Source organism: Schistocerca nitens, chromosome 8, assembly GCF_023898315.1.
Source record: "Schistocerca nitens isolate TAMUIC-IGC-003100 chromosome 8, iqSchNite1.1, whole genome shotgun sequence".
NCBI lineage: Eukaryota > Metazoa > Arthropoda > Insecta > Orthoptera > Acrididae > Schistocerca > Schistocerca nitens.
The window spans coordinates 363,103,295-363,247,473 of NC_064621.1; the positions used below are offsets into that span (position 1 = coordinate 363,103,295).

The window sequence follows — 144,179 nt, forward strand, 5'->3', positions numbered from 1 at the left end:
GTGAACAACGCTTAATCCCAAGGACTCAATATAGAGTCACACTCCGATTTGCTCTCGACAGAGGTGCTCTCCCAGTGAAGTACTGAGGAGAGACTTGTCCCTCGCTCTTTGAGTACACGTACGAGCGCGCACGCTCTCGTTACATGTTCTCGCTGCAAGAGCGACAACGGAATGGCGCCTCTCCACACCAGACGTAAAGGAGTATATCTTTCGGTCTCTTCCATTACTCCTTCAGCTCAAGGCGTCAGGAATATCGTCTGCCATTCAGCATTGCTCTTCTAAAACGGGAGAATGACGTTTCGTTTAAGGTGACCAATCCAGAAATCTGTAGCATCAGTGTTTGGCGTTTACTGTCTCCCTGTGAAAATCTCTGAAACTGCGTGCTCTGTTTGTAAAGAATGCGTAGGTGGGGTACTCCCACACAGTGTAGCGGAATTTACTTTTAAGCCGAACACGGGGTCGTTCTTCCTTTCACTCGGGCAAATGCTGTCTGCTCTATGGGCAGTCACCAGCCAACATGGATAGGCTGAGTCGTCCTCTGAAGGGACCGGACCCCCGGCATGTGGTTTGCATCTCCCGAACTAAAAGCCCCTGTGACAGTCGTGTCTTGAATGTGTGTGTATACGCCAGCCTCGAGTATTTCAATCTCGGTGCGCATTTGCGATTTATTAGTTATTTGCATATCGTTTACATGAATTCATACAACATTGACTTTATCTTATCGAGTTTGGGTCCGAATGAAGCATCTTGATGTGCAGAATATGATTGTGAGGGCGGAATATGTAAGCAATGAAGGTCAGGAGACCACGACGTCTTACAAGGCCTCCTGTAACATTGTATAGGCCTCAGCTGAAGATTTGTTGAGGCGAAAGCAGAATTTCAAAGCCACATATTATTCCTCGCGTATTACCTCAATTGCATCATGGGCGATACTGATCATGTCTGACCTTGCCTGCCCCTCACAGGCGGGAACCAAGAGTCCCAACAGTGAAACTGCTAGGGCATGTTTGTCGCGCATTAAGGTAACAGAATACCATAAGATTAAATTTTAGTGCAAGAAATTATGACCATAAAAAATTATGACCATTCTTTATTGAACACCTGTCGTACTAGCGTCCTATATGCGATCTCCTTTACAAATGAACCAGACTTCACAAATGTTTTGCCACTAAGCCGAAGTCAACCATTTGCCTTCTCTATCTCACTCCTTCCAAGCTCCTATTTCACATCGCTTTGCAACGTTACGCCCATATACGAGGTGCGGCTAGAAAAAAACCGGACTGATGCTGGAAAAAACATTTATTTACAATTATTTACAATTTCATGTTATCTCCTTCAATGTACTCTCCTCCTCAGTCTCTACACCGCTCCATACAAATTTTCCACTGTTCATAGCAATGCTGCAGATCATTTTCGGTAAGTCCATACATTACTTCCGTCGCTTTTTCTTTTACTGCTTCAACAGTCTCAAATCTAGTTCCTTTCAAAGCTGACTTGACTTTAGGGAAAAGAAAAAAGTCACAGGGGGCCAAGTCAGGTGAGTAGGGTGGATGATCTAAGATGGGAATGTTGTGTTTTGCCAAAAACGTCTTCACTGACAACGCACTGTGAGCTGGGGCATTGTCTTGGTGAAGGATCCATGACTTTTTTCTCCACAAATCGTTCCGTTTTCTCCGTACTCTCTCACGTAGGGTAGCCAGGACGCTAATGTAGTAATGCTGGTTCACTGTTTGTCCCTCTGGTACCCAATCAATGTGCACAATCCCTTTGATGTCAAAAAAAACAATCATCATTGCCTTGAATTTCGATTTTGACATTCGTGCTTTTTTTTGTCGTGGAGAACCAGGAGTTTTCCAATGCATCGATTGGCGTTTAGTTTCGGGATCGTAAGTAAAAAACCACGATTCATCGCAAGTAATAACATTTTGTAAGAAGGTGGGATCACTTTCAATGTTTTCCAGGATGTCAGAACAAATCATTCTTCGGCGTTCCTTCTGTTCAATTGTGAGACACTTTGGAACCATTTTTGAACACACTTTTTTCATGTTGAAACTTTCATGAAGACTCTGCCTAACACTTTCCTTGTAAACTCCTGTTAACTCAGACACTGCTCTGATTGTTAAACGGCGATCTTGTCGAACAAGTTAACCGATTTTTTCAATGTTTGCATCAGTTTTTGCTGACAATGGTCTGCCAGTGCGAGTGTTATCACTGGTGTCTTCGCGGCCATCTTTAAATCGTTTAAATCACTCAAACACTTGTGTTCGCGATAAACAATCATCGCCGTACACTTGTTGTAACATTACAAACGTTTAACTTGCAGATTTTCCTAGTTTGAAACAAAATTTGATGTTAACACGCTGTTCTTTCTGTACACTCAACATTTTCCGACGCACAGACAAAACGTCAACTACTTAAAACAGACGCCACGGGCAGACTGAGTGCAGGAGGCAGATGAAACTCGAGCAGTAGGCGGAGCGAGAGTCACGTGACAGGCCACGCGACTTTCAGCCTTATTGCATTCGTTTTATTGTTTCACCAGTACTAGTCCGGTTTTTTTCTAGCCACACCTCGTACTTAAATGACGTGAGTGTGTCAAGCAGGACACTAGTAATGCTGTATCTTAACATTATAGGTTGTTTTCCCCATTCATCCGTACTGATTTACATTTTTCTACATTTCGAGCTAGCTGCCATTCATCAGCCGAACTACGAAATTTGTTTAAGTCAGTTTGTATCCTCCTGGAGTCACTCAGATTCGGCATCTTCCTGAACACCACAGCAGCATCAGCATACAACAGCAGAACTCTGTCCAAGCTAACCGCCAGGTCACTTACGTATAAAGAAAATAATAGCTGTACTATCACACTTTCCTGGGGCATGCCTGAATACACACCTGTCTCTGATGAACAAGGACATCATACTGGTTTCTATTGCTTAAGAAATCTTCGATCCATTCACGTATATGAGAAACTATTCTGTATGCTCGTATCTTCGTTAACAGTTTGTCAAATGGTTTTCGGGAATCATGGAATATGGAATCTGCCTGTTGCCTTTCATTCATAGTTCGCTGCATACGTGCGAGAAAAGGGAAAGCTGAATTTCTCACGAGCGATACTTTCTAAAACCGTGCTGATTCGTGGACGTAACCTTTTCAGTCTCTAGGAAATCTATTATATTCGAGCTCAGAATATGTTCAAGAATTAAACGGCAAATCGGTTCTAAGTAAATTGGTCTGTAATTTTGCGGGTCCGTTCCGGGTCCGTTCTTTTATCTTTCTTATACGTAGAAGTCACCTGCGCTTCCTTCCAGTCGCTTGGGACTTTGTGCTGGGCGAGAGATTAGTGATAAATACAAGCAAAGTAAAAGGCCACTGCCCTTTATAGAAACCAAACTATAATTCCATCTGGACCTGGCGATTTGTTTTCAACTCTTTCAGTTGTTTCTCTAACCCACGGATGCTTATTACTAGGTCGTCCATACAAGACTGTGTGTGATGGCCAAACGAAGGTATGTTTGTACGATTCTCCAGCGTGAATGATTTCTTAAACGCAAAATTTGAAACTTTGTCTTTCGTTTTGCTATGTTCTACTCCCACACTGCTCTGGTCAACGAGTGACAGGATGGAAGCCCTAGACCCGTTTAGCGATTTTACATAGAACCAGAATTTTCTCGGGTTCTCGGCCAGTTATTCTGCTAAGGTATGACGTTGGTAGTTGTATGCACGCTCTTTTCACAGAATCTCTGCTAATCTTAGGCTGTCACCATTTCCGCGTTCTCTTTTGAACCGAGAGTGCAATAGCCTTCGTCAGTATTTCCTTATTTCGTTGTTACGCCACCGTGGGTATTTTCCGTCCTTAATCCACTAACTAGGCACATAGTCCAGAGTGCCAGTTACAGTCCGTTTAAACTATGTCCATTGTTCTGGGGCTTTAAATGTCAGGTCATTGTCTAAGTGGCATGCTAAGAACTTCTGATAAGCTCTTTCAAGCAAAAACACTCACCTAGCCTCCTCGATTGAATTATTAACTTTGGTAACCGTAGTCGCTATGACTACTACATGATCACTAATAAAAAAAAACTAACTAAACTCCTCCTGAACAGGCCATGAAGGCCCAAAGGTACCGACCGGACGCCGTGTCATCCTCAGCCCATAGGCGTCGCTGGATGCGGAAATGGAGGATGATCACTAATATATGTCTCTAACCTGATGCCACTGATAAGGTCTGGCCTGTTTGTAGCTACGAGGTCAAAGATATCTCGCGGTTCTAGGCACTTCAGTCTGGAACTGTGCAACTACTACAGTCGCAGGTTCTAATCCTGCCTCGGGCATGGATGTGTGTGATGTCCTTAGGTTAGTTAGGTTTAAGTAGTTCTAGGGGACTGATGACCTCCGATGTTAAGTCCCATAGTGCTCAGAGTCATTGGACCAATTTTTCAAAGATATCTCCATTGCGTGTGGGCTGTCGAACCATCTGTTCAAGACAGTTTTGGGAAAAGTGTTCAGAATCACTTCGCAAGAATGTCTGTCTGTACCCCTGCAACGAATCCATGGAGGTGGCAATCTATATTAGATTTAAGTCGCTTCGACCTAGTATTGTATGATCAGGCTACTTACGAGGTGCATTCAAGTTCTAAGGCCTCCGATTTTTTTTCTAATTAACTACTCACCCGAAATCGATGAAACTGGCGTTACTTCTCGACGTAATCACCCTGCAGACGTACACATTTTTCACAACGCTGACGCCATGATTCCATGACAGCGGCGAAGGCTTCTTTAGGAGTCTGTTTTGACCACTGGAAAATCGCTGAGGCAACAGCATCACGGCTGGTAAAAGTGCGGGCACGGAGAGTGTCTTTCATTGTTGGAAAAAGCCAAAAGTCACTAGGAGCCAGGTCAGGTAAGTAGGGAGCATGAGGAATCACTTCAAAGTTGTTATCACGAAGAAACTGTTGCGTAACATTAGCTCGATGTGCGGGTGCGTTGTCTTGGTGAAACAGCACACGCGCAACCCTTCCTGGACGTTTTTGTTGCAGTGCAGGAAGGAATTTGCTCTTCAAAACATTTTCGTAGGATGCAGCTGCTACCGTAGTGCCCTTTGGAACGCAATGGGTAAGGATTACGCCCTAGCTGTCCCAGAACATGGACACCATAATTTTTTCAGCATTGGCGGTTCCCCGAAATTTTTTTGGTGGCGGTGAATCTGTGTGCTTCCATTGAGCTGGCTGGCGCTTTGTTTCTGGATTGGAAAATGGCATCCACGTCTCATCCATTGTCACAACCGACGAAAAGAAAGTCCCATTCATGCTGTCGTTGCGTGTCAACATTGCTTGGCAACATGCCACACGGGCAGCCATGTGGTCGTCCGTCAGCATTTGTGGCACCCACCTGGATGACACTTTTCGCATTTTTAGGTCGTCATGCAGGATTGTGTGCACAGAACCCACAAAAATACCAACTCTGGAGGCGATCTGTTCAACAGTCATTCGGTGATCCTCCAAAACAATTCTCTCCACTTTCTCGATCATGTCGTCAGACCGGCTTGTGCGAGCCCGAGGTTGTTTCGGTTTGCTGTCACACGATGTTCTGCCTTCATTAAACTGTCGCACCCACGAACGCACTTTCAACACATCCATAACTACATCACCATATGTCTCCTTCAACTGTAGATGAATTTCAATTGGTTTCACATAAAGCAAATTCAGAAAACGAATGATTGCACGCTGTTCAAGTAAGGAAAACGTCGCAATTTTAAGTATTTAAAACAGTTCTCATTCTCGCCGCTGGCGGTAAAATTCCATCTGCCGTACGGTGCTGCCATCTCTGGGACGTATTGACAATGAACGCGGCCTCATTTTAAAACAATGCGCATGTTTCTATCTCTTTCCAGTCCGGAGAAAAATCGGAGGCCTTAGGACTTGAATGCACCTCGTACGTGCTACTGATCGTATACTTTCTTGGAATGATGAAGAAATGTCACGGGGGAATCTGGTGACCAGTTAAAACCTCAAACAATTAACTTGGTTTCACCTAGGATTGTTATACCTTTCCGGATAACTTCAGAGACACACTCAGCTTCGACCTCAATAGAAATAATATTTTCATTTCCATGCTGCGCTGTGTAAAAGTATATCTTAAGAGAATTCCGTCTTTTCCGCTCCTTAGTTTCGAGTCCAGACCTCACAGCTATGCCGTGTCACACTCAGAATATATGCTTTCAAAAATCTAGTCCCAGTTTTTAGAGTGGAACTTTTTGAGGTCAGTGTCCTTTTACTTTTTCTGAAGTACAGTTTTGCTTGCAAATCGTTCTTCCTACTTGTTCATTGTTTCTTTTATTTCTTGTGATCTTCCTTTCTAAATAATACAATGAATCAACTTGTTGCAGAAACTTGTCACATACACTAGGGGTGTCGCTTTCCCTCCTCTGTCTCAAATATCATTTTTGATTTATAATCGTTTATTTTCATGTTATATTTCTTTTTCAGTGACCTCACCCACCCTGTCTAACGTAGTTTCAGTTAAAACATCTATACCATCATTATGTGTCAGAATATCTGTATCTTAGCGTACCTGTTCTTTTGCCATGTATTATTACTTCAAGTATTTCTCTAGCTTCTTAAAATGCTTCCTCTATGTGTGGAATCTTGGCCGTATAAGAATACAACATAGTGCCTCACCATTACGAATTAATTAACTCTGTAATTTTCATGTTACGCCACGTATGTGCTTTATTACTATTGTTAATGTATGTAACTTACAAAACGGTAATGTTTTTATGAAGTACCACTGGATAATGATATAGTAAAACTTTGTGATAGGAGGAGGAGGAGGAAGAGGAGGAGGAGGAGGAAGAGAGAGAGAGAGAGAGAGAGAGACAGGGGGGTTGTGAAGTATGGACGCAGTGTGGCGTCGCTCAAGCACGTTATGGAGGTTGTATTGTCGAAACGGTGTGCACATGGATGAGTTAGTACATATCTGTAGCAGTATAAAGCATGCGAGACAATTATTGGTAATTATAGAACTCGAAGAAGAGTACTGTGTGGTCAATGTTATTAAAAGTTGCTTGTTATTGAAGAAGAGCCTGCTGCCATTAATTACTGCCGCATAATGTATTACGTCGCACTACAGTAAGACAAAGGCATGTAGTTTATCGGTTACGGTTACGGCTTGCAGCGTCATTTTTTGAAGTTATTGCGTTTTGTTGAACTGTCATTGATCGTTATCCTACTCCAATAACCATCAGTTGGTTCCTATCCTTTCACCATTATTGTCGAGTGAATCAAAACTGTAGGAGATAATGCCATTTCAACTGAGAGAAATATTATTGCTTTTGTCAGTTAATTTGAAATAAGTCAGTTCATAAAACTAGCTGCAGTAATAATTAACTAAAACACATTGTGGATTGTAATACTCATACTGTAATCTATTACTAAGTAAAAAAACCGTGCAAAATAAAAATAACTTCAATTTACCGGTAAATTAAAGTCAATATTCAATTTTGACAAAAGTGATTATTATAATTTTGTTGTTTGTTTGACTTTCATAAACTGACTTTGCAGATGTGTTAGCTGTTAAATAATGAAGTCATTAAGCACTTTCTTGACGAAACAAACAGAGATTGGTCGTGGGTATTTGCTTCACAAAACCTGACGATAGATAGCATTACAGCGAGTGACGTTGCTCAATACACGTCATGTCATGCGTTGCTAATAGATAATCATTAAGTCTGATTAATTACTAAGACTTCCAATGCAATATTAATTAACTTAAAATCATTTTATCATTCGTGGCTGTTCAGTTAAAGTTAGAGCGTGTGCAATTTTGATACACACTTGCTATTATGTGCATAATTTCAGATTCACTTCACTAACTAACAATTATTGATTTTAGACCATTTTTAAGCTACGATTATAATTTATTATTCCACAAAGAAATCTCGTATAATGTCAGTTACATATTGAAAAGTGTATAGCTATGTAAAGTGTAGTATTTAATTGCTTAGGAAATTTCTTCCCGACTGTTGTCATGTATGACAAGAGTCAGTGTGACAGCGACCAAGTTTTAATCTTCTTGCACTCTTTCGGTTAGCATTATTCTTCGGAATCGATGTTTTTTCTGTAAAATACTAGGTAACACAGGTGTTTAAATTATTAATATTCCGAAGAGTGCGGGTAGCTTATAACCATATTCCTTTCAGAATCTGTTCTTCTCGTGCTCAACGCCCACTAGTATTAACCGCCTCGTTTTGTAAAGATTCCAAGCCCGTTGTCGGTCTCAGCGGTCTGTTCCTACTTTATTCAGTGTCGCGAAACTTTTTCCCACTTCCCGTTATCAAATATGAGTAATGACAAGTGAAAGGAAGTGCGGCCTTAGAGTTCTCGTGTGTGTATGTGTGTGTATGTGTGTGTGTGTGTGTGTGTGTGTGTGAGAGAGAGAGAGAGAGAGAGAGAGAGAGAGAGAGAGAGAGAGAGATAGATAGAGATCGACTATGACTGTTTTCTTATGCTGTCACAGAATCATCCATTATGTCAGTGACTGTAAATTTCAAAACAGTGAACTTATATTTCAACTGAATTCACAGTGAAATTGAAGAATATATGGCTGAGAAACATGCTAAGGATTCGTATGTGTAAAGTTTTATATTTATTATGTCATTATTATTCAGTTGTACTATGCAAATGACGCCATTAAAGTTTCCATATTTATTACATTATCATAACCACCCTTGCAGAGCACCATGTGTTGGGATTTTCTGCAGTTTCCTCCTTTGTGCCACTGCAGCATTCATGAAATGAGATGTAGATTACTTGGTTTTGCATGTGCATAATGCATTGGTGCACTGAATTATAGAACTATGGAAAAACCTAGTATTAATGCAAAACGAACATGGAAAGAACTGCGGCAATTATGAACTGTCCAACAGCGTGCGGCCATCCGTGTACGTCATTCGGCCACACGCGCTTTCAGAGAGTCGTGTCGTCAAATATTGTAGGTATAGTTGATAAAAGACTATCAAGCCTAAATCGGGACGGGGTTATCATTAAATGTAAGATTTTTATGTGTAGTACGGCAGAATGATACTATCCAGAAGCCATTTAATTATTTGTTGTAGTGGACGCATAAGGTAAACGAAACAATTTACGAGGTGAGCGCTGTGTGTTTTGTACTTCTGTGGTTCATTGCTTCCACTTCGTATCCCGGCTTTTCGTATCTTGGTGGTAGTGTACCTCATTTGGTTAAAGATAACTGAGTTTCACATAGTCAATAAAACCGTCCGTCTAAAAAGTTCCGAGAGTGATTTTTTTCCTGGAGCGTAACTACTGTGGAAGCTTGAATAACAGTTGTAAACAACAGAAGTGTATTCGATTAGTCAGTTGTATGCAGGCAGTTTTAAGTAGTGTACGTGCGACTGTAGTGCGTCAACGCTGTTAGGATACAAATCACATTGGAGCAAAGTTTTTTTTTATTTTTTTATTTAACCTGACCTGATTATGCTCAGCCGGCCGCGGTGGCCGTGTGGTTCTAGGCGCTTCAGTCCGGAACCTCAGGACTGCTACGGTCGCAGGTTCGAATCCGGCCTCGGGCATGGATGTGTGTGATGTCCTAAGGTTAGTTATGTTTAAGTAGTTCTAAAGTTCTAGGGGACTGATGACCTAAGATGTTAAGTCCCATAGTGCTCATAGCCATTTGAACCATTTGATGATGCTCATCGGACCCTCACTTACATCGGACGAGGGTTTCTCGAACACAGTAACTTTTTTACATCATAATTTATTTACGTAAGAAATAACAATTTTAATATCACAAATAGTATTAAAATAGTTTGAATGTCTGAAATTTCAGTGTGAGAAAATAATACTAACCGTGAGCTATCAAAGTTAATACTGACAGCTGCTGCGCCAACCGTGATAATAACAATAATAATATTGGTAGTGCCAGATATAAAAAGAATTATAGGTGTACAAAATAAAAGTTTTCAGATATAGCGAGTTCTGGCGAAAAGAAATTTGAGGAGAGTACATCAGCTAAGAATACTTGAAAATGAGGACAGTCTAGTTGTAAAGAAGGATGTGCAAAGGTAACTAGTGAGAACAGCGTTATTAGATAGTCATTAACTATCTTCTGAAGCTGGAGAATTATTCAGTTCTGTAATACAATGCGGAAGGTTATCCCAGGCTCGGGTTCCTGCTACTGAGGGGTCTATACAGCGAGTGAATAGGAGAAAGGATTTTGCTCTGATGGGAACGGGTGTTTCTGTCACGTTGTTCAGACATGGGCGTTAAGGTATAGGAGAGAAGTGAGGGGCAGTGTTTATTGATAAGACGGTAGACGGCATGGATAGTAAAGAATACGGAAATCTCTGTACTTGTCTGCATGCAACCAGGATAGCTGTGCATATGACGGTGAAATATGACCAAGAAGTTTAACGTCACAGATATAACGAACCCAGGCATTCATAACCAATTCGAGGCGCTGTGAGCTTCCCTGAGAAAGGCCTTGCAGGATAAAGTTGCTGTAATCGATGACTGTAAGTATAAATGTTTGTGCAAGTTTCTTTTTCAGTTCAAGAGGGAAGAGCTTTTCATATTTTTGTAGGGCGTGTAGAGATGCTGCTGCAGTCTTGCATGTTGCTGTTACTTGCTCAGTCATACTTAGATTTTAATCTGTTATTACTCCTAGACTTTTGCTGAAGGAGAGAAGTTGAGATTTTTCCTATTTCGGGCTAATGAGCTTAGAATGGCCAACCAGTGCCGCCTAGGTTTTGGGTGGGTTGAGATGTAACACTGATATTGCACACTTGTGAATACTGAGATTATCGATAGCTGTCTTTAAGTTTATGGGATTCGCACTTACTGGAGGTCATCAGCATAAGTGCGGTATCTGAAGTAGGACGAAACTAATGACACATCATTTACACACAGTGAAAAGAGTACGTAGGATCTAATACTGAAACGTAGGGTTGCAGTTCATGTGAAGTACCGATTCAGTTCTTCGGCTGGGAAAATGGGGTCACATGCAGCTTTTACTTTGTCTATACCAAGACCACGCAGGCTCTTCCATAGGACAACTAGTCTATGTCTGTTGTCGGTTAATGTATGGGCACGCCTGAGTTTTGAATTTCTCACAGCTTCACTGACTCCTTTGCGCTTTTGCTTGAAAGCAATATGATTTTCAGATGTGGGGCGTAGTTTGAATGCCCAATGTGCAGCATCTCTGAGATTCATGAGCTGTTTTACGAGGGCTATTCAGAAAGTAGGGAACGTTTTGGCATTAAAAGAACTAAGTACAAGAAATACATTTTATTTTATACATCTGAAAGAGCGACTGATATACTACTTTTCCACATAGTCACCAAACACATTGAGGCACTTATCATAGCGGTGGACAAGCTTTGAAAGACGTTGTAAAGTTCTGCCGCCTGAGACTTCAGCCAGTGAGTCATGCCTGCCTGGAGTTCCGCGTCGTCATCAAAGCTTTTGAGTAACAATTTCAAACAACAAAGTCCGTGAAACTTCTGGAAAAGAAAGCGAAAGCTCTGTTATTGTGAAGCGACGGTTTCCACGAATCGTTTCATCACCTTTAGCGACAAGATCGTCAGTTGAACGTTGGTTCGGCCATTTTTAAACCGAATGCACCATTTCCGGGCGGAACATTCACTCATTACGTTATTTGCGTACACTTCGCACAGTTCACGATAAGTTTCTATAGGTTTTAGGATTTTTGTCAACAAAAACCGTATCACTGACCGCACCTTACAACTGGCGGGATTTTCGATTGCAGCGCACATTTCAAACTCTAATATGAAAAACACCAGACACGCAGAGACGTTCCGGCTGTCACGGATGGATACCGACTGAGCTGCCGAGCACGCACATACCAAAATATATGCGATCGGCGGGCGCCTAGCGGCGTCAGACGGAAACGTTCCCTACTTACTGAATAGCCCTCGTAGTTCTTCAGTTAGCCAAGGTGCAGGTTTTATTCTTACTTTTCCGGTCTTTAGGGAAGCATATTTTTCATATACTCGATTAAATTTGTTGGTGAATCCATGAAGTTTTTCGTTTAGATCCGAGAACCGAATAGCAGACGTCCCTCAGAATATTTCTTGCCTCTCTGTTGCTAGTTCGGATAAATTAATGCGTTTGAAGTCTCGATGTGTGGTCAGTTACGGTTTCTTTCTGGGATAATCTAGTGATTAGAACCTGAAGTTTGTTATGGGCGGACATACTAGCTGCAAATATTTGAGAGATACGAATCAAGTGTTCAAGAAATTCTCCAAAATGTTATCAGGGAGATAAAAATGTGTACAACGCTTGCCCGCGCATCTTAACTCCCGAAAACAAAGAGCGAAACGTAACGACTGCCGCGAATTCAGTGAAATGATGCAAAGCTCTGAGAGTTCTTTCTAGAAAAAAATCATCATGGGTGACGAAACTTGGGTTACCAGTACGAATCTGCCACAAAACGACGAAGAGTCGATATGCGCGTGAAGAGCTAACATTTTGACGACATAACCGATATTCAAACCAATGCTACTCGTGTGTTGAAAAAGTCCCGAAGAAAGAGTTTTCTGACAGTTTGACGTAGTTTCATGGGCATTCAGTTAGTCTTCCTCAAGGGAGGGGGGACTGTGAAGAGCGTCCGAAGTATTAGAACCACCATCTTATCTTTTCTACGTTTTTTATTTATCCAGTCTTGAAACTTTTTGGACTGACGGGATAATATATTACTTTTTAATGACGACAAAAACAAAGATTCAAGAGTGGGACTAAAATTCAGAGTGAGAGGATATTAGTGGTATTCTCTGGCGACATAGCTTCCTCCCTGAAAGTGAAAATGAATTACAGGATATACTGAATGGAACGAACAATCTAGTGTGAACAGGATATAGACTGAGATTAAACCTGAGAAAGACAGAAGTAATGAGAAGTAGCACAAATGATAATAACGAGGAACTTACATAAAAATTCGTGAACACGAAGTAGAAGTAGTTAAGGACTTCTTACAGTTTGTAAACAAAATTACCCATGTCGGACGAAGCAAGGTAGACATAAAAGGGAAAATATCTCAGGCAAAATGGGCATTCCTGGCCAACAGAAGTCTATTAGTATCAAACATACACCTTGAAATCAGCAAGAAATTTCTGAGAATGAACTTTCTGCGCACAGGATTGGATGGTAGTGAATCATGGACTGTGGGAAAAGTGGAATAGAATAGAATCGAGGTATCTGAAATGTGGTGCTACAGAAGAACGTTGGGAATTAGCTGGACTGGTAAGATATGGAATGAGGTGGTTCTCCACAGAATTATCGAAGAAAGGAACGTATGGAAAATACTGATAAGAAGGAGGGACAGGATGATGGGACATGTGCTAATGCATCAGGGAATAACCTTCATAGTACTAGAGGGAACAGTAGAGGGTGAAACCTGTAGGGGAAGGCAGAGACTGGAATACATCCAGCAAACAATTAAGAACGACAGTTTCATCTACTACTCTGAGATGATGGATCCGTGACAAGGCAATTTATAAGATTGATGGAATAGACACTGCACTAAGTACAACAATTAAACAATAGAATGCACAGAGAAAGTAAATTGCTAGTTAATGATGTAATCAAATAACAGTAACGATAATGGTGACAAATAAAAGAATATTCAGAATGTACCAGTCTATTTTGAAGTTTGTGCGTAATCTACTGGCTCACTCAGTTTTTTGGAATACCGTGGAGTATCTCATTAGCCAGACGAAACTTAGTGATATTTTTGTCGTTAACAGAACCTGCGCCCCACTGGTCTAACTTATATTCTATTAATTTCTTAATGTTTATATAATTTATGTACAGGGTGATTCAAAAGTAGCCTTGTACAATTCGTGGATGTAATGAATGCACCAAAATAAGAATCAAATGTTAAATAGGGTTTTGTCTGGAACTGTTTTCCTTCCGAATAATGATGCACAATGTCATTTGTGGTAGGCATTACATCATGGGTCAGTGCAGGCGTTTGGCTTGTCGTATTCACCTGCACATCGACTGATGTTGCTTTGTACAACCCTCTACACTGCTTCGTTGATTCTGGCGCGAAATGCTTTTGTGTACTTGCCTTCGGTGTGACCCGTTTTACTCTTTGCCTTTACTGTAGTGTAGCACCACCAGGCGTACTATGTAAATTCATTCCGTGGCACTTCACAGACTGCAGTCACTGTCTACAGTATGGAGTACTCAGGCGGTGAACACGCGGATATGCGTCTCCTTTAGGGCACAGCAGAAGACAGCGCGCGAGCAGTAAGACGATGGTATATGAAAATGTTTGCAAACAGAGGAGTACTAAACTATCAGATTTTCACAGCTGGGAACAAGCGTTTAACGGAATATGGAATTCATGGTGCGTCACGGTCAGGTGAGTTGGGTGTTGAGGACGTTCTGGAAATGATAGATGAAAATCCGACCATAGGACCTTTTTTTGACTCATCAGTCTTCTGACTGGTTAGATGCCGCTTGCCACGAAATCCTCTCCTACGCCAACCTCTTTATCTCAGAGCAGCACTTGCGTCCTACGTACTCAAACATTTGCTGGATGTATTCCAATCTCTGTCTTCCTCTACGGATTTTGTCCTCTACAGCTCCCTCTAGTACCATGGAAGTCTTCCATCATGTCTTAACAGATGTCCTATCATCCTGTCCCTTCTCCTTATCAGTGTTTTCCACATATTCCTATCCTCTCCGATTCTGTGCAGAACCTCCTCATTCCTTACCTTATGAGCCACCTAATTTTCAACATTCGTCTGTAGCAACACACTTCCAATGCTTCGATTCTCTTCTGATACGGTTTTCCCACAGTCTATGTATCACTACCATACATTGTTATGCTTCAAACGTACATTCTCAGAAATCTGTTCCTCAAATTAAGGTCTATGTTTGATACTAGCAGATTTCTCTTGGCAAGGAATGCCCTTTTAGCTAGTGCAGATCCTTGCTCCGTCCGTCATTGGTTATTTTGCTGCGTAGAGTGCAGAATTCCCTAACTTCATCTTCTTTATGAGCGTCAATCCTGATGTTAAGTTCCTCGCAGTTCTCATTTCTGCCACTTCTCATTACTTTCGGCGTTCTTTGACTTACTCTCAATCCATAATCTGCACTCATTAGACTAATCATTCCAGAATCACGTAATTCTTCTTCACTTTCACTTTGGATAGCAATGTCATCAGCGAATGGTATCATTAATATCATTTCATTTTGAATTTTAATTCACTCCTGAACTTTTCTATTATTTCCATCATTGCTTCTTAGATGTAAATCTTCCATATTACGCGGTCTTTCCCAGGTATACCTCCTCCTCTTGTCATTCTTGAAGAGAGTATTCGCCATTACTAGCTGAAATTTACTACAGAACTCAATTAGTCTTTCTCCTCTCTCACTTCTGGTACCAAGCCGATTTTATCCTGTAACCATTTCTTTTACTCCTTTCCCTGTACTGCATTCCACTCCCCCATGACCAGTAGATTTTCATCTCCATTTACGTACTGTATTACCCCTTCATTGTCCTCATGTATTTCCTACATCTCTTTATCTTCAGCTTGCGACGTCGGTATATAGACCTGAACTATCTTTGCCAATCTTGGTTTGCTGTTGATTCTGATAAGAACAGCCCTGTCACTGAACTGTTCACAGTAACACACTATCTGCCCTACCACCTTGTTCATAATGAGTCCTACTCCCATTATATCATTTTTTTCCGCTGATGAAAACACTCTGCAGTCATCTGACCAGGAATTCTCGTCTTATTTCCGTTTCATTTCACTGACTCCCACTATATTCAGATTGAGCCACTGCATTTTCATTTTCAGCTTTTCTAGCTTCCCTACAACGTTCAAGCTGCTGACATTCCATGCCCTGACTCGTAGAATGTTATCCTTTCGTTGGTTATTCGATCTTTTTCTCATGGTCAGCTCCCCCTTCGCAGTCCCCTCCTGGAGATACGAATGCGTGACTATTCCGGCATCTTTTGGCAAAGGAGAGATCATCATGACAATTTCTCAATTACAGACCACATGTCCTTTGGACACACTTAATGTGTCTTTAATGCAATGGTTTTCAATGCCTTCTGGATCCTCATGCTGCTGATCATTGCTGATTCTTCCACCTTTAGGGCAGTTTCCTACCCCAAGGACAAAAGGGTACCCTGCAGCTCTGTCCACTGCTCTGCCCTGTTTGACAAGGCCGTTGGCAGAATGAGGGTGATTTGTTATGCCGGAAGCCTTCGGCCGCCAATGCTTATTATTAATGAAAATTTATGCAGTGGTGTGATATGAACCCGGGGCTGAGGGCGTTTTGATTACTAATCAAAAACGCTACCCCTATACCACGAGTGAAACAGTAGCCGACAATACGTATTCGTTGTATAAGCGCCACTGTAGGGCTTCCGCAGTAAACTGTATGGCGCCTGTTCTCGAGACAGTAATTGCACTCATTTCACCTGCTGAACATACAGGAGCTGACACCTGTAGACCACCCTAGACGTCAGAATTTCTGTTAGTGGTTACTCCAGTGCCATGCTCCTGATCCACTGTTTGGTCATCGGCTACTATTTATCGATGAGAGCCTCTTCACACGAGCAGGTATAGAACGCTCATAACATGCACGTGTGGGCGTATGAGAATCTACAGTACGAGGATCTCAACATAATTTTGCAGTGAACAGTCGGTGTGGTATTGTGGACAATCAATTACTCCGACCGCATGTTATTCCACAGCTCCTAACTGCAGAATGCATCGAGAGCTTTTGGAGCATGAATTTGGTGGTCTGCTTCATGATGCTCCACTCACTAAGCGAACCAACTTACGGTTTATGCACGACGGTGCACCTGCACATTTCAGAGTATCACATTGTTGCTTACTCTGATAAATCGACAGGTCATGCAAGCCTAGTTGCTTGGCCAGACAGATCTCCAGATCTTAAACTCGTGGAGTTCTACCTTTTGCGGCCGTCGCAAGGAGTTCATGTACAGCGTTTCGATTAAGGATGTAGCTCAACTACATCGGCGAACTGAAAACGGCGCAGAATGAGATTAAAGGAGCCTGCAACATTCCGATAGCAGTAAGATCTCGGGTGCGTCATTGTCTTCGTTTACATGGACATCATTCTGAGCAGGTTTGGGGTAAATCTACAGCACGTAGTTGTATTGAATGTCGGGTCCCTTCACGTTGTTGCTTACTGAGAAGAATTAATTTCGTGTTGCACTTGTGATTCCCACTCTTCTGCATAGTTCTGAAGTAAAGCAATTTCAGACAGAACTTTATTTAACATTTGTGCTAATTTTGGTGGATATATTACACGCACAAACTGTATAGTTACTTTTGAATCACCCTCTACATATTTTCGCAATTAAATTTGTATTTCACAACGCCGTCCGGGGTCCACTAGCATGTGATGACTATTGCAGTGTTGCTAGTCCCCGTGTGTGGTCCTAGAGATGTGTTATTTTGGCCTCCATATTCCAGCTGGCCAATTTACGGCGTTGTTTCGCCCGCATTTATAACAATTCACTTGCACTTCTCACTGTGTGACCAACATGAGTGTATTTACAGTGTGTAGTGTTGCAGACTATAGCTGTGTGTTTAGCATCAGTCTTTTGTTTGTATTATGTGTGGTTTTCATTTGTTGTGTGTGTTTTGTGTGTGTTTTGTTAAGTATTAATGTATGATTCCTTACGAGAGTAACATTGGAAATCGTAAGTAATATCAAAGGATAATTTAACATCAATAAACTTGCGCTACAAATGTTGTTTCTACTCTGAAAAACAAGAGAAAGACATGATAAAACGTAACTTACGAACATATTTATAAATGATACATAATGCATTTACTGTATATATGAAAAACATATATTATTGGCCACTGCAGATGCTTCGTAAATAAAAGATGCGAAACGCGTATGAAACAAAACAAACTGCCTTTTATTTAGTTGCGAAGACGGAACATACCTCCATGAATTTGAAGAAAGCGACTAAGGGGCGGCGGAAAATAGAAAAAAAAACGATAATACAAGTTATATAACAGTTTCTAGAATATCCTACTCAGACTCCACAAGATCATCCAACACATCAGATTATAACTTGCAAAATAAGTAATGTAACTCCACATTATGTTAATGAAAGTCAGAAACAACTCTTTGGTAGTACCAAGAGCAAAATCATTTGCAGAAAAGACTTGGTTAGAAAGCGAAATCAAACCGCTTTATACCGACAAAGTCATGCTTAATAGAAAGTTATGTTACGAACACTGATTAGCCAGAACATTATGACCACCTACCTAGCTGGTATGTCAAACTTTGGCACGAATAACAGCAGTGACGTGTCGTGACATGCAAGCAATAAGGCCTTGGTACGTCGCTGGAGGAAGCTGGCACCATATATGCACATGTAAGTCACGTAACTCCCATAAACTCCCTGCAGAGGTGCAATGAGCCCTAGCGCCACTTTCAATCACATCCCAGATGTCTTCGATCGGGTTCACGACTGGCCAGTTGGGGAGACAGGATATCAATTGGAAGTCGCCACTTTGTTCCTCGAACCACTTCATGACACTCCCGGTCTTTTGATATGGTGCATTGTCTTGTTGGAAAATCCCACTTCTGTCGGGAGACATGATCGTTGTGAAGGGGTGTACGACACTTGTTGGTCGTCATCGCACGAGCTCCATTGGACCCATGGAAGCCCATGCGAATGTTCCCCAGAGCATAATGGAGTCGCCACCATCTTGTCTCCGTCCTGCATTACAGGGGTCAAGTAGCTGCCTCCCATTGGCATGAGGAAGAAGGTATCGGAATTCATCAACCATGCAACGCTGTGCCACTGCATCAACGTCCAGTGCTGATGGTCAGGTGCACTTTCTAGGCATAGTTGCCGATGTCAGCCGGCCGAAGTGGCCGTGCGGTTCTAGGCTCTGCAGTTTGGAACCGCGAGACCGCTACGGTCGCAGGTGCGAATCCTGCCTCGGGCATGGATGTTTGTGATGTCCTTAGGTTAGTTAGGTTTAACTAGTTCTAAGTTCCTGGGGACTAATGACCTCAGAAGTTGAGTCTCATAGTGCTCAGAGCCATTTGAACCATTTTTTTTTTTTTTTGCCGATGTCATGGTGCTAACGTCGGCATATGCATGGGTGTGTTCAGACACATTTTTACTCTGTCCAGCATGAAAGCCCGATGTATGCTCCGCCACAGTTCGCCACCTGTCCTGTTTTACCATTCTGCCCAGCCTACGACGTCCGACAGCTGTATTGAGGGTGACTGCCGAACCTCACGACTTCTGGACGTGGTTTCACCTTGGTTTCACCACGTTTTGAAGATACACCACAGAACGCATCGAACATCCGACAAGTCATGCAGGTTTCGAAACGCTCGTGCCGTGCACCCTGGCTATCACAATCTGCCCTCGATCAAACTCGAACAGATCGCGGGCATTCCTCATTCTACACACGGACAGCACATTCATTGATACTAAATGCACCGTCCGTCATGGTGTGTCCGACTAGCAGTCATGCCTCGCTAGGTGACGCTGCTATGGCCTGGACAGGTTTAGGTTTATATCGATAGTCGGTCGGCGGTCATAATGTTGTGGCTGGTCAGTGTACATCTCGGGTTATCTGCGTTTCTTAACCCAGCGCGACAATAATACAATACAGAAAACTGAACAAATCACAGCAAGAACACTGCGGTGTACACAGAACAAAAGTAAAACGAGCACACCCACTAACAACAACAACTAGAAAGAAAACACAGCAAAGTATTAGAGATTCACCATCACGGATTCCACCCAAAGCTAATAAACATCACAGATACAGAATTAACACAAAAAGAAATACAACTATTAGAAAAAGGCCTTAAACGCAGCAGCAATGCAAAGAAAGACAATCACTACAAAGAAAATCTGATTCTAGGAACTGGAAGCATCCTGACACAGAAAGAGAAACAAGAAAATAACGTTGTAAACATTGGGTTGACACAAGAATTTGTTAAGGAAGAAATAAACAACATTATCACCATGTCAAAGAAAGAGCAAACAGGAAACTTCAACAGAAAACAGAAATTATAAGAAAAGCTACACTTTAATAACATCACAGTCACAATAGCTGACAAGGGGAACAACACAGTACTGGTGAATAAACAACAATGTATAGAAAAAGTAAAGATTTCATCTCCTCTAACCGTATCACAAAACTGAAATGTGATCCAACAGTACGTTTCCAAACGAACCTAAAAAAAATCTCAAAGAAATCAGACACATTCTCAGAGATAAACAAAAACAACAGATCACACAGAAGAAACAAGAAGTACCAACATTCAGAAGCCAGCCCAAGCTCGGCAAAGCCTTTATTCTGGTGGGGCCTGTTATTATCTTCGTGAATACACCATCATACCAAGTTGCAAAACACATGAGCAAAATCGTAATGAAACAATATGGAATGAAGAACTGCAGATGAGTGAAAAACATAAATGAACTCATAAAACAAGTATCACAAAACTGAAATGTGATCCAACAGTACGTTTCCAAACGAACCTAAAAAAAATCTCAAAGAAATCAGACACATTCTCAGAGATAAACAAAAACAACAGATCACACAGAAGAAACAAGAAGTACCAACATTCAGAAGCCAGCCCAAGCTCGGCAAAGCCTTTATTCTGGTGGGGCCTGTTATTATCTTCGTGAATACACCATCATACCAAGTTGCAAAACACATGAGCAAAATCGTAATGAAACAATATGGAATGAAGAACTGCAGATGAGTGAAAAACATAAATGAACTCATAAAACAAGTAAAGGACTAGTACTTTCCGCAAAAAGCATTATTCATTTCTTTCATAGAGAACATGTACATCTCAATGCCCATCATAAACACAGTAAAACTAATTGAAGAAAACTTACTCACATAGAAAACACTATCTGCAGACAATATTAATGAAATAACAAAAATCCTTAAAGCAGACACATCCCAAAATTACTTCCAATTTGAAAATTGCATACAGACATGGCTAGTATACAGAAAAATATCAGTTCATCATGGAAAAAGAAACACATAAGCAAATAAATTTCTTGGATATAACAGTAAATAGAGACAGCAGTAAGCATACATCTGATATCTTCAGAAATTCAATAGCTACAGATAGTTATACATGCTACATCCAACCAACCGCAAAATAAAAAATTTGTGGCTCTAAACACATGTTACACATACTAAATAAAATTTCACTCAGTTAAGAAAACTATAAAGACAATTAAAAAGAGCAGAACTTGTAGCCGCAAACAAAGATTACGACACCCACACAGTACAAAGACTCAACCGCTACGGTCGCAGGTTTGAATCCTGCCTCGGACATGGATGTGTGTGATGTCCTTAGGTTAGTTAGGTTTAAGTAGTTCTAAGTTCTAGGGGACTGATGACCTCAGAAGTTAAGTCCCATAGTGCTCAGAGCCATTTGAACCAAAGACTCAACCAAAATATAGAAACAGAACTAAAGAAAAATGAAAATAAACAGATGACACAAATACCACAACACCCCACAGACATTACAGTACACACAGAGACAGAAAACAGTAACACTTTGGACATGACTAATAGAAATAAATGGTACACTTTAACAAAAACAGATCAGCACACAGAATAGATTACTGAAGACTCAAGGATTACACATTGCTCACAGATCAAGGCACAGCCACGCAGTTAGAGGTGATTCATCGTGGATTGCGCGGCTCCTCCTGCCGTTGGCTCAAGTCCTTCCTCGGGCATGGGTTTGTGTGTTGTTCTTAGCATAAGGTACTGCAAGTAGTAGTTTAAGTAGTGCGGACGTCTAGGGACCGGTGACCTCGGAAGTTTGGTCCCTTAGAAATTCACACGCATTTGAACATTTTGATCAAGAAACACACTCCAGTCACATTTACAAACAAGAATAGCCGAACCAGGTAAATACCGAGGAACATGTATATACCAATTAGAATGCTCAGAATGTGAATCAGTGCATCTGAGGATGACACGCAGGAATTTTGAAACTAGTTATAAGGAATGTACAAGAAGCTGGAAGTATGAACATAGTCACTGGCTGAAAAACTTATAAAACGTGGACATGAAACATCCAACATGGAAAAGACTTGAAAATTATTAGAGTGATCAATTACAACAAAAAAACTGTCGACATTACAGGAAAACTTTCACCTACAAAGAGATCTTACAATGAAAAAGAAAGTAAGTAATGATCAAATCGACATCAGTAATAACTCACTGATCATGCTAGCCATTAAAACAACACCAAACAGAAATGTGAAACACAACAAGAATAAATAATTAATTAATCTCCCGTCCCCCTCCTCCATCCCTACCTAGATACAACACTATCCACCGACAGAAATAATAATACATTTACTCATTTAAAAAAGTAAAAAAGCACTTTCATAAGAAATGAAACACACACACACACACTCACACACACACACACAAAACACACAAACACAAACAAACACACAGACACACAAAAACACACGCAAAACAAATGAATTATCTCAAAACACACACACAACATACACGACCATACACATGAACTAGCAACATCGGAAATCGTAATACCAAACGGTAATATAACATCATGAAAAATTTGCTGCAAAAGTTCTTTCTAATAAGAAAAAGAAGAGACAGATATTTGAAAACGTAAAATGGCAACGTATTTATAAGTACTACATTATGCACTTATTTTATATGTGTATTACAGGCCAGTGAAGATGCTTCATAAATAAAAGAAACGAAACATGGGTGGCAAAAAAAAAAAATTGCATTTCATGTAGCTGAAAAAGCGGAACATATCTCCATGAATTTCGAAGCAACAAAGGGATGACAGAAAACGGAAAAAAATGACAAGAATTCTTTACACTGTTGAAAAATTTTATTATCAAGATGCTGAATCACACTATTATCTCCGGATGCTATCCGAATTATATTCTTTTCGTCGTTCTTCTAAAGACGAGCTGTCGATATGTCTAGGGCAAGAATCCAACAAAAACAATAAAGAATTTTCTGCAAATGGTAAAAAAAAGTTTTGGGCGTGGTGTTGAAAATTATTCTCTCTTTTTTCCATATTTTGCTTCGCCGATTACAAGAATTTTGCAACTAAACAGTCGTTTTTAAAATTTTTGGTCCTAGTTCATCTTGCTAAAGATACATATAAAGCTCACTTGAGCTTCATGTTTGTTCACTCGCAATGACAAAGTGCAATTTGCACACAGTTCTTGCAATAAACCTGACTGATGTTCTGTACACAGCATTTTAGGCTTAACAAGAAGCTTTGTCTTTACATGATCTATAAATTTCTCTACAGTATTATATATATATATATATATATATATATATATATATATATATATATATATATATATATATATATACTCCTGGAAATGGAAAAAAGAACACATTGACACCGGTGTGTCAGACCCACCATACTTGCTCCGGACACTGCGAGAGGGCTGTACAAGCAATGATCACACGCACGGCACAGCGGACACACCAGGAACCGCGGTGTTGGCCGTCGAATGGCGCTAGCTGCGCAGCATTTGTGCACCGCCGCCGTCAGTGTCAGCCAATTTGCCGTGGCATACGGAGCTCCATCGCAGTCTTTAACACTGGTAGCATGCCGCGACAGCGTGGACGTGAACCGTATGTGCAGTTGACGGACTTTGAGCGAGGGCGTATAGTGGGCATGCGGGAGGCCGGGTGGACGTACCGCCGAACTGCTCAACACGTGGGGCGTGAGGTCTCCACAGTACATCGATGTTGTCGCCAGTGGTCGGCGGAAGGTGCATGTGCCCGTCGACCTGGGACCGGACCGCAGCGACGCTCGGATGCACGCCAAGACCGTAGGATCCTACGCAGTGCCGTACGGGACCGCACCGCCACTTCCCAGCAAATTAGGGACACTGTTGCTCCTGGGGTATCGGCGAGGACCATTCGCAACCGTCTCCATGAAGCTGGGCTACGGTCCCGCACACCGTTAGGCCGTCTTCCGCTCACGCCCCAACATCGTGCAGCCCGCCTCCAGTGGTGTCGCGACAGGCGTGAATGGAGGGACGAATGGAGACGTGTCGTCTTCAGCGATGAGAGTCGCTTCTGCCTTGGTGCCAATGATGGTCGTATGCGTGTTTGGCGCCGTGCAGGTGAGCGCCACAATCAGGACTGCATACGACCGAGGCACACAGGGCCAACACCCGGCATCATGGTGTGGGGAGCGATCTCCTACACTGGCCGTACACCACTGGTGATCGTCGAGGGGACACTGAATAGTGCACGGTACATCCAAACCGTCATCGAACCCATCGTTCTACCATTCCTAGACCGGCAAGGGAACTTGCTGTTCCAACAGGACAATGCACGTCCGCATGTATCCCGTGCCACCCAACGTGCTCTAGAAGGTGTAAGTCAACTACCCTGGCCAGCAAGATCTCCGGATCTGTCCCCCATTGAGCATGTTTGGGACTGGATGAAGCGTCGTCTCACGCGGTCTGCACGTCCAGCACGAACGCTGGTCAACTGAGGCGCCAGGTGGAAATGGCATGGCAAGCCGTTCCACAGGACTACATCCAGCATCTCTACGATCGTCTCCATGGGTGAATAGCAGCCTGCATTGCTGCGAAATGTGGATATACACTGTACTAGTGCCGACATTGTGCATGCTCTGTTGCCTGTGTCTATGTGCGTGTGGTTCTGTCAGTGTGATCATGTGATGTATCTGACCCCAGGAATGTGTCAATAAAGTTTCCCCTTCCTGGGACAATGAATTCACGGTGTTCTTATTTCAATTTCCAGGAGTGTATATATGTCTAAATAGGTGATTTCGATTGCATACCACGTTCATCATACTTTGTCTTTGCAAGGTTGAAAACATTAATTGTATTCCACATTACTGTGAAACTCTGGAACCTGCACAAATACAGATGCTGTCAGCAAGCATACACGAGGGAAACACACAAAAAATTACCATCATTAGGTTTTATCACCATTGTTAAGACTTAGCCATACCAAAATGGCAACTGAAAATTATTATTTCTGTGCGTGAGCTGCAAATAGCAACTGTGAACAACGGTGAAAAACTGTGTCAGAGAAACTATCAAAGGAATCTGACATTCCTTTTACAAATTACTGTCGCGTTGTGGCGTGTTAGCTACGATTTTGGCGATATTCAACATAAAAAAATATTTACAATGCTTCTCAGCAGCTAAGATTTTGACATTGTGTTTCTTTCTGTATGACAAATTGAATGGCAGGAGCCGGCCGCGGTGGTCTCGCGGTTCTAGGCGCGCAGTCCGGAACCGTGCGACTGCTACGGTCGCAGGTTCGAATCCTGCCTCGGGCATGGATGTGTGTGATGTCCTTAGGTTAGTTAGGTTTAAGTAGTTCTAAGTTCTAGGGGACTGATAACCACAGCAGTTGAGTCCCATAGTGCTCAGAGCCATTTGAACCATTTTTTTGAATGGCAGGTTTCGACATGTCGGATTGGAGAGTTCTCTTGTGAGACGGTATCGGATGCCAGCTCCGAGCCCACAAACCAATGGTCCATAATTTACTTGAATTGCATGGCTTTGCGTAAGCATTTGGTGGTACACACCACCGGAAACCTATCAAGGAGTTGTCGAATGAATTCCATGCAGAATCCCAGCTGTATTGCGTTCCACGTGGTCAGAGAGTTCTGGCCCATCAGTGTAGTTAGTTTTAACAATAATCGCTGGGCTATAATAACTGTATATAACACACGCAGTTGTATCATTACGCTACACTAAAATATTCCAGGCTGTTATTTTTTCGACGAATGAATTTCTTGAGGAAACTGACGCTGATTTTAAGATCTATTCTTATTAGAGGACATTCTTTCAAATCAGATGGTTCAAATGGCTCTGAGCACTATGGGACTCAGCATCTGAAGTCATCATTCCCATAGAACTTAGAACTATTTAAACCTTTCTCAAGGTTTTTCGTAGCGGACGTATTTCACTGTCATTTTTTTGTGACAAACACTGGATCAAGTACTATTATTTTTATTCAGTTCTGTGGCTTCAGAGTACTGAACAGTCACCTACAGATCGAAAACTGTGGCTGCAAAGCGCAAATGTTGTGGCAAGGATCCAATGGTAGATAGTTGTAATTTAATGTTGCCTAGCCTTGTTCACGAACTATGTTGTGGAGGATTAGTCTCATAACTATCAAGAGGTGCGTCACATTGGATCCAGTCACCCACTAATTCGGAGCTGAACAACAACAACTAGTGAGCAGCATGCTGCGCACAACCGCTTCCTTGTTATAGAGTTTAGAACTCAATGCCATGCACGTGACCTCTATTAACCGCACGCTTCAGTTCATACGCTATCTAATCAAATCTGTTCAGACACTCCTATGTAATACGGATCTGACCACTGGATGGCACGAGAGCCGTACTCGCCAGATATATCTGGCGTTATTCCTGTCACGCAATTGACTACAGCAATGAAAGTCTTTGTTGAGGGAGGGGTGGGGGACGGGGGGGGGGGATGGAGGAGGGCATTCTCCGTACACCACCTCATCAAAAGCATCCAGACACTTCTAGATAATTCGGAATTCACCAGTAGATGTCAGGGAAAGCGACTCGCCAGCATAAAACGAGGGTATTATGCTGTCAGTAGAGAATCAGTACCAATAGCAGAGTCAGACAGTCAGGAGAAGTCAGTCACGGCGAATCTGGACTAGTTTTTCGATTTCACCTCAGCAAAAAAATCCATCAGTGACATAAAACCCTTGTAAAGCTGCGTACGACGACTGTTGATGCCGTGATTGGGGAGAGGAAACGCGAGGGAAAATCCATAGGTAAACCATAACCGGCAGATCTCATGTACTGACGGACAGGGACCATCGCGAGTTGCGGAGGCTGGTTGTAAAAAATCCCATGAAATCGGAGGAAGGAATCACTCGCGTGGTGCAAAGTGCTACCGGCAGTCTGCCTAACTCCGTGACTGTGAGCGAGCTGAAGAGAACTACGTGCAGTGGTCGACGAGCACCTCGTGAGCCACGCACTACTGTAGTCAGCGCCAAACGACAGTGTTAAAAGAGACCTCACTGGACGGTCGTTGACTGGAGACTATAGTGATTTCGAGTTATGAATCGCATTATACAGGGTGACACAGGGAGACGGACGTTCTTGAACTTCGTAGTACTGAGGGCGAGGTGGTGGGAGGTGGTCGTGGTGGGGATAGTTCTGATCCACGCAAGACGCCATTTCATTTACTCAGTCACTATGGAGCAGTGGGACTTGCAACGTCGAGTGTTTGTCTATGACAGTTTCGTGAAAAATGGTGAATCTATTATTGCTATGCAGCGATTGTTTCGTGCGCGGTTTAATGTCGGTCGACATTGAGCTGTTCCGAGCCGTAACACAATACTCAGATGGGTGGAAAACTTCAGATCAACTGGAAACATACTGGATAAGAAGCATCCTGGCCCAAGACGCAGAGTAACGACACCATAAAATGTTTAATGGGTGAGGCAAGCGGCAGTCAGAAGCCCAGGATGGTCAGCTAGACGTCATTCTAGTGAGTTACGAACCAATCGTGAATCGGTTAGACGAATTTTGCATAAAGAATTAAAAATCCATCCCTACAAAATGCTCATTTTCCAACAACTTAAGGAAACTGATTTTGTTGTACGAGAAGACTTCGCTTGCAGAATGCAAGTGATTTTGGGATCGAATGAAAATGAAATTTTATTGATGAGCGATGAAGCTCATTTTCATTTAAACGGGACCGTGAAGAAGCAAAACCTACGTTACTGGGCTCCAGAGCCTCCACACCTTATCCACCAGCGTCCTCTATACTCAGGAAAAGTAACAGTCTGGTGTGCTCTTGGCTCTGTTGGCATTATTGGACCTTATTTTTATGAAGAGAATGGGACCACAGTTACTGTTAATTCGGTTCGTTACATTCGTATGCTTGAAACATTCTTGAAATCAGACTAAGAAGACGACGAATCCCTTTAAAACGCGTTTGGTTCCATCAGTATGGGGCAACATTGCACACTGCAAACACTTCAATGACAGTTCTTAGACGCATGTTTCCTGGCCGAATTATCTCACGTTTTGGCAATGTTCCTTGGCCTCCAATGTCTCCTGACTTGTCAGTATGTGACTTTTTTCTGTGGGGGTACCTTACGAACTGTGTCTATAACCACAAACCACGAAATTTGGACGAGTTGAAGAATGCAATCATTCAAGAAATTGCTGCCATTCCTGCAGAGATTTTAGTCCGTGTGATGAAGGATTTTGAGAAGAGACTTCAGTCCTGCATTCGAAATGATGGACATCACCTTGATGACATTATTTTTCACAAATAACTTTGTTAACTAAAATGGCAAATAATGAGCTTTGATTTTGTGTAAATAAATATGCATTAATTTTAAAGATGGCTGAGTATTGTTTCATTAAAAACCGTCCGTCTCCCATGTGTCACCCTGTACTTTTTGAGAATTTGATGGAACGGTTTGGATTTGGGGAAAACCTGAAGAACGTAGCCTTCCATTATGTATAGTGCAAACAGTAAAGTACGGTGGAGTTGTTACGGTACGAGGGTTTTTTCATAGTTAGACTTGTTCGCTTACTAGACTTCTGAAAACACAAAACGCGGAAGGATATGAACACATTTTACAGCCTAGTGTACTGTGTAAAGTTGAGAAACAGTCCGGAGACGCTGACTGTATCAGCAAGACAATGCAATCTCTCATACAGGAGCATCCCGTGACGCAGTGGGTTGTAGACAATAACATTCCTGAAATTGGCTGGTTTGCCCAGAGTCCAGACCTGAACCAGATGGAGTATCTTTGAGATGAATTACAACGTCGTCTTCGGTCTAGATCCCAGCGTCGAACATTACTGTCTTCTCTGGTTTCGGTTCACGAGGAAAAATAGGCTTTCATTCATCCACAAACCTTCAGACACCGCATTAAAAGTGTTCCCAGCAGAGTTGGAGCCATCGTAGAGGCGAAGGATGGACACTCACCTCATTACGGTCCATTAATGTGTGTCCAGAGGCATCTAATCTGGTAGTGTATACTAGTCTTAGTACCGCTTCAGAAACACTCTCGAAAACACTGAAATGTTTACCATCAGCGAATGATATGGAAATCTAATCTTGGATAATTTGAAGATAAACACCTCTGCCAGTTTCTGGAGCTTGACAAACACTTAAAGGAAATTGGCATTCTTGTGAATGCTACACTGCTGTCAAATCTATTTCTTTCCTGCCATCCCACAAGTAACGTAACCTCAGTCCTGTCGAGCACATTGGGGACGTTATCCAGTGATAAATAAGTGGCTGAGGACCAGCTACAGCAGCGCAATATCCATGGCACGTGGGGGAGAGCTGGTGGGGAGTGAGTGAAGTTGGCATACCAATACTATCGATATCCTGGAGAATGCATTCCACAACGCATCAACGACATCACCACGTCGAAACTTGGAACTACACGCTACTAGAAAAGTGCTGTAATTCTGTTAATTGCGATGTTGTTCCTTAAAAACAGCGAAAATGTATTAAATCATACAGAGGAAGACTAGAGGGATCAAGATTCACTACGGACGTTCCACAGTTGTTAATACGGTACTTCGTCTCTAGGCAACGGCCTTGCAGCAGTGGATACACCGGTTCGCGTCAGATCACCGAAGTTAAGCGCTGTTGGGCGTGGCCGGCACTTGCATGGGTGACCGTCCGGGCGGCCATGCGCTGTTGCCATTTTTTGGGGTGCACTCAGCCTCAAGCTTCCAATTGAGGAGCTACTCGACCGGAGAGTAGCGGCTCCGGTCACAGAAAACCGTCATAACGACCGGGAGAACGGTGTGCTGACCACATGCCCCTCCTGTCCACATCCTCATCTGAGGATGACACGGCGGTCGGATGGTCCCGATAGGCCACTTGTGGCCTGAAGACGGAGTGCTACTTCGTCTTTAACCATGCATTGGGTTGATGTTGACAAGGTTGCTTAAGTAAGTTCTGGGGCCATTTCTGAACAAAAAGCTAGTGGCGCTTTTACTCGAATAAATGTGGAAATCGTCGACTAAGTGATCGTGTACTAAAATTATTGTTTTTGCTTTATTATAATTCCACGCTTGAATCACAACTTTTATTAGTCATCAGGTTACTAATTTCTGTCCGTAATGACCGTCTTCAGACCTGCGTAGAAATTTACAAATATCAAGCCATTACATGAAAACTTTTTCGCGATTATGTAACAACCTATAGTATTCTTGTTAGTGGATGACAGAAATCTGTTTGGAGCATACTAGATCTGCCGCTTTGCATCTTTAATCGTTGTCATTGTTTTAGGGGTCCCAGTAGTGTTACTGTGCGCGTTCTTGACCAAAAGAAGTTGTAATAAGACACTTTAAAACGATGGTTCATATACCAGCGTGCAAATCACAGCAGTTCTATGCACTACGTATCACAATTTGTATATATATGTTCGACGTAAGTCCTAAGAACGAAAGTAAGCGATAAGACACTTTGTTGCATCAAATGCGCTGGAATGTCGGAGGTAGTTGTCCAACGATGCATAGTTATGCCAACCTTTTAATGTGCCATACTTACAACTTAAAGTAACATCTAAGTAACAAAATAGAACATCAGTCTTTTACTTAATTGCATAAAATGGTGGAATCCATGTAAATTCCAACTGTTTCACCAGCGCTATGATTCCAGCAACTTCTGCACATTGTATAAAATAGAAAGAGCCTGCAAGTACTCACCACCTTAGGGTACGTCAGTGTTGGTTGGAAAACTAGCTAATGCAAGAATAAAATTGTTTTTAGAAAAGTATCATAATATTATCGGTAGCAAACACCCGATGTTTTCTCCACACTTGCAAGTTCTACATCTACAAAGATATGGTAAATAATATTATTTAGTCATTTTCTATTTAACTTCGAGGTAACCACGTTGTGTAAAAGCTCAAATTCCCTGAAAAATTTTAGCATTATCTCAAGAATAAATTCTCTCTCTCCTTTGGAGTGTTGGCTGTTTTGAAACTTTCTGGCAGATTAAAACTGCGCGCAGGACCAGGACTCGTTCTAGGAACGGCGTTCGAGTTCCGGTGCAGCACACAGATTTAATCTGCCACGAAGTTTTAGTTTATATTTTACTTTGAGGTGCAGTGAAACTTTGTTTATCCCGACTACGTCGGACGGTCTGTCATCCCTATTATCGAAAATCCTGATAATCCGGGAATTCAGACAAAATTTGAATCGCATGGGTTAAAAAACGAATATTTGCATTGGTATGTAGAGTGTATGGGACTGGTGATATATCATCACACGTTCGGAAAAACATCATCCACAGTATTCCGAAAGCAGCAAGAGCCGACAAGTGCGATAATTATCGCACAATCAGTTTAACAGCTCATGCATCGAATTTGCTGACAAGGATAATATACATAAAAATGGAAAAGAAAATTGAGGATCTGTTAGATGACGATCAATCTGGCTTTAGGAAAGGTATTTTTGACGTTGCGGTTGCTAACGGAAGCAAGGCTAAAGGAAAATTAAGTCACCTTCATATGATCCACCGACCTCGACAAAGCGTTCGACAATGTAAAATGGTGCAAGATGTTCCAAATTTTGAGAAAAATAGGGGTAAGCTGCAGGGAAAGACGGATAATATACGGTATGTGCAAGAGCCAAGAGTGAAGAATTAGATTGATGACCGAGAACGAAGTACTCTGATTGAAAAGGGTGTAAGAGCTGGGTGTAGTCTTACGCCCCGCCGGCCGCGGTGGTCTAGCGGTTCTAGGCGCTCAGTCAGGAACCGCGCGACTGCTACGGTCGCAGGTTGGAAACCTGCCTCGGGCATGGATGTGTGTGATGTCCTTAGGTTAGTTAGGTTTAAGTAGTTCTAAGTTCTAGGGGACTTATGACCACAGATGTTGAGTCTAATAGTGCTCAGTGCCATTTGAACCTTACGCCCCCACTCTTCAATCTGCATATCGAAGAAACAGTGAAGGAAGTAAAAGAAAAGTTCAAGAGTGGCATTAATATTCAAGATGAAAGGATGTCAATGACAAGATTCGTTGATGACATTACTATCCTCTATGAAAGTAAAAAATTATTAAAGTATTTTTTTGAATTGAATGAACAGTCTAATGAGTACAGAATAGGGATTAAGTGTAAATCGAAGAAAGATGAAAATAATGAGAAGTAAGACAAATGAGTATGATGAGAAACTTAATATCAGAATTGGGGATCACGAAGTAGACGAAGTTAATAATTAAGTTTGCTGCCTAGGCAGCAAAATAACCCATATTGGATGGAGCAGGGCGGCCTCTCCTGGCGGAGAGAAGTCTACTAATTTGAAACATAGGCCTCAAAGAAGAAATTTCTCAGAATCTACGTTTGGAGCACAGCATTGAATGACAGTGAAACGTGAACTGTGTGGAAACTGGAACAGAAGAACATAGAAGCATTTGAGATGTGGTGCTGCAAACGAATGTTGTTAATTAGGGGACTGATGAGGTAAGGGATGACGAGGTTATCTGCCGAACTAAGGATATAGGTTGCAACTGCTGCTCTGAAAAGAAAAGGTAAGCACGTAGGCACAGGAGATGAAATCGTGGTGGGGTGCATGAAGCTAACCTGAAAACTGATGACTAAAAAATTTTTTTCGCGTGCACAGTCATATTATTTTCACCAAATATTGAAAACCTACCGTGAGTTTTATATCCAAGAATAATCAGTTAAGCTTTTTTAGAGGCATGTTCGCATTGTGTAGCAGGATCACGGAGGCGTTTCACCAGTGATTGTTTGGTAGAAGTTGTTTCCGCCTGGCGTTCAAAATAAATGGTTCAAATGGTTCTGAGCACTATGGGACTTAACTTCTGAAGTCATCAGTCCCCTAGAAATTAGAACTACTTAAACCTATCTAACCTAAGGACATCACACACATCCATGCCCGAGGCAGGATTCGAACCTGCGACCGTAGCGGTCGCTCGGTTGCAGACTGTAGCGCCTAGAACCGCTCGGCCACCCGGCCGGCTCGGCGTTCAAAATAAACCGTTGTTTTGTTCACATGTGTTTTGGCCTCTATATGTGTCGCAATGTCTTCAGAATGAGCGCCAACTTCATCACGTAATCCACTATCATCACCTTGTTCGCGAACGGCGGTAATAGCCAGACTTCTTGTCTTTTCGCAGCCAGTAGTTTACGTCATTAAGCCCTTCGTCTGAGCATCGTGGAATGTTTGCAAATCTTTCGGTGAAATTTCTGCAACAGTTCTCCTTTTTCTGTGGCGTTACTTTACACTCAAATCGAAAAAGAGACAATACAGCAGTGTACAGCTCAATCTTAACTTGTTGACTAGTACCACACCAGAATTTGTGAATGGTGGTTGAGTGAAATAATTATCGTCAACGCTTTTTACAATCATTACGTCTGGAGTATCGAATACTGTACAGTTGCTTCTTTGAAAAAAAAGAAAAAAAAACATACGCGAGCTGTGTTGTGAACCAGATATCCAGATTATTGGAACCTACAGAACATACAAAGGCCACTCCAGAAGAAACGCACAATTATTTTTGATAAACATCCAGTTTATTTACCGTATCTATCAATTTTTTGCAGTATATTGATACATTATTGAGAGGCAAAATGTAATTTTTTCACATAATTTTCGTCCCTTTCAGGTGCCTTATGCCACTATGGAACTAACAAGGGTATGGTTCAATTCGACGTGTCGAAACCTACCATGAAATTTCACAGTTACCATTTACTCGAATTGGCAACTCATTTAATATCCACAATAGTTAGCAATTGGTCTGCGATGGAGATAAAACTGAATCACTTTTCAGGACAGGTTTCGACAGAAGTCAGGATCAGCACATTTGAGTCGCTGTTTAGTAGCCTTTACAAAGCAGTCATCGTCTTCAAATCTCATTCTGCCAATGGATTCCTTCACTTTAACGACCAGGTGGTAATCACAAGGTGCCAAATCAGGGCTGTAGGGTAAGTGTTACAAAGTTGTATATCCCATCTTTGTCATCTGTTAACATTCTCGGATTCCTCGTGGCGCACATCTTTCTCTCAGCTACTTCAACATCCTCCAATCACTCTCTTTTCCTACTCCTACACTGTTTGACAGTTCGTTCGCTGTTACGCGCTTGTCAGCAAAAGTACTGGTGTGATTACTTTCATCAGATAATCTGCTTGCCAAACGACTAACTGCACTGTGATCAATAGCGTCATCCCTACATACCTTTTTCAATCTCTTTTAAATGTTGGTAACTGTCTCGTTCTAACAACTCAGGAAGTTTATTATAGCACGTTCCTTCGGCGAACTTTAAGTGCAGCAGCCAACTTCACTGAGTGCTACGACAGGGCGACTTCCGGAAAACGTTAAACTGAATTTGAATGCAAGAGGGGTAAATGTTTCTATGACTGTGAATAGCTAACAAAGAAATCACACGGCTATCGAGTTTTTGTATATTTGTATATTTATGTTACTTAAAGTTCAGAACTCAAACATCAATCCTCAAAAGCATTTCGACGCTACACTCAAGAATTCTCGAGAAGTTTTCCGATCATCCTTAATACGCTAGAGGAAGGTCGTTGTTCCGACTCTGTGTAGAGGGCACACGCGGAGGTCCTCAGTTCCATACCAGCAACATTACAATTTTCAAACGAAGGTCCATGTTCAACAAGAATTTCCCTGAATTGTAAAATATACAAAGACGCAAAACACTTGATTTTTAATTTTTTTGAAATCATACAATCTTGATTAACAGCCTCTTATAAAAGTTCGGTAGTTAAGAATTTATATTTGCAAAGGAAACTGGATTTTTGTGTACAATACGTAATTAAATATGAATCCGTGCATTTCTTATAAAAATGGCATTTAGATACGTATTAATTTGTATATATTTGACGAATTTTGTATTTACGTGATATAGGTATTCGAACTGAACGGAAGAAAACGAAAAAGTAATGCCCGAAACAAGACTCGCTTCAGCGATTACCAGCCTTGAACGCTACAGAATTTTTACACCTTTACTTATTTTATGCTTCACGGAAATGTTCGTAGAAGTTGCACTTTTTTTTTAACTTTTGCATCCGATGGGAATAAAACTCAGACTCCACATGTGGTAGGCGAGCGCACTACTTCAGCGCAATGCTGCTTGTCGAAAAATGGTCCTCCCTTTAGCTCAGTAGAGGCCAGGCATTCTGCTAATATGCCGCAGCGGACAACCTGGCAAGCACGTTTCCTCCGCCGCCACGTTACGCTGTCTGAGCGCGAGGAGGGGGAAGAGGCAGAAACTGCGAACGCCCCGAATTTGAATGGCAGTGCAGTCGCAATGCACTCGACTTGGTTTTATGTTTCACATTTCTTAACAACATAGATAAAACACAGATTAACTTCTCAGTATTCTTTATTTCCGGTGCTATGAGCACATGATATAACTTTTTCTTATGCAAACAGTCAGCATACAGACAGACGAAAACAATTTCACAGAAAATAGTACAACGGGAGTTGGGTTCTTTATGAATACGAAGGTTGGGCAGAGAGTGATTTACTGTGAGCAGTTGGGTGACAGGGAGCCCGCCCGATCGGCCGTGCGGTCTAACGCACTGCTTTCCGCGCGGGAAGCAGTGCCGGTCCCCGGCACGAATCCGCCCGGCGGGTTAGTGTCGAGGTCCGGTGTGCCGGCCAGCCTGTGGATGGTTTTTAAGGTGGTTTTCCATCTGCATCGGCGAATGCGGACTGGTTCCTCCTATTCCGCCTCAGTTACACTGTGTCGGCGATTACTGCGCAAACACTTTCTCTACATACGCGTACACCATAATTATTCTACCACGTAGGGGTTACACTCGTCTAGTGTGGTCTAGTGTGAGACGTTCCCTGGGGGGGTGGGGGGGGTGGGGAGTGTCCACTGGAGGTCGAACCCCTCAATAACCCTGGGTTCGGTGTGGGGCGGCGGTGGGGTGAGTGGACTTCTGTAGCCTTTTATGGGGTTGTAAACCACTGAGGGCTACGGCTGGGACGAAGCCTCTCCGTCGTTTCTAGGTCCCCAGTTCCATACAATACAATACAATACAATACAATTGGTGACAGGGCTGTGCTGATCAGAATCGACAGGAAACCAACACTGACAACGATAGTTCTGGTATATATGCCGAAGTCGCAAGCTGAAGATGAAAGAATAGAGAAAGTGTGCAAGCATATTGAACGCGTAATTCAGTTCGTAAAGGGAGATGAAAATCTAATAGTCACGAGGGATTGGAATACGGTTGTCAGAGGAAGGAGTAGAAAAAAGGGTTACAGGAAAATATGGGCTTGGTACTAGGGATGAAAGATAAGAAAGACTAATTGACCTCTGCAATAAATTTCAGTTACTAATAACGGATACTCTTTTCAAGAATCACAGGAGGAAGAGGTACACTTGGAAAAGGCAGAGATTTCGAAATCAGATACTGCACTGTAAGGCGTACCAGAAGGAGATATAGACACAGATAACAATTTAGTAGTGATGAACAGTAGGTTGAAGTTTAGGGGATTAGGCAGGAAGAAGCAATGCGCAAGGAAGTGGGATACAGAACTATTAAGGAATGAGGAGATATGGTTGAAGTTCTTTGAAGATAAAGATAATGCATTAAGGAATAGCTCAGTAGGTAGTTCAGCTGAAGACAAATGGACGGTTCTAAAAAGGGCAATCACAGAAATTGGAGAGAAAAACGTAGGTACAAATAAGATAACTGCGAAGAAACCATGGGTAAAATAAGCAATACTACAGATGATCGATTAAAGAAGGAAACACAAAAATGTTCAGGGATAATCATCTTGTGATGTTGCAGTTCATCTTGTTATGTCCGTGCTTGCTACGAAATGGGAAGAGGAATTCCGCCTTATGCAAGACATCTTTTTTCTGTTTTGTTTCAGCATTTTTTGTGCTATCTTCTGTGGGTTATTTTATATTTTATAACTGTAAATTTGTTGTTACATATTAACATGTAGGGAAACTTTTGGTCCTTAATAATTTACAATTGTGAATGAATAATTGTTGTAAATATTATACATCATTTGTTCATAGTTCACAGTTGAGATATGTATTAACGACCTGATGCACTATGTGTTGTTTATAACATTATGTCAATGTTCTATTATAGCTTAATTGGCATAAAGAGTGGATGTATTTAAACAAATGCAATTATTGTTGGAAAGACTGACTCAGCACACTCCTATAGAAAAGTCAAAACAGCCTCAAATTAAGGTAGCATTAAGGATGCAACGGGAATGGAAAGAGTACACTGAAGGCCTCTATGAGGGGAAAGATTTGTCTGATGTGATAGAAGAAGAAACAGGAGTCGATTTGGAAGTATAGAAGTATAGTATTATAGTATTAGAATCAGGGTTTAAGAGAACTTTGGAGGACTTAAGATCAAATAAGGCAGAAGAGATAGATAACATTACATCAGAATTACTAAGATCATTGCGGGAAGTGGCAACGAAATGATTATTCACGTTGGCATGTTGAATGTGTAAGTTTGGCGACAGAAAAACTGACTTTTGGAAAAAATATCATCGACACAGTTCCGGAGACTGCAAGAGCCGACAGCTCACGAATCCAAGCTGCTGACCAGAACAAGACTGGAAAAGAAAATTAAAGGTGTGTTAGATAAAGTTTGGATTTAGGAAAGGTAAAGGCAGCAGAGAGGCAATTCTGACGTTGCAGTTTATAGTGGGAGCGAGACAAAAGAAATATCAAGACACCTTCATAGGATTTGTCGACCTTGAAAATGCGTTTGACAACGTAAAATGGTGCAAGACGATCGAAACTCTCAGAAAATGGGGGTAAGCTGTAGGGGAAGACGGGTAATATACGATATGTACAAGAACCAGGAAGGAATAATAAGAGTGGGATTAAAAACGGTGTAAGACAGGTATGTAGTCTTTCGTCCCTACTGTTCAATCTATGCTTCCAAAAAGCAGTTACGTAAATAAAAGAAAGGTACAAGAGTAGAATTAAAATTCAAGGCGGAATGACAGCAATAACGAGATACGCTGATGACATTGCTCTCCTCAGTGGAAGTGAAGAAGGACAGGATCTGCTGAATGGAATGAACAGTCTAATGAATACAGAATATGGATTGAGAGTAAATCGAAGAAAGACGAAAGTAATGAGAAGTAGCAGAAATGAGATCAGCAAGAAACTTAACATCAGGACCGATTGGTCATGAAGTAAATGAAGTTAAGGAATTCTGCTATGTAGGCAGTAAAATAACCCATGACGGTCGGAGGAAGGAGGAAATCGAAAGCATACTAGCACTGGCAAAAAGGGGATTCTTGTCCAAGAGAGGTCTACTAGTATCAAAAATAGGCCTTATATTGAGGAAGAAATTTCTAAGAATGTACTATTGGAGCACAGCATTGTATGGTAGTGAAACATGGACTGTGGTGCTACCGAAGAATGCTGAAAATTTGGTGGACTGATAGGGTAAGTAATTGGAAGGTTCTCAATGATGAGGTTCTCCGGAAAATCATCGAGAAAAGTAATGTATGTAAGATACTAACAAGAAGAAGGGAAGACATAGTTAAGACATCAGGGAATAACTTCCATGGTACCGAAGTGAGCTGTAGAGGGTAAAAACTGTAGAGGTAAACAGAGATTATAATACATCCAGAAAATAATTGAGGACGTATATTACAAGTGCTACTTTGGGACGAAGAGGTTGGCGTAAGAGAGGAATTCGTGTCGGGCAGCACCAAACCTTTAGAAACTGATGTCCAAAAAAAGAACACACATTTGTTGATCGAAATTTTGTGGCACTTTTGCAACGTTATGGAGACATGGAAACTGTAACTGAGGAAAGCAATGTAGACCTTCTGTACAGTTTGACGTTAAAAGTATTTGCCTTTAAAACAGGAATTACCTCGGATATCAGTTACCTCTGCACATGCACAGGAGCACTTTAAACGGTTCCTAAAAAGGCTTGAAAACGGACGTTAGATTGACAGTGTTCTAAAAATGTTTAGGAAAATGTCTTTATACTTCTTTCAAGGCCGCAATGAATTCTTCAATCGTCTCGTTTTCTTTAACGTTAGTGAGCTTAGGGAACAGGGCTATCATTGTCAGAATGTGTCCCTCTTAAAACGCGACTCTCTTTTTGAACGCATTCCCGTCAAATTAGGGATAAGTTACCTTACTATATCTTACTGTGGGCAGTGTGCAGTCAATCTACTTCAAATACGAAGTGTGCAGTCCGTTCCAAATATCCAAATTTTCGTTCCTGTACTCTTTTTTCCTTCATAGATTCACCAGTAGCAAGTTTAATACCGAAAAATCGTTTCAGGCACACCCCTCGACTTAAACCAACGTACTTTTCAGTAATACGTGAAGTTTCCACACTCCTCGATCAGCTCCATTAAAAACTTTTGCAACTGACAATGGAGTAATGCGTGTGACTTCAGAGATTTTACTATTTGTACCACCAATTTCTTCATGTGCTGCATGCCTGCAAATTTAGCACAAAGTCCTTCTTGATGTACAGAACAATGAAAACCGTTTGTCGATCGCTGTAGTTTTTTTACTCCTTCATTATCAAGTAAACATATAAATTATTTCTGTATAATACTGTAACGTCTGGTCCTTTCAACTCCCCACAAACCAACCGATACTGTAACGTCGTTTCATAGCAGATATGCACTACCAATCACTCCTGCGAACAGAGAATTCTCATCCCTGTCTTCTGTCATTCGCATTCATTTTAAAGGATTGTGACGATAGATCGCTGGCTGCCAGTTTTTGTGCAAACAGTCACTGAGCCTGAGAACGTGTGTCACACCACGAACAAGTAGCAAAGGGTAAACAATGCTGACACCACGATTCTGTCGAACTGAGAAAGTTCGCCGACCAAAAATGCCGCACAGCAATGCTAAACGAAATATCGCGCTGTTCTGGGTTCTTCCGAGATGCTGCACGTGTAAAGTTTGGCACGCCGTCGTCGGCCCTGCTTTAGCCTATTAAAATTTTTGGGAAACATGAAACTTGTTTTTTGTCGACAATTTTTGAGAGTTGTATCGAAGAGCTTTGGAGGGTGATATTTGAGTTCTGAATTTCACGTACCATAAATATAAAAAAATATACACTACAGGCCATTAAAATTGCTACACCAAGAAGAAATGTAGATGATAAATGGGGTTTCATTGGACAAATATATTATACTAGAACTGACATGTGATTACATTTTCAAGCAATTTGACTGCGAAGATCCTCAGATCAGTACCCAGAACAACCACCTCTGGCAGTAATAACGGCCTTGATACGCCTGGGTATTGAGTCAAACAGAGTTTGGATGGCGTGTACAGGTACAGCTGCCCATGCAACTTCAACACGATACCACAGTTCATCAAGAGTAGTGACTGGCGTATTGTGACGAGCCAGTTGCTCGGCCACCATTGACGAGACGGTTTCAATTGTGAGAGATCTAGAGAATGTGCTGGCCAGGCCAGCAGTGGAACATTTTATGTATCCAGAAAGGCCCGTACAGGACCTGCAACATGCGGTCGTGCATTATCCTGCTGAAATGTAGGGTTTCGCAGGGATCGAATGAAGGGTTGAGCCACGGGTCGTAACACATCTGAAATGTAACGTCCACTGGTGAAAGTGCCGTCAATGCGAACAAGAGGTGACCGAGACGTGTAACCAATGGCACCCCATACCGTCACGCAGGGTGATACGCCAGTATGGCGATGACGAATACACGCTTCCAATGTGCGTTCACCGCGATGTCACAAAACACGGATGCGACCATCATGATGCTGTAAACAGAACCTGGATTGATCATAAAAAAATGACGTTTTGCCATTCGTGCACCCAGGTTCGTCGTTGAGTACACCATCGCAGGCGCTCCTGTCTGTGATGTACTTCGAGGGTAACTGTAGCCATGGTCTTCGAGCTGATAGTCCATGCTGCTGCAAATGTCGTCGAACTGTTCGTGCAGATGGTTGTTGCCTTGCAAACGTCCCCATCTGTTGACTCAGGGATCGAGACGTCGCTGCACGACCCGTCACAACAATACGGATAAGATGCCTGTCATCTCGACTGCTAGTGATACGAGGCCGTTGGGATCCAGGAGGGCGTTCCGTATTACCCTCCTGAACCCACCGATTCCATATTCTGCTAACAGTCATTGGATCTCGGCCACGCGATCAACAATGTCGCGATACGATAAACCGCAATCGCGATAGGCTACAATCCGACCTTTATCAAAGTCGGAAACGTGATGATAGGCATTTCTCCTCCTTACACGAGGCATCACAACAACGTTTGACCAGGCACCGCCGGTCAACTGCTGTTTGTGTGTGAGAAATCGCTTGGAAACTTTCCTCATGTCAGCACGTTGTAGGTATCGCCACCGGCGCCAACCTTGTGTGATTGCTCTGGAAAGCTAATCATTTGCATATCACGGCATGTTCTTCCTGTCGGTTAAATTTCGCTTCTGTAGCACGTCATCTTCGTGTTGTAGCAATTTTAATGGCCAGTAGTGTATATAAAAAACCATGTGGCGTGAGATCTTGAAAGACGTAGAACAAATGTTTGGTTTAAGAAAATGTATATATTGTGCGTTTCTTATGGAGTGGCCTCATAATGCGTAGAAAAGCGCAGGTTTTCCAAATAAACGGTAAAGTTGCTGTTCTCTAAGGTCTTCATTCACGTGTTGTAAGGCCCCCTGACGCAAAGTGTTTGCAGAGTTTGTGTAGCCGTGCTGTGGCTTGTAACGGCTGGAGCCGGATGTTGCAGGGGGCGCGGGTCCCGGGTCCTCCAGCAGCCGCTTCGTGACGGACTTCCTGCAGGACGGCACGCAGGTGGCGGCGGACGGCGCCGGCGGTCCCTACTTCGACTCCTCGGTGCCCGACAACCTGACCGGCCTCGTGGGGAGGACGGCCTACCTCAACTGCCGCGTCAAGAACCTCGGCAACCGCACCGTGAGTACCAGTTCCTCCTCACGTGTATCTCGCGCTGGTGTCTCGGGACTGGCGACAGCACAGTGCACTCGACGGCGAGGCTCCTTATCAGTTTGGGCTCGCCAAAAGTAAATAAAACATTCGGAAGCCAAGAACGCATAAATATTTCTTTATTTAAAACAACCGGTTTCTACAGATCTTGCTGATAGTTTTGTAACACACACGGGGGGACAAATGGGTGGGGTACCTAAAACTGGCTTTTTCACTTTTGGACTGTGCGCCATATCCACACCACGTACCTGATAATTCAGCGGCAGTCGTATTGTTCTGCTCCACAATGCTGCTGGCTTGCCTGAAATTATCTATCGAAATATGCAAGCCAGTAAGGGGAGCCACTCAACGTTAAGCACAACTCTGTTCTACGTCTGGTATGAAAAACTATATTCTGAGACGATTAAAGAAAATCGCAGGTGTCGCTGTTTACATTCTAATTCATAAGTTTTTATCCCAATTAATGTATGATTACCAGTCCACAATATCACTCAGACGGGCGTACTCGTAACCGACACGACGCGGGTGATGATGCGGAAGTCGAATGATCGCACGAAAGTTCTTACGCTCGTCACGCACACACAAATATCTGCTACCAGTCCTCCTTGACACTAGTAATAAATTTTAACACTGCCCACAAGTTAAATTTACAGTTCACAGTTCTCAATTGTTCGAGCGTGCGCGTAACCGTCGCGGCGCTGTTGATTGTTGATGATGCGGAACGCGAGGATCGAACGCACGTTCTCACGCTCGCTACAAGACACTGGCACTTGTTTGCACACTCTTGTGGTAACCAATTTTTTGCTGATTCACATCAGTTCATTCTCAGAGACCGAACGCGGCGTGGATGATTGATACTGTACGGTACGACACATAGCGAGAGGATACACAAATACGTTATCGGCGGGACTGCTCATTTTTTAATTACTTCTTGACGCACTTTCCTCTGAATCCTTTCCATATTTCATCATTTTACTGTAGCAGCACTTTGTAGCAACACTTCAACTTCCATACTAACAATGCCGCTCACATGCAGAGCTACACACTACACAACATAACAGTTCCGTGTCCGGTGCTCGACTCGATAGACGCGGCTGCCCGCAAAGATACCCCGCAACCAAGCCAGCGATATGACAGTACGCTACAGTTAGAGGCCTTGAAATATATTTTTGTTATGAAATATGTTCCTTTTAAGTAGGACCTCTCACCAAGATGTTATCTGGATAAGAAAACAGCTCGTTATAATAAGTTTGTCATGGCTAAAATATTTAAAAACATAAAACGTTTTTAAATATTTAAGTTATGACAAACCTTTTATAATGTGCTGTCTTTTATCTGCATGACAACTTGACTTGAGATCTAACTTAAAATGAACAAGTTTCACAACAAAAAGATTTTTTAGGACCTGAAGATGACAGCATAGTTGTCGAAACCGGTTGTTTTTATGGGATCTTAGCTTTTGAATGTCTTAGAGCAAGTAAAACAAATCGCTCCTTCTGTCTTTTCCAAATGATAAAATTCATGAAAATAAAACATCTGAGCAGAAGTATCCGAACATAGATTAGTGGACATTTATATAAGGTATGTCCCCTTCGCATTTGTGACGGCTTCAGATTCCCACGTTGTATGAGGTGTCCGATTGTGTGTATCTCCTCAAAAGCCGAAAGCAGAGAAGGTAGTGATGTTGGACACTGCGGTATGGAGTGAAGTCGACATTCTGACTCGTATCAAAGGACTTTCGTGGTGTTCATGTCGGTACCCTGGCCAGGCCAATCGCTTCCGAGAAAGTTATTGCCCACAAATGCCTTACGGATACTGCTTTGTGACACGGTGCATTGTTATCCTCATAGGATTACCAACTCTGAATTGTTCCTCTGTTTTATGTACTACACAATGCTGCTATGTTGATATACTTTCGCATTTAACTTATTAATCACAATAAAGGGATCACTTCCTAATAATGAAAAACATCTCCCATAGCATAACGCCGCTTCCTGTGTGCTTCACTCTCAGCACTATACATGTTGGCACGTAACGTGCTCCACGCATTCGTCAAACCCAAATCATTCCATAGGATTGTCAGAAGGTACAGCGTGATTCATAACTCCAAATCACTCGTCTCCAGCCATCAATTGTCCAGTGGCTTCACTTTTAACACCGTCTCTAGCGTCGTTTAGCACTGACTGCAGTAACGTATAGCTTATGAGCAACTGCTTGACCATTGCAACTCGTTTCTTTACTCACCACCAACAGTCCTTGTGCCAGCTGGAATGGTGGTAGCACTTTGGAACTCACGACTGAGTCCTTCTGCTGTTTCCATGCGATTTTTTATAATCAGGTCCTGGAACGCTCGAAGCTCGCTGTCCCTCAGTACATGAGGTCTATCGTGGTTTTTATTTAGCTGCGCTTGTACCTTCGGCTTCCGCTTCACAATCACAACATCAACAGTCGACTAGTGTATAGAATGGTTGAAATGTGCCTGATGGATTTGTTATTCAGGTAACATTTAGTGACTAACTAACGTTCGAAGTCACTGAGTTCTCGTGACCGACATATTCTGCTCTCTTGTTTCTCTGCTGACAGCGCTATACATCTTCCTCTCCTTTTATACTGGCGGGTCCGGTTTTACTGACATCTGGTGGTCACTTTTACACTATGCAGGGCGTCGGCCGCACTTTCTCTGACGTTTCAGCAGAAATCTGCAGTTTCGTTTCTGCATCGTGTAGCTGGAATCGTCCCAAGCAAATACTGCTAAGCAGTCTGTAATGCGATGCCCAGTGTCGGCGGAAAGCGTCAGTTTGTTTCGCGTTGAGAGGAGAACGCTTTGTAAAGCGGAATTTTATGTGCCCATTCGAAAGAGTGGTCCCAGATTAGTCTAGATCAATGTCTGTTTTATCGTTATTTCCTCTCCTCCCTCCTTGTATTTCCTCCTACTCCAGGTCCCCCCCCCCCCCCCCCCATCTGCCTTGGATCGGGAGTGCCGCCTTTTTCGTGCAGTGTTTTACAGTGTGTTTTTCCCGTGAGTGCTCCGTGTTGTGTCTTTTGGGAAGTGTTGCGAACAGCCCTCATACTGTCGCTGGGTGTGCATTTTTTTATCTCTTGCGAACAGAAACCAGACTGTCACCATGTTTTTTAATTGTGTGTCTACTATGTTACTTGTCTGATTGCCGGCCGCTGGTGGCCGAGCGGTTCTGGCGCTACAGTCTGGAACCGCGCGACCGCTACGGTCGCAGGTTCGAATCCTGCCTCGGGCATGGATGTGTGTGTTGTCCTTAGGTTAGTTAGGTTTAAGTAGTTCTAAGTTCTAGGGGACTTATGACCTCAGTAGTTGAGTCCCATAGTGCTCAGAGCCATTTGAACCATTTGAACTTGTCTGATTCCTGTGTATTTTATCAACATTGCCAACCCCCTTTTGCTTTCTGTTTTACCTTTCCGCATTTTTACGCCATTTTTCACTTTAAGTCACCATTTTATCGCCTGTTTTTCCTTGTTTCTTTCCCCCCTTCGGGGGGAATTGAAAATCAATAAAGAAAAAAAAATTATCGTTATAACCCCACACCCCCAATCTGCCCTTGGGTGTGGTGTCATCTTCGTGCCGACTTTTTAGTTTAATGTTTCCAGTGATTGTTAAGTGCTGTGCGTCTTTTCCGAAGTGCTGGGTCTGATTTTTTTTATATCTCTTGCGGACGGAAACCAGACTGTCGCGTGTTTTTTAATTGTCTGTCTACTATTTTACCTGTCTGCTTCCTGTGTATTTTATTAGCATTTTATTAGCATGTTTTAACTTTCCGCAATTTTCCGCCGTTTTACAATTTAAGTCATCGTTTTATCGTCTGATTTTATTGTTTTTTTCTCTTATTATGTTTTAAAAATTCTATAGGCTGGAGAGCAGCGTACTAAGCTGATGTCAGCCCGTCCCCTTCGGAGGGAATCGAAATTCAATAAAGAAAAAAAATATCGTTATATATTAACAGGGACAGTAAAACTCGAAAAATAATCAGTACTCCAGCAAAGACACCCACTGCCCTCGGCCACGCTGAGTGCTACTTACCAGCATGCAGCGCTACTTACTAGCTGCTGGAGTAAGTGTTATTCTTCCTGTTTTAATGTTTTACTATCGGACTATCGGACTATCGCAGGAGAGCTTCTGTTAAGTTTGGAATGTAGGAGACGAGGTACTGGCAGAAGTAAAGCTGTGAGTACCGGGCGTGAGTCGTGCTTCGGTAGCTCTGATGGTAGAGTACTTGCCCGCGAAAGGCAAAGGTCCCGAGTTCGAGTCTCGGTCGGGCACACAGTTTTAATCTGCCAGGAAGTTTCATATCAGCGCACACTCCGCTGCAGAGTGAAAATCTCATTCTGGAAATTTCAGATATCTGCAGCAACGCTAGAGGAAATGCGCCTGTCGACTCTTAGGAGAGACATCGGGTCTAGAAGGGTCTGGATACTCTTGATGAGATAGGTATGGTGAAGGTCCCCACAGTACACTTCTCTAATCTTTATTACGTCTCTAATCTAATCTAATACATCAGGCGCGTTTGGTGACCTTTATATGATGCTTTCGTCCCTCTACATCCATGAGGGGTAGTTGTAATGTTTTACTTATCAAAACGAGAAGTCTAACTGTAACCATGAAACTTGATGACGGTTTTAGAATTTCTGTATATATTAACTTGCAATGACGGATGACGTGACAGAAACGTTGGATATATGAGGCTGTCTGGCGGCTGTCCAGCAAACGTTCCACTTCAAAAACCAGCTCATCGTCATTCTGAAAATGCCTGCTACACAATAATTTTTCATGTAGGGGAGGAGGGAGACGTCACTATATTAAGAGAATATGCGTGAAGGTGCCCCGTGCGGAATAAGCAGCCTCCCGTAACCTCGACAGGAAACGTCCGTAGTGCGCTCCTGTGTCGGTTTGTCCGTTACGAGCATAATATGTAAGCACCACGGCATGGCAGTTCCAAAAAATAGTCAGCACCAACTTGCCCGATGACGGTTTGGGTCTTCGTCTCTTGGGCGGTGATGGATCCACTTGCTTCCATTGCTTGTTTTATTCTATACGTTGGTGTCACAGTGATAGCACTCGTACATTATGATTAAACGTCTAAAGAAGTCTGCATGTCCTGACATAGCTGTAACATTCCCGTTCTGCCTCGAGCCGGTAGCCTTTCTTCAGTTGCTGTGAACAGTCGCCGGACCCAGCGGGCAGCGAACTTCGTCGCGTTCAAAATATCGTGCAAGATGTTGGAAACTTACGCGTGACTGTTTATTCACTTTTTAGGGTTCCATACTTCAATCGCCAAAAACGGAAACCTTATAGAATCACTTTGCTGTCCGTCTGTCTATCAGAATGCTAAAAACACTTTTTCTGAGGAACGGGCAGATGCATCAAGTTGAAAAATATGTCACATACTAAAGCCTATGATCCCTTGGCGCTGTAAAATATTGAGGCTTCCATGTTATTGGGGTAAAAAAATAAGGCGATTTACAGAGTGAAAAGATGATAAACGCAAATTAGTTATAAACTGCGGCGTGCACACACTTTATTCAACATCTAAACGTCACTGCAGATATTCGGATTTAGGTTACGACATGTTCGATATGCCTGCCATCATTGGCGATGATGTGGCGCAGACGAATAGCGAAATTCTGCATGACCCGCTGAAGTGCCGGAACATCGATGCCGTCGGTGACCTACTGAATGGCTGTTTTCAGCTCAGCAATAGTTCTGGGATTATTGTTGTACACCTTGTCTTTAATGTAGCCCCACAAAAAGGAGTGCCATGTGTTCAGAACCCGAGAACATGGCGGCCAATCGAGGTCCATGCCAGTGGCCTCTGGGTACACCAGGGCCAGACTGCGGTTCCCACAGTGATCCTCCAGGACATGAAACACTCTCTTGCTTCGATGGGGTCGAGCTCCGTCTCGCATGAACCACATCTTGTCGAAATCAGGGTCACTTTGGATAACGGAAATGAAATCATCTTCCAAAACCTTCACGTAGGCACCGTGCCATCAAGGAATATGGCACCGATTATTCCGCGATTCGACGTTGCACACTACACAGTCACCCGCTGAGCGTGAAGAGACTTGTCGATCGCGAAATGAAGATTCTCAGTCCCCCAAATGCGTCAGTTTTGCTTATTGACGTGACCACCCAAATGAAAGTGAGCTCCGTCGTTAAATCAAAGCATGCATGCGCATGCTAATTCCCACCATGCCCCGAGGCAAACCGCACAGTTCGAACGTCCTAACATAAACAATTCAGAAGTTATGACGTTTTTGTTTCACACAGCTCAATAATTCTCACCCTGTATGTCATATTTTGATACTCGCAGACTCACTCATCACAAGCTGTAGGGTACTTCTTGTTGACTTAGAACCGTGAAATTTGGCAAGAAACTACGTTTCACGGTGAAACTAAAGGAAAAAAAATCCGAAAATTGTTAACTTGTAATTATATCACACGAAAAAATATTTTTTCCCATTTGGTATCCGAGATCAGACTTGACGTGTTCGGCAGGTGATGGTTGAAGTGATCACTGTAGCAAGTAGGTATCTACTAATACAAGTACTCCTGGCCCCTGTGTTTGATCACAGATTCTTCCTACACGTCGGTCAGGGGCCTGAAGATGGCGTAGTAACACGCTGAAACTGGTTGTCAAAATAAGATTGGAAATTTGACATCCCCTATCGAACAGCCAAGTCCCACAACCATCTGTATAAAGATGGACATACAGAGACGTGAAATTAAAATATTCTCGAAAATTGTGGATTCCCTGGGATCGGTATCTTGCCAATATTAATGTCGAGAACAGACAAAAATTGTCGAAATTCTCGATTTCCGGAATGGATGAACTGTCTGTATACGTAATTAAGTGTGAACGGAACCGGTAGTGCGCGACTACTACTCATACCTGTCTAGTTTCTCGACTGACCCCTCGATTACAATGGTATTGATGATCTTGCAGCTCTCGAAGAATGAAATTACAATGAAATCCAGACCATTAGCTGCTTACAGGCGTTGATAAATATCAACGGGGACACTAGAAGATGTGTGCCCGAACCGGTACACGAACCCGGGATCTCTTGCTACATGGCAGACCTCTATCCGACTGAGCCATCAAGGACACAGAGGATAGTGCGACTGCAGGGACGTATCTCTGGCACGCTCCCAGTGAGACCCACATTTCCAGCTTACTGACAACACACTACATTTTTACTGCCCCTGCCCACTATATTCATTACTCGTGGCAGTCAGTCTACCGATTCCCGTAAGAGTTTGAGCCATGTGAGTGCATCTGCACTGAAGAAGATTGTTGGCCGGTAAGCCTTATTATATGAGGATGTTATCTGTTCTTTCCGACATGTTCGAAAAACAGATACCATCTCCGTAAAATAAGGCTTACCGGCCAATGATCTCATGTCCGAAAGAACAGATGCCATCTCCATATAAATAAGGCTTACTGGCCAATGATCGTCTTCAGTGCGGATGCACTCACATTACTCAAACTCTTACGGGAATCGGTAGATTGACTGCCGCGAGTAATGAGTATAGTGGGCAGAGGCACTACAAATGTAGTGTGTGGACAGTAAGCTGGAAATGTGGATCTCACAGGGAGGGTGCCAGAGATAAGTCCCTGGAGTCGCACTATCCTCTGTGTCAACAAACAGGATCTGTTAACGGTATACTACGCCTTCCACATCGCTGGCAACGGGTTCTACACAACGCTGGTGACTACTTTCAAGGACAGTAACTGGTGCAAACAAGTAACTCTTTTGTATCGGTTGTGAATAAATACTCGTAGTTGCCACTACTTAAGTTCCAACCCTCGCATTAGTCCATCTCTACCTCCTTCCTCTCTCTGTCCATCTTTTCCTTTCCCTCACCCTGGTCGCCCCCTCCTCTTTCCTTTGCGCCCATCTTCTTCACCCCTCTCTGTCCATTTCATTCTCCCCTACCTCTCTCCAACTCTTCCTCATATCTCTACCTATCCCCTCCTTCCCTCTCGCCGTCTGTCCCTCTCCTCGTCCTTCCTTCTCTCCTCACGTTGTCACACTCTTCCCAAAAGGAGGCTAGTGGTTCTTACTATTACGGTATTTATTTCCAGGTAGTACTAATACAGTCTGTGTACCACATTTGATTGAAATCGTTCCAGGAGTTTAGGTTAAGCTTTTCACCCGAGCTTGGCGCGCATACCCATGTCTCAAATATATTTCATACGTATTTAATGTATTTCACGCCTATTTGTACACATTTTCACCTGTATGTCTAGCGAATTTCGATCTGCAATTTCATTGTCATGCAGCTTAATGTTTATGTCGTATTTCCTGAATTATATAATATACAATGACTTGATTTTGTCATTGTAAGTCAATGGTATATGTGAATAATGTTGCTATTAGAGAAGTAATAATAAAACGTCATACTTCATGTGGCAGTTTTATTTCATGAACAAAGAAAATGTGTACTGATCGGCACGAAAAACGCAACACTTCAACTTCTTAGAAAAGCAAATATATTTTAAATTTATGACGCTTTTATGACACTAATCCACTATCTCACGATGGAATACTGTGGTAAGGTTGCATATAAGTGTCTAGCAATGAAAAAAGAAAGACGATTATAAACAAATGTAACCAAAATTCAGCCAGAGATGCACACTTGAAGGAAATTTCGAGTAAGCTCATAAAGGTAATGCACGTCTGTTTAGATGCTATACACTTTACACTTTACTTCACAGACCTCGGAGACAATCTCGGAGACCTGTGTTCGTATTTTCAAAAGCGTGTTTTACCACCTCTTGCATCAACGACGGCACTCAACATTTCAGGCATGCTCCTGACTAATACGGTAATGTCCGATTATTCCAGGAGGGCGTTCCGTATGTTCTGTAGGGTCTTCGGATAGTTCTGACGAGCTCTTCTCTCCAGCCTGTCCCAAACGTGCGCAACAGGTTTCATATCAGGGCTTCCAACAGGCCAATCCACACCATGAATCCCTGTTTCATCCAAGAACTGGGGTACAATTCTCGCAGCATGTGGGCGAGCGTTGTCGTGCTGTAGTGTTAAATCATCACCAATAAATGGAGCGAAAGGCACAACATGCTCCAGAAGCATTTCCTCCGTATACCAACGTGCGGTAACCTTCCCATGCTCCACGAAGACCAAATCCGTCCTTGTATCTGTATTGATTCCTGCATACACCATCACAGAACCACCCTTAAAAGGCTTCCTGGAGGAGAACGTGTCTTCTACAGATCCTCTCTCTTCCGTCAGGTGATCAAAGGCCAAGTCGCGACTCATCTATGAACAATGCTTCATCCCACTGTTGTGCTGTCCAGCCAAGGTACTCTCTTGCGAAATGTAGTCGAGCTGTGCAACGCTCTCTGGTGAGTTCCGGACCTGTAACAGTTCTTCTGGACTGGAGATTGGCTTCTTCCAGTCTTCTTCGAACGGTTCTCTCACTAACATTGCCCCCCGATCCTGGTGGAGTCCATTTCGTGTTTCAACAGCGGTGGTGTCACGGTTGCGGAGCGGTCATCTCTCTCCGATGTTGCTCCTCTCGGGCCTCTCCTTGCAAAGCCTCCATTTTCCCTGTATTTTCGTACGGTTCGGAAATAGTGGAAGATGTAGCCCTCAACACTTCTGCAACGTAATGCATGCTGCGACCATCTTCCAGCAAAGCACAGCTTTCGCAGCTTGGTCAGGGCTTAACGACATGGTTACTCCAGAAAGCTTATGACGACAGTCACAGAAAGATCCTACAGAAACGTGTGATTGAAAGAGAAACAATTAAGGGTATAACAATAAGCCCTACGAGAGCGGGGAAACATTATTCACTCAATTAACTTATCGTAACTGGGATTCACAGTCATGTAAAGTTTTTTCAAAGCCATCATGTTTACGCCAGTGACTATTAAGCTTTTTATTTCCACTATTGCAATTTCGGCCTTAGACTATTATCAAGTGCAGATGTTTTGTCTTTAAGCCATGTCAACTTTATACACGATGACACATGTACACTCCTGGAAATTGAAATAAGAACACCGTGAATTCATTGTCCCAGGAAGGGGAAAGTTTATTGACACATTCCTGGGGTCAGATACATCACATGATCACACTGACAGAACCACAGGCACATAGACACAGGCAACAGAGCATGCACAATGTCGGCACTAGTACGGTGTATATCCACCTTTCGCAGCAATGCAGGCTGCTATTCTCCCATGGAGACGATCATAGAGATGCTGGATGTAGTCCTGTGGAACGGCTTGCCATGCCATTTCCACCTGGCGCCTCAGTTGGACCAGCGTTCGTGCTGGACGTGCAGACCGCGTGAGACGACGCTTCATCCAGTCCCAAACATGCTCAATGGGGGACAGATCCGGAGATCTTGCTGGCCAGGGTAGTTGACTTACACCTTCTAGAGCACGTTGGGTGGCACGGGATACATGCGGACGTGCATTGTCCTGTTGGAACAGCAAGTTCCCTTGCCGGTCTAGGAATGGTAGAACGATGGGTTCGATGACGGTTTGGATGTACCGTGCACTATTCAGTGTCCCCTCGACGATCAACAGTGGTGTACGGCCAGTGTAGGAGATCGCTCCCCACACCATGATGCCGGGTGTTGGCCCTGTGTGCCTCGGTCGTATGCAGTCCTGATTGTGGCGCTCACCTGCGCGGCGCCAAACACGCATACGACCATCATTGGCACCAAGGCAGAAGCGACTCTCATCGCTGAAGACGACACGTCTCCATTCGTCCCTCCATTCACGCCTGTCGCGACACCACTGGAGGCGGGCTGCACGATGTTGGGGCGTGAGCGGAAGACGGCCTAACGGTGTGCGGGACCGTAGCCTAGCTTCATGGAGACGGTTGCGAATGGTCCTCGCCGATACCCCAGGAGCAACAGTGTCCCTAATTTGCTGGGAAGTGGCGGTGCGGTCCCCTACGGCACTGCGTAGGATCCTACGGTCTTGGCGTGCATCCGTGCGTCGCTGCGGTCCGGTCCCAGGTCGACGGGCACGTGCACCTTCCGCCGACCACTGGCGACAACATCGATGTACTGTGGAGACCTCACGCCCCACGTGTTGAGCAATTCGGCGGTACGTCCACCCGGCCTCCCGCATGCCCACTATACGCCCTCGCTCAAAGTCCGTCAACTGCACATACGGTTCACGTCCACGCTGTCGCGGCATGCTACCAGTGTTAAAGACTGCGATGGAGCTCCGTATGCCACGGCAAACTGGCTGACACTGACGGCGGCGGTGCACAAATGCTGCGCAGCTAGCGCCATTCGACGGCCAACACCGCGGTTCCTGGTGTGTCCGCTGTGCCGTGCGTGTGATCATTGCTTGTACAGCCCTCTCGCAGTGTCCGGAGCAAGTATGGTGGGTCTGACACACCGGTGTCAATGTGTTCTTTTTTCCATTTCCAGGAGTGTATATGTCGTCATTTGCTGTTATATACATTCGTAACTATAACAGCAAATGACAACGGCAAATAAATGTGTCAGCGTGTATAAAGTTGATGTGGCTTTAAGCCAAAACATCTGCACTTGATAATGGCCTAAGGACAAAATTGCTATAGTGGAAATAAAAAGTTTAACAGTCACCGGCGTAAACATGATGTCTTTCAAAAAATTATTCACTTACATTCAGTGATGTGTTTTCCAGGTTGCGTGGGAAAACAACAATTGAGGCTTGCAAAGCAACGCCAGTAACATATCCCGTCTCAAAAAATTGGTTGAAATGCTTCAATTCGATTAAACAGCTAATTAAACAATTATTACACATCATTTAGTGGCTGTTGCTTTTTCCGTAGTAAGTGACAAACATTTTGTCTTTCGTCATATTATGAGGGTCATCATCAGCGAGAAAAAGTTTCATGAATGCTTGAAATTATGTGCCATGTTTGTTGTAAGTCTCTAAGAGCTCTAATAGGTGGGTGGTTCCTGTCCCCCCCAACCCCCACCCCCTCCAGTGTTTCTTTCCAGACAGTAAGTGATTAAGTGATATGCATGCCAAGTTTGGTTGGAATCGGTACCTTCGCTTAGATGGAGATGTTAAACATACAGTTAGGATACGTACAATATACCTGGTGATCAGAAAGCCAGTATAAATTTGAAAACTGAATAAATCACGGAATAATGTAGATAGAGAGGTACAAATTGACACACATGCTTGGAATGACATGGGGTTTTATTAGAACCAAAAAAGTACAAAACTTCAAAAAATGTCCGACAGATGGCGCTTAATCTGATCAAAATAGCAATAATTAGCATAACAAAGTAAGACAAAGCAAAGATGATGTTCTTTACAGGAAATGCTCAATATGTCCACCATCATTCCTCAACAATAGCTGTAGTCGAGGAATAATGTTGTGAACAGCACTGTAAAGCATGTCCAGAGTTATGGTGAGCCATTGGCGTCGGATGTTGTCTTCAGCATCCCTAGAGATGTCGGTCGATCATGATACACTTGCGACTTCAGGTAACCCCAAAACCAATAATCGCACGGACTGAGGTCTGGGGACCTGGGAGGCCAAGTATGACGAAAGTGGCGGCTGAGCACACGATCATTACCAAACGACGCGCGCAAGAGATCTTTCACGGGTCTAGCAATATGGGGTGGAGTGCCATCCTGCATAAACATCGTACGTTCCAGCAGGTGTTTATCAGCTAGGCTGGGGATGATGCGATTCTGTAACATATCGGCGTACCTCTCACCGGTCGCGGTAGCAGTTACAAAACCAGAATCACACGTTTCCTCGAAGAAAAAAGGCCCGATAACGGTAGATGTGGTAAATCCAACCCATACCGTGACTTTCTCGTCGTGCAATGGAGTTTTCACAACAGTTCTAGGATTTTCGGTAGCCCAAATTCTGCGGTTGTGGGCGTTGACAGACCCTCGGAGCGTGAAATGAGCTTCGTCGGTCCACAACACGTTACTCAACCAATCGTCATCTTCCATCTTTTGAAACGCCCACACCGCAAATGCCCTCCGCCTCACTAAATCGCCAGGTAACAGTTCATGATGCCGATGGATTTTGTACGGATAGCATCGGAGGGTACGCCTAAGTGCCAACCAAACAGTAGTGCATGGAATGCCGGTGCGACGTGCGACTGCACGAGCGCTGACTTCCCCGTGCATAGGCGAACCCGCTACAGTCTCCATTTCTTCCTGAACTGTCTCAGCAGCATTACGCCTTGTGCTAGGTCGGCCACTACGGGGTCTATCGTGTAAAGAACTCGTGGCTTCGAACTTTGAAATCATTCTGCATTTGTCAACGGACCTTTACCAGTTCGAATCCCCTTCATATGGCGATAGGATCGTAACGCTGAACTAGCAAATTCTCCATTCTGATAATACAGCTTCACTAAAAGCGCCTTTCAATTCCCCATCGGGGCGGGCTGGCAGCAGCGATTCTCTCTCTCATTACAGCTCCTTTTATACACGATAGTGATGCGTAGTCACTGACGTTTTGCTGTCCAGCGCCATCTGTCGGACATTTTGTGAACTTTGTTATTTTTTTTTTTTTGGTTCTAATAAAACCCCATGTCATTCCAAGCATGTGTGTCAATTTTTACCTCTCTATCTACATTATTCCGTGGTTTATTAAGTTTTCAAATTTATAATGACTTTTTGATCACCTGGTATGTACATCCATTTTTATAGTTTGTATAGATTACTCGCCATTTTTCTCTACTCATAAAATTCTGTGTTCTTTTGATTAAAGAACGCAGTACAAATGTAACGTAAACACAATAGCAAGTGGCAAAGCGCAATCTTACGAATACTATTTTCACCATGGTATGTCGAACACACGCAGCTTAAGCCCCTCACCGAGGAGAGCAGTGAGTTCTCGACGTTGACGGCTGAGCCGGTGGTGGTCGGCAGGTGTCGTGGGTGCGGCACCGCGACATCCACCTGCTGACGGTGGGCCGGTACACCTACACGAGCGACCAGCGCTTCGAGGCGCTGCACTCGCCGCACACCGAGGACTGGACGCTGCGCATCCGCTACGCGCAGCGCCGCGACTCGGGCGTCTACGAGTGCCAGATCAGCACCACGCCGCCCGTCGGCAGACTCGTCCAGCTGCGCGTCGTCGGTGAGTGCGCCCACACCCTGCCATAAAACCTGGCCGCCGCAGACACTATGTTTCATTAAAATAGACTTCCTGAATAATGCAAGTGTGGCATGTTGTAATCCATTTGTATTAGTACACTGAACACTTCAATAGCTCTTTTCCATTACTTTATTGAACACTACAGTAAGTATAAAAAAGCAAAATAATCATCAACAATATTTCTCTCACATTATTTAAAAGAGTCTGGCTTTTCTCACATATTTAATAGAAGTCCGCTCCACTTGCTGATACACTATGTGATCAAAAGTATCCGGACACCTGGCTGAAAATGACTTACTAGTTCGTGGCACCCTCCATCGGTAGTGCTGGAATTCAATATGGTGTTGGCGCACCCTTAGCAGTGGTGACAGCTTCCACTCTCGCAGGCATATGTTCAATCAGATGCTGGAAGGTTTCTTCGGGAATTGCAGCCCATTCTTCACAGAGTGTTGCACTGAGGAGGAGTATCGATGTCGGTCGGTGAGGCCTGGCACAAAGTTCATGTTCCAAAACGTCCCAAAGGTGTCCTATAGGATTCAGGTCAGGACTCAGCAGGTCAAGGATGTTATTTTCCTGTAAGCACTCCGCCACAGACAGTGCATTATGAACAGGTGCTCTATCGTGTTGAAAGATGCAGTCCTCAACCTCGAATTACTCTTCAACAGTGGGAAGCAAGAAGGTGCTTAAATCATCAATTTAGGCGTGTGCTGTAATAGCGCTACGCATAACAACAATGGGTGCAAATCCCCTCCATGAAAAACACGACCACACCATACCACCACCGCATCCGAATTTTACTGTTGGCACTATACACGCTGGCAGATGACGTTCACTGGACATTCGCCATACCCACTCCCCGCCATCGGATCGCCACATTGTATACCGTGATTCGTCACTCCGCACAACGTTTTTCCACTGTTCAGTCGTCCAATATTTACGCTCTGTTACGATGTCTAATGACTTCTGAGGTCACTGATGCGGAATGCCTGGCAGTAGGTGGCAGCACAATGCACCTAATATGAAAAACGTAAATTTTTGGGGGTATCCGGATACTTCTATCACATAGTGTACATGACCAGTTCTTGCCTTCGCGTAGAGGTTAATTTCAAGCGTATCTGTGGCCAGTCATAATTGAACCTACTGTGGATGAGCAACAGCTTTCTAAAAACGAAGAAATTAATAAAAGCTGAACTAGTTTACCAATTGCACACCCGTAGAAATCTACCAGTTCTAGTTGAAGATGTCACGCTTGATTTGACCTGCATTTTCGTCCAGAAATGTTTTACTGAGAGTTGTTCAATGAAGAGTGTTATGAGGTAAACTTTTGAGAACACGAAAGTAAAGCATTAAGCGTATGAGGGTTGAATTCTCAAAGAAGAATTTTTTTTTTTTTTTGAAACAGCAGAGTGTAAGTGGGCATTACTGTGCAGTAGGAACATGCAGTGCTGACTTACTGGTTATTTTTCCTACAATGTGACCGAAAGGTGTGTCAGTTGTTGGCAACAAACGACAACTTCGATGCACACCTCTGTTCGAAATAGTACACAACAGCCTTTTTGTGACATCAGATGCAAAAGATATCTGTTTGTACTGCCCTCTGCTCGAGGCAATATCCTTCATTAGTGTCGAGGAATTAATTTCTTGCTAAAAGGTTAACAATATCGTTTAGGAATGCTAAATGGAGGAACTGATGACGTTTAAGCAAACATACAACGATAGTCACCCCTTTGGTTTTTTTTTTCTTTTGCATGGAATTTTCTCACACCCGACTTCTGAGCCTTGCTTATTGTATAAAAATGTCAGACGAAGGTTAAATAGTCACAGTTCAACACAGCTATCTGTTATAGAGACTTCCTGGATGTGGATAATCATTCATGCCGGCATGATCTTTGATGAAGAAACAAAATAATTTTCTGACGTGATTTGTACAATAGTACTGGCTCAACACACGATACAAATGTTTCGGACTGCCTGCGCTCTCTTTTATAATAGTTAAACAATGTTAAAAAATACAGGCATGTAGAATCCAATACCTATCTGCAACCGAATACTAGAAGTTCAAATAAGAAAATAACAATTGATAAATACGAGCATAGTAATCTAAGTCCGTTTAATTACTGCACTCTCTCCATACCGTTTGTTAAAGTGACTAGTCTTTCAACCGTGGCTTCTCTTCTAGGTATACTGAACACAGCTTCCACTCACCACTGTCATCGTTCTCATCCTCCTCTCTCTGTCCAGCTCGTGTTCTCCCTCACTCTATCCATTCCCTCCCTCCGCTCTCTCTTTCCATCTCATCCTCTTTCTTCTCTTCCATCTCCTCTGCCCTCTTTCCATCCATTTGCTATTCACCACATTTTCACCCCATTCCTCACCCCAGTGCAGTGTGCTTCTTATCCCCAAAGTACGTCATTACAGACAATAAGCGGTATGTGTAAGTTTGTTTGAACTCGACCCATTGGGCTGGAGGGAGATGTGGAATATGCATGCTCTCTTGATATACATTTACAGACGAAAATGAAACTACAAGAATAGATGATTTCCAGTGTGATAGCAATAACATGCCCAAGGTGCGACTTGCGATTAGTCCCTGCAACAGCCGTCCGGCAGTCAGGTTGTGCGCCAAAGACTACATACTCTTCCACGTCCCATGTGATTACGTCAATATCAATGCTTCAATTATTTTTCAATACATTGTGGGAGTGAACAGTGATCAATGTGTTGCAAATATTTACTATCAAAAACAGTCTTGGTCACAATTTATTTATTACGGTGACCGGTTTCGACCACTACTGTGGTCATCTCCAGACCAATGAGTAAGAACCTACTTCTGCTGGAGAATCACTACTCAGCAGAAGGAGGTTCTTACTCATTGGTCTGGAGATGACCACAGTAGTGGTCGAAACCGGTCACCATAATAAATAAATTGTGATCAAGACTGTTTCTGATAGTAAACATCAATGCTTCACATTATATTGGCGTCTCGATAACATCGGAACAAAACTATCTATTGCGACAATACTGGGTGATTTTGATTGCTTTTTAAAAATCGTTTTAAGCTCTCCTTTAACATAAAAATATGTATAATAAGGGTCGACATCTGAACATTTTGCTATTTTTACATGACTCTTCATTTATATAAAATCAAACAGAAACGTAAAGCAATAAAGGACAAATATTCCATATACACCACCTGAAAAAATTTGTACACGTGGAAAGACGACGTTGATTTTGATCGGATGATGGCAAATGCGACCTGGGGGATAGTATATGCACTGCATCGTCTGCCAATAGCTAGCATAGTAGCATTGCTACCAGAGCGCCATCTTTAATAGGGAATCCACACAGCCCGAAGGCTCAGTGTGGCGCAAACGCGTGAAGCAAGTAGGCAACCTTGCCACGGAGATGCACTCGTGCTTCCTAGAACCAACTGAGCAGGTTTGAAAGAGGTCAGATTGTGGCAGACTGGTCCTTTCACAGAACTGCCACAGAACTGGGACGTGCAGCATCAGTTGTGTAACGATGCTGGTATCGGTGGTCACGCGAACATTCTCACTCGTGTAAATGATGTTCTGGACATCCACACAGTACAGACACCCGCCAGGATCGTCGTATTGTAAGGGCAGCAGTGGCAGACCGTACAGCTGCCACAGCAGAGATAAGAGTGCTTGTGAGCCCGGACATATTGACCTGAGCTGTTGTGAACCAGTTATTAGCAGTGGAACTATCGGTACGCACACTTCTAGCTCTTCTTCCACTCACGCCACAGCCTCGACTGGTGCCGTCAGAGGATCACCTGGAAAGTGGAATGTCGCGCCGTCGGCTTCAGCGATGAAAGCAGATTGTGCCTGCATGTAAGTGATAGTCCTTTGCACTTACGATATAGACCTGGTGGGCGCTGTCTCGCAGAGTGCATCATTCGTGCAAGACACACTGGTCCCGCCCCAGGCATTATCGGCTGAGGTATAATAAGCTACTACTCTCGTCCACTTTTTGGGTTTCTGGAGGGGACGCTAACCAGCGCTCGGTACGTGCAGGACGTTTTTAGACCTGTTCTTTTGCCGTTCTTGCAACAGAAAGGTGAAGTGTTGTTCCAACAGGATAATGCTCGTCCACACTCTGCTCGCGAAACTAAAATACTCTGCAGGACTTACAACTCCCATCGCCAGCGTCATGAGACAACTGATGGGTGTCCGCAAGAGACACTAGTGTTTGCGAAACCAAACCTTAGAAACAAAGACACTACCTATACACCCAGACCCATTTCGATATAGCCAACTTCTGGATAATTATGTACACTACTGACCATTAAAGTTGCTACACCAAGAAGAAATGCATATGATAAACTCGTATTCATTGGACAAATCTGTTACGTTAGAACTCACATGTGATTACATTTTCACGCAATTTGGGTGCATACATCCCGAGAAATCAGTACCCAGAACAACCACCTCTGGCCGCAATAACGGCCTTGATACGCCCGGGCATTGAGTCAAACAGAGCTTAGATAGCGTGAACAGGTACAGCTGCCCATGCAGCTTCAACGCGATACCACAGTTTATCAAGAGTAGTGACTGGCGTATTGTGACGAGCCATCATTGACCTGACGTTTTCAATTGGTGAGAGATCTGGAGAATGTGCTGGCTAGGGTAGCAGTCGAACATTTTCTGTATCCAGAAACATGGGGTCGTGCATTATCCTGCTGAAATGTAGGGTTTCGCAGGGATCGAATGAAGGGTAGAGCCACGGGTCGTAACACATCTGAAATGTAACGTCCACTGTTCAAAGTGGCGTCAATGCGAACAAGAGGTGACCGAGACGTGTAACCAATGGCACCCCATACCATCACGCCGGGTGATACGCCAGTATGGCGATGACGAATACACGCTTCCAATGTGCGTTCACCGCGATGTCGCTAAACACGGATGCGACCATCATGATGCTGTACACAGAACCTGGATTCATCCGAAAAAATGACGTTTTGCCATTCGTACGCCCAGGTTCGTCGTTGAGTACACCATCGCAGGCGCTCCTGTCTCTGATTCAGCGTCAAGGGAAACCGCAGCCATGGTCTCCGAGCTGATAGTCCATGCTGCTGCAAACGTCGTCGAACTGTTCATGCAGATGGTTGTTGTCTTGCAAACGTCCCCATCTGTTGACTCAGGGATCGAGACATGGCTGCACGATCCGTTACAGCCATGAGGATAAGATGCCTGTCATTTCGACTGCTAGTGATACGAGGCCGTTGGGATACAGCACGTCGTTCCGTATTACCCTCCTGAACCCACCGATTCCATATTCTGCTAACAGTCACTGGATCTCGACCAACGCGAGCAGCAATGTCGCGATACGATAAACCGCAATCGCGATAGGCTGCAATCCGACCTTTATCAAAGTTGGAAACGTGATGGTACGCATTTCTCCTCCTTACACGAGTCATCACACAACGTTTCACCAGGGAACGCCGGTCAACTGCTGTTTGTGTATGAGAAATCGGTTGGAAACTTTCCTCTTGTCAGCACGTTGTAGGTGTCGCCACCGGCGCCAACCTTGTGTGAATGCTCTGAAAAGCAGCCAAGCATTTGCATAGCACAGCATTTTCTTTTTATCGGTTAAATTTCACGTCTGTAGCACGTCATCTTCGTTGTGTAGCAATTTTAATGGCCATTAGTGTAATATTAACACGCAGGTTACGTATGTTTTTAATATAATGAAAATAGATAAAATATTTAAGAAAATATGCATTATCACAAAAACACGTTATTAAACATTTAAAGTAGAACTATAATTTCAATTGAAATGAACTTTTGAAATACATCATGTACTTCTCCGAATTCTCTGCAGTCATGGAATGTTGCCGACCATCGCAGGACGCTGATGCTGCAAATTTTAAGAGAAGAAATTGATATATTCTTCTACTAGGGAATAGCGAAACAACAGAAAGGACTGGGCCCCTTTTGTTATCACTCGTTTTATTAGCAATCGTATCAACAAATTCCTTTACGACAACAATATCTTTATCCTGATTACTTTAGGTAATAAGAATAGTAAGTCACAAGAATTTAATGAATCTGCTACTAATGTGTCTTTATGTAACAAAGTCTATCTCACATGTAAGAAAATTTTAAAACCACTGACAATTATGCGCCTGTCGGCTTAAATTAAGACACACAATATTTATGACTAGTCTTCGGACACTGAGAACTGATGTTCTCAGAAGCATTAACGTAAATAACAACAACCTCCCAGAGATGCACCCAATAAAAAGCAGGATGAAGTTAATACAAGGGCACTTGTTTCACGCTCAAGAGTCAATATCAGTAAGGCTTACTAAGGTTTCAAACTTCGGCTCCAAGGCCCAGTAACACAAGTAGTCACCGCATAGTCCTACTACTAGTAACACAGCCATAACCTTTCACAATAAATGTTTTTCTTGAGACAAGGTTTAATAAATATAATAAATACCCAAGTAAATATAATTAGCGCCAGAATTAATTAGCGAGGAGCTTCACCATTAATGGAGCAACTATCATTCTTCCATGACCATACTATGGCCAGGTCGCTCGAAGGCAGAACGAAAACTTAATTTGGAGAAGCCAAGGAGGAAGTCGGCAGTTCGTACAAGACCCACTTCTCGAGCTTCAACCGGGAATCACCTCCCGCTACCCAGGATTTCCCAGCCCCGGTACCCAAAGGTGGAAAGGCAGCGCTTACTGCAAAACACCAGCCAGCCAGCTGTAACATTTAACAAGCGCACAGAACAGGTCCGCAGGGACAATGTAAACAACCACCAAAAGATATTAAATAACAGGTTAAATTATTCACTTATAAAACGGCACACTGCCTCTGCCCCACTACGAATGAACTACACAGGCAAGGTAGAACCAACAGCGCAAATCTTATCAATAACCTTAAGGAGCATTGCCTGCTATTAACATATTAAAAAAACTTATAATTACTAGCAAGGCCAGCGGGCACTCCAACCTTAGTCACAATTAAATTACGTGAACTCTTATGTCCCACTGTTCAGTGAAAACCGTAACGAGTACAATTCTGAAAATTTCATTATAAGCTTTACTGGGGCTCAATGCGCTAAGGCTACCAAACCATCGAATGCAGTATATTTGATAAACAGATTACGGCCATGCAGCTGATTACGTATTACCTCAAACAACAATTTCCCACGAGCTGTAAGAGGAACGCTCGTGCATTATATTATTTAACACCTGTATTAAACACCGTGAACTCTTCATAGGCACACCTTTACTTCCATGGTAACACCCATGCGCTTACAGTTACCAGAAGTGAGACAGCAGCCCTCAGTACCTTCACACACATGCCCAAAGTACAATCTCTCTTAACCTTTAGCTGGACGTCCGATATGGGTTGCGTCGGGTACAGCAGGCGGCAATAAGGCAGCGGACGACCGTAGACAGCCGTGTCCGGGACTAGCAGCACGCAACCCAAGGCAGCCACAAGCCTACTCTAAGGCGACAGGAAAGGCTCTGCACCAAGCTGCCCCATACACGTGGTCAGTTCCCGCTCCACTGCAAGCGCACTCCGGCGTCAGGTAACATCTAACGCCAACTGTTCCCGTCCTTAGCAAGAGCCTCCAGTTAACTCCTCCGGCAAAGATATGGCAGCCAAGACTCAGTACGCGCCAGAAGCAAAGATAAGAGCGTGAAGGCGAGGTACTTGCAAATACGCTGGCGCGCCAGCAAAACGCCACGGCTCAGAAATATCTCTGGAGAGATGTTTTCTGGAGCGTCTTTTCCTCCCCCAGTGAGGATACTGAAGATAGTAACAAAATTCGAGTCGCCTGGATTTATTGCCTAAACAACGTCAAAATCATTCACTACCCTCTGCCCAGTATCACCTATAATGTCACTCAGCCTGTCAGTTTCTACAAAGGCAATCCAAATGTTTCCAACTCTTTAATGTTGCTGAGAAGGAAGACGAAGCTGCTGTTGATGTACACGAGAGTAATTTAGATCTCAGGCTCGTTGTTGTTGTTGTGGTCTTCAGTCCTCAGACTGGTTTGATGCAGCTCTCCATGCTACTCTATCCTGTGCAAGCTTCTTCATCTCCCAGTACCTACTGCAACCTACATCCTTTTCAATCTGCTTAGTGTATTTATCTCTTGGTCTCCCTCTACGAGTTTTACCCTCCACGCTGCCCTCCAATACTAAATTGCTGATCCCTTGATGCCTCAGAACATGTCCTACCAACCGATCCCTTCTTCTAGTCAAGTTCTGCCACAAACTTCTCTGCTCCCCAATCCTCTTCAATACCTCCTCATTAGTTATGTGATCTACCCATCTAATCTTCAGCATTCTTCTGTAGCACCACATTTCGAAAGCTTCTATTCTCTTCTTGTCCAAACTATTTATCGTCCATCTTTCACTTCCATACATGGCTACACTCCATACAAATACTTTTAGAAATGACTTCCTGACATTTAAATCTACATTCGATGTTAACAAATTTCTCTCCTCAGCGAAAGCATTTCCTATCTGTTGTACTAAAACTGAAGAGGCTCTAGGGAACGAAGCAGTGATACATTTCACGGTTTGAAAATGTTCATTATAAAAGCCGCCAGCTTCAATCCATGTTCCACACCTCGTTATAACATGCTTAGGCAGGTTTGACAGGGTAAATGGAGTAAACGATGATTGAATACGCTTAGGAAAATTGGCACCTTCAGCGTGTATACCACAGGAACAGAATACACAACAGGAATTTATTCCTCTCGAATTGCCTCAGACCACAGGACTTTAAGACTGTCATTCGCAAAAACATTTACTGTTGAATGGCTTCTGAGTTCCAGCAATTCGCGGAAAATCAACAATGGGTAAGAGGGGTTCTTCTCCGTCGAGCTTTCAGCCAGTGGGACTGCCCATGAAACGTATACATACGTCCGTTACTTCGTTGACGGTTATACAGATGTGTTGGTTACAGGGCCGGTTTACGGCCCAAGCAAGACAAGCAGAGATTGGCGCCCGAGGCACACCAAAATTTATAAACATGATGTATCGCAATTAGCAGTGAAAACTATCACGGGTGAAAAATACGAAAATAGAAGCCAAAATGTTCCAGTAACAACCGATTCACAAATGACCCGTTTGCAAGATATCTGCGAATGTATGATTAAGAGCTGCCATTGAATTCAGTATCTTATTTTGTCCTAAGTGGAATTAGAGCCCAGTTGGAGGCAAGTATATACTTTTGTACTGACTAGGACAATATTTCACAAAGACACCAGTGGTAGCGCGTGACCGTGCAAATATGTTGGTTTGCAGGTTTACTGGAACATGTTTGCTTTTACTCTCTGACACTTCCCTTGTGTCAGTGTGAAACTAGCAGGTTAATATTGCAGCTAGATTCTTCTGCGCAAGATGTAGCGCATAGTTGACAGCCCAACAGGCAGTGGGTGTTCCATGGTCTGTGATTCTCCACAGTCGCAGTTGGTGGTATACACAAGGAAGTAAGACTTCTAGAGGTTACTCCTGAATTTTCCAACTTCAGAACGAAGATGATTGAGTGGCCCCCACACGAGACAGTGCTGCTGATGTCTAGGTGGCAGGGTTTCCAAAGAGAGAAGCCAGCTAGAATTACTCTCAAGTCGAGAGATCTGTTACTTGGTGTACCTGCTGTTGTTTGAAAGACTCAAGTGCTACTGAGAAAATTTCTTCTGCACCTCAACCTTGGGGATGCTAGAAAGTGTCCATGTAGTGGATGGTTTTCCTGATGAGTCTGATTTGCTCTCTCTGCGTTGGCAGCTACTCTTTAGGAATGGCGCCGCGAGGTGAGAATCGTAGGACAGTCCTTAACCGCTTCATACCGAAAAGTATTTAAGGACTTCCCTACGATTTTCACCGTTAAAGAGCCACTTCTAAACGAAATCACGACTACGTGTATCAATCTTCACAAGACGCGAGGTGAGTGCTCTGCAGAGAAATACCGCGTGATGGGCCCGGGGTAGTTCATCTCCAACGACGTCCCATGGCGTGCACGCTAATTTCTCACCACTAGATATCGTGGCACGTTACTCTAACGACTGGTAAGTGGTGTAACGTTCGCAAACTGTTTTGTGACTATGGCGCAACATGCCGTAAACCGGTTCGAAATAAACAAATATTTGTAGAAAAAAGTAGTTTCTTTCTTTTTCAACCTTAAAAAACGAAAAATTTTCCTTGGAGACCGCCTCCGTTACCGAATGTTAAGAGTCGCTACCTTTGTTGCGGAAGGACCCGGCTTCGATACTCGGCAACTTCTCAGGTTTATTTCTGATTAGAGAAGTCAGGGACGGTATCCACTTAGCTTCCTGAGGGTGATTGAGGGGCTGCTTCATAAAAGAAACTGCGGCGCCACCAAGGTTTATCTACTGGCAATAACGGCTGCAAGGATTGGAGACATGCCACCACATATCCCGCGATCATAGATGACACCTCGTACTGCCTTCCAGGTAGCAGTCGGTCAGTTGGAACAGGCCTAAGGCCCAATCATGAGTGCTGTTTACGTTCAATATTTCTTGTCCGATAACTGCGTCAATACGTGCTGAAGATGAACATTTCAATGAGGATCCTACTAGTAAGAATACTGAAGTAGGGGACTCACAAAATACAGGAAATTACAGGAAATGTATTCGCAGTTGCGAATACGAACCATCTTTGGCTATATGCTTGAATGACATCAGTGAAAATTTATGCCGGACCGGTACCTGAACTCGTTTTATCCGAGCGGGCATATCCAGCTTTCCGTATGTCGTCGTCCTTATGTCACAACATGCACCCGTACGTTACATATATTCCCGTCCAGGAAGGATGTATTTATTGAGAGTCGAGGGCCTGGTATTGGCGAATAACTACGAATTAGCAGTGCCTGTGTTATTAAGAATTACGATGCAATGTTTGGACATGCATGCATAAAACAATTTATGTGATCATTGACTAAAATAAACTTTACAGTTAAAAGTAATATGCTCACTGATGCTCGCTGCCAGTCAGTTCTTCTCCGAGATGAGAACCAATAATGATACTACCCCACAGATGATTATTCAGTTAATGTTGTCAGAGAATATGTTAATCATATCTTACCAATACACCTGTTCTTGCAAATATACTGATGTCCATTGAAGTTTAACTTTGTGGGTGCATGTGGATTTTACATGAACGGAATAGTTGAGGAAAAAATTTCAAAGTACTGGTTAGCCCTGGAAGGTGAGGGAGCGTGCCTTTTAAGTAGCAGCACGCTCTACGGTTCAACGGAGGCATGAAAAGTGGTGTGTAGAGCAGTTAATTTGTGAGCAACTGGAGGCTACATGGTTTGGATTTATCGCAACATAAATTTCTCTACCAGGAACCAGTACTGAACACGGAGAAGCATATCTGCTACCAGGAAGAGCGAAGCATTGTTCAATGTTAAAGGCATCATTCTGGACCAGAATCTAACGCAATGTATTTTGTAAAACTGCTGTGTGCACAAAAATACGGGGAGAAAATTTCTCTTGCCTCAGACTGCAGATATCCGTGTTTCCGAGTGTTATGGAGATGTTTACACCTGTACCTGGTGTTAATTAGCGTGAGCATAAATGTTTCCTCTACTAGCTTACAGTGAAAAAGTCGTGCGAGATACGCTGCGAACCCATCTGAACTTCTATGGCAGTTTCTGTGTATTATCTGCGAAGCTGTTCAGAATATGTCATCTACACAACACGCACGCCCGAAGAAATACTCTCTCTCTATCTCTCTCTCTCTCTCTCTCTCTCTCACACACACACACACACACATCTCTCAGTTCTACACATATCTTACCACATCTTACCATACATGGCCCGCCCGGTTGGCCGTGCGGTCTAACGTACGGCTTTCCGGGAGGGAAGGAGCGCCGGTCCCCGGCACGAATCCGCCCGGCGGATTTGTGTCGAGGTCCGGTGTGCCGCCCAGTCTGTGGATGGTTTTTAGGCGGTTTTCCATCTGCCTCGGCGAATGCGGGCTGGTTCCCCTTATTCCGCCTCAGCTACACTATGTCGGCGATTGGTGCGCAAACAAGTTCTCCACGTACGCGTACACCACCATTACTCTACCACGCAAACATAGGGGCTACACTCGTCTGGTATGAGATGTTCCCTGGGGGATCCACCGGGGGCCGAAGTGCACAATAACCCTGGGTTAGGTGTGGGGCGGCGGAGGGGTGAAGTGGACTGCGGTAGCCGTCGTGGGGTTGTGGACCACTGCGGCTGCGGCGGGGACGCAGCCTCTCCGTCGTTTCTAGGTCCCCAGTTAATAAAACGTAACATAACATAACCACACATACATCAAGGGAAGGCCATACTCTTACATCAAACAAATTAATAATGCCAGAACGAAATGTCTCTCTGCAGCGGACAGCGAGCTAGTTTGAAAGCCCTTCGCTGATTAAAACTGTTCCTCCATCCCGGGCTCCAACCTGGGATCTTTACATTTTGACGGTAAGTGCTCTACCAACTGAGCTATGAAAGCGTGAGTCGCTATCCGCTCCACAGGAGAAAGTATTAGTCAAGTACTGGCGGCAGTGAAACAGTAAAGGTCTGTCGAGAGACGTCATTGGATAGCTCAGTGGGTAAAGCACTTTCCGCGAATGACAGGGGTTACAGATTCGAGTACCGCTCGCGTGCACAGTTCACACCTGCCGAGAAGATTCCAATTAGCAATGATCCTTTGAATAAAGCGAAATTGCTTTGAGCACGTGTCTTTGTCATACGATTTGTTTTGTAGGATTCGTAGTCTCGGTCATATTTTAGTTTACTACGTGTAACCTGCTGCGGCTTTACACTATCCTCAGATCTTATGAAAGCAGCGTTGCGGAGGGCGCTTTGTCGTTAAGCTTTCCCTGTGCGCCAATGACCTCGCCTTGTTTTTCGCTGGCTACCTTTAGCCGGTTCTCGAACAGCTTCAGAATGAAACAAAATGCAATAAAAAAGCAGAAATTTTAAAAATGAGATGCAGTCTGTCTGATTATGGTTCAAATGGCTCTAAGCACCATTGGACTTAACATATGAGGTCATCAGTCCCCTAGACTTTGAACTACTTAAACGTAACTAACCTAAGGACGTCACACACATTCATGCCCGAGGCAGGCTTCGAACCTGCGACCGCAGCAGCGGCGCGGTTCTGGACTGAAGCGCCTAGAACCGCTCGGCCACACCGGCCGGCTCTGTCTGATTACACGAAGCCTCCCATAGTATCCTATTTACAGTTAAACGTTGACACTGCTATTGCACCTGGACTTGCTTTGGTAATTATCGGACTGTTGCTTGCTGATTCACTTCGACCGGAAGCCCGGTGTGTACAAGATCCCTTGCCACTGTGGGAAGGCTTATATTGGTCAGACGATCTGGACCATTCACGACCGATATGTTGAGCATCAGCGACACACACGGTTGCTTCAGGCTGAGAAATCTGCAGTGGCGGAGCACTGTATCACCGAGGGACATAGAATGCTATATGACGAGACACAAAAGGTTGCCCCTGCATCTTGCTATGGGGACTGTGTTTTAAAAGAATCCATAGAGATTCGTGTTGTGTTGGCAGAAGAGCCAACACCGTGTTACTAGAGGAGACCGAAATGCACGCGATTTAGCTCACGCAGGCGGGCGTGAGGAGGCAAGGACTATACTGATGTGAGGTCTGGAACATGAAAAGGAATTAGAATTTAAAAAGCGGACGTAACTAGTGTGATACTTAACTTTAATCCATTAATGATGAACGTCGCTCTTGACGGTACATGATTCACAATAGTATCTGTTCAGAATACATTCTCATAGATAGTAACTGAATATGGCGCCTTGCTAGGTCGTAGCAAATGACTTAGCTGAAGGTTATGCTAAACTGTCGTCTCGGCAAATGAGAGCGTATGTAGTCAGTGAACCATCGCTAGCAAAGTCGGCTGTGTTTCGATCGTCGGAATAATTTTTAATTTTTGGTCGCGATATCTCGATTTTGCTTGTTTCCACCACTGGCGGTGCGGTATGTTTACTTGCGTTAGAGGGCAGTTACGGCACCTTCTCGTGCACGCGTTGTGGGCCTTCTGCGGCCTATATAGGGGCCGCCGCTTGCGCTGAGAAGTCAGTTCCGGCGAGATCGTGTACCAGCACTCTCACCTCAAGATGGCGGCCAGTTGGACCGCTGAAATATTGTGTCAAGATGACGTTATGATCCGGCTGCACACACGAGAAGAATATTATCACTTAGACTCTGGCTCTTTGGTCCTGGTTGCAGGGCTGCTTTAAGGCCCAAGCTATACAAGCGACCGCTCGTGGCGCTTCTGGCTCATGGAGTGTATCATAATTTCTAGCGAAAAATCTCTGTTTTCAAGCTCATTAGATTTTAGATTATTTTTAAGTTCTTACGAAGAGCCCAAGGAATGACAATTAATGCACGCGGGACGGAGGAGAGGAGGAAGGAGCTTAAAATGATACATCGCTTGTGGAAAAGCCTGGTTGTGAATGATTCATAAGCTGTTCCTCTATTTCGCTCAGCAAGCGAGTACGAACTGGGTTTGGTGTCGGTCGTAGTGCAGCTGAACTCAAAGCCAGTTCGGCCTTTGTCGGTGACCCAGAGACGCAGATTGCAGTCGTGCTGCCGCCCCTGCACGAGACAATGGGGGGGGGGGGGTGACATATTACCAGCTACGTCCTACTCTGGAAGCTACTGGAGTCACACATGTGGCTGACCTTCCACCGAAAACGGAAAACTGGTTCTCGAATAATTACTCGCAGTAGTACGCTGCCAAAACGTCCACTACGTAGGTGAAAGATAAGCTGTGAACGAACGATCACTTGAACAAAAACTGACGCCACTCGCTGGGAAGAGAGCACGCAGCAGGGCAGGGCGGTTGCCCAGGACATACCGACTGTACTTTTATGGCTATCACTATCTAGTATACCAAGTATATTATAGTTTCATAGTATAAGAAGAGAGAGCAGAATTTCGATACCGTAAGAAATGGTTCCCAATAACAACCTTTCGTTATCAGTTTAATGAAAATTAAAATGTGTGATCAGTAACTACACCATCTAATTAAAAGTATCCAGCCACATATTGTGGATGTCAAGAAAGTAGGGTGAGACTTTCTGAAAATCCTGTGGATATATGGTTAGAAATAAGAAATTATCTACCGCTCAGCCCGTGTGCGCAGCTCGGGCGCCATTACGTTACAGGAACGTTGCTAGACAAGACGAGCGCAAGCAGCAAGAATCTTTTTCCAAATATATTTAATTCAGGCAGCAATCATCCCGAATGAAACAGAAGGAGTAAAACAGTATCGATTATAACAATTCACCATGCCCGCATAAAATAAGATATATTGTTGAAATATATGAATGCTATTTATAAATCTTCCCGCTACCAGTTGTGTAGGATCCACCACGTTGGTGAACAGAACAACTAGCGACGTCTGTTATAAACTCGAGCTACTGCATAGTTAGGGAATGGGATTATGGGGCTTTCTAAATTGGGATGTAGCCCGTATTGTTTCTTCTTTATTAAAGTATTCATGCAGCCTAATTATACACAAAAATCCCTCCCTGTTTTACGCATCGCCTGGAGACTTGGAGCTAACGTAGGAAATACTGTGAAGGGATTTGAGTGCACGCGAATTTTCCCTCTCAGTCCCAACAAAATAGCAACACACAAGCTCATTCCTTCGACCACATTCCTGAGTGATGAGAATAAAAATAAAAAGTAAACCCAGGCCCTACAACTAGTCCTGATCCTCCAAGAAATTCGGAAAGTCGAAGCTCAGCAACATCATCTTCATCATATTCTTCCGTTATGCCAACCCCAACGAAAAGCACCGGTACCAGACTTGCGAGGAGAGAAAAAAATTCAACTTGCCATCGGACTTCACCAGTTCATCTCCAACGTACGAGGGGAAAGAGAAAATTGCAGTTTGAAAACTCCCAAAGAAAGAAGGTCGAAGGTTACAGAAATGCACTGAAGCGAATCCTTTAAATTCAGAAGTGGATTCATCTTCATTATCAACTACATCTACATCTACGTGATTAATCTGCTATTCACAATAAAGTACCTGGCAGAGGGTTCAATGAACCACCTTCAAGCCGTCTCTCTACCGTTCCACTCTCGAACGGCACGCGGGAAAAAGAGCACTTAAATTTTCTATGTGAGCCCTGATTTCTCTTATTTTATCGTGATGATTATTTCTCCCTGTGTAGGTGGGTGACAACAGAATGTTTTCGCAATCGGAAGAGAAAACTGGTGATTGAAACTTCATGAGAAGATCCCGTCACAACGAAAAACGTCTTTGTTTTGATGATTGCCTCTCCAATTCACGTATCATGTCTGTGACACTATCTCCCCTATTTCACGGTAATACAAAACGAGTTGCCCTTCTTTGTACTTTTCGATGTCATTCGTCAGTCCCACCTCATGCGGATCCCACACCGCACAGCAATACTCCAGATAGGGAGGACAAGCGTGGTGTAAGCAGTCTCTTTAGTAGACCTGTTGCACCTTCTAAGTGTTCTGCCAATGAATCGCAGTCTTTGGTTTGCTCTACCCACAATATTATCTACGTGATCGTTCCAATTTAGGTTATTTGTAATTGTAATCCCTAAGTATTTAGCTGAGTTTACATCTTTCAGATTTGTGTGACTTATCAGATAATCGAAGCTGAATCGGAGGAAGAAAACGTACCTTTTGGTTTCTGAACATGAAAGAGGAATGGATCAGGTGTGATAAGAACAAGGTGTGGTTTCACGACACTCTTTTTGGGGGCTGCTATTTACAGTGAAGAAGAATCGATCTTGAAGCAATGTACATTTATGATTCAAAACTTAAATCATGATATAACATGTGTAGTAACATAGTTACTACCCCTTTGGGGCCCAAAAATTTGAAATGATTCACTTACCCTATGAGGTGAGGTTTAGATGAGTTATTCCTTCGCGTTGACATTTCGCAGTGAATTTCATAGGAGTATCCGGTTACTTTTCATCAGATAGTGTGTGTAAGCTTTTTTAAAATGATTTTATACAGACTAGCGAACAAGGCAACGCTTCACGATTGCTAAATATGCTTGGGAATTCTACATAGGTCCAAGTCTCCTTCTCCACCCTCTCTCCGTCCATCTACTCCTCCCCCCTCTCTCTGCCAATCTCCTCCTTCCCCCCCTTTTGTCCATCTCCTCCTACCCCCCCATCTCTCCAGTCCCTACTCCCCCTCTCTCTGTCCAACTCCTCCTCCCCCCTCTTTATGTCCACTCCCCCCAAGTTCATCTGCTGTTCCCCCCCCCCCCCCTCTCTCAGACCTGGAGCTTTGTTTACTATTATTGCCAAGAAATACTTGATTTGGAATTGAAGTCGCTTAAAATGAATGGTTTAACTATTCATCATTTTGATTTGCAGTTCCTTGTATTCGCTGTGTTTGCAGTTAATATTGTTGGATGTGAGGTCCGACAGTTATGCAAAACACCATTTCTTCTCAGTACCCGAACATTTTCGGCACCACTGTGTCATTATCAGGGGTTTTCGTTTTTATTTATTCTGAAATGTGAACATTTTTGTTAAATGATTATAAAATTATGTGGATGTTCAGTTCAAACAATAGATCGTTTCTTTTCGTAAATACCTTTGCATTTGGTGTGCACGAATTTTCCCGATCACTTGTGTGTTAATTACTACAGGTAGCTTGTCTCTGCAATCAAACGATGTTGAGGAGAAAGTTTTTTGCTGGAAATTAACCTATCTTCTAGAATGTAAGACACAACAGACCAACAACACACACACAAAACGAAATGGCACAGACTCATCTACAATAACAAGATTGTTCACAGAATAGGCAACATAGTAAAGAAACAGGGACACCAAATAGGTTACAGGACGGAGATCACAACACAGAGAAAGATCACAGCACAAAAAAACTACAAAGTTATATACTGGTACCGTTATGTCGATGATATAATATGTCTGATTGATGAACCACATACACACATAGAACAGCTACACAATGAAATAAACAACTTACACCCAAAAATTAACTTCACATTAGAAACAGAAACTAACAACACACTACATTTTCTAGATCTCACCATACATAAAACAAACAACAACAAAATGGTTCAAATGGCTCTGAGCACTATGGGACTTAACTTCTGAGGTCATCAGTCCCCTAGAACTTAGAACTAGTTAAACCTAACTAACCTAAGGACATCACACACATCCATGCCCGAGGCAAGATTCGAACCTGCGATCGAGCGGTCGCGCGGTTCCAGACTGCAGCGCCCAGAACCGCTCGGCCACTCAAACAAACAACACACACAACTTCACAATATTCAGGAAACCGACAACCACAAGCACCACCATTCACATTCTATCGAACCACCCATTGACACATAAGCAAGCAAACTTCAGATTCATGCTCCACAGATTAAACAGAATACTCATGAACAAACAGAACTGCACACAAGAACTAAACACAATAAAACAAATAGCAGTAGAAAATGGTTTACTACCCATGTGGTTGACAAGTTAAATCAAAAAATTCTGCAAAAATATGAACATACCACACACACAAATCCTCACCCAGCACAGAACAACACAAAATACAAACAATGACCATACACAAGACACAACAGAGCAACAACACGCACACAAAACGAAACGGCAAATACTCAGCTACAATAACAAGATTGTTCACAGAACAGACAACATATTAAAGAAATAGGTACTCCAAACCGGATACAGGACGGAGAACAAAACACAGAAAAAGATCAGAACACAAGAAATGGATAACTTTAACAGATCGGGAATATATGAACTCACATACAACACTTGCCAGTCAGTGTACACAGGACAAAATTGCAGAAACTTCAAAACCAGATATTCAGAACACCTCAGAGCTTTAAAAAGCAACAGCTCCCATAGCAAACTTTCTGACCACCGTGTAGCCGACAATCACCACCCAACCACAATAGAAACAGACTTAAGAATACTAAAACCCAGCCACAGCCGATACAGGAAACTGACCATTGACGAAAAATTCCATATACAGAAGGCAATAGCAGAAGGAAAACAGGTCTTAAACGAATACACTACACTCTGCAAGGGTACACTATTTAACACATTAAAGGAACTTTACAAATAAAAACAGCACAAACAGATAATGTCTACACGCACACACATACACACACACACGAAAAATAGATGCACTAAAATCTACAAAGACGCACCATTTACACACAAAAGGAATACAATATAAAAGACAACACACACAGCTAAGAAGCGTACAGAAAACACACACACACACACACACACACACACACACACACAAAGATAAAATACAAACAAAATTCAACTTTGGCGCCGAACTCTCTGGTGAACAAATGAACACTGACTGGGCTGGTACACACAACAAACCATAATCACACTGTGTTTTGATGAAGTGAAAGTGTTTTACTACGTTATCTGTGGAAAATACTTGTTATAGGTACGTGTGCATCACAACACCTCAACATGATTCGGAGAATGAAAGTGCTTGCCACACGAAAACGTAAGCAAAAACGAATGTAGGCGCGAAAACATCGCGAAAACTAAATTACGTTCTAGAGGATAGGTTAACTGCCAGCAAAAAACTTTCTCATCAACATTGTTTGGTTGCAGATGACAAGCTACCTGTAGTAATTAACACACAAGTGATCTGGAAAATTCATGCACACCAAATGTAAGGGTACTTACAAAAAGAAACGATCTATTGTTTGAACTAAACATCCACCTAATTTTATAATCATTTAACAAAAATGTTCACATTACAGAATAAATAAAAACGAAAACCCACTGATGATGGCACAGTGGTGTCGAAACATGTTCGGGTACTGAGAAAAAACAGTGTTTTGCATAACTGGCGGACCTCACATCCAATAACGAGTTAACTGGGAGTATCAGAGACCTCTCCCGCTGCTGGCTCAGTGAGGATATTAGTTTTAATGACAGTATTTCGGATAGTTTTAACCGCAAATGGGTTGAATTACAAAGTTTCGGACTATTCAGATCCCGAAATCGTATTGTAATCACAACCCTATAAGCCATAAGTACAAATTTTACAGTTTTCTGTTAAAATCTGTTTCAAGGAAGAAAACTAAACAACATATCGTTGTAAACACTATTTTTGCTTAAATTATATGTAAGAAGAAAGAATCCACTGTATATGGGAGAGACAGTTTGTTTAATGATTACAATACCCTGCTGTCATAGTTGAAACAGACTGCGAGATAAAATATGAAACCGCACATTTTTGCAGGACGTTTCTTTCTAGCAGTCGGTTTTCACAGAAAACTTGTATTCCTGTTTAAAAAATATACACCCATGTCCGTCTGAATGTTTGTAAGAGTATCATGTAAAAATCTGAAGTAAATCGGTCAATAACTTTTCTAGGTTTTAGATAACAACGATTGTAGATAGCAGTGTTTCCTCTTTATACGGTATTGTAATACGTTTATTACCATATTTATTAGAAGATATGTAACCTACATCCATATTAATGTTTGAGTATCGTGTAAAAATCTCAAGTAAATTGGTCAAGAACTTTTCTATACCTATGGTAACAACTTTCTTCTGGTTAGCACATTGAGCTCGCATTCTGGAGGACGATGGTTCCAACCCGCGTCAGGCCATTCTGTTTTAGGTTTTCCGTGATTTCCCTAAATCGCTTCAGGCAAATGCCGGGATGGTTCCTTTGAAAGGGCACGTCCGATTTCCTTCCCCATCTTTCCCTCATCCGATGGGACCGATGGCTTCGCTGTTTGGTCCTCTCCCTCAAATCAATCAATGAACAAATTTTTTCCTTTATACACTACATATACACCCATACAGGATGTATCAAAAAGCATAATCCGAGTTTAAAAAATCATAACTGTTATTTTATTTAAGATGTGTGCTTGAACAACGTACTGTTGGAAAGAGCAATCTCTTACGTGGTTCCCGCTAGGTAGTAGCAGTGTGCACCCACTTCAGCCCTAGTAAAAATGGTGTCGGGACAATAGAAAGTGCTTTGTGTTCTACGTTTTGCGCAGTGCGGGTCAGTAATAACTCTTCAGCGAGACTTTCGTACTAGCTATGGTGTGGACCCTCCTACAGCACAGAGCATTAGATGATGGCATGACACAATTCCGTAAGTAGGTTGTTTGTGTAAAGGCATATCGCTGGGCTGTCCCCGAGTGGAATGCATCCGCCATAGTTTCACAAAGGGTCCTCAGAAATCCGTTCGCCATGCAGCTCGATAGCTCAACATGCCCCCCGATGTCCGTATGGCGTGTGTCGCGTCGACGTTTACACACGAAACCATTCAAAGTTCAGCTACTGCAAGCTCTTTGTTAAGGTGACAAACAACTACGTGAGGAGTTCAGTAATTTCGTTCTGGGCAAGATGGATGATGACAGTTTTCTTCCACGCTTAGTGTTTAGTAACGAGGCAACATTCCATTTAAATGGGAAGGTGAACCGTCATAATGTGAGAATATGGGATACGGGACAACCGCATGAAGTTGTACAACATAAGAGGGACTCTTCAAAATTAAATGTGTTTTGTGTAGTTTCACAGGGAAAGGTATATGGTCCATGTTTCTTTGCCGAGAACACTGTCACAGGAAGCACATATTTCGATATCCAGAACTTTCTTTTTCCACAGTTGGAGACTTATTCGAACGACTTCGTTTACCAACAGGATGGGGCACCGCCACACTGGCGTCTGGAAGTGCGAAAAATTTTAAATCAAAGGATTACACAACGATGGATCGATCGCACTGGACAAAATGATTCAGCCTTTCATTACTGGCCTCCAGAGTCACCGGATCTGACTGTATGAGGTTATTTTTTGTGGGAGTTTATAAAAGATTCTGTTTATGTGCCTCCATTACCAATAACAATGAATGAACTGAGACATCGCATAACAGCAGCTGTGGAAGCTGTAACCCAAGACATCATCGCTGCAGTGTGGGTATAATTTGAATACCGCATTGACATATGCCGTGCGTCTCAAGGGAGCCATGTTGAACACCTGTGAAAACGTATGATAAAAGAAGTTTTTGAGTTTCCCGTTAATCAAAAAACAAAATTCAAAATTTTTTATTAGTTTCAGAAATATAGACGTGCCAAGTCGGATGATTCTTTCCAATACACCCTGTATATTTAAAATATGTAGCTTATGTCAGTACAAACGTTTATTAGAGTATCGTGTAAAAATATGAAGTAAATCAGCCAAGAATCCTTCGAGATTTTTGGTAATAGAGTTAAAAAATGAGTTGTTTGTATACATTAGTGTATATAAAGCCTGTAATTTTGCTACAAAGTAATTTAATTTCAAAACCCAAAGACCAATATGATAACACAAGAGCCATGTTGTTTCTTTCCACTACATCCGTATTTAGAACATAAAAGTAGAACTATGTGCCATAAACTACACTATTGGCCATTAAAATTGCTACACCAAGAAGAAATGCAGATGATAAACGGGTAATCATTGGACAAATATATTATACTAGAACTGACATGTGATTACATTTTCACGCAATTCGGGTGCATAGATCCTGAGAAATCAGTACCCAGAACAACCACCTCTGGCCCTAATAACGGCCTTGATACGCCTGGGTATTGAGTCAAACAGAGCTTGGACGGCGTGTACAGGTACAGCTGCCCATGCAGCTTCAACACGATACCACAGTTCATCAAGAGTAGTGACTGGCGCATTGTAAAGAGCTAGTGGCTCGGCCACCATTGAACAGACGTTTTCAATTGGTGAGAGATCTGCAGAATGTGCTGGCCAGGGCAGCAGTCGAACATTTTCTGTATCCAGAAAGGTCTGTACAGGAACTGCAACATGCGGTCGTGCATTATCCTGCTGAAATGTAGAGTTTCGCAGGGATCGAATGAACGGTAGAGCCACGGGTCGTAACACATCTGAAATGTAACGTCCACTGCTCAAAGTGCCGTCAATGTGAACAAGAGGTGACCGAGACGTATAACCAATGGCACCCCATACCATTACGCAGGGTGATGCGACAGTATGGCGATGACGAATACACGCTTCCAATGTGCGTTCACCGCGATGTTGCCAAACACGGATGCGACCATCATGATGCTGTAAACAGAATCTGGATTCATCCGAAAAAAAAAAAAATGTTTTGCCATTCGTTGTACCCAGGTTCGTCGTTGAGTACACCCTCGCGGGCGGTCCTGCCGTGATGCAGCATCAAGGGTAACCGCAGCCATGGTCTCCGAGCTGATTGTCCATGCTGTTGCAAACGTCGTCGAACTATTCGTGCAGATGGTTGTTGTCTTGCAAACGTCCCCGTCTGTTGACTCAGGGATCGAGACATGGCTGCACGATCCGTTACAGCCATGCGGATAAGATGCCTGTCATCTCCACTGCTAGTGATACGAGGTCATTGGGATCTAGCACAACGTTCCGCATTACCCTCCTGAACCCACCGACTCTATATTCTGCTAACAGTCATTGGATCTCGACCAACGCGAGCGGCAATGTCGCGATACGATAAACCCGCAATCGTGACAGGCTACAATCCGACCTTTATCAAACTCGGAACCGTGATGGTACGCATTTCTCCTCCTTACCAGAGGCATCACGACAACGTTTCACCAGGCAACGCCGTTCTACTGCTGTTTGTGTATGAGAAATCGGTTGGAAACTTTCCTCATGTCAGCACGTTGTAGGTGTCGCCACCGGCTCCAACCTTGTGTGAATGTTCCGAAAAGCTAATCATTTGCATATCACAGCATATTCTTCCGGTCGGTTAAATTTCGCGTCGGTAGCACGTCATCTTCATGGTGTAGCAATTTTAATGGTCAGTAGTGTAATATTCGGGAATGAAAATTAAGAAGTTTTATTAAAAAGTGATTTCTGAAAACACACTTTTGAATTACCAATAAGCGCGGAACCAAATCCCTGGTGAGTAAGGAGGTGAGAATACCTGTGATAAGTCAGTTTAGAGACCAGGAGCTGACGTGGCGGCCGTGTGACGTGTGCAGAGCCGCTGACGGAGGTGCTGGGCGGCCCCGACCTGTACATCGACAAGGGCAGCACCATCAACCTCACGTGCCTCGTGCTGTACGCGCCGGAGCCGCCGCTGGCCATCGTCTGGAGCCGCGACTCGCAGGTGCGTACACCCTACCCCCTCTCCATAAACTTACTGTTTCCCTGTGCTACGGAGCCTCTTCGATGGTACTTGACAGAGCTGCAGAGGGAAAAAAACTATCGAGGAAGACAGAGCCTGGAACACATCCAGGACGTAGGTTGCAACTGCTAATCTGGGAAGAAGAGGTTGGCACATGGGAACTCGTAGCGGGCCGCATCAAACCAGCCAGAAGACTGATGACTGAAAAGAGGGAGGGAGGGACAGAGAGAGAGAGAGAGAGAGAGAGAGAGAGAGAGAGAGAGAGAGAGAGGGGGGGGGGGGGAGAGAGAGAGAGAGACGGGAGACGGAGCCTCTTGGAGCCGTATCAGACACACGTGCGATGTTATTATACATAAAGAAAACAATGTGAGACCCGAGTTTCTCAAAGTGTGTACAACGTTCAAATAACTTGGGAATGCAGGCGGGTGACGTCGTCGACAACCGCCGATATTTAGACCGTAGTACACCCTGTCATTTTCAAGGCAAAACTGCAGCAAGTAAGCGCTGCGCCAGGAAATTTAAAACCTCGGTTTTCAGAGACTCCGGGAAGATAACACACACACACACACACACACACACACACACACACACACTGAACACTAGTGCCATCACGAACCAGAGTTGACCGACGTCAGAATTTATCGGGTGAACTCTGTTCTTCTCTTTTTTGACATGGTAGAGAACAGGATTCCATGCAGCATTCAAACAAAACTCATATTGTGCAGCAAAAAACCCTGCTGTTCTGTTGAGCCCCATAGTACATCTGTGTGAGCGCCTCATTATAAAATCAGCAGATTTTTTATGTCTCTTAGAGGGAATGAGTTTGAATGATTCTGGTATTGTAGTAAACTTTGATGCGGTCTCTTTCTATAGTCGTGTTCCTCTGATTCGTTACGCTTGATTGAGGTTAGATTTGGTGCTGTACAAACGAAACTATTTCGACATGTGTCGACTTCCACTTACTTTTTCTTTCGATGACCTGTGCTACAAGCAGACAGATGGAGTTGCGATGGGAAGCCCGTTGCCACCTATTATTGGCGGTTTGTTTGTAAAAGATTTCGAGGAACGTGCCTTGGAGCTGGTGACTTTGAAACCTGCGTGTTTTTTCAGTTATGTAGACGATACTTTTGTTATTTGGTTTCATAACATTGAGAATTTGAACAATTTTTTGGAACACCTGAATTCAATCCTCCTGATTATTTGTTTCACGATGGAAGTGGAAAAGGATGGCTGTCTTTCCTTCCTTGATGTGTTAGTCTGGAGGAAGGTGGATGGAGCGTTGTGGCGTGCTGTTTATAGGATGCTTACTCCAACTGACTTGTATCTGCAGGCTGAGAGCTGTCACTATCAGGTTCAACGTGAAGGGATACTTCATACCTTGGTTCACAGGACCCATGTCATTCCGGACCGTGAGAGATTTTCAAGTGAGTTAGCCCATCTGGAAGTCACCTTTCCTTAGAATGGTTATAGTGAAAAACAGATCAGATGTGCGTTGTATTATCGACGAACTGTGCACCTGGTGAGCGATGACGATATCGAGGTGGTACCAAAGTCTACGGCCCTTTTGCCTTACGCTGGAAGCATTTGGAACAGGATTGGTGGTATTTTGCGGAAATACGATGTGCACTGTGTTTTTCGACCATCTAAGGTCAGGCTACTTTTAGTTCCGTAGAGTACCATCTTAGTTTGGGTAAGGGATGGGGGGTGGGGTGGGGGGTGGGGGACCGTATTCCTTGCAGTCGTCGCATGTCATATGTTGGTCAGACTATCGGGAGTACAAGCGGCACACACACTTACAACAGCCGAGCGAATTCGCCATGGCAGAACATTGCCATAGCACCAGTCATCCTCTGGAAAATAACAACACGGAGATTCTGGCATGCAGTTCCAGCTATTGGGACAGTGTTATTAAGGAAGCTATTGAAATTAAATTAGTTAGTAACCTTAGAAATGGAGGTGGTAGGTTCTGTTTAAATTCTGCTTACAATCCTGCTTTCTCCCATGTCAAGAAACAAGGGACTGAGTTTATGGTATACCAGCGGTTGTTTATTAATTGTACTATCGATAACTTCCGGTCATCTTTGGTTTGTGATAATGCTAGTGTTTACAGTATGTGTGAGTGTTATCTTTCCAGTGTTTCCTTGAAAACAGAGGTTTTAAATACCCTTGCACAGCGCTTACTTGCTGCAGTTTTGCCTTCAAAATGGTTATCGACGACATCACCCGGCTGCATTCCCGTAAGTTATTTGAGTAAGAAAATCTTGAAACGTCGCTTAAATCTCCATCTACAGCGAAGACCACCATCAATGTGAGGCAGAGGGTACTACATTTTGTGGACTCCTGTCATCAGTCATCTGACTGGTTTTATGTGGACCACAGCGACTTTCCTCTCCTGCGCAAGCCTCTTCAATTCCGAATATCACTACAAGCCGGTTTTGTCAATTATTGATGTATTTATTCGAAACTGTGTCTTTCCCTAAAATCTTTGCCGTCTACGGTTCCCACTAGTACTATGGAAGTTACTCCCTGATGTCTTAACATCTGTCCTATCATTTTATCTGAGAAGTACGTCCTCATAATAAGATTTTCACTCTGCAACGAAGTGTGCGCTGATATGAAACTTCCTGGAAGATTAAAACTGTGTGCCGGACCGAGACTCGAACTCGGGACCTTTGCCTTTCGCGGGCAAGTGCTCTACCAACTGAGCTACCCAAACACGACTCACGCCCCGTCCTAACAGCTTTACTTCTGCCAGTGCCTCGTCTCCTACCTTCCAAACCTAACAGAAGTTTGGAAGGTAGGAGACGAGGTACTGGCAGAAGTAAAGCTGTGAGGACGGGGCGTGAGTCGTGCTTGGGTAGCTCAGTTGGTAGAGCACTTGCCCGCGAAAGGCAAAGGTCCCGAGTTCGAGTCTCGGTCCGGCACACAGTTTTAATCTGCCAGGAAGTTTTACGTCTTCATACCTTATCTTATCAGTTCAACTAATTTTTAGCATCTTTCTGAACATCCCGCTTTAAAAACTTTGTTTCTATTCCATACTATACTATTCTCCAGACTTACGTTTCTGGTTTTATTTCTCAAATTAGCATGTTTTTGATAATAATCGACTTCTTTTACCAACAAATGGTTTCTAATATACTTCTTGATTCGTCAATCACACGTACAAAGGAAGAAGAATTTCTTCTTTTAGTTTATTAAGCCCCCCCATGAACCATGGACCTTGCCGTTGGTGGGGAGGCTTGCGTGCCTCAGCGATACAGATGGCCGTACCGTAGGTGCAACCACAACGGAGGGGTATCTGTTGAGAGGCCAGACAAACATGTGGTTCCTGAAGAGGGGCAGCAGCCTTTTCAGTAGTTGCAGGGGCAACAGTCTGGATGATTGACTGATCTGGCCTTGTAACATTAACCAAAACGGCCTTGCTGTGCTGGTACTGCGAACGGCTGAAAGCAAGGGGAAACTACAGCCGTAATTTTTCCCGAGGACATGCAGCTCTACTGTATGATTAAATGATGATGGCGTCCTCTTGGGTAAAATATTCCGGAGGTAAAATAGTCCCCCATTCGGATCTCCGGGCGGGGGCTACAGAGAGGACGTCGTTATCAGGAGAAAGAAAACTGGCGTTCTACGGATCGGAGCGTGGAATGTCAGATCACTTAATCGGGCAGGTAGGTTAGAAAATTTAAAAAGGGAAATGGATAGGTTAAAGTTAGATATAGTGGGAATTAGTGAAGTTCGGTGGCAGGAGGAACAAGACTTTTGGTCAGGTGATTACAGGGTTATAAATACAAAATCAAATAGGGGTAATGCAGGAGTAGGTTTAATAATGAATAAAAAAATAGGAGTGCGGGTTAGCTACTACAAACAGCATAGTGAACGCATTATTGTGGCCAAGATAGACACAAAGCCCATGCCTACTACAGTAGTGCAAGTTTATATGCCAACTAGCTCTGCAGATGATGAAGAAATAGATGAAATGTATGACGAGATAAAAGAAACTATTCAGGTAGTGAAGGGAGACGAAAATTTAATAGTCATGGGTGACTGGAATTCGTCAGTAGGAAAAGGGAGAGAAGGAAACATAGTAGGTGAATATGGATTGGAGGGAAGGAATGAAAGAGGAAGCCGCCTTGTAGAATTTTGCACAGAGCATAACTTAATCATAGCTAACACTTGGTTCAAGAATCATGAAAGGAGGCTGTATACATGGAAGAAGCCAGGAGATACTGACAGGTTTCAGATAGATTATATAATGGTAAGACAGAGATTTAGGAACCAGGTTTTAAATTGTAAGACATTTTCTGGGGCAGATGTGGATTCTGACCACAATCTATTGGTTATGAACTGCAGATTGAAACTGAAGAAACTGCAAAAAGGTGGGAATTTAAGGAGATGGGACCTGGATAAACTGAAAGAACCAGAGGTTGTAGAGAGTTTCAGGGAGAGCATAAGGGAACAATTGACAGGAATGGGGGAAAGAAATACAGTAGAAGAAGAATGGGTAGCTCTGAGGGATGAAGTGGTGAAGGCAGCAGACGATCAAGTAGGTAAAAAGACGAGGGCTAATAGAAATCCTTGGGTAACAGAAGAAATATTGAATTTAATTGATGAAAGGAGAAAATATAAAAATGCAGTAAATGAAGCAGGCAAAAAGGAATACAAACGTCTCAAAAATGAGATCGACAGGAAGTGCAAAATGGCTAAGCAGGGATGGCTAGAGGACAAATGTAAGGATGTAGAGGCTTGTCTCACTAGGGGTAAGATAGATACTGCCTACAGGAAAATTAAAGAGACCTTTGGAGAGAAGAGAACCACTTGTATGAATATCAAGAGCTCAGATGGAAACCCAGTTCTAAGCAAAGAAGGGAAGGTAGAAAGGTGGAAGGAGTATATAGAGGGTTTATACAAGGGAGATGTACTTGAGGACAATATTATGGAAATGGAAGAGGATGTAGATGAAGACGAAATGGGAGATAAGATACTGCGTGAAGAGTTTGACAGAGCACTGAAAGACCTGAGTCGAAACAAGGCCCCGGGAGTAGACAACATTCCACTAGAACTACTGATGGCCTCGGGAGAGCCAGTCATGACAAAACTCTACCATCTGGTGAGCACGATGTATGAGACAGGCGAAATACCCTCAGACTTCAAGAAGAATATAATAATTCCAATCCCAAAGAAAGCAGGTGTTGACAGATGTGAAAATTACCGAACTATCAGTTTAATAAGTCACAGCTGCAAAATACTAACGCGAATTCTTTACAGACGAATGGAAAAACTGGTAGAAGCTGACCTCGGGGAAGATCAGTTTGGATTCCGTAGGAATGTTGGAACACGTGAGGCAATACTGACCTTACGACTTATCTTGGAAGAAAGATTAAGAAAAGGCAAACCTACGTTTCTAGCATTTGTAGACTTAGAGAAAGCTTTTGACAATGTTGACTGGAATACTCTCTTTCAAATGCTGAAGGTGGCAGGGGTAAAATACAGGGAGCGAAAGGCTATTTACAATTTGTACAGAAACCAGATGGCAGTTATAAGAGTCGAGGGGCATGAAAGGGAAGCAGTGGTTGGGAAAGGAGTGAGACAGGGTTGTAGCCTCTCCCCGATGTTATTCAATCTGTATATTGAGCAAGCAGTAAAGGAAACAAAAGAAAAATTCGGAGTAGGTATTAAAATTCATGGAGAAGAAGTAAAAACTTTGAGGTTCGCCGATGACATTGTAATTCTGTCAGAGACAGCAAAGGACTTGGAAGAGCAGTTGAACGGAATGGACAGTGTCTTGAAAGGAGGATATAAGATGAACATCAACAAAAGCAAAACGAGGATAATGGAATGTAGTCAAATTAAGTCGGGTGATGCTGAGGGAATTAGATTAGGAAATGAGACACTTAAAGTAGTAAAGGAGTTTTGCTATTTAGGGAGTAAAATAACCGATGATGGTCGAAGTAGAGAGGATATAAAATGTAGACTGGCAATGGCAAGGAAAGCGTTTCTCAAGAAGAGAAATTTGTTAACATCGAGTATAGATTTAGGTGTCAGGAAGTCGTTTCTGAAAGTATTTGTATGGAGTGTAGCCATGTATGGAAGTGAGACATGGACGATAACTAGTTTGGACAAGAAGAGAATAGAAGCTTTCGAAATGTGGTGCTACAGAAGAATGCTGAAGATAAGGTGGGTAGATCACGTAACTAATGAGGAGGTATTGAATAGGATTGGAGAGAAGAGAAGTTTGTGGCACAACTTGACTAGAAGAAGGGATCGGTTGGTAGGACATGTTTTGAGGCATCAAGGGATCACAAATTTAGCATTGGAGGGCAGCGTGGAGGGTAAAAATCGTAGAGGGAGACCAAGAGATCAATACACTAAGCAGATTCAGAAGGATGTAGGTTGCAGTAGGTACTGGGAGATGAAGAAGCTTGCACAGGATAGAGTAGCATGGAGAGCTGCATCAAACCAGTCTCAGGACTGAAGACCACAACAACAACAACAGTTTATTAAGTGATTCTCTATTTTTATAAAATTTTTGTCGCTTATTTCTGTGCTTTCAGAATACTTTCTCCTTTTATTGGTTCTTCTCAGCTCATATTCTGCGATCCACAGACTGTTCATTCCATTGAACAAGTCCTGCTATTCTTCTTGACTTTCGCAGAGGACAGCAATATCATCATAGAAGAAGTCGCACTTCTGGACCGTCGTTTCATTTCCTTCATCGCGTCTTCGATACAGACGGACAACAGTAGAAGAGAAAACTTTCATCCCCATCTTAAGCTCTTAATCTTGCTCTCTATTCCTGTTCCCTCTTGGTCCTCGTATATAGCGTCAATAACTCGTCTTTACATGTAACATACCGTTTTCTTTCTGAAGATAGAGAACCTAATGTATCAAACACACTCTTCTGGACAAAGAAAAGGTACCGCACCCCCCCCCCCCTCCCCCACGGGTCCGGGCGTTAGAACAGACCCGAGGTGCTCCTGCCTGTGTCGTAAGAGGCGAATAAAAGGAGTCACACGTTTCGGCCTTTATGCGATGGTTCCCTGTACGGATTGACCTCCATTTTTTAAAATTTTCCCGAAGAGCGAGCCAATTGGGGAAGGGCGCCTTACATGGTACGTAGTGTCCATCATGCGCTGAGATCTCTCCCATCCTTCGTCGACATGCATCTGCACGTGGAGTATCGCTTTCTGCGCTGTCGACGATAATGGACTTCGTAGCTCGTTTGCGTCTGATTTCCAGCACGGTAGCCAGTCCATTGTGCTGGGGCCGCCATGTAACCTATTGGTTCTAGCCCCCTGACCACACAGGGATCGCTCTGGTGATGCCTGCGCCGCTATCTTCCCACGTATGCCAAGGAGTAGATAGCCTTCACCATGGGGCATCGGGATTCCCGGCAATGGTCATCCTGCCAGGTGGCCCTTGCTGCGGCTGGGGGCGCAAGTGGGGAGGGCCCCTGGTCGGAGTGGGTGGCATCAGGGTGGATAACACTCTATGGAGCGTAGTACGTCATCTCTTGCTGGTGGTCAAACATCAGCAGTCTCTAAGCGGTCAAGGTCTAACTTCAGTGCTAAGAAATACCACCCCAAATCGTTCGCCCCACTGGCCACACCGTGGGAGGAACGCCAGGCTAAGGATGGCAGCGAAGCTTATTCACCCCAGTACCTCGTATGTACGAGAGTTGATGGGGTATCTTTCTTGTCAACGAAACCTCAGTTTTTTGTGGAGCATTTAGAGGAGAAGTATCGAGAGGTGGAGGGCTTGTCCAAAATGCGGTCAGGGTAGGTCTTGATCAAAACAGCATCCTCTGCCCAGTCACAGGCACTACTTGCCTGTGACAAGCTGGGGGATGTTTCTATCTCCACCGAACCCCATAAGAGTTTAAATAGGGTCCAGGGTATCATATTTCACAGGGACCTTCTTTTGCAATCTGACGAACTGCCTGCCAATTTAGAGCGGCGAGGTGTCCATTTAGTCCGGCGCGTCCACTGGGGTCCGAAAGATAATCAGGTTGCCACCGGTGCCTTCATCTTGGCCTTCGTGGGTGACACATTACCCGAGAAGGTCATACATCCCTCCCCCGATGCGGTGCTTTAAGTGGTAGAAGTTCGGCCATATGTCTTCCCACTGTACATCCAGCGTCACCTGTCGGGATTGTGGACGTCCTTCACATCCAAATACTCCATGTGCCCCGCCCCCCATCTGTGTCAACTGTGGAGAGCACCATTCGCCTTGCTCGTCAGACTGCAGGATTCTCCAGAAAGAAAGAAAAATAATGGAATACAAAATCGTGGACCGACTGACCTACACTGAGGCTAAGAGAAAGTATGAGAGGCTACATCCTGTGCATATGACATCAACCTACGCCGCTGCTACGACAACGGTTCTACCATCTTCCGTTACGGCACGTATAGTTGGTTCTCAGAGCTGTCAGTCTCCACCTGCCCTCTTGATGATGGGGGACACTTCCCTCCCTATTGCTCCTGCACAACCTGCTTTAGGGAGGTCGAAAATTTACTGTCGCAAAGTGACCTCTGCCTCTTAAATACAAGTGCCCCTACACATTTCAGTGTGGCACATGGAACATATTCGGCCACTGATCTCTCGGGTTGAAGGCCTGGCCTTCTCCCATCTATCCACTGGAGAGCACATGACGACCTGTGTGGTAGTAACCACTTCACCATCTTCTCGTCACTCCTCTGGCGCCATGCCCACAGACGCCTGCCCAGATGGCCTTTAAGCAAGGTAGACTGGGACGCTTTCACCTCTGCTGTCACCCTTGAATCTCCCCCACATGGTAACATCGATGTGGTAGTTGGTCAGGTAACTACAACGATCGTTTCTGCGGCAGCGGGAAACGCGATCCCGCGTTCTTGAGGATACCCCAGCGAAAGACAGTCCCTTGGTAGTTGCCGGAAGTCGTGAGGCAATTCAGGAGCGGCGGCGCCCTGTACAGCGGCATTAGCGGCGCCCTTCCCTGGAGCACCTCATAGCCTTTAAACGGCTCCGTGCCCACATTCGCCAGCCTATCAAAAGGCTTAAACAGGAGTGTTGGGAGAGGTACGTGCCGACCTTTGAGTGCCATACATCACCTTCTCAAGTCCGATGATCAGACGTCTTTTTGGGTACCAGACCCCAACAGGTGTCCCTGGCATTAACGTCAATGGCGTATTATCTACCGACGCAAACGCAATTGCCGAGCACTTTGATGAGCACTTTGATGAGCACTATGCTCGCGCCTCTGCGTCGGAGAACTACCCCCAGCCTTTCGCACCCTCAAACGGCGGATGGAAAGTCCTCTCGTTCACTACACGCCAGAGTGAACCCTATACCGCCCAATTACAGAGTGGGAGCTCCTCAGCGCCCTTGCACATTGCCCTGACACAGTTCCTAGGCCAGATCGGATCCACAGCCAGATCATTAAACATCTCTCGTCTAACTACAAGCGACATTCCTCGTAATCTTCAACCGGATATAGTGCGATGGCGTCTTTCCATCGCAATGGCAGGAGAGCACCATCATTCCGGTGCTCAAACCCGGTCAAAACCCGCTTGATGTGGATCGCTACCGGCTCATCAGCCTCACCAACTTTCTTCGTAAGCTGCTGGAACGTATGGTGTGTCGGCGGTTGGGTTAGGTCCTGGAGTCACGTGGCCTACTGGCTCCATGTCAGGGCGGCTTCCGCCAGGGTCGCTCTACCACTGATAAACTTTTTCAGACGCCAACATCTGGTTGTCGTCTTTTTTGACTTACATAAAGCATACGACACGACCTGGCGACATCATATCCTTGCCATATTGTATGAGTGGGGTCTCCGGGGCCCGCTCCCGATTTTTATCCAAAACTTCCTGTCGCTCTGTACTTTCCGTGTCCAAGTTGGTGCCTCCCACAGTTCCCTCATATTCAGGAGAATGGCGTCCCGCAGGGCTCTGTATTGAGTGTCTATTTTTAGTGGCTATTAACGGCCTAGCAGCAGGTATAGGGCCGCTGCTCTCACCTTCTCTGTATGCAGATGACTCCTGCATTTCGTACTGCTCCTCCAACACTGGTGTTGCTGAGCGGGGCCTGCAGGGAGCCTTTCACAAGACGCAGTCATGAGCTCTAGCCCATGGCTACCAGTTTTCAGCCGCGAAATCGTGTGCCAAGCATTTCTGTCGGCGTCGCACCGTTCATCCAGGACCAGAACTTTACCTTAATGACGATCCATTCATTGCATTGGAGATATATCGATTCTTAGGACTGGTTTTCGACTCCCAATTGATTTGGCTACCTCAGCTACGTCAGCTTAAGCGGAAGTGCCGGCAGCACCTCAATGCCCTCCGCTGCCTGAGCAACACCGAATGGGGTGCAGATCGCTCTACGCTGCAGCAGCTCTACAGAGGCCTTGTTCAATCCCACCTTGACTATGGGAGTCTGGTTTACGGTTCGGCGGCTCCCTCAGCGTTGCGTTTACTCGACCCAGTGCATCACTGTGGCGTTCGCCTAGCGACAGGAGCTTTTAGAACGAATCCAGTGACCAGTGTCCTGTTGGAGGCCGGAGGCCCTCCATTGCAGGTTAGGCGTGCACAACTGCTGGCCAGTTACTTTTCACACATTCTTAATTCTCCTGCGCATCCGAATTACCGTCTCCTTTTCCCAACTACGGCGGTTCATCTCCCGCATTGGCGGCCCAGGTCCGGGCTTACGATTGCAGTTCGTGTCTGGTCCCATCTGTCTGAACTGGAGTCCCTCCCGTTACCACCTTTCCTCGAGATCCATTGACGTATACCTACATGGTGTACACCTAGGCCGCAGATTCTTCTGGACCTTTCGCATGGCCCTAAGCACTCTGTTAACCCTGTGGCTCTCCACTATCACTTCCTCTCGATTCTCGACATGTACCGTGGCCATGAAGTGGTGTACACCGACGGCTCGATGGCTCATGGTCATGTAAGCTTTACGTATGTTCATGGAAGACTTATTGAACAGCACTCCTTGCCAGACGGCTGTAGTGTTTTCACTGTAGACCTGGGTGGCATATGTCGTGCTCTTGAGCACATCCACTCATGCCATGGCGAGTCATTTCTCCTGTGTACTGACTCCTTAAGCAACTTACAAGCTATCGACCAGTGCTACCCTGGCCATCCTTTGGCAGCGTCCGTTCAGAAGTCCATCTATGCCCTGGAACGACCCAGTCGTTCATTGGTGTTTGCGTGGAACCCAGGAAATGTCGGAATCCCAGGCAAGGAACTTGCTGACAGGCTGGCCAAACAGGCTATGCGGAAACCGCTTCTGGAGATGGGCATCTCCGAAACTGACCTGCTTTCTGTCTTGCGCCACAAGGTTTTTCGGCTTTGGGAGACGGAATGGCATAACAGTACGCACAACAAACTGTCATTAAGGAGACTACAAATGTATGGAAGTCTTCCATGCCGTCCTCTCGCAGGGGATCAGTTGTCCTCTGCCAGCTCCGCACTGGCCATACGTGGCTAACGCATGCTTACCTCCTCCGTCGCAAGGACCCATCTCGGTGTCGCTGTGGCTCACAAATGACGGTCGTCCACCTCTTGCTGGACTGCCCACTTTTACCAGCTCTGTGGCCGACTTTTAATTTTCCCAGCACCAAGCCTCAATAGCAGTTTCAGTTTTACGTTTTATTCTTGAGGGTTTGTTTTATTATTTGATCTAAGTTTTAGCGCATGTCCTTTATCCCTCTGTGTCCTCCAGCCTAGTGCTTTTAGGGTGAAGGTTTTAATGTCTTGTAGAGTGGCTGGCTTTTCCTTTTTAATCTCATGGTAAGCCAGCCATGGTAATATGCTCTCTTGTTTTGAGCACTTCTACACGTTTCTTGAGTCTCTCTGTGGTTTTCTTGTCCGATTTTCTCCATTTTAGCGTTTGTTGCCCTTCTGTCTAGCTTGTGATTTTCTCCTTTCTTTCAGCTGTGTTTTGTATGTCTCGATTATTTTACTCCCACCCTTGTGGAATTATTTTAATCGGAACGAGGGACCGATGACCTAGCAGTTTCGTCCCTCCCCCCTCTTTTAAACCAAGCAATCAACCGAACCTAACACCTTGCTGGCCAGTATGGTGTTTGGCAAGCACGAAGACAAGCAGTAAAAAGTCTCGCCGTATGCGGGCGTTATCTTGCTGAAATGTAAGCTCAGAATGGCTTGCCATTAAGGGCATCAAAATTGGGCGTAGAAGGAATATCATCGGCGTTCCTCAATAAGAGTGCCGCGTATTACAACCAAAAGGGCCCTACTATGAAAAGAAATGGCGCCCCAGACAATCACTCTTGGTTGTCGGGCCTTATGGTGTTCGACAATCAGGTTGATATCCCACCTCTGTCTGGCGCGCCTCCGGACACATCTTCGGCGTGGACTCTCATTGGAGTGGAATTGTCTTCAGTGATGAGTTCCGCTTGGAATTGAGGCAAAATGATCAGCGAAGACATGTCAGGAGGTGCTCTGGACTGTGCCATTTCTTTCCGTAGCAGGACCTCTTTGGTTGTCATCTGCGGCATCATTAGATCGCAGCGGTGCGTCGACGATATTAATGGCAAGTCATTCTGGGCTTACATTTCAGCAAGACAATTCTCAGCCACACGCGGCGAGGGTTTCTACTAATTGTCTTCCTGCCTGCCAAACCCTACCTTGGCCAGCAGGGTTGGCGGATCTCTGCCCAACTGAGAATGTTTGGAGCATCATGGGCAGGACGTTCCTTACCATCTCGGGATTTTGACGATCTAACGCGTTAATTGGTCAGAATTTGGCTTGATATCGCTCAGTTAGACGTTAAACAACCTTGTCTGTCAATGCCAAGCCGCGTAACTGCTTGTATGGCGGTCAGCGAAGGACCAACGCGTTACTGACCTGTTCAATTTGTGAAGCTCTTTACCTTGAATGACAATTATCTAATGGTTTTAGTTAGAACTGATTACAGGGAAGTAAACGAAACAGCATATTGTACTGCAGAACGTTTTCTTTCTCACAGTCGATTTTAACAGAAACATGTATGCTGTTGTTTCAAAAAGTTATTTAGGCTATATGATTTCCAATGTCTTTTAGAATCTGTGGTAAATTGGTGAAGAACTTTTTCAGACGTCTGGAAGCAAAGTTTCCTCTTTACATATTACTGAAACCTGATAGTCAAGGAAGGCAGGATTCGCTTACAATTGTGGACGGCGCCGTAATCAGTTATTACTGGTTCACTTTTGCAATTACACACATTTATTTTAACACGGTAATTCCCAACTCAGCAATAAATCAAGATATCACACGTTATTAATGAAGGAATAAACAACTGTGTAATTAATAGTGCTTTCAGTGCGTTACAATTTACCAAATGAGCATAAAATACAGACACAGCAAATAATGTTTTAAAAACAAGCCAATGTGACCCCAATTAGAATTTTAAGCAATTAACCACAGTCACGGCTGAATCCCTGTAACGCCAATAACGGCAATAATACAAAATTGAACAAACATACTGCAAAACGGCAATGCAATATCGAAGGTTAATTTATAAAGACAGGCAACTGACCAACAAACGGGTGAGACAAAATGATGATAAACTTGGTAGCACAACCATTTAAACCTACTGTAACGCCAAGAATGGCAATCATATAAAAAAATTTAGAAACATACAGTAAAACAGCAAATACAGTAATAAAACACAAGGGCCAGTCACAGACGGTGCACCAGGAATCGACATCTGAGTAGGTCCGGCAAAAAAAAAAAAAAAAAAAAAAAAAAAAAAAAAAAAAAAAAAAAACTTTCGCGGGCGATGAGATAGGCAGCCAAGAGTTCCATTCATTCACCAGCTGGTAACTCAGACTAGTGGCAGTCTAACGCATGACTAATGATAATCTTACTGAGGCTACCTGACGTGCAATAAACCAAAGGCAAAGATGTAAAATACGCTAAAGCCTGAACCAGCGGTCTGGACTCCGCCCGCTTTATACTGTGCTTAGAGCGGCCGGAACGAGAATGGAATCACTACCACCAGAGTAGAAGAATCGCCAACCAACCTACAATCAAGAAAGCTGTCAAATCTACACGCCTCACCGGACAGCAGCGGCAACACGAGGAAACGTACACCTCCGTTACATCCACTAACCCCCAGGGCAGGTAACTGGGGCGTTTGGGGCACGAGGCAGGAAAAATACCGCTGGTTGAATTTAACAAATAGTAACAAACTGAATGCAATCAATAGTAATTAGAAGACCAGGAAAGCTGATAAGATCCGCCTTCCCCAAACACATCGGTCCCTCAGCTTACACAGTACTTAATCTACCTTAAAGTAACTTACGCTAAGGACAACACACACACCCATGCCCGACGGAGGACTCGAACCTCCGACGGGGGGGGGGGGGGGGCGGACCGTGACAAGGCGCTTCAGAGACCGCACGGCTACCCCGTGCGGCGCAAAGCACTCCAGTAGCTGCTCTTCGCCTCGGTAACACTACAGGCAGCAACACGAACCCATGTCATCGGAGAATCGCAAGATCTCACAATTTGGAGGTTTCTCTACTTGAATTCAAATGCAGTCAAAGCTTGCAGGATCCGGTTTACGACGAGGTCGTGCACCCTCGTGACCACAGGCCTTCGATCCGGCAGTCCATGCACACCGCCAGCTGTCCCGGCGTGTTCGCGCACTGCGCGGACCTGGCTCCTCCTGAGTCCCCAACCAAACTCACACTGACATGACCCGGAAGAACCACGACGTGGCCCCAAAGATAGGGCCACAGTTACTACATATCGATAACCGCCGCTGCTGCCACAAGCGGCCAGGTAACACTTGCGAAACCAAGTGGCGCCCGTCCACACGTGAAGAAGATAAACATCCGCAACCATGTCAGCTAAACGATACGGTATGGCCTCCAACAGAGGATGGAAACCTACAAACTGCACCAAGGCGAGCCGCAGTACGGCTCAATTAAAATAAGTCATCCTTCTTTCACGAAGTCTTGTATCTGTTCTGAGAATTTCAGTAATGTTGCACGCTCTTATTCTGTCGAACACTTTTTCTTGAGCGACAAATCCTGTGACGATGTCTCACATCTTGCTTCCATAATTAAGTGCAACATCAGAAATTCCTTCAGTGTTTCGTAAGCTAATTTATCATCCAACAGAGCTTTAAATTTAATGTTATTGATTTTGTATATTATTCTGGTCAAGAACTTGGGCGAGTTACATGTGGTGTTGATTGTGCAACAGCTCTCCCATTTTTACGCGCTTGCTATCTTCGGGATTGTGTGAAGGGTATTCTTCCGAAAACTCACCGGTGTGTTTTGAGTATTGTAGTGCGTTCCGACTTTTGGCCAGTCATTGTACAATTCTGATGTTACTCTGTTTTCATAATCTTGGCACGCTCTTGTTTAAAGCTCGATGTGAGTCTGTTTCTTCCTAACGTGTAACATTTGTACGCTAGTAGAGTAAGGCGGAGTGGCCGCGCTGTGCAGGCGATCAACTTCGACTCTCCGCGGGGCGGCATCAGCCTGGTGACGGAGAAGGGCGCGCTCACCACCAGCCGGCTGCTCATCCAGAGGGCCGCGCCGGCCGACTCCGGCCGCTACACGTGCGCGCCCTCCAACACCGCAGCCGCCTCCGTCCGCGTCCACATACTCGACGGTACGTCGCGCCGCTCGTAACGCTTCCGCTTGCCTCTCCATTGTTTCTCTTTAGTCTGTAATGGCGGTTAGTGTCACTGTCACTGCCAATCTTATGTGTATTCCAACCGGTTGTTACGGATCGGGTGGGTCTGAGCGTTAATGATCCGCTAATGAATCGTGATTACCTTGCAGGACTTCAGTTGAAACTTCCGGGCTGAGAGGCCGTGGTCGATGTATAAAATTCCCACCTAACGTTTCGGCTCCATCTGCGGGAGACATCTTCTGAGGTCGTCCGGCTACTGCCACTGAGGCTCCAGGTACTCTCGCATTTATAGAGCGCATAGAGGGCACCACCATTCGTCACGTGATGCCGACGGTATGCCTATCTTTGGAAGGCGTCATCATTCTCGATTAAGAGTAATCGATTGTCATTCTGCTGGCGCAACGTCGATATCCATATTTTGTCTAACTTTTAAACTTCCTCTTTTCTTTTAAAATTGTTATGGTCATTGTGAATCTCTATTGCTTCTCTATAAATGCACGCATGATAATGGGAAGTTCGTGCTAGAACGCTTGTCTCATTAAATTTAATTTCGTGATTCCCATCTCGAAAAACATGCTCAGCTACGGCCGATTTTTCGATGTGCCCTAAGCGACAGTTTCTTTTATGTTCGGCTAAGCGGGTGTTTATACTTCTTTTCGTTGTTCCAATATATACTTGTCCACAACTGCATGGAATTTTGTATATCCCAGGTGTTGCTAGGGGGTGTAGGGCGTCTTTTGCAGTTCTTAAATATTCCTTAATTTTCTTGGTGGGTCTGAAGATTGTTTCGATCCCACACCTGGCCAGAACTTTCCCGATAAGGTCCCTGACTATTAACGAACGGTAGGAAAACTTTTCCAGTAGGTGACCGTTGTTGCTCTGGACTTCTGGGTTCTTTTCTTCTTTAATGGAAGGCTGACCGTAAGTGATTTAGTTCATCTTGTAAGTAAGCCGGCTCGCAGATTTTGTTGGCTCTGTCCACCAAGGTTTTCATGACACCTCTTTTTTGCCTACCATCGTCTATTCTATAGCGCGCATGAGATGATTCCTACCTTAATGCTAAGTATCGTCAAGTGGACGGAAGTGGCCATTAATACCATGTTTTCCTTAAGCTATAGGGCACTAGCCTGTTTCTTCTGAGGCACCGTTACCCGCTATACTACACTACTGGCCATTAAAACTGCTACACCAAGAAGAAATGCAGATGATAAACGGGTATTCATTGGAGAAATATATTATACTAGAACTGACATGTGATTACATTTTCACGCGATTTCGGTGCATAGATCCTGAGAAATCAGTACCCAGAACAACCACCTCTTGCCGTAATAACGGCCTTGATACGTCTGGGCATTGAGTCAAACAGAGCTTGGATGGCGTGTACAGGTACAGCTGCCCATGCAGCTTCAACACGATACCACAGTTCATCAAGAGTAGTGACTGGCCTATTGTGACGAGCCAGTTGCTCGGCCACCATTGACCAGACGTTTTCAATTGGTGAGAGATCTGGAAAACGTGCTGGCCAGGGCAGCAGTCGAACATTTTCTGTATCCAGAAAGGCCCATACAGGACCTGCAACATGCGGTCGTGCATTATCCTGCTGAAATGTAGGGTTTCGCAGGGAAGGGTAGAGCCACGGGTCGTAACACATCTGAAATGTAACGTCCACAGTTGAAAGTGCCGTCAATGCTTTCAAGAGGTGACCGAGACGTGTAACCAATGGCACCCCATATCATTACGTCGGGTGATACGCCAGTATGGCGATGACGAATACATGCTTCCAATGTGCGTTCACCGCGATGTCGCCAAACACGGATGCGACCATCTTGATGCAGTAAACAGAACCTGGATTCATCCAAAAAAATGACGTTTTGCCGTTCGTGCACCCAGGTACGTCGTTGAGGCGCTCCTGTCTGTGATGCAGCGTCAAGGGTAATCACAGCCACGGTCTCCGAGCTGCTAGTCCACGCTGCTGCAAACGTCGTCGAATTGTTCGTGCAGATGGTTGTTGTCTTGCAAACGTCCCCATCTCTTGACTCAGGGATCGAGAAGTGGCTGCAAAATCCGTTAAAGCCATGCGGATAAGATGCCTGTCATCTCGACTGCTAGTGATACGAGGCCGTTGGGATCCAGTACGGCGTTCCGTATTACCCTCCTGAACCCACCGATTCCATATTCTGCTAACAGTCATTGGATCTCGACCAACGCGAGCAGCAATGTCGCGATACGATAAACCGCAATCGCGATAGGCTACAATCTGACCTTTATCAAAGTTGGAAACTTGATGGTACGCATTTCTCCTCCTTACACGAGGCAACACAACAACGTTTCACCAGGCAACGCCGGTCAACTGCTGTTTGTGTATGAGAAATCGGTTGGAAACTTTCCTCATGTCAGCACGTTGTAGGTGTCGTCAACGGCGCGAACCTTGTGTGAATGCTCTGAAAAGCGAATCATTTGCATATCACAGCATCTCCTTACTGTCGGTTAAATTTCACGTCTGTAGCACGTCATCTTCGTGGTGTAGCAATTTTAATGGCCAGTAGTGTAAATAGAGTATATCTTGGTTACCTGTAGGGAGTTGGCTTTGTCTTTCCACACAGGTATTACCATGAATCAATTACTCTTAAAGTATGAGCTTAATTTGGAACAAGACAGTGGTCAACGTACTAACGTTATCTACCGCTGACAGACAGTATAACAAACATATACCCTGAGAAATAACCAACTTTCACAGGTTGGCATAGTCTCGACTACAGACGAAATAAACCAAGAATTTTCAGCCAAGCAACAAGTTTTCCACCCACAGGTGTGGAATCACTTTCTTAAGAATTCTCATCACAATCGAAATTAAAAAGAAATTGAGCGAACACACTAAAAACTAAAAATATAAGCAAGTAGGGAACTTGAAGTCCCTCGGACGTATCCTTCACAATCGAGCCTCCCCCCTTACCCACCACACACACACACACACACACACACACACACACATACACACACACACAAACAGACGTAGGCAATCTTGACCAAACAACTGTTTAGCAAACACTGGTGTGACTGTATTCAGTGCGTTTCTTTTTTTCAAACAACCAATTCATTTATGACGTCCCCACGTACGACGTCCCCCCCCCCCCCCCCCCAGCTTCTGTTCGATACTCTATACTACCGTCTCAAAACAACTATTTATGCTTCCAATTTTTGACTGTACCTCTGTCATGTCCTGCTTAAGATTACCGATTTAGGTATTCATTACAATTTCATCGATTCACAGCTTGCACAGAACTAACAGCCACCATAACAGAGGAATATTATAAAGCTGTAAAACCAATGCCCCGTTATTCAACGACGTCAGTCAATGGCAGAAAGTGCACGAAAACCAACAAATACTATTAGCGACTAGCAGGCCCATGTGGCAGAGCGGTTCTAGGCGCTTCAGTCCGGAACCGCGCTGCTGAAACGGTCGCAGGTTGAATCCTGCCTCGGGCATGGATGTGTGTGATGTCCTTGGGTTAGTTAGGTGTAAGTAGTTCTAAGTCTAGGGGACTGAGACCTCAGATGTTAAGTTCCATAGTGCTCAGAGCCATTTGAGTTAGCGACTGAGCTGCCTGGCGGTTTGCATGCGACAGTAAAAACACATCTGTAACTCTATCTTGTGTAAATGGAAGAATGGGACTAAGGCTGGTTGATGACTTGCAGGAAACACAAAGCCAAAACTTTAGTACGCTTTTATTGATGCGGACTGAGCATTAATTTCACTGATGAAGTTGCTCAACAAATCGTTTATACTTCCAGATATTACTGGTTTTGACTAACTCTGGTTTACCAACAATCCGTTAATTGTCAAGTAAAGTAAATTTTCTTCGGAAAAATGGCTCTCATATTCCAAACTGCTCTGAGAAATGTGCTCTGTTTCTGCTTCTATTTCTTCTCCCGAGCTCATGCAATCCACACCACTCTCGTCTGACTGTATGACGTCAGCCTTAACCTTGTAGATTTTGTAATCTGCGTGGTTTTCAGTTAGTCGTACGCTGTCATCATCGGCAAACTCGTCATGTTCCTCTTCAGAAATTTCGCCTCGGTTTTCTTTAGTGGCGGCGTCGTTGTGATTGGCTACTTCAATCACAAAAACATTTTGACTAGCCTGCCTTTTTTGGTACATGCCTTAATAAACGCTGATTTCCTGCGAGTTGAGAAGCTTCAAATATTGTCCGCTTTCTCCATTAGCATACCTCCCATACAATCCTCTGTAATTCTTCAGTTCGTCGTATAACCGACGAAACTGCCCTAGTCACACCTCTTCTCGTTCCGCGTTGCCCTGCGCGATAACGGAAGTTTTATCCGATATCGGCTACTTTAATTCCGCCGGCGAATCACACTGTGTTGGAGCCTGCGGTACCGTTATTGCTTTAACAGCGGCCGCCTCTTCCTTAATGACCGGTACTCTAATTTCGTCGTTATTACGGACAGGGATCACTTTGTCAATGCCGTTTCAACTTTAATTATTTTACCGCTGGCGCATTACGCACTCTGTCTTCTTGCACATTCTCCCATCGCCGGTTTATCGATTCGGATCTGTCATAGCGACGTTGGCTAGGCTTTCTTCAGGGCCGCCAAAGTCTTCCCACGGTCGCTGGGCCCCATATCGGCCCGGCTAATCGTTTCCCTGAGTAAGTACGACACGCCTGTTTCCATCAGTCTGTCGCAATTGTTTATTTTGCCCATGCCTACCATGATTTTGCTGAGAACCGCGTACCATTTTCACTTGATACCGGCCTCTGTCATTTCTACTATTATTGTTCCCACTATTACTGTTATTGTTATAGTGCTGTGAGTTATTACTACCATGGTGGTCGTTACCACTATTGCCACTATTATTGTTGATTCGGTTGTTACTATTAACACGGCATTTAAAATTTTTGCCCTTATTCTGCCAATTATCTTCATCTTCCACCATTTTTAAGAAGCAGTAATTGTTCTGTAACTACCGCCTACATACCTCTTGGAATTATGTGGAAGCTTCTTCCACAGCTCCCAGACAAGCTCCGATTCAGTTCGTCGATCACGCAAATATTCAACTTTACGGATCCAGTTTTCGCAAAATTGTTGCGCCGTGCCACGCGAATTTATGTCTTAGGGTTTTGACACTAAGAAATCGCGCCAAACACTCTCCTGATTCTGCTCTGATCAATATTCTTTCTAGAACACTTTCTTAAATTCTTGAACATTCGGAACACTGATGTTTAAGCCCCATCGCTTAATCTCGTCCACTAGCACGTCAATTGCAGCATTCATGCTTGTCTTAACCGTCCATGATGCAGACAATACCCTTTCGCAATTTGCAATGAAGTCGGTAGAGTGCAATCCACCTTGCTTTTTGAGGAGATCGAAACGCTCCTCATTCGCATGTATTTCAATTTTATGTGTATGGCATAACACATGGAGCTGGTTGTCGTCTCATATCTTTTCTAGTTTGGTTGCTTTGTAACTACTTGGCAATTGATCATTGCCAACGTTTCCACTTCCTGTTTTTCTCATCACACACAGTCAACTGTTTCTTCACTCTAGTACCTAAGTCTGATACTAAAGTTTGCAAAAAATTTATCCTTTTCCCTATCATCTGACACTAAATTGTTAATCACTTTTCATATTTTTGTGACACTCGGTGATTGCATGGAAAGGAAAGAGACCCTGGTTGGTAATAATGACTGAGGATAATGACAGCACAGGTCTCTACAAGCTGTCACTATTGCAGATTTTTATTCGATAAAGTTAGTCACTAAAGTTTGTTGCAGAAATGCCACTGGGTAACTGGACCAACACAAACTGGCCGTAGCGGTCGCGCGGTTCCACGCTGTAGCGCCTAGAACCGCTCTGCCACACCGGCCGGCCACTGGGTAATGCCTGTACAATATTAATTATACTCTGTCAGTTAACAGTCTTACGATGCTGTAGCTGTGCGGACGACGAAGAGTGTAGTCGACGGCAATGCTGGCTGAGAACCACGAGTCGTCTCCAGAGCCACGGATAATTATGGGACTTGCAATAGAACTGCAGCTTTCTCCTTCTGTCCATCCTGATCCTGTTGTCAATACTCGCTGGTTAATGAAGTAGGTGCGCCTACATTGGCGCGATCGTAACTGCACACGGCGTCTGCTGCAGCGCCCAACAAGCATTCCCCACTGTTTGAAAGGCTTACGTTCCTGTATCTGATCTCTGCTCGCAGCGCTACAGAGACTCTCCATACGCAAATATAAACAATGACACAGCTCTTGCCATTTCGTCGTTGCTATCGATACATTTAAACAATCTCCCCTTGGCGACTACTCAGCTATTTACAATATTTACATTATTATTACAAGCATTTATATACAGTCACAAATAAATACAGCATTACGTCCTTTATGTATTAAATATAGTTACCGTAACAAAGTTTAGGTATTCAGAATTAGCAATATATTACAAGTTATAAACGAATTTTAAAGGGTGAAAATTTTTTGATGGTGCACAAGGTACTTTTTCTGCATTTTTGGTGTTACATAACTTGTGTTTGTATGTAAAGTATTTTACTTTGCTGCCTTTGTACTGTATATCTGTCTTTGTATACTTTTTACTAGTGCATATATATTGCAGATTAATTTTAAATAATGACAATTGCTGCTGCATAACAGATTTGTATTTTATTATAAACCTAACGATTTTGTCGATTTATACAGGAGTCTGAAGATGGCCATTGAGGCACTGAAACTGGTAGCATAACAAAATTATTCCAAAAAAATGGTTCAAATGGCTCTGAGCACTATGGGACTTAACTTCTGAGGCCATCAGTCCCCTAGAACTTAGAGCTACTTAAACCTAACTAACCTAAGGACATCACACACATCCATGCCCGAGGAAGGATTCGAACCTGCGACGTGGCGGCCGCGCGGTTCCAGACTGTAGCGCCTAGAACCGCTAGGCCACTCCGGCCGGCTATTCCAAAAAACTATTCCATGAAATTTATCTGTTGGGTGTCTGCCTTCTGCGAAAAAAGTATTTATCCATTACAACAAACTCATGTAATTGAGGAGATACCACAACCAAGCAAAATCCGAGTTCCCAAGAAATGATATCACAGCACTGCTGAAAACTCACTTAGATATTATTGACCACCACTGGATAGAGGTCAGCTCGTCCTTTCTTAAAGTAGAGGCAAATTGTAAACAAGGTGGCTGACTGCACCTGACGTGTACGACTCACGATGTTCCGTAATCGCCAATGAACCACGAGACACACAAGGACCGCTGACCTTGACTCAGCGCTCTACTGAACGCGCCTGTTGGCTCATGAACTCATGGGACCAGCAAACCAATCTACCCAACACACACACAAGATATCACACCTCACTTTAGTAATTAAAAGCGGAAGTAGACTTCATGACAAACATGGCCGATGACACTAGCTTATATGCTATTCCATTCTACTTGGTGGCACTAGAGGAACTCTGGTCCTCAGGCATTGACCATCCACAGCTCCAGGGGAAAGGCCGCCAGTGTGCGCCACAACGATCAGCAGCAGAGTGCACTATTAATGGTGGTTGTTCAAATTCTCGTGGACAATAGGCGCTTTGTTCACCAAATCACTGCTCAGCAATCCCTATCTGCACATACACCACCTGGAACACATTGTGATACTACTTGCACAAAACAAATATCATGCACAAAGCCTACATACCAGGTGCTACCAATCATTTACACAGACAAACCCAGACCTATGGGAGACAGGTCGATCTAGGCCTTCAGTACTTCATCCCAGGTAACAACTAATATGTGTAACAAACTTCGTGTATATCGATCCAATGATTTAGAAAGAATTGTGGAACGTACTCACATACATACATCCAATTTTATTTATGTGTATGATATATTACAATCATAAAACCTGCCCTACTATGTGTCTATAGCAGGCTGCACAATACATTCAGTACTTTGGTAATTCCTTATTGAAAGTATACTTTTCCCCTTAACTCCAAAAATGCTATGTTAAAATACTAATTTATACAATATGAATAAAAGGTATATGTAGAAAAAAATGATTAATTAGAAGGAATTGAAGATGAAGGTAAGTAATGAATCAAAACAAAAGAAATAAATGTAAGGAACAAATGTAAATTTCTCTAGCTGATCTTTATTTTGCTGGTACCTTGGGACATCTTCCAGTTTGCGTTTGCTGAGTGGGAGAACGGCCTACATATATTATACCTGCACATCCAATCTGAAACATCTAGAATTGTACTTATAATTTAGTGTGCAGTTGTTGAGTGACAGGAAAAGCATTGATTCATCACCATTGTTTATAAATGACAATACCTCATTATTGCTAATAACTATTTTATTTATATGAATTTAAATTACAATTACATATGCTGTTATTAACCAACACAAAATAACAGTCAATGACAATGCAGTGTTTTTCACTACTTATGAGCTTACCATATCGTAATGGTAGGCAATACTGCCATCCTTGCACACCTCATTATCATTCACACTTTCCTTGTCACTCACCCCATCTCCCATATGTTTCCTTTTCTATCTTAAATACCTACTCTGAACTTGCTTATTTCATTCCTAGATTTATTAATTGTGATTATGTTTAATAATTTGAGTGTGTCAGCATTTATAATTAAGAATTTAATCACTTCCTCGGGAGAGGAGTTGGAGGGGGGAGTCACGTCTCCTACCTTCTACTTGGAGTGCGCAGGTGAACATCAGATAGTCATGGAATCCTACATCACCAAAGCCACACAATACTGAGAGTCAAAAAGACGTGAAGCACCCAGAAAGGGTGAAAGAAACGAAATGAAACTTCATGGGCAGAGAGGCTAAGTGATGTTATTTCACCGATTACAATCTAGAATCAAATTTAGAAAGACGTTGCACCCTCCTTGGTCTGCATGCGTGCACTGATTCGATTGAGAAGAGAGTCATGAAGCAGTCATGTGCTCTCCTGAAGCAAGCTGGACCACATCTGTTGTAACTGATCCTTGATATTCCGGATACTGGAAGTAGGTTGGATTTGACGTCCCAGAAGGTCCCACACATGATCTATTGGGGACAGATCTGGTGATCTTTCGGCCAGTACACACAAACAATTCACAGTGACATGTACCATATGGAGATGAGCATTGTCTTGTCAAAAAATGGCACCATGATACTGCTGCATGAGGTGTAACACGTAAGGACACAGGATGTCCGTGACATATTGTTGTGCCCTCAGAGTTCCCTGAATTACCATCAGCCATGTCCTGAAGTGATACCTGATAGCTACCTTTACCACGATGCAAGGGGTGTCAGTACTATGCCTCTCCAAAATATTGTAAGAATGGGACCTCTCCGAAATCACTTCTACGCTTACTGATGATGGTCATCCAGGGCAGTGCACAACTGTGATTCATAATTGAACACATTGAGACGTTATTTGTCAGCAGCCCATACTTCCAGGTCATGGCACCACGCCAACGGCAGCCTACGCATGAGGCAGTAATTTCCTTGACGAGCTGCTGCTAGTGTTCGACCAATGGTGCAGGATGACACAGAATGAGTCCATTACTCGGTCTTAGATGGCGGGCACAGATGCGAAGGAGTTATGACGTGTTAGGTGCCAATACAGCGAACCTCCCTCGTGGTGGTCAGGCATGGCTGATCAGAACCTTGGCGACGAGAATGCTTGCTCTAGAGTTCTTATGTTGTCCAACATTGGACCACTGTCATATTCGAATGCTACATAATTCTGGATATTACACGATTCGACAACTGTCCAAAATGAGAACTACAATTACCCCTCATTCAAACACTGCTTCACACGAGCAAGTGGCATCTTCGTGTCCTTCACGTTACTCATCCAACCTTTTATGCTGTTCACGCCATCTTATGTACGCTACCAGCACTGTAAAACATGAAACACGAACAGACTCTAATGCAATATGGTAGCCATTCTCCGCATCAAAGAGCACTGCAATCAATTACATACCCACCGACTGTGTGTACACGTAAAAAGTTGCATTGGCATTTGGCCACGTCTAGTGAGTGCTTCCATTTTATTTTTCAGTCAGTGTAAGTGTGGATTCAGGGTTAGTGGACTAAGTGCCTCCAGTGTACAGATGACAGGCAATACGCTTAAACAAGAGGCTGTTCTGCCCACAGGCGAGACGCCAGCCGCCATGCACCACGGCAGCTGCGCCACGGGTCTGCAGCCGCCATCAATCCGACGGCTGCCCCAGCTGCTGCTGCTGCTTCTGGTAGCGTCTCGGCCGCTGGCTGTGTGCTAGCACCACTGGAATATTTGGCGGATGCTGGTGTTGCCCTCAGAAGCTGTGACACGCTTTAACTTTTTCACCATTGCCTGTGTCTGTGTCCAATGGCGTCCTTGTGTACAATAATTTAAGGGCGGTAGAGATAAAGTGCAGCAAAATTCCACTAAAAGAAAGACCGATTTGCTTCAGAAAATTATGCAGACTGCACATTGTGATGGTACAAATGTTTTTCCTTCTGGATACTATCTTTAGAAGCATTTGATGTTGTTCAAAACCTTAGAAACCAGTGCACAGCACATACGAGTACATTAAACTAATAGTGAATGTTAAAAATAATGGCACCCTTTTAATTTATTTTATTGTGACTTGTCTGACAGTGACATTGGTGGCAACGGAACACTTGTTACATGTCAGGGAGCAATAAGCACTGTATTGTACGTCTTAGAAGCTTTAAAGGCATTCGTCAGGAATGACGTGAAATGTCATGGATTTGTTAGTCGATGTGGACAGACAGAGAATCGGCGAGCGACTGTCTTGTAGCGACCCTGCCTTATGACAGCGCCACATACCCATCTGATATTTCATTCTGAGTATATTTCAAAATCATCGTTGTTCAGAGTTTGACACAGACTAGTGTTTGGTAGGAGCTGTGGTGAGACTACTATGACTTAGGTTTCCACTCAACTCAAGTTCGATTTCTTAAGACAAACGAAGGCCAATTCCGCCTCGACCGATTTACCTCAGATTTGCAGCTGGGACGTCTACCGATCGATTTCTGAGCAGGATGTCTCATTATTGAGCACAGGTTGATCTTTCGGCTTGCAGATCCCGTCTCGGTGGACATTTCATTGTTTACTCTTGGTATTAGCTCTATGCAGGAAAGGTGGAAAACTCTACAAGGTGCACCGCGAGAGGGTTCGGCGGAAAAAGGAGGTAACCCTCAATTTGATAAGGATTTGTTTGATCAGATTATCTGTTGTCTTTTATGAGAGCAATAAAAAACCAGCCGGAGGCCTGCAAGCATAAACATGTACCTTAATTTCGAATGTATTGCCCAGCACAACTGAATCACTTTTCTCACTGTAATAAGAGGCAGTGAATGACAGTCTCGCAAAATTCCTGGGCCGCCGTTGTGAAAAATTCCTGAACTGCTGCCTGACCCCCTGGTCTGAGGTTAATGGTCTGCCTCTCAGAGCTTTCTTTATCCCCAACGAAAATGGTAGAATCCCATGGAGACAGATCTGGACTGTATGAAGGGCGTCTGGATGTCTGGTATTTGAATATTTGCCAGAGTTCCTTGCCTCCGTTTTCTGTACGGGGCCTTGCATTCTCATTGAGCGGAAAGACTCCGAAAGTGAACTACCCTGATCGTTTCGATTTCACCGCTTTGGGAAATGCAGACAAGGTTTGTGAATGTCGCTATGCATTCACCGTTGTCTAACGTTGCAGGAAGTAACAAGGGGGTCATTTTCTTCAAAGAAGAAGGTGAACATCACCTTTCCCGCACTTCTGTGGACGGCCTTGGATGTTTTTGGAAGGCGATGACCCTGTATGCTTCCACTTGAAACTTTGGCGTTTTGACTCGGGTTCGAAGTGATGACACCATGTCTCGTCTCCAGTGATCACTGGTGATAGGAACTTAGTCCATTCTTGGCATAGAGGTATAGATGTTCATTTTTTTGGGAATGTTTTGGGTGATGAGTCTTCTCGCTGGTTTGATGCTCCCCTGCACGACTTCCATGACAAGGTCATCGTCTTAGAGTTGTATCTACATGGAACTTTATCAGTAATTTCGGTGGATTTTCAGCCTTTCTCCCATGCTCACTTCCCCCTTCGCCATGCTCACCAAGAGATCCGAACAGAAGCTTAATCAGAAGTCTTTTGCCAGTGGAGAGATCACCATGACACTTTTTCAGTTACAGGTCACGTTTCCTCTCGATGCACATTAAGTTTCTTTAACGCACTGATTTTGTATTGCCTTCTGCCTTGTCATGCCTTGAAAATTGCTCAGTCACCGCCTTTAGAGACAGTTTCCACCCCGAGGACAAGAAGGTTCTCTGGAGCTCTATCCGCCCCTTCACCTGCTTTTAAATGGTAGTTGGCAGAATGAAGGTAACTTATTTCACCGAAAGTCTTCGGCTGCCATTTCTGATGATCTTTGTTTAAAATTTAAGAAATGATTTGAAACTATCACAGGTCCTAGGATATTTTGATTGAAAGGCTGCACCCCTAAACCAGGGTTATACACTTGTATGTAAGTGAAGGCCTTGGCGAATTTCAACTAGATCATGTGGCAATCAAGAAGATTTCTAGCAAAGAAATCATGAATGTTAGGGTACTCAGAGGTGCAAACTTGGATTCAGACCACTACCTTTCTAAAATTAAGTTCAAAGTCATCCCAAACAGGAAACACAGCATGAAAAAAATTAAGGGTCGGAAGTATAGCACAGAAAACATATGAAAATCAGATGAATTCACAAATGCAACAGAAACCATTCAGACACAAAGCTGGGGGGATATCAAGGAAAACCTCATTACTACAGCCGAACGGATAGCACCTAACATAAAAAGTAAAAAACATGCTTGGTGGTCGCTGGCATGTGAAGCCCTCATTGAAACAAGAAAACAGGCAATCACAGAAAGCAGAAGAAAGCTGATTGAATTTCATCACAGTTAGGAAACTGGTAGATAAAAATATAAAAAGGATTAAGAAGACACATGAAAACAAAACTCTCCTCCAAATTGATGAAGAATTTGATAAAAACAACACAAGAAGCTTTTACATAACTTTCAAACAAAGGTTATCAAGATACAAAGCACCCACCCTCCAATTTCGAGATGTAAATGGGACCATCGCTCACAATAACACGGAAAATTGCAAAATAATAGCAGGCTACTTTGAGAAACTCTTGAATTGTGAACCCATCCTTGAAAAATTTGAATCCATCCCAAATAACCGTAAGAAGCCGGATTCAGAACTACCGAAGGTCATTTCAGAACTTAAAAACAACAAGCCGTCCGGAGAAAACCAAATAGTGGCTGAACTATGGAAAAAGGCTGACAAAAATGCTATTACATCCCTTAAGTGTGTTTTCGATAAAATGTGGAAAGAAGAAGAGATCCCCGCAGAATGGAGAACAGCTCTCATCCACCCTATCCACAAGAATGGTTTGAAGACAGACCACAACAATTACAGAGGAATATCACTGCTGGATATAAAGTACAAGATTCTTAATAAAGTCCTTTTGAACAGGGCAGAGCCGCAATTGGACCCACAAATCGGGGAATACCAGGGAGATTTTAGAAAGGGTAGATCATGTTCGGAACAAATACTAAACCTCAAAAACATTATGGCATACCAAAAATCAAGGGCAAAGACATACGTAATCTCCTTCATTGATTTAAAAAAAGCATATGATTCGTTTGATAGAGAATCTCTATTATCAGTCCTGGAAAAAATGGGTTTGGATAAGAAAACAACTAATATTATAAAAGCGACCCTTTCAAATACATTTTCGAAAGTTAAATTTATGGGCGAATTAATGGAACCCTTTGAAGTAAAAACGGGAGTGCGACAGGGGGATGGGCTCTCACCGTTGCTGTTCAGTTGTGCGCTGGAGAAAGTAGTCAGAGAATTAAACACAAATATTAAGATTGGTATAAGACTGGGTTGCAAAAAGAAGAACCTTAAAGTAAATTGCATTGCTTTTGCAGATGATATGGTCCTGTTTGCTGAAACAATGGAAGAGGCACGGGACCAAATCCTTGAACTAAATAAACAAGCAGCTAAAATAGGTCTTCACACTCCTTTGAAAAAACTAAGATATTGACAAACATCAAGCACTCATGTAAATACCTCAAAGTTCAAGACCAGAAGATTGAAATAGTAAAAGAATTCAAATAACTCGGAGAATGGATTAGCTGGAATGCTGGGGAAAGCAAAGCAATGGAATCCAGAAAAAATAAACTTGAATTGGCCTTCCAACTAACAAAAAATACATACAACAAAAAACACCTTTCATGGGGGTCCAAAATTACACATTACAAGACGGTGATTAAGCCAGAAGCACTGCATGCAGCAGAAACACTTAACATGAATTTCAAAAACCAAATGCAGAAACTTGAGCTAAAGGAAAGAAAAAGTTTAAGAAAAATCATTGGGCAAAAATTTCAAGACAATAAGATTATATTCATCAAAAATGAAACTCTCTACAAGAAAACTGAAAAACTTTCAGATTCTATGCGAAAAAGGAGGATAAATTTTTATGGTCATCTTCTCAGAATCAATTCCAACAGATTAACTAAACAAATGTTTGACTTCTTCCGTAACCGCAAAACGAAACCCAACTGGTTTAAAGAAACTGAGAAAGACCTAGTAGAATTAAAGATTTCAGAAAATTCACTTATTGATCGAACAGCTAAATTAATTACTAAAGATGAAAACATTAGGTTCCAAGACAAATCTACACAAAAATGCAAACCCTTCATCTCGGAAGAAGAGAGGAGAAGAAGATCAGAAAGAATGAAAAACTACTGGGCCATAAGAAAAGAACAATGCACAAAGAAATGATTGATCCAGCGTACCCCAAATAGGGTGAAACGAAAGAAGAAGAAGAATAAGGAAAGCAAAATTCTTAGAGCAATTTTTCATCAATATCTTGTTATAAACTAGAGGAGCGCTATTTTTTGCATATTACTTTTACTGTTATGGAAAGCAAGTTTGCTGCAGAATACTTTGGGGATAGCGGTACTATGTTCCTGTGTTCTGACAATTTCACAACAGACACTGAAGCACTACACTATCGTTACAAACAATGTGAAGTGAGATATACGACGGTCTGCAGGTGTTGAACGTTGTTCACAATACTACGACACTGGAAAATTGCTTACAGGTTATGGACAGGAGCCGATATTTATCTGATGTTATTACCCAACATAGGGAAACTTTCCAAATCCTGTTACTCTGTTTGAAAAGCTACAATATCTGTACTACTAAAAAACGTATTAAGAAATAAAACATTCGCGTACCTCAGAGTTATTACTTTTAAAATAGGCACAGTGTTTAATTCGGTTTATAGAACCGGAATAAGCATTAAAATTCACTGAAAACAATGGTTTTGTGTAATTACACGACGGTTCTTTGCGAGAATTAGAGCCATCTGCCCGCTATAAACACCACTGTCACCTTCTCCTTACAATGCTGCTTAAGTGGGTGTGTGATGGTGTCCTTATTGCTTAATATGTTCGTTTCAACATAGAGGAGACTTGTGGGATACCAAGTTTCCGTTCTTCAAAACCACTAAATTTTCTTCGGTAATTCGATTTTTAAAGGTTGTGAACAACTATCCTCTTTGTTGTTTAGTCATGGATTAATCACAAGTAAAGTGATTGATTTTATTCTTCCAGTAGCACACTTGTTTCTAAATATCAGTTAACCGCGTGGAAACAGAAATTTAAGGAAGAAAATATTTTAGAATCTGCTTCTTTATTCATATGTACAACTTTAGTACACGTATGAGTTCACACAGTTAACGAAACATGAGAATTTTTTTATAAGGAGGACGAAGGAGATCCTCTGGATTACAAAAGAAGAAGTGTTGTGTAAATCAAAATGCACGATTATCAACGAAAAGAATACTCTGTGATTATTCAGTTGACAGCGATGTCTCCTATGAAGTTTTGAGGACAAAACAGTGTGTGGTTGTAACACCACCGTGGTAGGTATGGTGGTTGAATTAGTAGATGAACTACATAGAACAAATATCACTGTCACTATAATATCTTAAGAGACTGTCCTATCTCTGACCTTTATCTGACAACAATTAAAATTTCAGATAATTTGATCTGAAAATTTCTGAATTCCAGAAGTAGTTTTACTGGCCAGGTTCAGACTACAAGTGAATTCCAGGTATACAGTCACAATGGTAACCTAATCCTCCCCATCCCCCACCCCAACTCCTGAGTGTCAAAATGAAACTATGCATTGCTAGGCTAGATATCGAATTCGTCTTTTCTGTGTCACGATTTGTATTTCTTCTGCTGATTGCCACTGCAGAGCACTCCCTTCTGAAGTAAGATCTGTATATTTGAAACATGATGACGTTCAGTAGTCAGAAACAGGCTTCTGTGAGGTACAACAAGGTTTCACTGTCTTAGTCGTACTCACATCAAATCAGGAAGGGTGAAACTGAGTCCCGTTCTATTACACTTTCCGTGTCTAGTAATTTTGCTATATCTAAGCAACATATTCAGTATCAAAGACAACAAGGATTATGCCCATCTTCCAGCAAAAGCCACACATCTATTTGGAGTGTTCTCTCAATTAATAGATAAATGTGTAAACTAACTCTATTTTTTATTTGTAAATGAGCTAGAGGTTAAAATGGACCCAACTGTTCATTTCTACACATTACTGTTTGTGTGATCAACATAGGGACGTCTTTCCCACACTATGGTCTCAGTGCAAGCATTTTATTTTCTGTAGTAATTTGATGAAGAATTTAATTTTAATGCTAAGTTCATTGTAACGTAACGGTTATACCCACTTTATGCTTCTTGAGTTTATTGTTATGTTTAATACAGCGAGGGTATTAATTGCGAACAACTGGAACAGGGAGAACGACTGAATTTTCTCCTGTGATGCCGACATATTCTCTAATGATGAAATCATGCTCTCCCTGAATTCATTATAGCTTCCCATCGAAAATAAACTTCAGCACAAACGAATTATCAGAAATAAATTTGAATTTGCTATTTGGTGCATGTACATGGACCATTTATCTCTAGACATGGCTGAGGAAGCCCAACACGTCGAAGCATAATGCACAAAATGAAATACTTGATCTGCTTTGGCTGGTGCAATATATATTCAGTCGTTCCACTTGGACACCCAGAGTATGTCCTCAGAAGAACGATTGTCTGCATCAGCTCAGTGGTAAGGAATATTTCACTTCATTTCAAAAATTAAAGAAAACAGCTAGAGGTAAAAAATTTAATTTAATAATCAAATCAATTTTTAACTTTACAAAATTATTGGATTAATTGGTAGTCCTTTCAAACGATGTCATTCAAATAAAAGATATTGTGAAGTCGACTAAAGGCCACCGTATCTCCTGAAAAATACAGAAGTGAAATACTGCTCTGTAGGCATAACAAAGTACTGCTTGTACCTCTGTCGGTTCAGATATTTAGGTGGCACAAAGGAAAATTTGACTTTTAAGACGTCCAGCATAATAAAACAGTTCTGAATCTTTTGGAAGTATAGGAATATTGAGCTGAGTGATTGAGCATTATTTGGCGAAATTTATTAGCTTTGCTTGGAGGGCAAGGAGGATGTCTTCTCTTTCGATAAATTAGCGTTATTATTCTATTAATTGCTCAGGTGTTGGTTTATTTACAAGAGGCATTATTCTATGGTGTACGCAGATATTCTGTGACATTATATTCTGTTCACACATGAGTAATTTACTGGCTACGGCATAATATTTCCTGGTGATTGTTTTGAAGAGTGTGTGTAAAGTAACGCATTTATTGTAAACTGTTTTTCATTTTAGGTCTACATACACAAGATAAAGCTGTATCTTGAACTCATGCACATCATTTTATGTTTGACCTGTTTTTTCTTTAAAATTGCTTTTATTTCTATTTATATTTTAACCCGAAAGTAAACGTGAGTACCTCAGGTGTGTAAGAACATGTTCTTTTGATTCACATTACGTTACTTGTGAAAAAATTAGATGTATCTGTGATGTACATTTCTATATATTTTGCTTTCTGTATGTACTGGACTAATAAAAATTTTGTACTTTTGTAATGGATGAAAGAAATCAGATGTTCATAGTGGTCGTCATCTACAGTGCGATATCACTGAAGGCGTTTCTTCTTAGATTTTGTTGTCAAGATTCGTATCTGAAAAATTGATATAAGATATATATATATATATATATATATATATATATATATATATATATATATATAATTTTTTCTAAAATTAATGGTAGTGCTACGGATTACGAAGAAATTGTTGTTATAACCTTTTTGGCAGTTTAACTTGGAGTTAAATGAAAGACTGAGGAATAAGAGTTTTCATTTCTAAAGCAGAGTGTAAGATCATACCTATGTACAAATGCAAGTAGAAGCTTACAGAAAATATGAACCAAATGCTTCTGAAAAGTCATTATAAAACTGCTAAGACCTGCGAACGATATGAAATCGTCGCAGAATATCTTTTCGCATGTTTCTGATTTGCAGTTCGCCGTACTGTTGCCCACAAAGTCATGATTCACTGCAATGAAATGCATATATTGAAAGTTTGTTCCATTTAGAATATTCTCGGCAGAAAGGATGGCCAAAGACCAAGTGGTTTGTGATGCACTGCAAAGGAGACATAAAGTGAGGGCAATATGAGATACAGCGTTTTCCTGGTATCTTCCCCGTTTCTCCAATAGCATGTAAGCTATATCCACCTTTTATTTTTTCCCACTCCAGTGAATAAAGTGAATTTATTATGGGTAGATGCAGAGCGTAATTTATACTATGTGCCTTCTGCTCATCACATATTTCTGCTGGTTCTCAACGGTGGACAGTATAGAGCCGAGAAATGAATGTAACTTCTATGGGTTTTTAGTAATTTTGAAAGACGTGTTGAAAATTAATGTACACTAAACTATCCAATAACTGTCCTATAATTTCATCACAACAGTACAACGATCCATTTCTCTTGATGGCACTGGCACGGGAATGCCCTACACTATCACATTATGGTGTGATTGCTTTCGTAATATTTTAGGTGTTTAACATTACGTTTTATGCCTAGTGCTGGCGTTTGTTATATTTTAACATAAATAGCATTCACTTTGAACTACATTCATGTTACAAATGAGTGTCATTCACATTAGTGAGGTCCCAAATTTACTTTCTGTGTATTAAAAAAATGTAAATGTCGTGTGACTAGGGCCTCCTGTTGGGTAGACCGTTCGCCGGGTGCAAGTCTTTCGATTTGACGCCACTTTGGCGACTTGCACGTTGATGGGAATGAAATGATGATGATTAGGACAACACAACACCCAGTCCCTGAGCGGAGTAAATCTCCAACCCAGCCGGGAATCGAACCCAGGCCCGTAGGATTGACATTCTGTCTCGCTGACCACTCAGCTGCCGCGGGTGGACTTCTGTGTATTACACTTTACTATTTAGTGATGCTGAAACCGTGAAACTCCTTAACACCAGCATTCCTGATCCTGAATGAACGAAGATAGGAAAATGATGTGGGCCACATGGTCGAGGAAGATGTTAGAGTGGTAGAAGTCAGTTGCAATTCAGGGAAGAAGAAATACTTAGTGACTCTTATTACTATTGTGGTGTCACTGCCAGACATCACACTTGCTAGGTGGTAGCCTTTAAGTCGGCCGCGATCCGTTAGTATACGTCGGACCCGCGTGTCGCCACTGTCAGTGATTGCAGACCGAGCGCCACCACACGGCAGGTCTAGAGACACTTCCTAGCACTCGCCCCAGTTGTACAGCCGACTTTGCTAGCGAAGCTACACTGACAAATACGCTCTCATTTGCCGAGACGATAGTTAGCATAGTCTTCAGCTACGTCATTTGCTACGACCTAGCAAGGCGCCATTACCAATTTATATTGAGCTTCTTATTACTGTACCGTCAGACCGATGTTCTCCAGTTATGGATTAGAGTTAAGTATTACATCAACTACGTACTTTATTTGCTACTAAAAATTCCCTTAACTGTTCCAGACCTCACGCCAGTCTGCGTGTAATTAAACGCGTGCATTTCGGCCTCCTCTAGCAACACAGTGTTGGCTCGTCTGCCAACAAAGCAACTATACTTTTAGTTTCGTAATTTGTGAAATATCTATGGACAAAGAACTGAATAACATTTGTATTGCGTTTACGGCGTCTGACCGTACTCTACTTTCGAGGTAGTTCATATACATCGGATGGGACGTTTACTGTGATGCGATTTTTCGACTGCACTTGGGATTACATCAGTCCTTCGATGTCCGACAATTTGAGAAATTGTACTAACATCGGAACAGGAAACCCATCAAACAGGGAACTCACTGAACGCTCATATATTTTTACGTGTAATAATAAACAACATTTTTATGATGCTTACATAAACATATTCATGCATCACAGTTGATAACTTATAAATCAAATGTGTAAAAGCGAATCTAGAAAATATACCAATACTGAGATAATAATCGTGCTTGTGTCTTGATTCAGAATACACATTATCTTATCAGAAGTAATAGGGTACTTGTTAGTGGACATTAATATGGAGTGTGTCCATGCCTCGCCTTTATGGTGCGTTGATCCCTGACAAGGAGCCTTTTCATTTTTAGTGAGGTGTCTGAATGTCTGCAGAAGAGTAACAAACCATTCTTCCTCAGGAGCCGAAACTAGAGAAGGCAAAGGCCGCACAACTCCTTCCTGGTCAGTGTATTTCGTTGTGACTGGCTCGAAGAAACCATTCAGAGATATTCACCACCAGTCACAATGCTGATGGCAATAACAAATTCAAATGGCTCAAATGGCTCTGAGCACTATGCGACTTAACTTCTGAGGTCATCAGTTGCCTAGAACTTAGAACTAATTAAACCTAACTAACCTAAGGACATCACACACATCCGTGCCCGATGCAAGATTAGAACCTGCGACCGTAGCAGTTGCTCGGTTCCAGACTGTAGAGCCTAGAACCGCACGGTCACTGCGGCCGGCAATAACAAATTCCTACAATCATCTTTTTACACTATTCTTTAAACAACAAAATTTTATTCACATTTCAACCTCAAATTATTTGTTATAAAAAGTATTTGTCACATGTCAAATATAGCAGTTAAAAACAAAACAAAAACTACAAAAAATACTACAAACAAAAACTGTCTGTTTTAAAATATCAGGTAACAGTTCTTTAACTCTGTTTTAAGTAAAAAAAAACATTCATACCCTCCTCGACAGCCTTGCATTTCTCGCATGGCACTTCCTGCTTTGCCATTTCTACACTTCTTCAATCTCATTTTTTAGACTTCTGTGTTCCCTTTTGCTGCTTCACTTGCTCACTTTTTATATTTGATCCTGTCGCCTATTAAACTATATATCTATCATGATATCCAAGAATATGTACCAGGCCATGTCGTTGCCTATTTGATGTTCTGCTGCGAGGTCTTTGATCTCTAAAAGCTAACCAATTGTCTTCTGTTGTATTCCTTTAAACTGTTTCATACAAACTTTGCTTGTTGCTCAAACTCTCCACGTCAGTGATACTTTTAATTTATCCGGATCCCATCTCGTTAACCTCCTAACTTTCAGCTGTTTCTTCAGATTTAATCTACAGTTTGTGACCAATAAATTATGGTCGTCTACGTCTCCTCTGGCAATGGTTCGCAGTTTAAAATCTAATTTCGAAATCTTTGTCTTATCATTACTCAATCTGTCTTAAGCCTTTCGGTGTGTCCACGTATACAATCTATCACATTTAAGATGTTTACTCTGAGCGAATAGTGACTCTGTGGATGTCATCATCGGTCTGAAGCAGAGTGAGCTGCGTAAAACTACTGCTGCAGCCTGCATAAAAATGACAACTACATAATGTTCCTTTGCTGCTGGTAAACCCTTCGGGGTATAAGGTCCTGGTAAACGAAACTCTTCTCTTCCTAACTTTTCGTCGAGAACTGCGCTGGACATCTTCAGAGGCGTTGCTGCTCCTTTGAGTCTTGCCGGCCTATGTCAGGCAGATGGCCTGCACCCGTTGCCAGAGGTTCGGCGCTGCTGACATGGCCCAGCAGTCCTACCTCAGCGAGTTCATACATAGGCTGGCTGCTCCCCTACACACTCCACCCGACAATGTGTTGTCTTTATTGTCCACAGGCAGACTGTGACGGAACTCCGCACTAGCCAACACTGTTCCATTTCCCCCGCACCCACAGATAACATTTGCCACTCGGCAGTCGTGGCAAGTTCCCTGATATCGATGGTAGAGGCGTTCCTAGTACAGCTCGGTATACTACGTCTACAAAAATTTAGAATGTTGGGAGGAGATAAAAAGAAACAGCTATTGGATGTGACAAAAGTGTCACAGGTGTACCATTACTCCACTAGGAATCCGTGAAAGTTTTGACCCATATGATGTGCAAAGATGTAGCAGAAAACGTCTGTTTACATTAAAGCAGCTGATAAGTCTACTCAAACTCACACTAGGCTGTCATTCACAAGTGAGGTTAAGTTTTCAGCGGAGCAATGAAATTGCTACCATCACTAGAAAAAAGTGACCCTTCTCTCCCCCCTTTCCCCCTATTCTGTGTACCACACACACACACACACACACACACACACACACACACACACAGAGAGAGAGAGAGAGAGAGAGAGAGAGAGGGAGAGGGAGAGGGAGAGAGAGAGAGAGGGAGGGAGGGAGGGAGAGATTTATGTGGGACCTGTCGACACCTGATCCGTTAATTCGACCACAAAAGAGACTAGGTCAGTTAGTGCGTCGGAAGCTGGACTGCGTAGCACTCAATTTGATCAACGGTGAATGAGGGCAGGTAACAGATCGCAACTCGCTTAGCGCCTGCGCCGAAAGAGCGGACAGCGCACGGAACGGACACATTGACGCCGCTACAACCCCGACGCGCGGCTCAGAGACTGGCGTCAGGCCGTCGTAAAGGGCTATGGAAGGAGGTGAAGAGGGGGGGGGGGTGCAGGCAGCGTCAGACGGGCGGGAGATATTGCGGCGCTTTAATTACTGCCGGCTGCGCCAGCGACTGATGACGGCGATGGAATGCGCCATATTGCATCCACCCTGTCCGCTGCCCCAGCCTGCTCTGGAGGCGCACAGGCGCTAGCTAGGCCAGCCCGCGCTACACAGCCGCCCGCCGACACCACCAACCTGGTGCTCGTCTATACAGTTCTTTCTTTTGGGTCATCAGTCTTCTGACTGATTTTATTTGTATCACCATGATTTCCTACTACGTGGAAATCTCTCCATCTCAGAATAGGACTCACACCCGACGCCCTCAGTTATTTGCTGAACTGTAGAATTTAGAGGAAACTTTCGGCGGTATTGATGTACATCAACAAAAGTAAACTATAATTAAATCAGGCGATGCTGAGGGAATTAGGAAATGAGACACTAAAACAAGCAGATGAGTTTTGCAACATGAAAAACAGAATAATTGATTCTTGCCAGAAAGAAAAGCTATTACTCGATGTCTGTTTTGTCGAAACCGGTAATCTGAGTAAATTCTCTACTAAAGCGTTCTTGGCATTTTAAAGTTTGTTACTTCTATTTTCATATCATTGTACATTGCTCCCAGAGTGAAATAATGTGAAACATTACTGCGTATAACAAGGCGAAAATCCCCATTAATGTATGAGTACAAAATAAATGATCAGTCTTTGGAAGCGGTAACATCAGTCAAATATCTGTGTGTGACTATTCGAAATGATCTCAAATGGAATGATCAGATTACACAAGTGACGGAAAAGGCGAACTCTAGATTGCGGTTTATTGGTAGAATCCTGAAGTGGTGCAGTCCTTCAACAAATGGAATAGCTTACAATACGTTAGTTCGTCCAGTCTTAAGAGTATTGTTCTTCTGTATGGGACCCTTACCAGTTGGGTCTGATTCAAGAGATTGAGAAGGTCCAAAGAAGAGCGGCAAGATTCGTGACTGGTACATTTAGCCATCGCGAGAGCGTTACAAATCTCATAGAAATTTTGAAGTGGGACACAGTTGCAGATAGACGACGCGCTAAACAGAAGGGGCTGCTCACTAAATTCCAAAATCCAATCTTCGGCGAGGATGTAGAGCATATACACTCCTGGAAATGGAAAAAAGAACACATTGACACCGGTGTGTCAGACCCACCATACTTGCTCCGGACACTGCGAGAGGGCTGTACAAGCAATGATCACACGCACGGTACAGCGGACACACCAGGAACCGCGGTGTTGGCCGTCGAATGGCGCTAGCTGCGCAGCATTTGTGCACCGCCGCCGTCAGTGTCAGCCAGTTTGCCGTGGCATACGGAGCTCCATCGCAGTCTTTAACACTGGTAGCATGCCGCGACAGCGTGGACGTGAACCGTATGTGCAGTTGACGGACTTTGAGCGAGGGCGTATAGTGGGCATGCGGGAGGCCGGGTGGACGTACCGCCGAATTGCTCAACACGTGGGGCGTGAGGTCTCCACAGTACATCGATGTTGTCGCCAGTGGTCGGCGGAAGGTGCACGTGCCCGTCGACCTGGGACCGGACCGCAGCGACGCACGGATGCACGCCAAGACCGTAGGATCCTACGCAGTGCCGTAGGGGACCGCACCGCCACTTCCCAGCAAATTAGGGACACTGTTGCTCCTGGGGTATCGGCGAGGACCATTCGCAACCGTCTCCATGAAGCTGGGCTACGGTCCCGCACACCGTTAGGCCGTCTTCCGCTCACGCCCCAACATCGTGCAGCCCGCCTCCAGTGGTGTCGCGACAGGCGTGAATGGAGGGACGAATGGAGACGTGTCGTCTTCAGCGATGAGAGTCGCTTCTGCCTTGGTGCCAATGATGGTCGTATGCGTGTTTGGCGCCATGGAGGTGAGCGCCACAATCAGGACTGCATACGACCGAGGCACACAGGCCAACACCCGGCATCATGGTGTGGGGAGCGATCTCCTACACTGGCCGTACACCACTGGTGATCGTCGAGGGGACACTGAATAGTGCACGGTACATCCAAACCGTCATCGAACCCATCGTTCTACCATTCCTAGACCGGCAAGGGAACTTGCTGTTCCAACAGGACAATGCACGTCCGCATGTATCCCGTGCCACCCAACGTGCTCTAGAAGGTGTAAGTCAACTACCCTGGCCAGCAAGATCTCCGGATCTGTCCCCCATTGAGCATGTTTGGGACTGGATGAAGCGTCGTCTCACGCGGTCTGCAAGTCCAGCACGAACGCTGGTCCAACTGAGGCGCCAGGTGGAAATGGCATGGCAAGCCGTTCCACAGGACTACATCCAGCATCTCTACGATCGTCTCCATGGGAGAATAGCAGCCTGCATTGCTGCGAAAGGTGGATATACACTGTACTAGTGCCGACATTGTGCATGCTCTGTTGCCTGTGTCTATGTGCCTGTGGTTCTGTCAGTGTGATCATGTGATGTATCTGACCCCAGGAATGTGTCAATAAAGTTTCCCCTTCCTGGGACAATGAATTCACGGTGTTCTTATTTCAATTTCCAGGAGTGTATTATTATCACCAACTTTCAAATCGCACAATGATCATCATTCAAAGATAAGGGAGATAAGAGGTACTGAGGCGTTCAGACACTCGTTTTTCCCTCGCGCGATCCGCGAGTGGAACAGAGGGGGGGGGGGGGGGAAATATGACTTTGACGCGAATTGCGCCCTCCGCCACACACCGCTTGGTGGCTAGCGGAGTATATATGTAGATGTAGATGTAGCTCACAAGAATTTGTTAAAATTTAATGTCAATTTAAGTGGCAGGAAGTCTTTTATGAAGGTATTTGTCTGGAGTGTTGCCTAGCACGTGATTGAAACGTGGATGATAAGCAATTCAGACAAGAGGAGAATAGAAGTTTTTCAATAGGGGTGATGCTGAAGCATGCTGAAGGCGAGGTGGGTAGATCGCATAAATAATGACGAGACAGCGAACAGGATTCAGGATAAATGGGAGATCTCTACATCTACATCTACACCCATACTCCGCAAGCCACCTGACGGTGTGTAGCGGAGGGTACCTTGAGTACCTCTATCGGTTCTCCCTTCTATTTCAGTCTCGTATTGTGCCTCAACTTGACTAAAAGAAGGGATGGGCCCTTAGGACACTTCCTGACGCATCAAGGAATCCTAGATTTGGTAAAGAAAGAAACTGCGGTGAGTAAAATTTCCAAAGGGACAGCAAGGGACGAATACACTTAGCAGGTACAAATGGATATAGAATGCAGTAGTTATTCGAACGTTAAGAGATTTACTCAGGGTAGAATAGCATGGAGAGCTGCACCAAACCATTCATCAGACTCAACACCACAACAGCAATATTAGATATTCACTTGCATTATCCGTATTTCATTTTGTGTTGATAACTGTACAGTCTCATGACGTGATGTCCTTTTTTTCCTGCTACTACACTTCACAAGTGTCCACTATATGTATCTATTTTGAACCCATTATCTCTCTTACAAACTCTGTAACCTAACAATCTGGTTAAGGGATCTAACATTCCATGCTCCAATCCGTTGTAGGTGTTTTGTTTCTACTGAGTACATCCTATGAGTAGCTCCAACCGCAAATCGGAATGGTGGGCTATTTTACATTTGGAATTTTTTACACAAGGAGATGCTGTCATTATTCAGCTATACAGTGTAGCTGCGTCTCCTTTATAAATATGAGAGCTGTAGCTTCCCCATTGCATTCAGCCATTCACAGTTCCATTATGGCAATGCCATGTTGACTGAATGTTACAAGGCCAGATTAGTCAACCATCCAGACTTTTGCCCGTGCAGCTACTGAACAATCTGCTTTTTTTTTTTACTTCACAAACCTCAAATTAGTCTGCCCCCTCTAGAGATACCCATCCAGTCTGCTTGCACCTACAGTAAGGCTACCTCAGCAAGTTCTGTCTCCCACAGGACACAAATTACGATGCATACACAAATGTGGTGATACCATCATTTTTTTGACAGAGGAACAAAAAAGATCTTATTTATGGCACATATAATTTTTAAAAGTGTGTCTAACCTTAAATTGATAATGTTTTATCATAATTGAAATTAAAATTTCTCAATAACATTACTCAGAGCCAACATTGAACAAGCATATTATGTGCAATTTGAAGAAAAATATTTTTGCTGATTTTCAATAACTATTTTCAATTAAGATTTATTTTCTCATTTATATTTTTATTTATACCGGTTTAGTGCAGTTAACCAGATATGTAAGTTTTCTTTAATAAACGTAGTGAAAGAGCTAGAATCCATTTTATTTAAGACAAAAAATCTTTACCATACTTGTGTGTCAACAATAATGGCAGAAATTTCATACAAAATATTTAATAATTTATTTGCTAATCTACTTCAGTGTCAGTAGTTTTTTTCAGAACTGTATCACTGTTTTTTATACATCAGAAATCCTATTGTTTCAAATATCTATATTCCTCCTACGATACTTTTCTTCGACATGTTGAAAAGTTGACATGTCAGTACTTCAAAATATTTTAGTTCCTGTAGTTTCAAAAATGAAATGGGCACCATGAAGGTTTCTTCGAGAGGGGGCAGCTTGTCTCATCATGACATAGAAGGAGAGTGGGGGTCGGTATAGTAGACAGAGGGGATCAAATATTAGTCAGTGTTTAACACGGCTTTGAAACACTTGCAATCAAATAAGTCAGGTGGGATGGATAACATTTCTTCGGCATTTCTAAAATGATTGGGGTAAATGACAACCAAACGACTATTCAAGTTGGTGTGTAGAATCTATGGGACTGGAGGTATCCCGTCGCAATTTCGGAAAAAAATTCATCGGGGCAGTCACGAAAACAGGCACGGAAAGGACTGTCGTGCGAGGAATATCGCTCAGTCTGCTTAGCAACTTACTGAACCAAGTTGCTGTTAACAACAATATACAGAAGAATGGAAAAGAAAATTAAGGAGCTGTCAGATGATGATCAGTTTAGCTTTGGGAAAGGTAAAGCCAACAGTAATGTGGTTAGGATGTGAGGTCAGGGAATGGTAAACAACTGAGCCCAGACTTACCACAAACGTATTTACAATTTTATTGCAGAACAAAACTGAACACATTTGATAAAATCATTTACTTACTGAATTGTAAAGTCACCAAAATCAAAACAGCTTAAACTCATATACTTTTTATACCTCCACCAAGGAAGCTTAACGTTAAAGGAGTAAGTAGTATAGGGCACCAATGATTATTAACATCATAAAATAATTACAACACCATTAATAAGATAGTATAGTTTCAAAAACCTTTTAAAACACCAAAGTTCAAAGTAAACAATGTTAGAGCAAAAATTTATTTTAAAGGCAACACCAATAAAATAGTTTTGAATCAATAAAATTTAAAAACCCCGAAGACCAAATGAAACAATGTAATATTAAAACTTATTTTACAGGTGCCAATAATCATAACAGACATTGTATTGTTCTTTAGATTGAAACTTAGTACAAGCAAACCTCCAATGACGAAGGTTAAATTAGAACCCAGATTTTAAGCCGAAGAAGAACGCTGAGGCCTTGTCCTAAAAACTTTGCCTAGAAGCTGGTATTTACACTCGACATTTGTTGTAGCTGGTTATCCCAATAGTTTTACACAGGCAGAATAAAAACGTTTTACAGCTCTAAAACAGAAAAAAAGCAATTTTGCCACATATATAACATCATCTCAAAGCACACACGTATCATACAAAAGAAGGAATTAGTTTTGTATCATTCCCATCACTTGTAACATAAATGAATTTAGCAAATGAATAATCAGTTATTAGACGGCACACATTTAAGCAAGTGCCAACTCAGGCGGTGAAAGAGAAAGCAATTTATGAGAGAATGCCAACCAGGCGGCGTAGTATTTACAAACTAAATTAAGTCACCCAAAACACACATAAGTTACTGCTGGCACTCCAACTGGAATTTTGAGTAAAAGGAATACACAAATGATGGGGAAGCTCAACTCTCCTGGTGACTAGTACGTTCACTCTCCTTTGGTGCAACTTATTTACTGGAGAAAACAGCAGACACAAGCCCACCATTAACTTCCTTTATAGGATGGTAATAACTGCCTCATAGCAGGTATACCTCTATGAAGAACAGGTTGATTACAATTGAAGTGCAGCTACCAACGAAGACCCAGTGGGGACTATAATTATCGTATGACAGCAGCTCTTGTTAGATGAGCTAATGCGTTAATGTGGAACCGATTTACGATGGAAAAAAAACTAGTTCCAATTCTGGCCACCAGGTGCAAATCTGGGGTTGTACAACATCTCGTCAACATCTCTGGCTCTTATACAGAACAAATTGTGTAAGTGGCAGTTAACAGTAAAATCAGGATTATACCTTTCTCACTTGTTTGAACTCTTTTGTCACGTCCCATTCCTAATCCATTACACATTCAAACATTCCTTTACGCCTTTCTTGCATTCACAGTGCCAGATTTGCACCTGGTTGCCAAAACTGACAGATTTTTTTTCCCATCGAAAATCAATTCATCATTAACGCATTAACATATCTACCAAGTTTCTCTGTCATCTGATAATTACAGTCCACACTGGACCTCTGTGAGTAGTTGCGCTTTAATTATAATCAGCCCCTAGTTTGATGACAGAATTAAACACTGACTCCACCACACTGAAATGTTTCACAACATAAGTGGTGATGGCACAAAAGAAGTTACGACTTAACACGGGGCCACCCACCACCACATAGCTATCTTAAAACAGGAAAATCTATCCCCTCTTAAAATCACAACGCACCGCTTCCCTAGGCGACCTTCACGTGTTCCTCGTTGCTGGCAGACTGGCTGCCGGTACCCCTTTTTTACGCATTGTGCTTGCACATCGTCTTCAAAAGCGGCACATGCGGATGTGGCGCTTTCTTGCTGCGTTCCAAGGAAACTTAAAGTGAAGGCAGCACCTTTAGCTTACCCAAAATATCGATACCAGATGCAACTCTGACATTGCACTTGATAATGGAAGCAAAGCTTAAGAAAAAATCAGAAAACGTTAACAGGCTTTGTCGAACTGGAAAAAGCATTAGACACTGTAAAATGGTGCAAGGTGTTTGAAATCCGGAGAAAAATAGGCGTAGGTTATGGGGAAACACAGGCAATACAGAACACATACAAAAACCAAGTGGAAACAAGAAGAATGGAAGATAAAGAACGAAGTTTTCATAGTGAAAAGGGTGTAAGAACAGTATGGGGCCTTTCGCCCCAATGTCCAATTTACAATTTACGTTGACAAAAGGTATGACGGAAATAAAAAAGTTTCAGGAATTGGATTAAATTCGTGCGAAAGGATATCAATGTATAAATTTGTTGATGACATTGCTATCCTCATTGTAAGTGAAAGAGAATTACAGGATCTGGAATGAACAGCCTGGTGAGTACGGAATACAGATCGAGGGCACCCCGAAGAAAAAGGAAAGAAATGAGGACTATCAGAAATGAACTAAGCGATAACAGTAACATTAAAATTTGTGGCCACTAGGTAGCTGAACTGAAAGGCTCCTTGGAAGTAAAACAACACATGACGTACGAACCAAGGACATAAAAAGCAGACCATCACCCACTAGAGGGCATTCCTGGCCAAAGGAAGTCTACTAGTATTCAAAATTGACCTTAATCTGTTAAATTTTTGAGAATATAAGTTTGGAGCACTGTGGAGTAAGGTACTGAATCGTAGATTGTGGGAAAATTGGGAAAGAAAAGAATCGAACCGTTTCAGATGTGATGCTATAGAATTATGTTGAAAATTAAATCGATTGATAAGGAATAAAGAGGTTCTACGCAAAATCGGAGAGGAGACGAACTAGCGGAACACATTGATAAGAAGAAGGAACGGTACGATAGGACTTGTGTTAAAACCTGAAGAAGCAACGTCCGTGGAACTAGAGCGAGCTGTTGAGGGTGAAAACTATAGAGGAAGACAGAAACTGGAATACATCCAAAAAATAATCGAAGATGTAGTGTGCAAGTGGTATTCCTTGACGAAGAAGTTGGCGCAGGAGAGGAATTTGAAGTGGGATGTATTAAACTAGTCAGAAGGCTGAAGAACCAAATAAGAAAAAAAGTTAAATTCCCTTAATAGCAGCCTCCTCTGCCATGACCCTCAGGACAGCCATCGTGGTAACAAAGTACACTATCATCGTCAGCGACATCACTGCACTCGCCCCCACCAGTGCATAACACTCATGCCCTGGGCTTGGTTCACCTTTCCCCTAGAGCACCACAGAAACACCGAGCTCTACACAATACTGATGCTACCGCACCCAAGCCTGTAGGGTCAGCTGCACCCAAACTGAAGACGCAGTCACATAGATTCTTGTGTGTGCAGATCATTCAGGGGTATATACCATGTAACGAGGCGATTTCTGTTAACTGAAAAAGCGTACATTTGTTGTGACAGAAAAACACGTTAGATACTAAACTCACCCTCAGTTAAAATACCTATTAAAAAGTATACTCTAACATAATTAGTGATGATGGTTTAATAAAGCTCAAATCAAAAGTATGTGAGTCATCTGAAACTGGTAAACCTCCATTTAGTAAGAGTACCTGTTGACTTCTGGAATGAACCACAGTCGTGACAAATAGTTTCACATTTACGGCTAGATGCAGCTATCTCCTGCATAATTTGTTTCGACGTATTGTATTTATGTTCGAATCTATGAGTTTAACAAAACCGTGGACTGTGCGGCTGGTCCCGGCGGAGGTTCGAGTCCTCCCTCGGGCATGGGTGTGTGTGTTTGTACTTAGGATAATTTAGGTTAAGTAGTGTGTAAGCTTAGGGACTGATGACCTTAGCAGTTAAGTCCCTGTAAGCTTAGGGACTGATGACCTTAGCAGTTAAGTCCCATAAGATTAAAAAAAGAAACCGCAACAAGCAACGACTCAGAATACACTTATCTGGATTAGCATTTTCTTCCACCGACACCTTCATTTATAGGATATGATCATGAGATATAACGCGAAACTATTTTAACCATCCCCCCCCGTAGCCGCCGCTTAAAGTCGTCGTCTTCATGCTGTGAGGGACCCAAAAACATTTATGTTACACTAACAAGGAGTATTATTTCATTTACAGAACACATTAATAAGAAAGATGAACGACATGGCCTTTACATAAATTATAGCAGTGAATCCATTAATATGTTGCGCCGTCGCTCACTACTGTGTAAATATATACTAAAATTTAATCATTAATCTGACGCCTGTAAACACACTCAGAGAGCAGTAAACACACTGGCAAAATATACGAGCAGCAGCTGTTGAAGCTGTTTACTGCAGCCAGCCAGCAGCTTCACACAAAGCAAATTTTGATTTGGCTGTGAGCAACTATTAATGCCGGTTTACACCGCTGTTCCTTGTTTTTTTTCTATAATTAGTTACTACCATCACGGTTTGATTCGAGTGGTTTTGAAAATGTACAGAATTGTAATTTCGTTACTGTAATCACCGCTATATAATTAGCAGCAAAGATACTCTGGAGCAAAGAAAGAAAATTACTCTACTATTTAAGTAAGAAAAAACTAATCTGCATCGCAACGGAACGAATTTAATTTTGAGCAAACACCTTCGGAATACCATTACCGATACTTCAGGAATTTGTTTGTCTGTGATACTAATGAAATACTGATATTACAGTCACCTGGTGAAATTGCAAATTATCCATTTCATAATAACTGACACCTGATTCTTAGCTCATATTCTGGTCACATCGTATGACGAACATCGATGTGTTGTACTTTCACGGATTTGTGTAAATGTCTACCTTCGCTTGTTGTATGGATGTTACGATTCAGCTGAAATGCCATACACGGTAATATTTCAGAGGGAGTGTGCTTTTCTCGATCATTTTTTGGCCATTTTCAAATTTGAGGAGTCATAGAAGTCAGACCGCAGTTACAAGAAAAATTTACTTTGCATAATTTAAATATACAATCATAATGAAGTTCCAGACAAATTGTCGTTGCTCTCCAATGAGTCATTTTGTCATAATAATGTTGGGCGCAGATTGCTACAATTCGCCTAAAGGTGACACATATTACACTACTGACCATTAAATGTGCTACACCATGAAGATGACGTGCTACAGACGCGAAATTTAACCGAGAGGAAGAAGATGCTGTGATATGCAAATGATTAGTTTTTCAGAGCATTCATACAAGGTCGGCGCCGGTGGCGACACCTACAACGTCCTGACATGAGGAAAGTTTCCAACCGATTTCTCATACACAAACAGCAGTTGACCGGCGTTGCCTGGTGAAGCGTTGTTGTGATGCCTCGTGTAAGGAGGAGAAATGCATACCATCACGTTTCAGACTTTGATGAAGGTCGGATTGTAGCCTATCGCGATTGCAGTTTATCGTATCGTGACATGGCTGCAGGCGTTAGTCGATATCCAATGACTGTTAGCAGAATATGGAATCGGTGGGTTCAGGAGGGTAATACGGAACGCCGTGCTGGATCCCAACGACCTCGTATCACTAGCAGTCGAGATGACAGGCATCTTATCCGCATAGCTGTAACGGATTGTGCAGCCACGTCTCGATCCCTGAGTCAACAGATCTGGACGTTTGCAAGACAACAACCAACTGCACGAACAGTTCGAAGACGTTTGCAGCAGCATGGACTATCAGCTCGCAGACCATGGCGGCGGTTACTCTTGACGCTGCATCACAGACAGGAGCGCCTGCGATGGTGCACTCAACGACGAACCTGGCTGCAGGAATGGCAAAACGTCATTTTTTCGGATGAATCCAGATTCTGTTTACAGCATCATGATGGTCGCATCCGTGTTTGGCGACATCGCGGTGAACACACATTGGAAGCGTGTATTCGTCATCGCCATACTGGCGTATCACCGGTGTGATGGTATGGGGTGCCATTGTTACACGTCTCGGTCACCTTTTGTTCGCATTGACGGCACTTTGAACAGTGGACGTTACATTTCAGATGTGTTACGACGCGTAGCTCCACCGTTCATTCGATCCCTGCGAAACCCTACAATTCAGCAGGATAATGCACGACCGCATGTTGCAGGTCCTGTACGGGTCTTTCTGGGTACAGAAAATGTTCGACTACTGCCCTGGCCAGCACATTCTCCAGATCTCTCACCAATTGAAAACGTCTGGTCAATGGTGGCCGAGCAAGTGGCTCGTCACAATACGCCAGTCACTACTCTTGATGAACTGTGGTATCGTGTTGAAGCTGCATGGGCAGCTGTACCCGTACACGCCATCCAAGTTCTGTTTGACTCAATGCCCAGGCGTATCAAGACCGTTATTACGGCCAGAGGTGGTTGTTCTAGGTACTGATTTCTCAGGATCTATGCACCCAAAATTACGTGAAAATGTAATCACATGTCAGTTGTAGTATAATATATTTGTCCAATGAATACCCGTTTATCATCTGCATTTCTTCTTGGTGTAGCAATTTTAATGGCCAGTAGTGTAACACGAAAATTGTAAACGCAAGCCCTGGTACAGCCGTTCACAGCTGTTATGTTAGAGAATGTAGCGAAACTTCATGTCTTGTATCACCAAAAAGGACGTCTGGCAGGCGACAGAAGTTTGTATCGGACGAGTTTACACATGGAGTCATAAGAAGAAAAATGCGGGACTTCTATGTGGAAAAGCAGTTTCTAACAGTGGTAGCCATTGTGGAAAAAAACCATGGAATTTAATTTTTGACTCCAGTGATTTTACGTGACCTGTTATGATGTAAATGGTTTATGAACCTGCCTTTGGTCCATGGACCTAAACGAATTTTCAATAGAGAAATTTTATCAGGAACTCTTGACGGTTATATCGTGACGTTCTTCAAATACTTGAGAGCGGTAGTGATATAATCTATTTAAAATAAAAGGGAACTTGATTTAGGAAAAAGTGAGTATTGTCTCTACCTTTCTAAACTATAAATTGCACACATTTATTCACTTCCTAAAGGGCAACATTTACAAAACAAAAATATATGAGAGCTGGATAATAGCTTTAACAGTTGTGTGCTTGCCAGTAGCTGCGCTGCTGCGTGGTACCTCGTGGGAAGACTGCGTTGTGTTGGTTCCAGCACGTGCCCATTGCAATAACGAGCGAGCAGAAGTTGCCGGTAGTTACTCTATCTATTCGTCCAGTCCAGGTAAACTATAAACTTGTCTACGACAGAGATGTATGTAATAGTAATGGTAATTATAGTAACTTAGTAGCCACAGCAGTAGAGTGTCCAGCTATTGCCCCTCGTCAAGTCAATGACGGCCTCATAATGACTTGGATAACGAAGGTTCTAATACGGGAAGAGTGGTATTTAGTATCACGAGTGTTATTTAATTTGTTCTTTCGTCATCCGACGCTCCAGTAAGGAACAAAATAACGCACAACAGGCAGTGACCCACGCAGTATGACAACTTTTCACAGTGAAATTCTACATTTCGTGTCTGCCCACGACGCTAATGTGCAGACTCGTTCTGCAGTGCGGTTCTCTCATTCCCGGTTCAAATATTAATCGAATCATCACAATAACATTTTGTAACACTGTTCAGTACCTCGACTCACAACGGAGTACTATGAACGCGAGCAGCTCTAACAGTGGTCCTATGTAACCCATTGTTGGCGGTCACCTACATAAATTTATTATTCTTTCAACAGTTTATGTTTTGGCTTATTATCGTATGCCTCCCATAGATAGCCAGAGTGACTCCACACAAAAGAACAAGCAAACAAAAATAGCATAATTAACAAGATTGTAGCTAACGGCCACACCTGTATTTAAATCTGGAAGTGAGTCATCGATCCCCAAAAACGTGATATAAGCAAACTACAAGCAGCAGAAATAAGGTTTCTTGGGAAACCGAACAATGTTCCAGGGAAGACCGGGTAAGAAATCAAGATATTATAAATGAATTACATATTTGTAATAGTAATATAACAGTAATAAAAGGACAGAACAAAATAAAACATAACAGAAACTTCATCGACAAATAATGAGTGCAGAGAGAACCGCACGTTCGGCCATGGTGTGTCAGCCAAGAGGAAGAAGGGACGTAGGAAGACCTTAAATGAGGTGACAGTGATAAGTGGATACGAAAAAGGCGCAAGTGCTTAATCCTAGAATTGCAGATGAAAATGAAGATAAATTAGAAACATTACGTGTACGGGTACTGGGCCCTTATAGCTTCCTTGAACCTAAATGTGGAGTTGATTGTGTGGTATGAGCATCAGATGAAATGACAACTTTTATTACCAACATTTTCGATTGTTAGAAGTTACGATCATAGATATATGTGGTGTCTGTTCTTACGGACATGTCAAAAAGAATAGACACCATACACACAAACACCACACACACACACACACACACACAAACACACACACACACACACACACACAGGGTGGTCCATTGATCGTGACTGGGCCAAGTATCTCACGAAATAAGCGTCAAACGAAAAAACTACAAAGAACGAAACTTGTCTAGCTTGAAGGGGGAAACCATATAGCGCTATGGTTGGCCCACCAGATGGCGCTGCCATAGGTCAAACGGATAAACTGCGTTTTTTTAAATAGTAACCCCCATTGTTTATTACATATTCGCGTAGTACGTAAATAAATATGAATGTTTTAGCTGGACCACTTCTTTCGCTTTGTGATGGATGCCGCTCTAATAGTCACAAACATATTGCTCACAATTTTAGACGAACATTTCGTAACAGGTAGGTTTGTTTAAATTAAAATACAGAACGTAGGTACGTTTGAACATTTTATTTCGGTTCTTCCAATGTGATACATGTATCTTTGTGAACTTATAATTTCTGAGAACGCATGCTATTACAGCGTGATTACCTGTAAATACCACATTAATGCAATAAATGCTCAAAATGATGTCCGTCAACCTCAATGCATTTGGCAATACGTGTAACGACATTCCTCTCAATAGCGAGTAGTTCGTCATCCGCAATGTTCGCATATGCATTGACAATGCGCTGACGCATGTTGTCAGGCGTTGTCGGTGGATAACTATAGCAAATATCCTTCAATTTTCCCCACGGAAAGAAATCCGGGGACGTCAGGTCCGGTGAACGTGCGGGCCATGGTATGGTGCTTCGACGACCAATCCACCTGTCATGAAATATGATATTCAATACCGTTTCAACCACATGCTACGTGCCGGATACCCATCATGTTGGAAGTACATCGCCATTCTGCCATGCAGTGTAACATCTTGTAGTAACATCGGTAGGACATTACGTAGGAAATCAGCATACATTGCACCATTTAGACTGCCATCGATAAAATCCTTCCTCCCATAATGCCGCACCAACATTAACCCACCAAGGTCGCTGATGTTCCACTTGTCGCAGCCATCGTGGATTTTCCGTTGCCCAGTAGTGCATATTATGCCGGTTTACGTTACCGCTGTTGGTGAATGACGCTTCGTCCCTAAATAGAACGCGTGCAAAAAATCTGTCATCGTCCCGTAATTTCTCTTGAGTCCAGTGGTAGAACAGTACACGACGTTCAAAGTCGTCGCCATGCATTCCTGGTGCATAGAAATATGGTACGGGTGCAGTCGGTGTTGATGTAACATTCTCAACACCGACGTTTTTGTGACTCCCGATTCTCGTGCAATTTGTCTGTTACTGATATGCAGATTAGCCGCGACAGCAGCTAAAACACCTACTTGAGCATCATCATTTGTTGCAGGTCGTGGTTGACTTTTCACATGTGGCTGAACACTTCCTGTTTCCTTAATAACGCAGCTATCCGGTGAACGGTCCGGACACTTGGATGATGTCGTCCAGGATACCGAGCAGCATATATTATAGCACACGCCCGTTGGGCATTTTGATGACAATAGCCATACATCAACATGATATCGACCTTTTCCGTAATTGGTAAACGGTCCATTTTAACACCGGTAATGTATCACGAAGCAAATACCGTCCGCATTGGCGGAATGTTAAGTGATACCACGTACATATACGTTTGTGACTATTATAGCGCCATCTATCACAAAGCGAAAAAAGTGGTCCAACTAAAACATTCATATTTCTTTACGTACAACACGAATATGTAAAAAAAAATGAAGGTTGCTATTTAAAAAGACGCAGTTGATATGCGTTTGACCTATGACAGCTCCATCTAGCGGTCCAACCATAGCGCCATCTGGTTTCCCCCTTCCAGCTAGACGAGTTTCGTTCCTTGTAGTTTTTTTGGTTTGATGCTTATTTCGTGAGATATTTGTCCCGGTCACTATCAATGGACCACCCTGTGTCGATCAAGGATCCATTCTTACAACACGGATGCACTCCATGCCCGATCTCTTGCGGGGGTCTGAAACGGCGACTGAGGATAGATGACACTATGCTAGTATTGTGCAGCACGCTGGGAATTTTGGTCGAATGGGAAGCGTGCTCGGATGGCCGAGGCAGTTAAGGCGACCGCTCGCGTTTTGCGGGAGATTCGGGTTTGAGTCCCGATCCAGCACAAATTTTCACCTCTTGCAATGGATTCATTCCAGTGCCCAGATGCGACTAAAACCTTTGAAAAGTTATCGTCAGGCAAAAGTTTTCCAGTCTGTACTGATACGTACATGATGTTCTACTCATTCTATACGAAGTCCAAAACCATGAAATGAACATCAGAACCTAACACATAAAATATAAACATGGTGCAGAAGGACCTTCGCACAATTTAAACTGCTGCTATTCTCAGTAAAAGTGAGAAATAACTACAGGATCCGCAGGGTGGATGATCAATTTAATGAGCACACACTATGGGTCAAATGCAATCCCCAAAAAAGAGAACTGCGGCAGGAACGAGATTAGCAATGATCTTAACATCAAACAGGGGACCACGAAGAGGACAAAGTGAAGTAATTCTGATACCTTGGAAGCAAAATGATAGATGACGATCGTAGCTAGAAAGGCATAAAAAGCAGACTAGTACAGGTAGAGAGTGCAAACCTGTTCAAAAGATGTTTATTTTTTCCAAGCATTAGCGTCAATATGTAAAAGAAATTTCTGAGAATGTACGTTTGGTGCACATCATTGTGTGGTAGTGAGTCATGCATGCAGTGTGGGAAAAGATAAGAATCTAAATGTTTGAGATTTGGTGCAATTGAAGAACGCTGAAAATTTGGTAGACTGATAATATTGGACTGGTGCATAAGTTCATAGCGTTTTACCAAAAGTTTAATAAACACCACAGATACACATAACAGAGACTGTAATCATCAATAATATAGCCTCCTTCACTACTTACAACAATCCTCCCAAGCGGGGGTAAATTTCCATTCTGTGACTAGAAGTTACATGGTTTTGAGGAGTAGAACTCGTAGAGTCACGTTCGGAGTTAAAAACCTTCAACAGCCCAGATCACATAAATATTTCTTTAGTGAAAACAACCTGTTTCGGCAGGCTTTTCTGTCATCTTCAGGCCTTAAAAATCTTTTTGTTATGAAACGTGTTCATTTTAAACCAAGTTGTCATGTAGATAAAAATCACATTATAAGAATTTTGTCATAACTAAAATATTTAAAAACATAGAGCCCCTTGTGAAAATGGCCCTGTATCGCTCACAGATGGACATGTTTTTAAATATTTTAGTTATGACAAACCATTTATAATGTGCTGATTTTTAATGTGCTGTCAACTTGGAGTGAGGTTCAATGTAAAATGAACATGTTTGATAGCAAAAACATTTCTTAAGACTTGAAGATGACAGCAAAGCCTGTCGAAACAGGTTGTCTTAAAAAAAAAAAAAAAGGAACCTACTGTAAAAATCACTGTTGGGTTTCTGAGGCTTTATATGCCTCAGAAGAACAACTAAACTCAGCTAAAACGAAAGTAAAACTCTCATTAATATGTAGGTATACTTTTTAATAGTAACCACGGTAATTATAATTTGTCAAGGGTAACTCAGATTAGCTAGAAATGGTCGACAAACAGAATATTTTGTAAAAATAAAACGATTGTGATCGACAATATTTACATTCCTGCAGCAGGAACATTTAATCCCTATATTTGCGTTTAATTTACAGATTGAAATTATACAATTAATAAATTTAATCAACCTTAATTAGACTTCCCAATGTGGAGCTTAACAGTTTCCATCAACAGAGTATCTACAAAACGACTGTTCATATTATTTTAATTGATCTGTTAGGAGGTGTTCTTCAGCTACACGAGATCATGACTGAGCGAAGGAAGAAGATACGAGGTAAGTGAAACGGCAGTGTCTGCAAACCTTGCTGAGCAATTGCCATTTGTTGCAGTTATAAGGAAATTCGTGGAGTTTATTGAGAAGTGCAGATCAAAAGTATCCACTGTGCAATACGAAACCGACCACTAGATGTCACGAGAAGCGGACCCGCCGGTACAAACGGAGTTGGGGGGTATAGTGTTAACATAGTGAAGCAGTAACGGCGAAATGGGTCGGTCAGGAGGGCTCAGTGACTTGAAAGTGGACAAGTCATTGGCTGTCACCTGAGTAAAGGTTCTGTCAGTGATATAACCTTCTAAACCTGTCCAAATCGACTATCGACTATTGGTGATGTGATCGTGAAGTGGAAACGCAATAGAACAAAAAAAAAAGTTCAAATAGCTCTGAGCACCATGGGACTTAAGATCTGAGGTCATCAGTCCCCTAGACTTAGAACTACTTAAACCTAAGTAACCTAAAGCCATCACGCACATCCATGCCCGAGGCAGGATTCGAACCTGCGACCGTAGCGGTCGAGCTGTTCCAGACTGTAGCGCCTAGAACCGTTCGGCCACTCCGGCCGGCAGCTAAACCAAGACAAGGCGGACTAATGCCCTCACTCGACAGAGACAGTCGAACATTGCGAAAACTGGTTGTAAAAAATCGCATGAAATCAGCAAAAGGACTCCCTCGCGAGTGACAAAGTGCCACTAGCACAATGACTGTGCGTACTGATGTTAAAAAGAGACGATTGAGCTGGTATAAAGAGCGATGCTACTGGACAGTGGATGACTGGAAGCCAGTGATTTGGGGTGATGTAATCCGAGTTGGTTTGGCGAACGCCAGGAGTACGTTGCTAACCATCATCATGTTTAGGGTCAACTGTGAAGTGCAGTGGAGGTGGTGTTACGCTATGGGATCGTTTTTCTGGTTAGGTTTTGGTTTCCTTGTTGCCATTATGAACATAGTTTTACAGCATTGAGAACAGCGAACAGCAGAACAACAGTTCGGAGGAGATGACTGTATCAGCATGACAGTGCACCCTGTCGTAAAGCAGCGTCTGCGAAGGAATGGTTTTTGGACAATAAAATTCTTTAAATGGACTGGCCTGGTCTGAACCCAATGGATAATCTTTGGGATGAGATATAACTTCAACTTCGCTCCAGATCTCATCGTCCATCATCATTGCCTTCGCTGGTTTCGGCTCATGGGGAAGACTGGGCTGTCATTTCTCCATGGATACTGAGTCACCTCAGTGAAAGCATCCCCAGCAGAGTCCAAGCCATGATAATGGCAGAGGGTGGACGCACACCATATTAATGTCTACTAGTAAGTGTCTAGATAATCTTTATCAGACAGTGGATCTATGGAGTGAGTATAGCGTATTGCACTTATGATGAATATCAAACGGAAATAGTCTCATGATTCTGGTTCATACTGTCCTCTACAGTTTCCCTTAGGAAAAATTTTAATATTTTAAACATCTACTTGGTTTCCATAAATTTCTATATGATGAAATATAATACGATAATATATTAGTAGCGACAATGACGCTGAATTGTTGCTACTACGGATACAATTCGAAATTTCACGAAGATGGTCAATTATTTTTATAGTAACTAGCAAAAATGTCTAATTAAAATTACAATACTAATACGAAGCACTTTATATTTTAATTAATATCGTGACGCTGTGTAATGAAGGCTTAAAATTATAGGGCTAATTTTGGTGACTGTACGGGCATAAATTTACTATACAAGTGCTTGATAAATTAAGTCTTGTGAGAGTATGCTACTAGTCAGTCTGTTGAATTTATACATATATCGTGCAATTTTTATTTACCGACAAAATTTATATGTGACAGCCTTAGTCATTGCCTCCAGATTATACAGATTATAGGGATACGTAAGACTTAGAAAAGGATTAAGTGCGACTAATAATTTAGTGTCCCTAAGGATGTGGAAGATTAAACATTTAAAAACGTTAATAAAGTAATAACGAAAGAATTTGCTGCACGTCATAACTACAAAGTCGATGTTTTTGGGGACACTTTCAACTTGACGTTTTCAATACCGCCGCAATTCTTTTGGGTCATCCAGTCTTCTGAGTGGTTTGATGCGGCCCGCCACGAGTGGCTCTCCCGTGCCAACCTCTTCATCTCATAGCAGCACTTGCAACCCATGTCCTCCATTATTTACTAAATGTATTCCAATCTCTGTCTTCCTTTACAGTTTTTGCTCTCTACAACTCCCTCTAGTACGTTCTCAATGATTACCACATACTGCTTCCCTCACAGATTCTTCACAGAATCTCCTCACTCCTTAGCTTATCAGTCCACTTCATTTCCAACATTCATCTGCAGCACCACATCTCAAATGCTTCGATTCTCTTCTGTTCCGGTTTTTCACACAGTCCATCTTTCGCTACCATACAATGCTGTACTCCAGACGTACGTTATCAGAAATTTCTTCCGCAAATTATGGCCTATGTTCGAAGCAGACTTCTCTTGGCCAGGAATGCCCTTTTTGCCAGTGCTAGTCTGCTTTTGACGTCCTTCTTGCTCCGTCTGTCATTGGTTATTTTGCTGCCAAGCTAGCAGAGTTCCTTAACTTCATCTACTTCGTGATCATCCATCCTGATGTTAAGTTTCTCGCTGTTCTCATTTCTGCTACTTATCATTACTTTCGTCTTTCTTCGATTTATTCTCAGTCCATATTCTGTATTCATTACATTGTTCATTCCATTCAGCACACCATGTAATTCTGCTTCACTTTCACTCAGGATAGCAATGCCGTCAGCGAATCATATCACTGATGTCCTTTCACCTTGAATTTTAATTCTACTCCTGAACCTTTCTATTTCCGTCATCCCTTCTGCGATGTACAGATTCAACACTCGGAGGAGAAAGGGTGCAGCCCTGTCTTACATCCTTTTTAATCCGAACACTTCATTCATGGTCGTCCACTTTTGTTATTCCCTCCTGGCTCTTGTACATATTACCTGTCTCTCCCTATAGCTTACCACTATTTTTCTCAGAATTTCGAACATCTTGCACCATTTTACATTGTCGAACGGTTTTTCCAGTTCAAAAAATCCTATGAAGGTCTCTTGATTTTGGTTTAGCATTGCTTTGATTATCAACCGCGTCAGAATTGCCTCTCTCGTGCCTTTATCTTTCCTAAAGCCAAACTGATCGTTATCTAACACATCCTCGATTTTCTTTTCCATTCTTCTGTATATTATACTTGTAAGCAATTTGGATGCATGAACTGTCAAGCTGATAGTGCGATAATTCTCGCATTTTTCAGCTCTTGCAGTCTTCAGAATTGTGCGGATGACATTTTTTCGAAAGTCAGATGATATGTCGCCAGAGTCATACATTCTACACAACAAAGTGAATAATCGTTTTGTTGCCACTTCCCCCAATGATTTTAGAAACCATCCCTTCTGCTTTGTTTGATCTTAAGTCCTCCAAAAGTCTTTTCAATTCTGATTCTAATACTGGATCCCCTAGCTGTTCTAAATCGCCTCCTGTTTCGTCTTCTGTTACATCAGACGAATCTTCCCTCTCATATAGGCCTTCAGTATGCTCTTTCCATCTATCCGCTCTCTCCTCTGCATATAACGCTGGGATTGCTGTTGCACTCTTAATGTCACCATTCACGCTTTTAATTTGGTTGTTTTGACTTTCCTATATGCTGAGTGTGTCCTTCCAACAAATATTTCGTTTTCGATTTCTACACATTTTTTATGCAGTCATTTCACTTTAGCTATCGTGTACTTATATTTGTTTCGTTCCTAAGTGACTTGTATTTCTATATTCCTGAATTTCCCTGAACATTTTTGTACTTCCTCCTTCCATCGACCAACTGAAGTATTTCTTCTGTTACCCATGGTTTCTTCGCAATTACCTTCTCTGTACTTATGTTTGTCTTTCCAACTTCCATGATGGCTCTTTTTAAGTATTTCCATTCCTCTTCGCCTGTACTGCCTACTGAGTTATTCCTTATTTCTGTATCTATAGCCTTAGAGAACTCCAAGCGTATCTCGATATTTCTCAGTACCTCCGTATCACGCTTCCTTGCCTATGGATTCTCTTAAATCTCAGCCTACTCTTCTTCACTACTACATTATGATCTGAGGCTATATCTGCTCCTGGGTACGCCTTACAATGCAATATCTAATTTCGGAATCTTTGTCTGACCATGACGTAATCTAACTGAAATCTTCCCGTATCACCTGTTCTTTTCCACGAATACCTCCTCCTTTTATGATTATTGAACAGAGTATTCGCTATTACTAGATGAAATTATCTACAGAACTCTTCTCGTCTCTCATTCCTTGTCCCAAGCCCATATTCTCCTGTAACCTTTTCTTCCACTCCTTCCCCTACAACTGCAATCTATTCCCCCACGACCATTAGATTTTCATCTCCCTTTACGTATCGTATTACCCTTTCAGTATCCTCATATACTTTCTCTATCTCTTTATCTCCAACCTTGGATTATATACCTGAACTATCGTTGTCGGTGTTGGTTTTCTGTAGATTATTATAAGAACAACCCTATCACAGAACTGTTCAAGTTAACACACTCTCTGCCCTACCTTCCTATTCCAAACGAATCCTACTCCCGTTATACTGTTTTCTGCTGCTTTTGATATTACCCTATATTCATCTAACCAGAAATCCTTGTGTTCTTTCCACTGCACTTCAATGAGCCTACTAAATCTAGATTGTGCCTCTCCGTTTCCCTTTCCAGATTTTCTAGCTTCCCTACCACGTTCAAGTTTATGAGTTTCTATGCCCCGAATCGTAGAAAGTTATCCTTCCGTTGGTTATTCAGTCTTTTCTTCATGGCCACCTCCCCCTTGGCAGTCCCAAATCCGAATGGGGGATTCCTGAATCTTTTTCCAGTGGAGAGATCATCATATCCGTTTTTCAATTACAGGCAACATTTCCTGTGGATATATGTTACCTGTCTGTAATGTAGTGGTTTCCATTGCCTTCTGCATCCTCATGCCGTTGCTAATTGCTGATTCTTCTGTCTATAAGGGGAGTTTCCCACACCAAGGATAAGAGAGTGTTCCGAACCTCTGTTCACTCCTCCGCTCTCTTTGTCACGGCCGTTAGCAGAATGAGGGTAACTTTTTATGCCGGAAGCCAACCAATGCTGATTATTAACGAAAATTCAAGCAATGGCGGGTTTCGTTCCCGGTACCGAGGAAGTTTTCATTACTAATCTATCCCCAGACCACGGGTGCACTCTCACCGCCGCACTATAATTTATAAAAGATAGTGGCACTAATACGGTAAAACGTAATACAAAATCTGAATGTAGCCGTGGCCATCCCTTCTGTTCCTGTAACAAAAAATACGGGCATCTGAGCTGTGACACTTGTCGCAAACAAGCGAAATGTTTTACTTCTTAGAAGTTGTGCCTGAAGTCCATTCCGCATATCGAATTCAGTTTATTAAGGTGGCTATGAAATGTGTGTAGGAAATATATGATACTTCTGAGCGGGAACTGTCAGGCTCTCACAGGCAAATCTTGTGATGCAGAACAATCACAAGACTTCTTGTTGTTCTACGTTGGCGACAAAAAATCTTAGTTCACTTAGGAATGCCCACACCGTAGATATTCCTACTCTATGTTTAAATCAATTGTCCAGCAAGTCTCAGGCAATCTTAAAACATATGTGAGTCTCATGCATTAGTATCAATTACTATTTTGTCGCATTCTCAGTCAGTTGAGAAATCCTCTCAATTTTTTTCCCCATAATTCCACTATATATCGATAAATAATCTTTTTATCAAATAAATATAGTTGGAAACAATCATCAGTAAATATGTGGTGATGTATATGGTTTTGTTCTTTGATAGTATTGTTGAAAATGTAAAACAAGAATATTAGCAAATAACAGAACCAGCTACACAATTACAAGAAAATTTTTAAACTATTTTGCTTTCAAGAACCATAACCCGAAAATAATTGGTTCTTTTTCCTGTCACAGTAGTCACTTCGTTACATCCCCTTCTTCTGCCTTCTTTACCGGAAACACAATAAATGTACTGTAATGGTGGAATGTCTGCACTCATACATGAGTTACACATACAATTTCCGAATAAAAATTAATTACGAGAGAACAAACTTAAATCTGTTGGAAGGAAGGATATCAGATACCAGAACCGAATCGCAACTGGACATGAAAAGCGTAAAAATGTTCTTACTTTTATTTCAGTTGGGGAACGAATAATGTTCTCTCAAAATGTCAGATCCAGTAAGCAGTGCAGTATATTTTTCATTTGAAACGTAGGACGTTTCAGCTACGGTGAATGGTAGCAGCTAGTGACGGGGCCAGCTACTGCGAAGGACACCATTACGCCTTGATTAACGAGTTATTTTAATTTTGTGATATTTGTTGAAGAAATTATTTCTGTTAAATAAAAATTACATTCCATGATAATAGAGGATAGTGACGAAATTCGAATTGTAATGCTACCAATTGAAAACATTAATGTGATGTTGGCTGCATCAGTAACACTTACTAAATCTTTGAACAGAGCTACTCAATTTCAAAAAGAAACATCAGAAAAAAATAGATGAGATGAGGAAGAAATCCGAAAAATTATTAACAGAAATTGCGGAGCAAGTTAATTCCTTGAGTGAGATGTGCGAAAAAAGAGATTCGCTCGTCGTGAAAGTGGAAAATTTACTGGAACTTTCCCAGAAAACCGAACAGCTTAAGAAAATTACGCCATTTTCTGCCAAAGTTGAGAACTCAGACACAGCATCTCAGGGAAATTTCAGCTATCGACTAATAAGAACAACCTTTTACATAAGTCAAAGAAGAGGACACACAATTCGAGCAGATACCGAATAAAATATTTTCTAATTGGGAAAAAATCCAGGATTGGTCCTAGGTAAAAATTGTTAATAACACCTTCGAAAACGTTGGACTGTTGAATATGTCCGCAGGGGTTATGTTGTGCATGTTGATATTCCGCTTGCTATATGTTTATTTATCAATCGTCATTTTTAATTGTAGTTCCTTGTTGCCGTCTGAGTTTAAATGTTGTCGTTTCGTCATTTGGAGATGTGAGTGGGGCATTGGACGCTAGAAAATACAGTGCGAAGAGGAGAAATGGGAACATTTTCCAAATATTCTTCTTTTTGAGTTCAGTAGAGGGATCACAGGTGGTCTATAGGTGATCAGTTGGCTCTCAGCCGTGGTAGCGCGCTTAACTGTTCCGCGTGGCGGCTACCGCTCACCTCTCGGAGTTGTTTACTCCGCGTCGCGGTCTTTGTGTGTATGGACTCCACTAATAACGTATCTCATGGCGCACACTTGACGCCGTGTGAGGATCAAAGTAACTTTTTAGGCCCAACATCCATGACCAAGAGCCTTTGAAATTGAATAGTTCATAGTAGAAGAATTACGTTTGAACCCCCTGGATGTGATCGGAATACATTTTTCCATCACAGGAAATGTTGTATACAAGATGCTGACAGGGGCGCTATGCGCTGAGGTTTTCCTGCGACATGCCACCGGACTAAAATTTGAACATTCTGATCCACATGTAGGTGAGGCGACGGTGGACAATGAGGGATTCGGTCTCCAGACCTTGTGGATGTTTGAGCTCCCGCTAAAAATACCTCAAGAAGTAGTCATTGCCGCTTTTCAACCGTATGGCAACGTCTTGAGTCACCTCGCGGAGAAGTGGCAAGCATTTTCGACCTACCCCTGTTAAATGGCGTCTGGCAGGTCAAAATTGAGCCGACGAAACACGTTCCCTCGTACTTGATTGGTGGTGTGCAGACCATCGTCATGTACCATGGTCAGCCACAAACGTGAGCAAGATATGTCCAGGAAGGATGTGTCCGGTCCGAATATTTACGCTGACGTTTGATACAGATACCGCTGGGCGAAGTGACCGTGGCATCGAC

At 43.1% G+C, this 144,179-nt stretch overlaps 1 protein-coding gene and 1 pseudogene across 1 annotated transcript; both read left to right on the plus strand.

Moving 5' to 3' along the window:
- Positions 1–29,394: 29,394 nt before the first annotated feature.
- Positions 29,395–113,843, plus strand: LOC126199570 (zwei Ig domain protein zig-8-like). The gene is made up of 7 exons (XM_049936493.1): positions 29,395–29,422; positions 41,825–42,009; positions 55,944–56,154; positions 80,209–80,336; positions 95,791–95,959; positions 106,162–106,246; positions 113,825–113,843. The coding sequence occupies exons 1-7, from the start codon at positions 29,395–29,397 to the stop codon at positions 113,841–113,843; spliced, it is 825 nt and encodes a 274-aa protein (XP_049792450.1).
- LOC126199791 (5S ribosomal RNA) lies at positions 29,664–29,781 on the plus strand (annotated as a pseudogene).
- Positions 113,844–144,179: the final 30,336 nt, after the last annotated feature.

Bases quoted from the DNA above. Each gene is read 5' to 3' on its own strand.
- LOC126199570 (XM_049936493.1), top strand. From the start codon at position 29,395: ATGGCACGTGGGGGAGAGCTGGTGGGGA. The intron at 29,423-41,824 runs GTGAGTGAAGTT...CGGATGTTGCAG, and splicing joins TGGGGGAGAGCTGGTGGGGA to GGGGCGCGGGTCCCGGGTCC. The intron at 56,155-80,208 runs GTGAGTGCGCCC...TGACGTGTGCAG, and splicing joins CGTCCAGCTGCGCGTCGTCG to AGCCGCTGACGGAGGTGCTG.